At 40.9% G+C, this 141,420-nt stretch overlaps 2 protein-coding genes and 1 long non-coding RNA gene across 4 annotated transcripts in view; 1 reads left to right on the top strand and 2 right to left on the bottom strand.

Annotated features, from left to right (window-relative positions):
* Window positions 1–22,614: 22,614 nt before the first annotated feature.
* Window positions 22,615–81,979, bottom strand: LOC139154923 (voltage-gated potassium channel KCNC1-like). Its single transcript, XM_070730029.1, is given in 7 exon segments — window positions 22,615–22,748; window positions 32,970–33,020; window positions 33,023–33,051; window positions 33,156–33,252; window positions 47,578–47,772; window positions 61,886–62,819; window positions 81,380–81,979. Coding segments are annotated over 7 exon segments (2,040 nt in total).
* A 30,589-nt stretch (window positions 81,980–112,568) lies between these two features.
* Window positions 112,569–141,420, bottom strand: part of LOC139154904 (cathepsin D-like) — a 49,254-nt gene continuing 20,402 nt past the window's right edge. The window contains exons 3-9 of the mRNA XM_070730001.1: window positions 139,536–139,659; window positions 137,229–137,347; window positions 136,239–136,438; window positions 130,624–130,755; window positions 121,619–121,814; window positions 118,865–118,963; window positions 112,569–112,751 (exon numbers count right to left, since the gene is read on the bottom strand). Coding sequence (XP_070586102.1) covers window positions 112,569–112,751; window positions 118,865–118,963; window positions 121,619–121,814; window positions 130,624–130,755; window positions 136,239–136,438; window positions 137,229–137,347; window positions 139,536–139,659 — 1,053 coding nt within the window. The remainder of the gene's footprint in view (window positions 112,752–118,864; window positions 118,964–121,618; window positions 121,815–130,623; window positions 130,756–136,238; window positions 136,439–137,228; window positions 137,348–139,535; window positions 139,660–141,420) is intronic.
* The window catches only part of LOC139154905 (uncharacterized), a 19,472-nt gene continuing 7,701 nt past the window's right edge, over window positions 129,650–141,420 (top strand). The window contains exons 1-2 of one of the 2 annotated variants that reach the window (XR_011556981.1): window positions 129,650–129,764; window positions 133,589–133,708. This is a non-coding gene — a long non-coding RNA (uncharacterized lncRNA). Of the gene's footprint in view, window positions 129,796–133,588; window positions 133,709–141,420 lie in introns of both variants that reach the window. The other variant, XR_011556982.1, reaches the window with a different exon arrangement.

Raw genomic sequence — 141,420 nt, 5'->3', positions numbered from 1 at the left:
ATAGTTGAGTCTGGTCAATAACAGCCTATTGCGTTTCCCTTCCTTGGAGGGCATCCATTCCATCCGCCCCTCTCATCCTTGCTGTTTCCCCCACAATCTGTCTGCCCTTTTCTTGGCCAGCATCCTTGTCCAGGCCGGTGCTGAGGGAGCATCTCTGGCACGGAGATAGGGATTTGGAAAGCAGCCAGTTCCCTCTTCCTGCCAGCCTCTTTGCTAACCACTGAGGCATCAAAATCCCATCAGGGCTCCTTGAAAGGACACAGAGTCCATTTAACAGGGGTGCCGATTCATTAAGGCGTAAAACAAGCTGGCTCAGGAACAAAAAGGGACAATGGATTTGCCTTCCATCACGCAAAGATGCCATCTGAGGATGCAGTGCTAGTTGGTCAAAGGGACATTTAAGTACTCTTTTCATCTCCAACTGCAGTCTCTCCTGAGAACACTTGTGTCTCCATCCTGTAGGAGGTGGCCAATATAGTGGACTCTCTTGCCTTGACCAGTTGACTTCTTTCGTCAAATGCTAACAAGCTCTTTGATGAAACTTGCCAACCTAGGCAACTTTTCGAACCAGAATATCTCCGAGACCGCCTTCTGCCGCACGAATCCCAGTGACCGATTAGGTCCCACAGAGTGGGCCTTCTCCGGGTCCTGTCAACTAAACAATGTCCGTTGGGGGGCCCCAGGGGAAGAGCCTTCTCTGTGGCGGCCCCGACTCTCTGGAACCAGCTCCCCCCAGAGATTAGAACTGCCCCTACTCTCCCTGCCTTCCGTAAACTCCTTAAAACCCACCTTTGTCGTCAGGCATGGGGGAACTGAGACATCTCCCCCGGGCATATACAATTTATGTATGGTATGTTTGTATGTATGTTTGCTTAGTAATGGGGTTTTAAAAATATTTTAAATTATAATTATTAGATTTGTCATGAACTGTTTTATTGTGTTGTGAGCCGCCCCGAGTCTACGGAGAGGGGCGGCATACAAATAAATAAATAAATAAATAAATAAATAAATAAATAAATAAATAAATAAATAAATAAATAAATAAATAATAAATAAATAAATAAATAAATAATAAATAATAAATAATAAATAATAAATAAATAAATAAATAAATAAATAATAAACAACAAACAAACAAACAAACAAACAAATAAACAAACTTTTAAGATATATGGTCATTGGCTCCCAGAATTCCTCAGCATTTACTGACTGGGGATTTCTGGGAATTGAAGTCCACGTATCTTAAAGTTGCTAAGATAGAGAAACACTGGTGTAGGCTGTGAGCAGCCTTCCAAAAGCAGCCAAGTCTACAAAGGAACTTTACAAGAAACCCTGGAATTCTATTTTACTGACATAGGCATTGATGTCAGACTCTTGAAATCTTATTTCAAAGATTATTTAAATGGTCCTCTGTATCTGGTTCAGAGTGTAGCCTTCTCTGGGATGACAATTATTTTAATTCAAAATATATCTGGGAGTGCAGGGGAAGAGCATGATTGACAATGAAACCAAAGCCCACTTTTTGAAACCAAGGGGTAGGCATCCACGAATGCGATCAATTTAAGTATTAATATGGACCTGGGGGAATAGGAGTAAGTAGGAAGTGAGCCTGACTTGAAATAAGCAACCAGGACAGAAAGACTGGCTGGAATAGTAGTTAGTAGGAACTGGACTGATCCTAGTCTTGTCTGATCAGAAACCTAGTTATCATGGTGCCACATCATGTAAATTTAGGTAAACCTTGGCTTACAATAGTTCATTTGGCGACTATTCGTAGTTACAGCCACACTTATGACTGTTGCAACATCCCCGTGGTCACAAGATCAAAATTCAGATGCTTGGGAACTGATTCATATTTACAATGGTTGCAGTGTCCTGGAGTCACGTGTTCATAATCTGTGACCTCAATGGGGAAGCCAGATTCACTTAACAACGGTGTTACTAACTTAACAACCTCAGTGATTCACCTAACAACTGTGGCAAGAAAAGTCGATAGATGGGGCAAAATTCTGCCGTATGAGTCCCAGCGACCAGTGAGGTCCCATAGAGTTGGCCTTCTCCAGGTCCTGTCAACTAGGCAATGTCACTTGGTGGAGCCTAGGGGAAGAGCCTTCTCTGTGGGGGGCCTGGCCCTCTGGAATCAGCTCCCCCTGGAGATTCGCACTGCCCCCACCCTCCTCTTCTTCCACAAGAGTCTTAAGACTCATTTATACCCCCAGGCTTGGGGCTATTAGATGTTGGCCCCCTGGCTGACGAATGTTTTGTATGATTGCGGTCTGAATGAGTATGATAGATTTTTAACTTTATTGGGGATTTTATATTAGTTTACCTAGTTTTAATTAATTGGATTTAGACACTTTTATTGTTTTATTGTTTCATTTTATATGTTGTAAGCTGCCCCACGTCCTCAGAGAGGGTCGGCATATAAATCCAATAAATAAATAAATAAAATTAACTTAACAAATGTTTCACTTTAACAACAGAAATGTTGGACTCAATTGTGATCGTAAGTCTGGAGTAAAGCCTGTGTTGGGAGGAGATGGAAAGAATCCTTGAATCTCAGTTTAGAAAAAATATAAAATTAGTTAGTCATCTTGGTGTGTGTGTATGTGTGTGAAAGGAATTTTATGTCAAGTAGGCATGTCTTTCAAGAACAGTTATCCAAGCAAGCTCAAATAGAAGTTAGCGGGTTGTACAGATGTATGCAAAAACTCTTCCATATTTTCACCAAATTATGTATCTCAGAATTCTATGGTGGTGGTGGAAATGGGGTCACACCAATTAAAACAACCGATTGTGTGTTTATGGGTGTAGCTTCAGAAAGCAGGCAGTTTTAGTGGTCCCTGATCAGTAGGAAGCAGGAATACGTAGTTGCAGTGATTGCAAGGTAATAAAGGCAGAAATAATTGGAATAGAACATTCGCTTAGAGAATATTAGTAACGTGAGATGCTTATCAGTCATGGTGAATAAGAAGAGTAGATATCAATTTTTGGGGGGTCGGGGTGTTAAAATGTCTTATCAGCTTTCTATGCCAGCCAATGAAAACACTAGTAAGAAAGCTTTCTGAAAGCTTTTTCATTGCACAGCTTGGCAATCAAGCTAGATGGTGCAAAACCAGCGCAATCTGGAACTTCACAATTATGTGCAATTAGTCGGCTGAAAGTGACACAGAGATGAGGCAAGAGCTATTTGTAGTTTGTTCAAATCAGAACTGATTAAAAGCTATTCATCCCCTTCAGACATGTGTTATGGCATGGTGTTTCTTGACAATCTCTGGTTTTTCCTGCCATAATCCCCACAAAGGTTTGTTGGAGCATAAGCAGCCATTCATATAGCCAATGTTATATATATATTACATTATATATATATATATATATATATATGTAAAATGTAACTACAGTATAGTCTAGTGCAGGGGTAGGCAAAGTTGGCTCTTCTAGGACATGTGGACTTCAACTCCCAGAATTCCTGAGCTAGCATGATTGGCTCAGGGAATTCTGGGAGTTGAAGTCCAAAAGTCATAGAAGAGCCAACTTTGCACACACCTGGTCTAGTGGATAGAGGGGCTTTCACTAAGATAGTTAAAAGAATGGCCGGGGGGACATGATAGCAGTATACAGGTACTTGAGAGGTCACCACAGAGAGGAGGGGATCACACTATTTTCCAGAGCACCAGAGAGCCAGATGAGGAACAACGGATGGAAGTTGACCAAGGAGAGATTCAACCTGGAAATAAGGAAGAACTTCCTGATGGTCAGAGCGATCAACCAGTGGAACGGCTTGCCAGTGGAGGTTATGAATACCCCAACTCTGGACATTTTCAAGAGGAGATTGGACTGCCATCTGGCTGGGGAGGTGTAGGGTTTCCTGCTTGAGCAGGGGGTTGGACTTGATGACCTGCAGGGTCCCTTTCAACTCTAATAAAATAAATAAATAAATAGAAGTAGGGCCATTGTATTTGATGGCTGTATTTGATGACAGTTTAGGTCTAAAGTCTTGCGAGCAGCTGTCTGAATTCTGCCACTCGTGGACCTCTCAAATTTAGGGGTGATATCATTAAAAAATACATGTGTACAGTTTTTTCAGGCCTGCTTAGCATTTCTCTGCAGGCGTTACTCCTAGTGAGAAGATCAGCAACCAGTGGGTACCATATTTCCAAGAAATTAAACTAGAGGAACGTCTTGATGAGCAGGTTTGACCAGGCGATGATGGAGAAGGCACATTTTAAGTCCCCTTTCAACATTTGTCCTCCCTCTGCCTGTGCATCTTACACAGGGAAAGAGGAGAGAATTTGGCCAGATGGTCGCCTGCCCTCCCCGAGGCAAAAGGAGAGCACAGAGCAAAGCCATCTGACAAACCTGCCCCCTTTGGTTCCTCTCCTGTGCTAGGAAAGAGGGGGATTGAATTGTGTCAAGTGGTTAACCTTACACTCCTACCTTCTCAATCTAGACAACCTTCTTTCTGGGATTATTATTGTGTGTATGTGTGTGTGTTTTGTAAACCAGCCAGGCTGCCTGGGTCAGAGGGCAGAATTGGGGTAGTCTCAGTCCAAGGGGCACATGGGGTAATCCTAGATCAGTGATGGCGAACCTTATTTTGCTCGGGTGCCAAATGAATGCGTGTGTGCTTGATAGCGTGTGTGCGCACCCACACCCATAATGCAATGCCCTCACCCCATGCATGCACGCAAACATACCCCACACTTGCCCCCGACATGAATGCCCACAGGCCTCACTAAAGCCTCTGGAGTTCCGATAGGCCCATTGGGCTGTTTTTTGCACTCCCCAGGCTCCAGAAAACTCCTGTAGCCTGGAGGGAATGAAAAACAGACCCAACGGGCATACTGGAAATTTGTTTCTAGACTTCCGGTAGGCCTGTTGGGTCTGTTCTTTGCTATCCACAGGCTCTGGAGGCTTTCCTGAAGACTGTGGAGGGTGAAAATGGCCTCCACCTGTCCTCTGGAAGGCTGAAAATCAACTGGCTAGTGAGCACATGTGTTCTGGAGCTCACACAGGGCAACATCTCATGTGCCTTCAGATACGGCTCCGTGTGCCACTTGTGGCACATGTGTAATAGGTTTGCTATCACCTTCCTAGATCTCAAATACAAGTAATCCTCAACTTACACAATTGAACCCAAAATTCCTGTTCTTAAGAGAGACATTCAGTGACTTTTGCATCATTATACAATCTTTCTTGTCACACTCAAGTGAACAACTGTAGCTGTTATGTTAGGAATACAGTTGTTAAACGAATCTGGCTTCTCCACTGACTTTGCTTGCCAGAGGGTCACAAAGAAACATGCTATAAATATGGGTTAGTTGCCACACATCTGTAGTTTGATCACCTGATCACAATGGGGATGCTTCCATGATTGTGTGAACAAGGCTCACAAGTCACCTTTTCAGTGTTGTTGTAACTTTGAATAGTCACTAAAAGAACTGTTGTAAGTTGAGGATTTCCTGTATGACCTTTGCTGTGTGGAAACAAGGACAGAAAGTTTCACTGTAATTTTAATTGTGCCTGAAAAATGTGGGTGGCATCCAAGTAGTATCTTGGAATCCTGTTCTAAGAAGCCGGCCTGGTCACTATTCATTTACACATAAGCTGGGGTTCTTGCACATTTTTTGAATTTATTATTGTCAATTCCAGATCAATGTTTCTCAACTTTGATGTGTAGACCTCGACTTCTATCAAGGCTAGCTAGGGAATTCTGGGCATTGAAGTCCAGACATCTTAAAACTTGAAAAACATTGATATAAATACCAGTGACATTTCTGAGATGTTACAGTGGAGAAAAACCGAAGCATAAGAAAGGCAGAGTCTTTGGTAAATCGGAGGTAATGTTATATGTTTCAGACTCAAAGCACATTCACATATGGCATTTGCACTGTTCCCAGATTGTGTTTGTGCTCATGTAGCTACATGATTTAATTTTTCTTCATAATGGAACCAAATGATTTCCCAGTTCCCTTGGACTGATTTCAGTTTCCTAGTCAAAATGCTGAAATTGTGCAGATCTAGGAGATGGGGGCATTTCACATTGTCAAGAACTTTGCTTTATCTGCTCCTGATTTTGGACTTGGTCTTTTCCCTTCAGATGTTAAGCTACAGATAGTCCTCGACTTACAACTGTTCGTTTAGCGACCGTTCAAAGTTACGACATCATTGAAAAAAAGGGAGATATGATTTTTTCCCTCCACTTATGTTTGTTGCAACGTTGATGCAACAGTGATCAAAATTCAGATGCATGGCAACAGATTCATATTTATGATGGTTGCAATGTCCCTGGCTTATGTCCAGCAAAGTCTGACCAGCAAAGTCAATGTGAGATTCACTTAATAACCGTGTTACTAATTTAAGAACTGAAGTGATTCACTTAACAACTGTGGTAAGAAAGGTCACAAAACAGAGCAAAACGTATTTGACAAATGTCTCAGTTAGCAACAGAAATTTTTGGGGCTCAGTTGTGGTTGTAAGCCGAGGAGCATCTGTATTATAGTTTCATGAGATTTACCCCTTTGCTGTTTTAATAAAAGGGGCCTTAGTAGCTCTGCAGCTGATTCTGATTTTTTAAAATGCCAATCAAGAGACAGGGAGGAGGAGCAGCAGTAACTGGGTGCTGCCTTTTGTGTTTTTCTATTTAGGGTCAGGAAGGGGCACTGATTGTCTCCCGGGGCATCCTCTGCATTTTAAAATCAACAGCGCTGAGATGTGAGCAGGTCAGCTTGAATCTCCTTTGTTGTGTCCTTGGAGAACAAATACAGTGGTCCTATGGAAAGTCACTTGTCTCAAAATGTCCTGTTTTCCATGTCTGGCTCAATTCTCCCGGTATGAGTTGGCTGGCTTTTCTGATTTTGCATTTGCCTGGGATAGAAAAACCTTCCATCATAGTTTGCCAGCTTGGTCAGATTGAAAAAAGGGGGTGGGGGGCAAAGAATCGAACTACCATTTTCTCTTTTGCTTTCCTTAAAGCCCTCACACCCCTACCCACCCACCCACCCTTCCACAAACACAATTTGGTCTCCTTAGCAGCAAAACTGTTTTAGTTAAGATTTGTATAATGTCACAGAGACTGAATTGGTAATTTATCTTAACGACACACAACGGACATTTCCCCCTTGCCCAGAAGGGCATCAAGAGACCCACAGCAAGTGCAGTCCAACTCCGTTTTTTAAAACCCTACTGGGGTTGGGGAAGGCTCAAGGACTTTTCCTTCTAATAGCATTTGTTTCAAATGTGCTCATAGTATTCAGCCTCTTCTTGGAAGTAGCCTGAGCATCATCAATAAGGCAAGAAGATTTAATGATGACACTTGTTAGACACTGAAAGTCTTTTGCTCCCGTTTCTAGAGCAGTGTTTCCCAATCTTGGCAACTTGAAGATATTTGGATGCGAATGCTGGCTGGGGAATTCTGGGAGTTGAAGTCCAGATATCTTTAAGTTGCCAAGGTTGGGAAACACTGTTCTAGAGAATGCTCTCTAAGATGCGGTAATGCTTGCGTTCCAGAGAAATGGCTGGATACAGTGATGCAGAGGTGGGCTGCTTCCAGAACGGCTAATTGTACGCAGCTCTGCGGCTCTGGAATGCGAGTGCGGGATCGAACACAATTTTGCTTCCCGCACCTGTGCAGGAGGCAAGATCTCACACCTGCCCGTTTTGGCAGGGAAGCAAAAAACCTTGCTGACACGCGCCCGCACGCACATCCCCGCATGAGATAATTGTGCTCGATCCCACACTCGCGTTCCGGAGCTACGGAGCTGCGTGAAGTTAGCCGTTCCGGCAGCAGCACACCTCTGCAGTGATACATGTTATCCTCTGCGGATAACAGAAGTCGGAGAAACAGATGGTTGGCAATTCCAGCTGCTTAAGATTTGTTCTTGAGTTTGAGAGTTGGTTCCTTGCTCCTTGTAGGTTCAGGTTCATTGTAGGTGAGCCCAGTGTCCCTCCCTCCCATCTTCAGCCAATGAATAACACTCTGAATGCATCTGGTGATTGGTTGTTGTTGTTTTTTTTTTTTGAAAGTTTTAAATGAAAAGGAAATAATTTTATTACATGCGGTAACCTCGGCATGTCAGCTCATGCAGACACTACTATGTCCCAGAGATTGAAGACCGGAGGACATGGGAGACATGGGAGGAGAGGATGGTGTGCTAAGAGGGGGAGAAAGCAGAGTGAGTGGAACGGAACAATGGGGAACATAAACAAAAAACTTAACAAGAATCTGAACTGCCCCTCCTTCTCAATGACCCTCAAGGGGAGATGCAAAGGAATGGGAGTAGGGCCAGAACTTAAGGAGTTTTCAGAAGAACCTAGCCCCAATCCTCATCCAGGAGTCCCTTGTAGCACCAGAGTTGAGTGGCAATGAAAAGATGGTGGTGATGGCGAAAATCAAGTGGCCCAATGGTTTCTTGTTACAAGAGGTCTGGATTTTGCTGGTTACTCTCTCCTTCCTCTCTGGGCAAATTGAAGTTGGAGACCAATGAGGCATCCAGGTGGGAATGGGGGAGATGACGATGAAAAATCAGAAAGGCGGCAAAAGAATAATGGATCTTTTACACTGTATACATTATAGTTATTGCTTCATGCTGGCGGATGAAGCAGGATTTTATTACATGCGGTAGCATGTTGGAAACATAAATAAATGTTGATCTGCCCTGCATGTCCGTTGATATCTGGATTTGGAGATCATAAACTGATAAGCCTTGGAGAATATTAGTGTGGATGGAGAGAAATCATTATCTGCATTTTTGAAAATAATGTGGTAAATTATCCAACATTACCCTCATGGCCTTCCTACTTAAATTAGTGATTTCTGCATCTTTTACTAATGCTTATCAGGTACATTTCAGCTTAATATGCTGATGTTTGTTAACTAAAAGATAAAGAACATAGTTATGAAAATTAGAGGGAATTGATGGAGAATGAAATTTTGGACTGATTGGTCGCGTAGATAGAGGGAAATGTGTTTGTTGGAATGAGTGGAAATAAGAAAATAAGGAGTGGTTTTGACTTAGAATGACTAGCTTCTCTGGCTTTAACTTACAATGGAGGGAGAGAAGTAGGAAGAGAGTTAAAGTGAAAGAGGATTAGCTGGCTTTTGAAAGATTGGTGCTCCATGTGCCCTGTCACCACAAGGCAAAACATGTGAATTCACATTTGCGTTCCGGAAGCTTCTCTGTTATCTGGAGGGGCTAATGATGGGAACTGATTTTATTGCTTTCTGTATGAGATTGACCTGGAGGTATTTTTCCTATTAAGAGAGCAAGTGCACAGTTTGGCAAAGAACAGGCTGTATAAATGTCTTTGAAAGAAAGCCAAAAGCAACCTCTTGAAGTGCAGCCCAAAATGGCTGCCTTCCTGTCCTTATAGCCCAGCAGCCAGAACATTAAATGGTTGATAACAATTGCAAAACAGGGAACTGATGGCCTGAATTGTATGAATATGCATCCCCTTATATAATTTACATTTTGAACATGTGTGCTTTTGGAAAGCTCAGAGCTCAGTGATTGAGCACAACATTGTGATGCAAGAGAATTCACTTCCTACAGCTATAGGCAGTGTAAGAGAACCCTTGCTGCAAATTCTGGGTTATCAATCATTCAAGGTCAACAACACTGATTGAGAAGCATTAATGGACAAAGTCAATATAAGATAGCTTCCTATTCTCTTTGATTTTTACTCTGCGCATACATGCAAATACACATACATGCCCAAACTTCCATTTGGTTGTGTATGTGCAGAACAAGGGCATTTTCAACACCAGAGAACTGAAGCCTGGTTCAATAGCCACTATTTTTCTCTAAAGACATTGAAGTATGGTAGTCCTATGAATTGGAACATGTGAAATTTTAAACAAAGCAGCATCCTTATAAGGTCATAACTTCCAGAATGCCATGACAGCAAAGCTCTATATGACCCAAGTTAAGTTTACTGTGTGAATAGGTCCTGATGATATAATTCAATATTTTGTGGGCAAATATATGAGTCATCAGCCCAGGCTTTGCATAGATGTGTTGAACTGTGCGTTAATGCATGGGTTATACACCTTTGGGTATCAACCCAAGTTTGAGAAGTGATTATGGAACAATGACTGGGATAATTAATGTTACCAGGACATTAATGCACCATAAATCCAAGCTAGTAATGTGTTGTGTTAAGAGCCATGACTTCTCCTAAGGATCTCCAAGAAGTTTAATTTGGCTGTTTTAGACTCTCTTTTGCTATGCTTGATCTATAATTCTCATCACTATTTTACACCGTTGGAAGGCATGAAAGAACCATCAGTGTGCTAGTTGGGTAATGAAATGTCTGCCAGTGAACTGCCAAGCTCAGAAAGCACCAAGAAGTTGTATTAAGAGGCCTCTTGCAGGCAATGGTACTAAACACATGGGGCAGATTCTTAGAAGGAGCTAAATTGACTCAGTTTGAATGTGACAGAAGACAGATATGTTCTTAGTCCAATGAAACATGTCTTGCTTCTTTGATATATCTTCTGGGAAGTATATTCTTTGAAATGAATTGGACTGAAGCGGCTATACAGTATAGTCAACTCCTTTCTTTTTAAAAAAAAAATATTCTGGCCATTCTTTTATTATTATTATTATTATTATTATTATTATTATTATTATTATTATTATTATTATTATTATTTTCAATGCAAGTTGCAATATGTTGTATCTCTCTTTGGAAACTGGAATGATTTGGGAATGTATGAAATGAATATGGATAACACTCCAGTCCTTAGAAAGTCTTCTCACAAAGCTGATAGAAACTGAGAATAGATGGTAAGGACTTGTGTACAGCAATGATGGAAATTGTTCATCTGACACCCTGAAGGTTAGACTGTTTTACTGATGTGATAATTTACTGTCCCTGAAAGCCACTGCTACAATAACATTGTTTGATCATATCCAAATCAGATATTTAAACAAGTTAAATATTTAGCAGGGAATTTGTAATCTTCTAAAAGGGGAGCATACAATCTTCACCAAACTTTAATACATTTGGGGAAGCCATCCTTATAAATCACCGTAATATAACCAATATTAATTTGCAATTATCTTCACTTTAAACTATGATATGATTTTAAAACGCATAAAAATGAGATTCTATTTGGCAAAAGAAAAAGAAGAACATGGTTACTTCTGTTGGATGAAGAAGAATGAATACTGGGGTATGTTTAGGTGTGGTGTTTCATGTGAGGGGGGAACAGATAATAGGATGAGGGGGACAAAACAGAGGATCCAATACATTAATACAAACTTGAATTCTGTTCTTTTGACTCCCCAACCCCCTCCCCAACAATTAATAATTTAACATTTAATAATTCTAAACATTTTTGGCACATCAATTCTACGTGAAGGAAGAAATACCATGGGATATCAAGCAGACATTTGCATTTCTAGAAGAAAAACATTAATTGTCCCAATTAACTAACCACCTTGACATATTTAATTTCCCCCAGCCCGATTTCTGTTTAGAATAATGAAATTCTTTTTTTTAAAAAGGTTGACATTTCTGGAAATTGAATGATTGGAACATGATTTATTTTGGAGGATTCTATATCACCTACATTGAATAAGGAAGTAAAATGTACATTCAAGTTTCAAGGCATTAAAATAGAGCTTTCTGTATTAAAGCTTCTAATAGGGGATGAAACATAAATTATTTAAATTGTATATTTTCAGGGAGTAAAAGTTAATAGTTTCAGGTTTTTTTCTTGAATTAGAAAAACTATAAAACAGTTTTATCCTCTTGACCCGGTTTAATATTTTTGCTCATTGTGAGCAGAAGATATAATTTCATTTGGGAGAAAAACACCGCGAAAATCACAAAGAAAACTTTCTCATATACCATATACCATATATATATATATGGCAAAAGAAGACCACTCTGTGCTTTCACCACCTGCATCCTTCGTGGTTCTCCTCCCCTTGACTGTCCCCCCATGGGAAATCCTTTTGCCTCTGTTACAGTGTTTTGTTTTTTAAAATATTTCTCTGGCAGCTGGACGGGGAGGAAAGGAGATTTATGAAAAAATAGCATCAATTTCCATTTTTTAAAATTATAATCACTATAATACATCTATTTTGAAAAAATAGTTCTGTGTCCCTCCCCCATCATCCCTGAGCCCACCCCTCATCAACAACTTTTGGCACCAACATTTGCCAAACCTAAGCCTCACTGCCCTACCAGCAGTGGGGCAAAAATTACATTTCCACTTCCCACCCACCCAAACCCAATCTTTCCTGAGTCAAAAATCACCCGTCTTTCTTCTACCTTTTTCCCACCCTTGCTCCTAACTTCATACAATGTTGGGGAGAAGCATTGCTGGAAAGACATTGCTAGAATATAACACATCAATCCAATTAATATATTTCTTCTGAACATTCTTCCTTCCCCTTCTCACATTGTCCCTAAACATTGCAAGAGCAGGGTATTTGTCACTGAACGTCTACCTCCTACTATACGTTTGTGGGAATGCATCTAAAGGCAGGCATCTAGAAAAGGTGAGGAGGAGATTGTCTAGTAGCAGACACAGCCAGCCAGTCACTTCCACAGACACACAAATACAAGGATTCCCACCCACCCACCCCACGTAGCAGGGAATTGACAGAGCTAAAAAAAGCCAAACAGCCCGATTCATACAGATTCTGATTGTGACTTTAATTTACTATAGTATTAAGTAAAATGTTACCCATCATCAGGTAGGATGAAAGCTAGGGCTAATCTGGCAACAAAGAGATGGAATTTAGCACAACCCTTCCATTCTCAGATGGCATCTACATCAGTAATGGATTCTAAGACCCTTTACTACCGGTTTGCATGTGCGCTCACCACTGCTACCGGTTTGCAGAACTGGGCCGAACCGGGAGCAACCCATCGCTGATATATATCCGAGACATTCGTAAAGATCGATTTGTATGGAAAACTTAGGCGGCTCGATTTTACCTTACATGTTATCAGATAGCTGAAGCCCCTTTTCTCTGGCAGCACATTCAAGCACACACTGAAGATCAGTACAATAGACTTCTGTTCTGCCTCAACACCAACAGATTTTGGACTGGGTGGGGAATGGCTAGAAACACATGGATTCAAAGGTATTGAGCCATAAAGTGCTGGGAAATGCAAACCTATGAAAGATTCAAATATGCATGGACAGATCCATTAGTATCCACCTTGCACATCATAACCCTATTTAACAGTTGCGATGCATTTCAATGCTACATGTGAATGAAAGATTGTGCAAGAGGACCATGGGTAATATCAGTGACTGAAGGACATCTCTTGGTTTGAACATTGTCCCTGCTGAAAATCAAAAGAAGTTCAAGTGGGAAAAATAAGTTTTGGATTTGACTGGCTCCTCTAGAATTTTTTGTTTGGAGAAAATACGGTTCAAAAATCAAATTTCAAGGCCTCAACTGTTAAGCTGTTTGTAGACTGATAATTTTTGAGGACAAAAATGGACAAAGGAATGTATACAACTCACAGGAGGGCTTTCCTGGAGCTGGCTGCTATTTTGCCTAAATAGGTGCTCCTCTATTTTTAAATGCGATTCTTTTTTCTCTTGCAAAATCACTGGGATAAAGAATATCTCTGAATGCGTCTATTTCCCTTGCAAATTTCTGTTCTTGCCATCATCATTTGGAATAAGACAAATTTCTAGAAAATGAGAGCTGCTTTCGTTCTTGCTCAGATTTTAGCTATTTCTCTAATTATTTATTCATCTATGTAAAAAGAAGCAAATCTGTCGCTGTCATTTTCTGTGTGTTCGGAATGACACACACTTTCTGGGTATTTATCTTAAATTGGAACATGGGGAGAAAAGTGACATTCTTCCAGAGTCAAAGCATCTGCATATACCCAAATATAATTACTTTAGCTCAGATTGTCTAATCTTACAGTGTGTGTGTGTGTGTGTGTGTGTGTGTGTGTGTTTTGTCGAATCACCCTAGTACAATGTTTCCCAACCATGGCAACTTGAAGATATCTGGACTTCAACTCCCAGAATTCCCCAGCCAGCATTCGCTGGCTGGGGAATTCTGGGAGTTGAAGTCCAAATATCTTCAAGTTGCCAAGGTTGGGAAACACTGCCCTAGTATACCCAAATATGGGAGGAGCTTAATGCTTCTTTTTGCCTTTCGATCCAACCTAGGGAGATGGGCTAGCTCAGGAATTCTGGGAATTGAAATCCATGGCTTGTAAATGGCCCATGGTTGTCCACTCAGTATAGGTTGTACTTCTCTTTTTTATAAGAAAGTGGAGAATCAGGAAATTGGCAATTCTTATTAGTGCAGGAAAGGCACTCTGTGCAGAGGAATTATTTATGAGATTCTGAGGAAACAGCAACAAACTCTGATCAAAAAGAAGACATGCATAATCATTCATAAGTGAAAAGCATTTCACAACATTGTTGATATGTCGCTACTTACAAATACTTATGCAGATATCCAAGTAGAAATTAAATTGCACAGGTTAAATGTTCACTCCTTTTCAAGGCACAATTAAAGCCATGATTTGGACATTGTGAACTCACAGCAGTGTATTTTTCTGAAGATCCACTATAATTGGAACCCCTCCTGATTCATTCATTAGTACTATTCCAGTTTTCCTAATTTTTTCTTCCCTTACATCTCTTTTCTAAACAAAAGGATGGAGAAAATGCTAGCATGGCTTTCTTCAAATGAATGATGATATCTTTTATATTCTTAAATATCCAACTTTCTTCATTTGTAACTACAAAATTTTATAACACAATGGGTCTCTTAAATATGGAAAATAGAAAAATTAACATGATGTGGCAAGTTTAAAAATGGTTTATTAAAATTGCTGCTGTCATTTAATTTATTGATTTTCTAAACACCTCACACCGCACTAACATGATTCATGATTTTTTACTTTGTGCTTATATTTGAATTCAGATGTATGCTTCTATTATAATAGAGGGCCAGAAGTAATTTACATGTGGAAAATATTACTGATATTTAACATTTCCAAATTATTTCCTTTCGAAAAGTTCTAGGTGAACCCCATGATTTGGAATAGGTTTTTTAAAAAAAATCTCTTAAACCTGGCTTTATTTCTTTCAAACAAATGATTTAATTAGTTTTTAAAAATGAAAATTATTTCTTTTCTTGACTCAATGATAGTGAATTAAGCAACCATAAGGGTCCTCATAAAAAAAAAAAAATCCAAACGTTTTGAGAAGACTCAAAATGTTTCTATTGATATATAAGTAACCAATAATTTCTCAAGAACACAACAGCAACAACAACAAAAACCACAAGCAAGAAAATTATACCAATGACAATATCTGAAATAGAAAAGCAAGGCAATGTTTATGTTACTAACATTATTTTTCACAAAAAATGGGTATTTTTTCATCTTATCAAGGAAGAAAATACTGCAAAGGAAAAGTGAAAAGAAATGACATAAGAGAAAATGATATTGATCTTTAAATGGTAATATGATTCACCCATATAAATTCTACAAATACGTTATCTCAAGCTACTTATTTGGAGCCAATTATTTACTTGTAAAAGATAGATATTATGACTTTCCTGGGCCAATCCCTGTTCTGAATGCAAAGAGGACTACAGAATTCTTGACTGCAGTAAGTACTTTGTCTTTCCTTACCAATGTCAAGCTTATAGATTAGTTTATTTTCTTGACTTGCTAGTTTTCTACAAACAATAGTTTATAATATGGGCTTGAATTCAAATTCACAGATCAAGTCCAGACAGATTACTAAGCTCTAACAAATATTATTAGCTAAGATTCTCATGCATATTACTAATATAATCAGAGAAAAAAAAATCAAGGACATATTTTAATCTATTTCAAAATTCCCCTGCCCTGACCATGTTATTGAAGCCAGAGAGATTAACAATTTTCAAGACTGAGAACATTCTTTCCACCAACTCATATTTTGAAATGGTGCAGTCCAGGAGAACTAGGTCATACAAAGTGTCCTATGCAAACTCATCAATCAATCAAGACTGACAAACCAGCCAAATCAAATTATACAAATAAAAGCAATTAAATCAAATAAAGGAAGTTGCACCTTGATCCTTCTAAATAGGGTGGGAAGGGGACAGACAGTATTTAAAATGCAACATAGCAGAAATCTTAAATGAGCCTGCCCGATCCTCTTCTGCATCCACCTTTTAAAGGTAGAAGAACCCTTGGTAGAAAATCTACAATTAATACAAACGTGATCTATACACAAGCCTTTTGCTATTGGAATCTCTGGTTTAAGCCCACTTTCATATCTTTTAGTCTTAGTCGTTCAGAGCATCCAGATAATGATAAGACAAAATGATTATATTAATGGAAAAGCAAAAATAGACAATATGCAATCCTACGAGTGTTCACCTAGAAACAATTGATCTATGTACAGTATTTTATAGTACTTTGCATCCACCTAATCACAGCTTTTGCCAAGACCACTCCTTTCTTAAATTTAAAGCCTCTTCATCCCACAATCTATCTATAATATACATACAAAATGACATATTCTTCAGAGAGATATATAGGTCAATATGACCAGCAGAACTGTCCCCATTTAGGAAGCAGATTGGTGGAATATGCACCACAAAAGGGAACTTTTTTTAAAAAAATTGTCATTTGCATTCATTCATCCTTCTCATATTTTTCCTATGCTCTCAACTGTCCTCCTGAATCAAGCCACTTTTTATATTTCTATTTGTTTATTTTGCATAGAAATCATTGCATAAAGAGCTTCCGTCCTTTGAACTGTGCAAGTTTGGGAAGGGGCTGAGCTCAAACAGGCACCCACAAAAATATTTGCATAGTATGTAAGATGAGTATGTTAATAGGTTTGACTATATATGATGGGTTGCTTAAGGCCCCCCCCTTTCTCTTTTTGTATGGACACATAAATCTTTAACGAAAAAGAAAGATTTCAGAGCAAATTGCCTCATCATCTCTTATCATCAAATGCAATTTTGGTTACTTCCCCTTTCCTAAAGGGTCTAAAATGGCATAGTTTATAGCCTTAGTATATAATCTAGGTTTTATATGTCATTGCTGGTATTTAATATTGTGAGAAAGTCTCCATGGATTTTAAGGGCAATTTTCATTGCCAGAACAATTTTTGTGACATTTTAAATCATACTGGAAGACACAAATCCTCTTTTTCTGCTAGAAGAAAAAACAGTTCGGCTCCTTCAAACTCCAATTTCCGAGGTAAACTGAGGTGCAGCTATATTTATCTGAATCTAGTTGCACTCTTTCAGGAACCTAATTTTAAATTCTCTGGAGCATTGTTTCTGAAACTTGGTTGCTTGACGATGTGTGGATTTCAACTCTCAGAATTCTGGCTGGCTGGAGAATTCTTGGAGTTGAAACTTAAACATCTTCACATATATGTATGTATGTGTGTGTGTTTCTATACTTCTTAACCAAGCATCCTAGACTATAAAAACAAGGAAGTAGACTCTTCAAATTTTTACATTAGAAAAACTTAATTTTGGTGACATATAAATATCACTTGCAGCCTTCAAATATAGAGAATTTGGAACTGACTTTTGATTGATTAAACCAAATTATGATTAAATTATTAATTACTTTGGATTAATTCAGTGAAATCAAGTAATTTAGGGGATGTGCAGCAGACAAATGAATACATGTGGATTTTTGGATTTTTTTTGTTATTTCATCAATGTACTAAAATGCTTTTCATCTTTATTGTCTTTCAGGAAAATATTCTTTCAATTGGCCATATAGCTTTTTCTTAATTGAAGGATTTTAATATATTACAATGGACAATTAATTTAATTTGATTGTTTCATTATTTATTGATTCTAATTATGCCGAAATAGAAATTATGGTGGGAGTTTAAAACTACAGTAATAACTATTTCTACCAAAAATCTTAACTAATTTAATTATTATGCTACATTAATTGACATATATCAAATTCTAGGAATAGTAACTTTATGGATGAGGAACAAATTGTAGAAACAATGATTGTATTTAGTATTTTCTTACCTACATAGAAACTACAGCCTTATCTACCTAAGCTATCAAAATACACCAAAAGATTTATTTTAATAAAATCCTGCCTGACTCAGCTGTAATGACAAAATATTTTATGTACAATGAGATTTGCATCATTTCTTTTCCTCATTCTGTCTTGCAAATTCTGGGAGCTCTGATCCCTTGTTTTGGAACAAACCATAATTTTTTATCACAAAGTCTATGAAGAACAAATTGATTTCCAAGTTGAGATATAATGGAGAACCACAATTAATTTCAAAAAGTAGGTTAAAGAGGTCCTCATGTGCAGGAAGAGGAAAGAAAATAAATGAAGCCTAAAGATTTTGCAACTATAAATTTACAAAACAAGGTGAATAAATTTGCAAAGCAAATTTTCATTCCACTTGAATGTAATGGATATTCATCAGATTGTCACTGCATCTCATATATATTAAATTCTTTCACTGCAGAATCAATACCAGATATTCTTCATATCTATTGGAGACCAATTTTATTGTTATAAAAATGAAGAACACACACATACACACACACAAATTTGACTACCTTGTAAACCTTTCCATAAATCTGACCAGTCAAAAAATATTGTCAGTGGGAATAATTTAAAAAGTAGACTAAGAAAAGACGCTAACTATTCTTTTCACTCATACAAACATAGCTTCATAAGTCAAATTATACTGTCTTTCCATCTCTTGCACTAATTTAAGAACTTTTATCTCACATAGGCTAGGAAGGAGGGAGGGAGGGAGGAAAGGAAGGAAGATTAAATATTTCCAAATTTGTACTATGGAACAATAAAAAAGGGGAGAAAAAAGAATGTTTGTTATCTCATTAAGCAGAGACAGTATTATTCAAATAATTTTTTGTCTCCATTTATTTTCTGTTCATAAATATTTCAATCTCAACTCCTTTCACTTTTAGTTTTTTAAATCATCCTTGTTTTATTCAAAGATTAGCCATTCTGATAGTGAACATTAGCACTTTTTAAAATAAGTGCAGATGTAGATTGGGGATTTGGTCAAGTATTTAAAAAAAAAAAGGCATTTTCAAATGTCAATTGAAATAATGATATACTAACATAGATCTAGATCATGAATTATTTTGATCTGATGGCATGTCAGAAAAGTCTATATTGTTTTATCTCAATTGTTCACAATGTTAGTTCCTTTGATCTATTAATATGTGGTAGCTATTAGCTAGAGAGAAAAACCAATTTAGATATCCGTGGCCTTCTAAGCCAGTGTTTTCAAAAAAGAAAACTTTACTAGATTTCAACTCCCAGATTTACTGACTAGGGAATCAGCATCTTAAATATCTTTAAATGGTCAAGTTAAAAAAAAAGCTGGTCTAAGTTAAACAATGTTTTTCCTAAAATAACTAACAGAAAAGAAAAGCAATTTATGTTTTAATTATTTTTACTACTGAATATTACAAATGGTACTATCACACTTTTGTAGGGTGTTTGGAAATTCTATGGAAGAGAAGGAAAGGCAGATCATCAAACAAACAAATCTATACTAGATGTGCTTCTAGAGGATCCTTCAGATAATTTATTATCTTTCTGATAGTTGAACACCCCCCCAGCATAGCTACTGGTGCTGGTTATTTTAACCATAAGGTCATAAAGAAGGTTATTTAATGGAGATACCTATCCCTTTTGCTAAGAAGCTATTTCAGATACTGAAGATGGTATGGTATGTTTAGCCATGTTCACAAACTTTACATGGGCCAATAACATAAAACAGTTGGATCACTGTTGACTGACTGTATTTCACAGAATAGCTTGGTTTGTGCCATTCGTTGCCTATAGCTTGTCAATGAAAAGCCTGCCAACAAGGGGCAACAGAACAATACATGATAGTGGACAACTATTGCTTCAGCTACTTGTGATATTTGGCCTTAGAAAGCTACATTTTTAGACTGCCTATGGAATGATCCATGTTGCTCCAGTTATAAATCTCCTCATTTAATTCACACTCTGATAACATGCCAGATATATTTTGCTGCCAAAGTACTCAACCTGCCTGCGACATATGTTGTTGGTACAGTCAACTCCAAAACTATGCCCACAGGATGGGTAGACTTAAGAAATTCTTTTTAAAAACTTCAAGAAACTAACATGCTGTTAACAGTTCCTTCTTCAGTCCTGAGCATTTTGCAAAACATGTTATTTTGCATTCCTCAAAAGTGCATTCATTGAAAAACTTGAGCTGTGCAAATCTGCAAATCTTATCACTCATTAAAAAAAAAAAGGTAACCAGACTGGTTGTGTATATTTTTGAACCATGTTGAGGTGCTTAATTTTTCTCCTACAATTAATTGCTAGGAAAAAGGTTTTGAATGGAAGCTGAGGCACTGAAGATTGGTAGCCTCCAATAAGATATCATCTACAAAAGAAACACGCCGCTTGGAGTATTACACCACTTTGATGAAACAGAATTCCTGTGCTAAAATATATATCAGCTAAAGGTAACACCTTTATATACAAGGGATTGTAGTACAGCATTTCTCAAGGTCTTATTCCCAGCTTGACCAAATTCCTGCCTTTTATATTCCCACCAAGCTACTTCCTCAATGTCCACATAATAAAAGCCAGCCTTGCTATTCCCCCCATCCCCCATCTTTTCCTCTGGAATTTACTATTTGAATTAGCAATGAGTATAAGCTACTCTTCCCCCTTGCATTATTTCAAATCATATAAACATTTTTTTAACAAACAAGAAGCTCTTGGATTTTGCTCTAGGACAAAGGGCTCGTTCTGCCAGCATCTTATCGCCATCCATGATACATGCCCAGGGAAAGAAAAAGCCCTTTAGGATACATCCACCTCCTACAATGTGCAGTGCTTCTTACCCCCTTGCAGGATGGAAACAGGTCGGGGGGGGGGGGTGTTTACTTGCAAATTTGGTGATGTTTGTTGTTGCAGGGGATTGCAAGTCCTGAAGGAAAATATACCTCTTTTTGCTTTTTTGTAGTTCTTTTTTTGTCATTTTTTTGTCATTTGCTTTTGCATATAACATTAAATATTGTCGCTTACAGTATTACATGCAAATACATGCTGGCTTGGAAAATGCAGATTCTAAATAGTTTAGCTCGGTGGTGCTATTCCTTCTGGGTTTTTTTTTGTGTGTCTGTATCAGCAGCATTGCTTTGAAAAAAAAACCAGGTGTCCCATACTCAAGTGCTCAGCGACATGTCCTATATTTTCTTGTTCCAGAAGAAACATAGGGAAGATATATTTCCCTGTGCAGTTGCCAATAAATTTTCTGATCCTGCGATTATTCTTTTTCGGTTGAAAAATATATTTCTTTTTCCTGCGTTCTTTTGGTTGTTGTTCTTATATCTCTTTGTTTTCCCCGCTCTCTTTTTTTTTGCAATCAGATCAAAAGAGCATCCCATCTCAACTTTGGATGGAAACAGGGAAAAAAATCACAGTGAAAGCACCCACCTCAACAAGCAGTGCTCCGTTGTCCTTTTCTGTGTGTGGAAAAAGAGACAAACAAAAGACAAGTAAGGAAAGAGAGAGGCAAAACAAGGAGGATGGTTCTCTAGCTTCTTCAAACCTAGTCAGATGCTGGAGTTGCCTTCTCCCAGACCCCATCCTGGTCTCTGCGCTTACCATCAGCTCTTTCATCTGTGGGAACTTGATTATTCTTGGATTATCTACATCATAGGAAAGTCGTTATCATGCATCCAGGCAGAAGGGAGAGTCTGACCTTATTGCTTGTGATTGATGGAAGATCCATGCACAGAACAGAAGAACAATTCCAAGGAAAGACAGAAGACCCAAGGCAGATGAGTGGATGGCCTTCTTCAGAGGAACGGTGGAGGGTCCATGTGTTTAAAGAACTGGAACCGCTCATTAAAGAAATAAGGAAAGTTAAGAGACAGATAGAAAGACTGGAAACATGTCGTTCGTGAGGGAAGATTTAACACAGAGATAGATTTTTCTATGGGAAAAGTTCAGAGATAGATAGGAAGGACGGAGAAACCAAACGTAGATAACAAGGTACAGACCGAGAGACACAAAACAGAAGGAAAGGAAGGAAGGAAGGCTCTATGGCTCATTAAAGTCCTGAGTAAGATGATGAAAAGGGAAAAAGCATTAAATAGAGAGAGAAACTGCAAAGCCAGGGTCAGAGAAATACTGTGCAGTCTGGTAAGGTGGAGGAAGGGAAGGATGCAGAGAATCCAGACAGGAGGGCCTTGGGCTCTTTCCTGCAACGTTTGTCCTTGACATATCTCCTCTCCTGCTTTTTGAGTGTTTGGATTTTCAGAGCAAACCATCCCTCACCCTTCCTCCTGCAGTAGATGCTTAAGCTGTACTCCTGATTCAAAGCTACAGGGATCGAAGGCTTCAGGCCTCAGAATTCTCATGGATGCTCCAGAAAGTGCAAATTTAGTGCAACACCACCTGTATGGGTGTCTCCTGCATTTTGTGTATTCCAATGCATTTGGCAGAGAGTGTTTTCTTTGCCTTTAACTCTGCCCCCCTATTTTTTTTTGGCATTACCTTTTCTTTTTCCTTTTCCTTCTTCTTTTTTTTTTAAAGAAACAAACACACAAGCTAACCCCAAGCATTCCTGGTGTGTCTCTAGAGTATGGAAGGAATGGGCGAGCGAGGACGTCGGACGGAACCAGGTGAGCCAAAGGAAGGGGGTGCTGGAGATGGAGGTAGACCAGCAATGCTGTTCAGGCTGTGGGACTTCTCATAGCCTGTGGGGAGTGCTGTCAGGAAGGAAAGAGAGAGATGAGAGAATTGAATGAACAAAACAGTAGTCCGGTTAAGACTGAAAGGCACTCTGCCAGCAATCTCAATAGCATAGAGGGGAAAAAGCTACTTTCTGCTATGCTTCACTGATAACTTTACACTGATTCAGATCTGCTCCATTTACCCCAATGTTGGCTGCATTTAAAAATCTGTGGTTTCATAATCATGATTTCTGAAACAGCAGCTTTTTCTCCTCCATTCCCAATTCTTCATCAGCTGCAGAGATCTGGCTGTATGGTCCAAACTGGGGCACTCTGATTTTATTTTGTTTTAATTAAAACAGCTTTTTACTTTTATTAAATCACACATTGGGGAGGTTTAGAGCAGTCTTCCCACAATTTGGCATGCTTTAGAAGTTGCATTCTCAACACAATTGGAAGGTGGTTGTTGAGGAAGGCCAGTTTGTGGTTTATAAAATCACCCCTGAATAACAGTGCCTATTCCCAACTTTGGCACACCATAGAGCATGGATTTCCACCACTGAAATTCTCAATAATGTCCTTTTAAAATCAAACTGAGTGCTATTTCAGTACTTCCATACTGCTATCTAGACAACAATAGGGCGGTTCCTAAATTAGCAGAGATCACTAGATACAATAGCTAGCTAGATTTATAAAACTGCTAAATCTAGTTGAAGATATTTCCAGTGGAGTGACCTACTAAAGCCAATGAAAAGCATTAATGCAACCATTCTATCTTCTCTTTCATTATTTTTTCAGTCTTTTTAAAAAGTGGATATTTACCTATAAAAAATAGCGTCATCTGGATTTCTGCTTTTTAAAATGCTACCAATAAGGCAGAATAATTGCCCACTAAAAATAGTGCCTGGAAATGCCTTGATTCCTTCATGTTAGAACTTACCCTGCATCTTAAACCACCCTGACAAACCCATGCCATATTCTATAACAAAGTTCAACTTTGAACTACATAATAATTGATTAAAAAAAAACTTAAGTAATAATTACTTAAAACAATACATGTGATTATCTAGTGATCAGTGATTGGGCTGGTATGTATTGTTTCATCCGGACTTCAAATGAATTCCTGCTTTCTTCCCAGTAGTACCATAAATTAATCTCTCCTCCACCCCCTTAGACTTTGCAGAACATAGGTTAGCAAAGAAGATGGTGTGGGTATGAGAATGTTACTGGGCCTGGATAGTCTGGCTGCTATCATTACAATCAAGGGGAGAACTCTGGGGTAGCAAATTTGGAAATGGACTGCCCAATGCTCTCCACCTGAATTGAAAACTATTATGGCAGCTCTGATTTTCCTGGCTGTGATCCAGCAAAATTACAACCTATAGTAGCGTTTCTCAACTTTGGCTGTTTTCAAGATGCCTGCACTTCAACTTCTAGAATTCCTTGTTGGCTGCATCATGTTCATGCATCTTAAAATGGCCAAGTTTGAAAAGGACTGCCCTACACACTCTAACAGCATTTGTTAGAGAGATGAACAGCAGCGATTGTAGCATTTCCTATTTATAAAGAACAATCTGTTCTGAGGAAGCAGAATTTAGGAATGGGAATTGATGCCCTGTCCCTTTTAAGTTTGTCTCAACATATATGAAAAAAGAAATGGGGCTTCAATCATGCAGTCCTAGCTACCATCTTGATTATTATGGTATTTTTACTTCCCACCTCTGGACACCTCTGGAATGCAGTTGTTACTGTTCCCCCAAATTAGATCCATCTTTATCCAAAAATAGAGAGAAAAAAAGCTGTTAAAAATATTCCCAGGGACTGATTTTCCCTAATTCAACTGATTTATAATGGCTAAGCTTTATAATTCTGTTTGTATCTATATAACTCCCTCCCAACCCCAATCATTCCAGAATATATAAAATGCAAGTAGAAAAAAATAAAGGATATTTTTCCTTCTTCATAAGAGAAGGAAAAAAACTTTGCAGGTTTCAAAAATATATATTAAAAAATTGCACTTATCCTTAAGAAAGAAAGCTGTTTGTGTAATACAGAAAAAACATGGGAGCCACACTTACTTCATATGACAATATACCTGTTCAGGATATGCATGGGACTAGAACATGTTATGACTTAAGTATTTTGTGTATCTCATGTAGGCAAGTCATTATGTATTTATAAAATTTATTGGCAGCCCATTTTACTATAAGGCAACTCAAGATTCTCTCTCTCTCTCATCCATCTATCTATCTATCTGTCTGTCTGTCTGTCTGTCTGTCTGTCTGTCTGTCTGTCTGTCTGTCTGTCTCCGCCCAGAGTCTGGAAGGAGTTGGGCAGCAAATAAATAAATAAGTAAAAATCGCAATTGCACGATTGTTCTGCTTAGCAACCTACCCACCTTCTTTTTCTGATGTGGTCATTAAACGGAGCATGGGTTATCTTAGAAGTAGGGGAAGCCCTGGGAGGCCTAACGCAAGTCCAGGCCTGTAATGCAGTACTTTCCTAGCTCTGGGCCTCTCAACGCCTCTCCCATCTCCTGCCTTGTTTGCCATCCCGTTGGGCTCCACGGGGCCTGCACCTTTCTCTCCATACACCCTTCCAATAGAAGGAACATTTAATTGTGCTCATCACATTGGGAAAGGGCCATGATTCATTGTAGCTGCAGGCCTCTCCATCTTTCACCGTCCTTAGGCCGCCTCACTCCTTCTGCTTAATCCACTCCTTTTTTGATGTATAAATAAATTACAAGTGGTACCTCGGTACTCGAACGCTTCCTTTCTCGTTCATTTTGGATATCGAACAAAATTTTCGGCAAAAATTTGCTTCGGTATCTGAACAAAAATTCAGAGAAAACAGCCAGAGAAAATTTTGTTCATTATCCGAAATGTAATCCCGGCAGCTCCTCATGGAGTACCTCACCACCTTCACGGGCAAGAGCGGCCGCCTGCTAAGGGGCACCGCCAACCGTCTCTGGGGTGCCGTCCCCGGCGTGGGGAGCCTCCGCCAAGTCCACTTCCAGGATCCCCAACACGACGGGGTTCCCTCGCCGCCCGCTTGGCAAGATAACTTGGTCCCAGTTGGGCCGGCGGGTTTCGGGAGGGAGGGAGTAGAATGTTTTCCTTCGTAGCTGGTCAGTCAGAAGGAAACAAAACGTCCATCCCTCGCTCCCCCCCCTCCCTCGTGGGGGGGACCCAGAATGCGCGACTCCTAAAAAGTTGTGTTTCCCAGCCTTTTGTGGAGGGCACTCAGCAGCGCCGGGAACGTCAGCAGCTTCCCTTTCTCATGTGACGTTCCCGGCGCTGCTGCTGCTTGAAGGAAAGCCGCCCTCGCTAAGAAGGAGAAAGTTGGTGTAGTTGCTTAAAGGGAAGAAGGAGCCCCCGAAACTGCCGGTATTGCAGCTGTCCCCACCCTTCCTCAGATCTTTATCCCATAGGAAATAAAGGAAATAGGGGCTGGAAACCAATTAAACCCATTTCCATTATTTCCTATGGGATAAATTAATTCGGTACTCGACCAAATCGGTTCTCGACCACACTTTTGGAACGGATTATGGTCGAATACCGAGGTACCACTGTATATGCACAAACTTTTTCTTCTGCACATGTGCGGAAGCAAAAAAATCACCAAAATCTCTCTCTCGCGTCTCCTCACAAGATTTTGCTTCCTGTGCTAGGGAGGCCTAGCACAAGCCCAAGCCTGCAATACAGTGCTTTCCTAGCTCTGGGCCTCTCTCAAAGCTTCTCCCATCTACCTCTTGCTTACCTCTTGCTTGCCATCCCTTTGGGCCCCGTGGGGCCTGCATCCTACCCCACACCTTTGTTCAATAGAAGGAACATTTCATGGTACTCATCACATTGGGAAACGGCCATGATTGATTGTAGCTGCTCTGAAAATGGTGTTAGTTCTGGGATGGAGTGAGGTGGCCTAAGGATGGTGAAAGTTGGAGAGGCCTACTGTCCTTACCAATGCAAACTTTGGAGCTCTTCCAAAGGTAAGTGCACAGCTGGTTATAGGATCCATTGGTAATAACTCACCACAGACTCTTGGTAGCATGATTTGAATTGAATTAATTGGGGTAGATTTCCATTACTGCCGCTACCAGTGGGCTGCGCATGCAGCTTTGGGTCTCTTGCATGTGTGCATGCGCATCCCAGTGTATTTTTGCTTCTCCACATGGCAGGAAGCAAAATCTTAGGAGGAGATGCACAAGAGAGGTTTTTATGATTTTTATATAATTTAAGTATATGTTCCAGGTTAAACCTGGTCAATACATGAGTCATATAACTGAGGGGGGGAGGGGGGTATTCAATTTTTTTAAAGCTGTAGAACCTGTTAAAAAACATTGGAGTCCCTGATCAAAGGGCAAAACTCTAGGATCGGGATAAACATTTCTCTGGAAACCCTATCAAATTCAAACAGAATTCAGTTTGAGAAACTCTGGTATAATATATATGCATGGAATTTGTTTTATTTTTTAATATTTGTTTTATTAAAAGCACTTCTATACTCGTTTTCATTAAAAGAAAGTAACGGAGCCCACACCACTCACAGTTGTTATTCTGAGGTGTATGCAATATATTATAAAAATATAGTACATGTATGTTTGTTGGATATTGGTCTATCTATCCATCCATTCTATCCATCTCCAACCTGATGTTCTCTAACTAAACTATTCATGCTGTCTGGGAATTATGATAGTTTTAATCGTATACATTTGAAGACCACCAAATAGTAGAAGGCTGATCTAGACCAATAAAAATGAATACCAAGAGATCCATTGTTGTGCTTGTGTAGCCCACCAGCAGCACTTCAGAATACATACTGCAGACTGTTGTGAATTGGAATTGGATGATTCAAGGTATATATGTAAAGTATACCATCTCATATACTAGTGTGCTCTTTGCAAACCTATATGGCATGGTATACAGTATGTAGTGCTTTTGTATGTTTGCATGCAGATAGTAAGTCATTACATGTCATCCCAGGACCATCTACAAAGCATGCTCCTATTGTCAGATGATCATGCTTTTACATATTCAGTGTGTAACAGGGAGGCATTAGCTTTCTTATTAGAACATTGCACTGAATCTATTAAAACCTGGTGCAATTTCTTAGCGTGTGGAAGCCCAACTCCATCTCTCTCTCTCTCTCTCTCTCTCTCTCTTAACACAGTACAGAGAGTCCTTGACTTATGACCGTAATTGGGACCGGCATCTCCATTTAAGTCATTGCAGTTGTATGCCAAGCCGGATCCTATTTTACAATTATTTTTATGATATTGTTTGTTAAGCAAATTACCACTGTTATTAAAAAAAATCACACAACTGATAAGTGAATCACATAGTTGTTGAGGTTATCCAGCTTCCTCAAAGGATGTTTTTGCTGGAATTTAGTAAAAGAGCTTGCAAATCCTAATCACATGACCACAGAATGCTGCAAATGGTCATAAATGGGAATCAGTTGCCAGGTCGCTGAATTGCGATCATGTTACTGCAGGGTCATGTCAGCACATCTTTTTTGAATCCCTCATAACTATGAACGAAAGGTTGTAAGTTGAAGACTACCTGTACTGTCCTGCAAAAGAGTTATTCTGTGTCAGAGATGGCTGCGGCTCAACCCTGCTACACACACAGTGTGTTCACATGACACAATGAACAGAAACAAGGTCACAATGATTTAGCCTAACAGTGATGTGCTAACCTAGCTAATTTGATTACTTTATGATTTCACAGCTGAGTTAATAAGTTAACTAGATGGGTCGTGCAAACACATCCAAACTAGATCTCGTGTGATGCCCCAACTCAGTGCAGGAGAGAGAAAATGATCCTGACTAAAGAAAGAAGACCATGTCCTAAGGCCTCCACACTAATTCACCAGCAGCCCCCAACCCAACCCCAAAAGCAACAAGTGAGATTGGAGTGAAAGCAGAGCAAGGCTGACCTCCTCCAGGGAGCGCTGGAGTTCACATGCCCAGCCAGTCTCAGGCGGTAATCAGAGCTGGGAACAAAGAAAGACACAAATTCCTGATCATAAGGGCTGGAAATGCTAAGCAGGATAGCTTGTGCAAGCAAATGTTAACTCCTTTGTGTGCAGAAGAAGGTGAGTTTTGCATATAATCAGCATGTCCTCCTCACCCTTTCTTTGCCACGCAGCATGGAGCAAAAGGAATAACAGTACGTGCAAAGTGCAGATTTCCTGTGCTCATCGGTTCATTTTTACCTACACAGGAACAGTTGGCACATTCTAAGATTCACTCACACCAAGTAAACTTTAACTTTTTACTGGACAATTCTGTAAAATTGTCCAGAATTACTTGAATGAAGCGAAACTTAAGCAGCAAGGAGACTATCCAGTTTATTTTCGCGTGCAACTCTTTAAATCAAATGCAATTAAGCAGCAGATTGCACGCTTACCCTTTAGGTTCACCTGCAGCTCGAACCAGGTATGCATGCAAATGCATTGCATTTTTTATGTCCCATTAGCACTAGTTTTGAATGTGCAAATGGGAAGCCGAGCTTCCTTAGCATGCAACGGTATCCAAACATTTCACCAGCTACTTCGTTTGACACTTACCTGGTTTTGCACACACTGTTGTCTACACCCAGAATTCAATTTTGCAACCAGGGCAAGCCACTCATTTATTTCCTTGGCCATGATTTGGGGTTTTGCATATGCTTATAACACAGATGCTTAGGTAAACATATGCAAAACAATGGACACATGGAAAAAAGAGAGGAGCACTGATGTGCACACACAGGAAAACTTAGAAGTGTGAATGGCAAGAATTGTACCAAGAATTTGGATGGACAACATTGTTTGAATCTGATCCAATGGAAAGCATAAAGTGAGAACCATGGTACTGCTAGGCAATGAAACTGTGCAACTAAGGCTAGGATCCCCTAAGAATTGTATCTAATGCACAGAATCTTCATGACTTAATTTTTTTCAATCCAGTGGGGCTACAAATATTGGCATAAACAATAAGGCCATGACAAGAAGTCTAAAGGCTGCTTGATGGAATTGTTTTTGATTCTTCTCCTACACCCAATCTCTGAACCAGAGGCTGGCATGAAGCCCCAGCCAGCTTCATCCAGACATCTCTAACCAGCTGCCTGTGAAAAATGAAAAATGCCTCCCATTCACCCCCAGGCGTATAAATAAGCAGGCTGAGGTATATGGTACAAGATACGTACCTGGCTCACGCAGTCGGGGCGTTACGAGAATACAGGGTAGACCCTACAAGACGTATGAAATGGGGCATTAATTGGAATCAAATATTGATGTAGCCCACCCCTGGGAAGAACACGAGGGAAGCCCCATCTCTGCCAGGAACAAGAAGCTTGCCACTTGATGGATGGTGCTGAGACGTTACTCGGTGGCTCAGTCAAGCCACGGATTGTCTTGCCTGCTTTTTAAAAACTCCTTCAACAATTCATCTCCCCCCAATTTCGCTTCAGCTCTGTATCCATAGCCCCATGCTCCATCAATTTGTTCCCCTAATGGTCTCTACCTTTAATGTCCTTTTAAAGGGGTATTTTTCAAAGTTGGCAATTTTAAGAAGTGTGGACTTCAACTCCCAGAATTCCCCAGTCAGCATGGGTGGCTGAGGAATTCTGAAAATTGAAGTGCACACCTCTTAAAGGTGCCAGGTTTGAAAAACACTGTTTTTTAAAGCATTCTCTTTCCCCCTCCTCTCTATGCTTTAAGGGCAGGTACTGTTTGACATCCCAACTCTCAGTTCTAGGGCTGAAGGGCTCCCCATCGTTCTCTTCCATGGACAGGCGCAATATTTGCCCTGAAAATGAAAACAGATAATAATGAAATAAAGCCAAAGCACATAGGACATGGAAGCAAGGGAAGAGGGGGAATTAGGAAGATATGCATGTGTGCCTATACATATGATAGGTGAGAAGAATAGAAATGAAGATATTGGCACCCAACTCAAATCGGCAACATTTTTAATGGTTTGGCCAGCTTTGCTGCTGTCTCTTTTGAATTTTAATCCTGATTGTAAAAAAAGGGAGGGCTGCTACATGCCTACTAAAGGGTTTCCCCCCCCAACATGATGCCCTTTCCGTATGCTGAACTTTGACCCCTGTTATTCCCAACCCAGCCTCTGGAGGGCCTTACACATCTGGAGCACCTTTGATTAGAGAAATCTATGTATGGAATATACTACCTTGAGCTCTGAGACTGAAATTAACGGCATGCCTAAAAATAACATTCTTACAATTTATTCACATCTGCTCATTCTCAGTCACTTTCCTTTCCTTTGTTGTTTTCCTTACTGGGCTTGAGGCTTTTTGTGGGTCTTCTGTTAAACACAAATAAACATCCTTAATTTAAAAGTAAGAAGAAAGGTCTGGTGAGGGACTGACATGATATGTTACGGCTTGTGATTAATCTGAAGTAGTTAATTGTTATTTTATCTGTACCATAGAAGAGAAGACAGGAGAAGACAAGAATGAAGAAATAGCCTGATACATTTCTTTTTTGGTATGACTTGTGTTTTACAAATTGGAGGGGGTGGGGATCCTGCTGGTGTATGCACATGTGTGCCCATGTCCAAGAAGTACTGCATTTTTCGGAGTATAAGACGTACCCCTTTGCTCCCTAAAAGAAACTGAAAATTTGAGTGCATCTTATACTCCAACGTAGCTTTTACTAAACTTTTTTTCAGCCCTAACGAGATACTCTGAGTGAAGCCCTAACGAGTGAAGCCCTAACGAGTGAAGCCCTAACGAGATACTCTGAGTGCTTCTATGCGATCTGAGTGCTTCTATGCGGAGTATAAGACGTACCCCTTTGCTCCCTAAAAGAAACTGAAAATTTGAGTGCATCTTATACTCCAACGTAGCTTTTACTAAACTTTTTTTCAGCCCTAACGAGATACTCTGAGTGAAGCCCTAACGAGTGAAGCCCTAACGAGTGAAGCCCTAACGAGATACTCTGAGTGCTTCTATGCGATCTGAGTGCTTCTATGCGGAGTATAAGACGTACCCCTTTGCTCCCTAAAAGAAACTGAAAATTTGAGTGCATCTTATACTCCAATGTAGCTTTTACTAAACTTTTTTTCAGCCCTAACGAGATACTCTGAGTGAAGCCCTAATGAGTGAAGCCCTAACGAGTGAAGCCCTAACGAGATACTCTGAGTGCTTCTATGCGATCTACCCTTTGCCTGTTTATTTCACTGCTGCACCTTCCAACAATCAGCTGGGCTTCTGGGCTTTAGAAGCCGTGTTTCAGCCTTAACGCCAGTCAAGCGAACTTCCCTGCTTTGCTAGCCAGCGATCTTCCCCCTTTTTTATGAGTGAAGTGATCTTCTGTGCTTTGCTTCCGTTTGCCTGCTTTTCTCATCATTTCTTTCTCTGAAGAGAGAAGTGAAGTGTTTTAGAAACTGTTTTTTATCCTCAACTAGGGAATAAAAAGAAAGGGCACGTGCTCTAAACCAGCAAACCAATGTGTGGAAGCTGATCAAACTAAGGTGAATACCTGTTAGGCAAATTATTTTTTCCCTATTTTCTTCCCCCAAAACTAAGGTGTGTCTTATATTCAGGTGCGTCCTATACTTCAAAAAATACGGTATACAAAATGGGGGTGAGTTAAGTGAACTGCCTGATGCTAACACATTGCCTGTTTGTATGGATCTAAGCTCTTGACAGAGATTTGCAGGGGCAGTATAAATAGCATCGCTTCAATAATAGAAAAGCACTGCTTAAATAGAGGATTTAAAAATCTGCTGGTTTGCATGATATTTGCATATGCTGCTCTACATTAGGGTTTCTCAAGTTCAGCAACTTTAAGATGTATGGAGTTCAACTCCCAGAATTCCACGGCCTGCTCCACACATTTTAAATTTGCTGAGTTTAGAAACACTGCTCTCTACATAAAAACACCCATGGAAATCACTGCAGGTAGTCCTTGACTTATGACCACAATTGATCCCAAACTTTTTGTTATAAGTGAGACGTTTGTTAAGTGATTCCCTCCCATTTTACAACCTTTCTTGCAACAGTTGTTAACTGAATCACTACAGTTCTTAAGTTAGTAACATGGTTGTTAACAGAATCTAACTTCCCCATTGACTTTGATTGTCAGAAGGTTGCAAAAAGTGATCCCACGACTACTCCAGGACATGGCAACTGTCATAAATATAAACCAGTTGCTAAGCATCTGAATTTTGATCATATAATCATGGGCATGGTTGCAATGGTTGTACGTGTGAAAAACAGTCATAAGTCATTTTTTCCCCAGTACCATTGTAACTTCGAACGGTCACTAAAGGAACTGTTGTAAGTCGAGGACTACTTTCCCAAACTTTGTGGTATCTTGATCCAAGGTAAAAAAGGAGACAGGATTTCAGACTGTTGTGGCTGCCATCTTGACTACTTTTTTACCATTTCCCTGTAGACACCCCAGCACAATCCCTTACAGTTGATAAATGGATATGTGTAATACCCTTTCTGCCTGAATAAAAGCTTGTCTTCCATTGTAATGAATATGCCAGTTATCAATTCAGCACTGAACAGGTCCTGGTTTACTGTAAGAGAAAAAGAGTATGTCAAGTATCCTGTGTATCCATCCTACATCCTAACGATTGATGGGCAAAGTTATTGGCTTGCCCTTTTTACTTGGACACCATTTTTGGATCAGTAAGTTTTTCCAATGAAAGGTTTGGAAGCTTCCGAGTTTTCTCTAGTCCAGGGATGTCAAACTCAATTTCATTGAGGGCCGTATCACTTTGGTGGTGTGTGTGTGTTTAACTTTGGTGGTGTGTGTGTCAGGGTGGGCATGGCCAGCAGGATGTAACTCGTGTAGGAGGCGCTTGTGGTGACCCAAGTGCTTTGTCCATGAAAACAGGCTCCCAAGCTCTGTTTTCAGCTGCCACTGCCTCCTGCAACTCTCTGCCAGCAAAAATGGAACTGGCAGAGGCATTGCAGGCCAGTCCTTTGCTGTTTCCAGGGTGGCCACGTGGGCCAGATCTAAGCACCCTACAGGCCGGATCCAGGCCCCGGTCTTTGAGATTGACACCCCTGCTCTAGTCCTAACTACAGTAGACCCTGCTTGACTTCCAAGCTCAAAGAAAGTTGTACTGATGCTATTCCCTGTTAATATTCCAACAGAAGGCAGCCTCTGCAACTAATTTCTTGTTTCTGAGACTTGGCAACTTTGCCTTGCCTAGGGAATTCTGGGAATTGGAGTCCACCTGTCTGAAACTTGCCAAGTCTGAAAAACACAGCTAATTAATAGAAAACGCCTTCAGTAGATTGTTCTCCAACAGCTCTCCAAATACAATTTAATCTTTATTTATGATATATTTGGCATATAAAAAAGGTTTGACATAAAAAGGGCCTGTCATAAGTTGTCAGTCCAACATAGCCCAAAATATATTACAGTTCAGTGAAGTACAGCATATAATTTCTTAAAAGAAATCATAAACTCGTTGAGTGGACATTTATGCTACAGATTCTATGAAATGCACAAAAACAGTCCAGGGGAAAAAAACCGTGCAGTCCTTCACTTGAAAAAGCAGTTAATTCTGAAATAAAAAATTGTGAAACAAGAATGACGTACAGTAGAGTGATTATACAAAGGTTTTTCCTCTTTCCTATAAAACTAGAAGGTCTCTCATTCAGGAGAACTATTTTTATAGTCATAAATAGGTTGACAGAGATAACACTAGGCTATTAGTGGTACAAAAGATGATCACTTCCAATTTAAATGGCTTTAATGAGGATAAAGAATAATCTACTCATGGAAGCAACATTTTAATAGCCTTCGGCCATTGCAGCTGAATGGAAAGTCCCTGTCCAATACAGTAGCAGTGTATTTTTAATTAGCATTGCTAGGGGGCAACAGGGTCAATGATGTAGAAAATGGCCTTTGAGGGAACAAGGCTACAGGATTATATAAGAATAATAATTAGTCTTGTAATTAGGCAGTATACATGTAAAATTAAAAATAATAATTGGTCCAATCTAGAGGTAGTCCTCACCTTACAACAGTTCATTTAGTGACCATTCAAAGCTCCAATGGAAAAAAAATGATTTATGACTGATTTTCACAGTTGCAGCATCCCCACAATCTTGCGATCAAAATTCAGAGGGTTCATACTTATGATGGTTGCTTTGTCCCAAGGTCATGTGATTGTCCTTTGCAACCTTCTGACAAGCAACGTCAATGGGGAAGCCAGATTCCCTTAATCAACTACGCTACTAACCTACCAACAACAGTGATTCACAATTGTAGCAAGAAAGGATATAAAATTATAGTTTAGTATATTCAGTTTTAAATTAATTGGATTTAGGCTACTATATTGTATTGTTTTCTTTTTTATATGTTGTAAGTCGCTCTGAATTCTCGGAGAGGGGCAGTAGATAGATAGATAGATAGATAGATAGATAGATAGATAGATAGATAGATAGATAGATGGATAGGATAGGATAGACAGATAAAGATGGATGGATGGATGGACGGACGGACGGACGGACAGACAGACAGATAGATAGGATAGGATAGACAAAGATGGATGGATGGATAGATAGATAGATAGATAGATAGACAGATAGATAAAATGGGGCAAAACTCACTTAACAGTTGTCTCATTTAACAACAAATCTTGGGCTTAATTGGGTTTGTATATCAAGGACTATCTGTTTTAGAGTTCTTGAAATGTTCTGTAAGGATAGCAGATATGTGTTCATTCAATCCATCAATCCCCTATTCAACCACCAGAGAGAAAGAAAGAAATAGATTTTCTCTACTGAATCTCTTTGCTGCCATTCTCTGCAGAGCTTTGCAATCTTGTAGGCCCCTACTTCAGTCATACTTAGTCATATTTTTAAATTATTCCTAAAATTAGTTCACCGCAACACCCTGAAATCATAACTACAATATCTTGCACTAAGTAGAAGGTTTTACCAATGACCTATGAGATACCTTCACTAAAATTCTGTGACCCCTAAAGTTACTCCAAGATTTAATGTTATGTGTGGTCTTCTGTGCTAAAAAAAGCCATATGATTCTGACCCATTTTACTTCACACAGGGGACCATCTGAAGGCTGGCTGAAACATGAAACAGAAGGAGATGCCAGTGAGTTGAAAAGCTGATAGCATTGTATTAGACTACAGCTAGTCCTTGACTTACAACCATTTGTTTAGTAATTGTTGAAAGTTACAGTGGCACTGAAGTGGCCTTTTTCCACACTTGTTACCATTACAGCATCTCTAAGGTCATGTGATCCAAATTTGGATGCATGGCAACCAGTAGGTATTTACATCAGTTGTAGTGTCCTGAGGTCATGTGATCCACCATTTGTAATCTTCCCAGCCAGCTTCCAACAAGCAAAGTCAATCTGGGAGTCCGGGTTTGCTTAATGACTATACGATTCCCTTAACAACTGCAGCCATTCACTTAGCAGAGGTGGCAAAAACAATTGTAAAATAATCAGAGCACACTTTACAACTGCCTCACTTAGCAACAGAATTGTGGTCGTAAGTCGAGGACTACCTGTCCAAAGAGGTGATTACATTAGTAATGCTTTAAAATGCCGAAAACGTTTTGCAAAACAACAACAACAACAACAAAATGAAAAACAGTGTTTGCGCAGGACAATCTAGCCTAGCCTGTTGTTGCTTTTTGTTGCTCCTCAAGTGACTTCCCTCCCGACAATGCAGTTCCTAGGGCCCCTTTTTGCTGTCGTTCTAAAGCCATAAAAGCCTACATGAAATCAAGAGCCTGAGTTGGAAATTTCAGAGTTGATGTCCAATGTCCTTTTGGAGGGGATTACAAAGTGCAAAGAGACCAAACTGAAAGTGTGAGTCAAGGGGATGGACAGCAATTGGGAAAGCCTACTCACCAATTCCCTGCTTTCCAGGCCTCCTACTCATGCTTCCAAGGAGCTGCGTTGGCATTGTAGTCATGCAGGTACCAGGAGGTGGCACAGGAGTCAAATGCTGTCGGTGGCAGGCGGCGGGCGCCTGTGGGGCCCAGATTTTGTGGGCAGTGGAATAAAGGGAGGGGTAGGGATAGGAGCAATGGATGGAGATGAAAAGGGGGTCAGGGTTGGGAAAAACAGACAGAGGTGGTGTGAGGAGGAGGAGGCACTGAAAATGAGCATGTGATGAAATCAAGGGAGGCATGGCTGTAGAAAACCACATACCCGCTTACCTACTCTTCTCCCAGCCTGTGGCTTGACTCACCTGTTCTATCGTATTACACCAATCCTTTTTAACCTGACAGCCCTCCAGCATGGTCATTTTCAGGATCTTTAGTAAAACTCTTGGGTGAAAAATTTGGGAGTTGCTGTCCCAGAAAATCTGGAAAGTGCCAGGTCGGAGAAAGCTGTTATTATTTTCCCAATTAATTTAAATTTTTAATCTTTCCTTCTTTCCGGTTTAAAGGATGCCATGTTTAGGAATGCTAGCTTTGATTCAGAGGGATCTGAATTCAAGCACGAATCCCAGCGACCGGTTAGGTCCCACAGAGTTGGCCTTCTCCGGGTCCCGTCGACTAAACAATGTCATTTGGCGGGACCCAGGGGAAGAGCCTTCTCTGTGCTGGCCCCGGCCCTCTGGAACCAACTCCCCCCAGAGATCAGAATTGCCCCCACCCTCCTTGCCTTTCGTAAACTTCTCAAAATCCACCTCTGCTGTCAGGCAAGGGGGAATTGAATTATCTTCCCCAGGCCTATATAATTTATGTATGGTGTGTTGTGTACATGTTTTTTAAATTATGGGTTTTTAACTTCATATTATTAGATTTGTATTGTACATTGTCTCTATCACTGCTGTGAGCCGCCCCAAGTCTACGGAGAGGGGTGGCATACAAATTTAATAAATAAAAAAAATAAAAAAAATAAGTCCATTCTTGGTTCTAAAAAGGCTACTGGGGCAATATTTGGGTGTCATAAGGAAAACATCATTTAGTGGCTCATGATTTTTCTCTGCTGCGCATGAAGGAAATGAATCTATAATATTTAAATGAAAAATATTATTTTTGTGTCCAGAAATCCAGTCTCTTTATCTTCTGGACTCTCAGGGGTTCCAATATCCAATTATAATTAATATTTACAATATTTCCTTTCTTTCTACAAATATTTATTATATTTTCTTTCCTTTAGAAAATATCAAACAGGCAAGGTTTAGATGAAGATTCATGAAAGTTTGAATTTAAATTATGCTAAGCATTCCTTTGAAATATAATAGAGTATTGTGATTTTAATGGGAAGGCGGCTGCTTGAATTTCTTAATTTTGTCCAATAAATCTCTTCCTTTAAATTTTTTAATGAAGTCTAAAACAATCTCAGCTTCTTTTATAACCCCAACCTATCAGATGGGTTATCAGATCATTCTACGCTACTGTCTGAGGCAGCAGTTGACCCTCACTTGCTTGAGTCTAAATCTTCATTCACCTGAATTAACTTGAAAATTGTCTAATAATGGCTTGCTAGGGAATTCTGGGAATTGAAGGCCACACATCTTAACGTCACTGAAATTGAGAAATGCTGTCCTAGAGTAATGGAGACTATCTTGACATAGCTGCTACTGTTCCGCTCAGGATGCTGGTAAAATATTATTATTAATATTAATAGCAGCTAGAGAAATTTGCAAAATATGAAGATCTGAAAATCAAGCTGCAATGATTCTGGCATAAGCCAGTGAAAGGGGTCCCAGTGGTCCTTGGCATACTGAGCGCAGTGCCAAAGGATCTCAGTGGACATTTGAAAACCATTGGAATTGACAAAATCTCCATCTGTCAATTGCAAAAGGCCGCTTTACTGGGGTTGGCACACATAATTTGCTACTACATCACGCAGTCCTAGGTGCTTAGGAAGCACCCAACTGGTGATGTCATACGAAATCCAGGATAGAGATCTCATTTGCTGCGTTTATTATTATTATTATTATTATTATTATTATTATTATTATTATTATTAATATTATAACAACAACAACAAAACAACAACAATACAATAACAATAACAACAACAACAACAACAACAACAACAACAACAACAACAATAATAATAATAATGCGGGCAGTTTTTTAACGCAATCTTGCCATTTTGAGGATGATTGAGTAGACTATACTGGGGATATCTCTACCTTCCCTCCCTACATTTTATAAAGATGTTGAAAGAAAACCATCCCACTATGCTTTTAACTATGCTTTTTAATGTTTAATGTAGCTATCTGGGGCAGAGGAGGAGGGATCTCTCTTTTAATTTTTCTCTGTGGCATTTTGGACAGAGTCTGCAGCTTCGGCCAGATTACAAATACCGTGAAATAGATTATTTGGGTTTTTTTTTTAAAGCAAGCAAGCAAATATATATATATATATATAAATGCAAAATATAGATAGACTGTGTCCTTGACTTTGGTGGTTTCCTCCAAAAAGTCAATTTGGCTGGTGAAAAATTAAATCTTTAAACGTTTTTAAAGAAATGAAAATCCAAATAGCTTCCCATCTCCTAATATAAGATTTAACCTAACAGCCCTTGCCCTAAGTTATATATCTACATTTTGTCTGCATACTCTTAGCCTTGGTGCTAAGCAATATGGAATTTTCTTTTGCGCTTACGTGGATTAATTACCATATGCAAATCAACCCTGATCTATTTCTCATTTTATTTTGGATTAAGATCCACAGACTACTTAATTTCTAAGTTGGGTACATCTGAAGTCAGTCTGAATTCCTCTATTTTTGAAATGTAGTACAAGCAGTTTTTTCGGGCTATTTAAAGTGCCCTCTCTTATGCTCAGATACCTTTTCTTATTATCCTGTCACCTTTTTCAGGAACAACTCCTTGAATTGAAATAAGATTTTATAGTTTTATAGTCTTTTGTCAAACAACAATTGATGTTATTTACAATGTGTTTTAAAATATACACACGTACAAAGAGGAAAATTAATAATGATTTTTCCCTCCGTTGTACATGCTTCTGTTTGCTCTGAAGAGCATAGGCAAAAGCCTGGGGCTAATTTAAAACACATTTCCATGTAGATTAAAATTTAAGAGAAGAAACTGAAAACTTTAGAAGCAAGCCTATAAAAGATATTGCTGGTTCTCTACATTTATCTAATTGCATCATTTATTTTATTTTGCTAAAAAAAAAATCCAGACTTCTTCATATTAGCAAACCGCGTACCCAGCTTTGTTGGTTTGTTTGGAAGCTGATCAGAATCTCTTCAGTGAAAATATCAGAATTGTGGGATAAACCCTCCAAAAGCAATTTACAGGTTGTCCTTGGCATGATCACAATTGGCACCAGAAATTCTGTTGCTAAGCAAGGTAATTGTTACATAAGTTGTGCCCAAATTTGCAACCATTTTTGCCATAAGTAAATCATTGCAAGGTCCTCATTGCTCCCTAAGTTTGCCTTTTTCGTTCTTGCAGAAGTTTTATTACCCAACTAGATAACAATATCAGTGCAACCAGCTCAGAGACCACTAAGAATCCCACAGTTCAACCTTGACCTACAAGTATTCGAATAACTGCAGTTAAGTGAATCTAGCTTCCCCAAGTGGCTTTGCTTGTCTGAAGATTGCTGGGAAGGTTTTGTATGATGGTCATATGACTCTGGAACACAGCAACTGTCATAACCCATGTATTTTTCACTCCATAAGATGCTCCTGAGTCCTGACCCTAAGAGACACCTAGGGTTTAGAGAAGGGGGAAAAAATCTGCCTCTGCCTCCCAGCATCCATCCAGTATTTATTTTGCTGGCGTCTTTGCAGCAAACAGCCAAGAGCCTGCCTCCTCCATGTCTGCTGCCTCCGCAGGGGAATGCTGGAGCCTTTGCCTCTGAGCAGCTGATTGGCGGTTGGACCGGCCTCCAGTAATACCACCGATCAGCTGTTCAGGTGGCGGGGATTGCTGTCACCACCTTTTGGGAGGAAAAAAAGTGTGTCTTATGGAGCGAAAAAATATGGTACATGCTGGTTGCCAAATGCCTAAATTTTGAACATGTGAACATGGACATGGTTGCAAATGCAAGAACTGGTAGGGAGCATGTTGTTCCATACTTTTATTATAACTTTGAACAGCCCCTAAATGAAATATTATAAGTCAAGTGATACTGTATCTGCCACTGCAGGTCTTAGAAACATTATCCACTGAAAGCAACTCACCAATCTAGACTTCCATTTGAATTGCATGTATGTGGCTACAGGCATTAAGGGCTTGCCTGGTACTGCAGAAGTATGGTGCTACTTTAGTCATTTTGATGAAAATATTGGATTTTGCCAATGACTCTATGGAAAAGCTATAACAGCATTTATGTTCTACTTGGAGTAGGTATAGTAAAATTGGTAAAAAGTTGCAATATTTTTGTTCCCTGATAAAAGTTACAATATTTTTGCTTCCTGAGCCATCGCTTGTGAAGCAGAAGAGAAATAGATTGAGAAAGGAAGTCCACTCAAAGTCACCCCCACCCCCTGATTTTGATTATACTTTGCTTCTGCTCCCCCTGATTTTAGCCTATAAAAAGGTTCCAGACAGATGATGCCTGGAGTGAAAAAAAGGTTGCAAATTGAGGAGATAACACTGGATAGTAATTAGTTAGTAACTACCATACTTAACTGTTTACATCAGGGATTTCCAACCTTGGCAACTTTATGACCTCTGGACTTCAATTCCAAGAATTCCTCAGCCTTCATGAGGAATTCATGGCCTTCATGGCTGGGGAATTCTGTGAGTTGAAGTCCCCAGATTTTAAAATTGCCAAGATTGACACTTCTTATTTACATGGTGCCACATACAGCAAGTTATTTATATTCATGTTCACTGACGACAATATAGATTTACCCCTAGTGCAGTGCATAAATATCTCTTGTAGGGAAGAAGACAGCCTCCGAAAAAATGTCAACACAGGGAATGCATACTACAAGCAATAACTTACATAGTCCCTCACAGCCATTAATAGCATCAGTGTTCATCAAGCACAACTATTTATTTGTTCATTTATCAATTGATCACATTTGTATGATCAATCGATAAATTTATATGCAACCCTCACATGGTGACTAACCACAAATAGGGATGGCCTTTGGGAATGAGGAACTCATGAGACATGGAATTATTGCAGCTGGGTTTAGGGCAAACATAGAACAAACATGTTCTTTGCATTGGTGAAGAGAAAGTTTCGTGATTGCAAGATTTATTTATTAGATTTGTATGCCGCCCCTCTCCGTAGACTCGGGGCGGAAAAAGATGTTGGAAAGATACCAGCCAGCTTAATTAAATGAATTTAATCAGCACTAGCACTTGTAGCATGTCCAGGGTCAAATTAGATTTTGTACTTCAATTAATAAAAACCAGCATCTGAACAATACTTTATCCCCCTCACAAGGTTTAATCTGTATACGTTTGGAGTAATTAGCCAGTGCATGGGAGCAGTACCATTTTTTCTCCATTGCTAGTCAGTTAGCTAAGATATGTAGGAAGCACATGGCAATAATAATGGGGGAGGGTTTTTTTTAACTATCCTGACATCAATTGGGAGACAAACCTTCAAGTGCAAGATCAAACAGGTTCCTGACAAACCTAGGAGAAAATTTGTCTCCCCAAAATAGAGAAAGGAACTAGGGGATCAGCCATATTGGACTTAATTCTCATTAGTAGAAAGGTGTTGAAGCTACAGGAATTTGGGGGGAGAGTGATCATGTAATATTGGAATTCAACATTAAGGAAGCATAAGCAATAGAACAAAGTCAAACTAGTGTCTTTAGCTTTAAAGAGCTAATTTTAAACTTGGAGTTTGGGAAGGATTCCGTGGATGAGTATCCTCAAGGGGAAAACAACTCAAGAAGCTTGGGAAATTTTGAAAAGTGAGATTATAAAAGCCTAGTCTGCTACAATACCAATGAAGAAGAAAAATAACAGCTCTCAAAAGAAACCAGCATGACTGTATAAATAACTCTCTGATAAATTGAAAGATCCTTTTGTTTTTTCTTCTCTATCAATATGTGTACTTAGAAACTGCCCCATCTATTTAAATAGGCAACCGTTCCATAGTACTGTATATACTGAACAGGCTTTGGTCTTAAAGGTGTTTTGCCATGACTTTAGTTTTATCCCGTGGTACTGAATGGTGTTTCAATAACTGCTTCACTTTTTTCATGCTTATCCAGACTCTCCCCTTCCCCAAAATAGGGTGGCAAATTTGCTATGGACAAAGCAGTATGAAAGAGTGCATCCAACAGTGCATATATGAGTCCCACTTCCAACTAAATAGGAGTATGGGCCATAGATAGTGATAGATATAGGAAGATAGTTGTAGTAGATAGAAAGCTAAAAAGAGAAATCAATACAGTAGATAGATGATAGATAGAAAGTGATCAATACAGATAGAGAGATATAGATAAATAAATATGGTAGATAGGTTGGCAGATAGAGCAATCATTGTTTTAAAGGTTAAATTATTTCCAATACTCCTTTTTAGGTGGATGTTGGGCTCATAAAATACGGTGGTTGGATTTAATCATCAATATTGGTTTGACTATCAGGCTACATTTCTTCAGGAAGAAGAGGCTCTCTGGATCCTGTGTAGTTGTCACAGACATATATATCCCACGTAAAATCAAAGGGAATCTTCTTTGTGCCTTCACAACTTTTGCTTCTCTTTTAACTGACTTGTTCATTGAAAACTGATTTGATTAACCCTGTCTGCTTCCTTTATCTGGAGGACTCCCTTCATTCCACTTGATGAACTTAAAAGTCTCCCTACCCTTATGCCAACAGAAATTAAGGCTAATGAAAATATTTCTTAATCTACTTAATCCTGGGTCAAATGTTCTACGTCTCTGGAATAGAAAGGCAACTATCAGAATTTGAACTTTGTGATAATTGTTTCACTTCTGTGCTTCTTCCTTGCCCATTGCTTGCTGGTCTTCTCTATTGTGCAACACCATGAAAGCTCTCACTTCCTTGGTGGAATTAAAGTCATCTTAAGCTTTCATTTGCTGTCACCTCCTGTTTGCCTGCTGTGACAGGGGCAACCTTGTCTCTGTTTGAAAGTTTGCCTGCTGTTAAGATCAGTTTCTGACAGATGCTAGACCAGAACTTACACAGCACACAAACATGCTGATGATGACTTCTGGACCAGAGGGATCACAGTCTCTTATACTTTTTCACACAGAGAGATGAACACAATTACAATCAAGTCTCACCTAATGCAGAGTGAAGGACTGCAAAGAGTTGGTGCAAAGTTCCATAAAAAACGACCCATGACTTTTCCAGCAATATTAATTTCAGATGTATCACTGATAGTCTAAAGTTAATTAGCCCTCAATCCAGAGCTAACAATAGTAACAAGCTAATATTTTCATAACCAGTTATTTGGTCATGTAGTTAGTATAAGTATTTTTTAAGCAATATGGACTCTGGGAATTTTCAAATAGAATAATAGAATTAACAAAGACTACGAAAAAAAATGATGATTGATCAATGAACACTGATTTTGAAGTCAATCTTGCATACACGTAGTCGTGGTCCATTGTCCCAAAGGTTCTTTTTCAAGAGGCAACTGAACTTCCTGTTTTTTCTTTCAAGACGTTTCACTTCTCATCCAAGAAGCCTCTTCAGCTCTGGATGAACTTCTTGGATGAGAAGTGAAATGTCTTCAAAAGAAAAGAACAGAAAGTCCAGATGCCTCTTGGGGAAAAAAACCACACCTTTAAGACAACCTTGATCTGGATGACTGAGAATCTCTATAGACATTTTCCTTGTCCATTGATTTGGTAACTATTTAAAGTTATAACGGCACCAAAAAAAGTGGGGGGGTGTTTCTTACAACTGCATTTACAACCATTGCAATATCCCCAGACTCGTGGGATCCAAATCTGGGAGCTTGACAATTGGCATGTATTTACTGAGAGTTACAGCATCCCTGGCTCATGTGATTGCCATTTGCGCCCACTCCAGCCAGTTTCCACAAGCAAAAGTCAATGAGGGAACCTGGATTTAACAACTGCAACATTCATTTAGGAAGCATGGGGAAAAAGATTGCAAACTCAGACATGACTCACTTAATACCTTGCTTAGGAACAGCAATTCTACAGAGAGGGGCGGCATACAAATCCAATAAATAAATAAAATAAAATAAAATAAATAAATTCTGGTCGTGATTGTAGACATAAGTCGGGGACTACCTGTATTGCAGAGACTGTATCTAAACTGTAACTTTGGATGATGCCTAGATGGCAGCATAGATTTAGAGTTTGTTACCATGTAATGTCTAGGCAGAATTTTGCAAGCCAGATATTGAACCTAATCCTAAAAGATGTGAGATTTCAGTTTTCAGGCTTCTTGTTATAAAGGTCCAAGTTGCTGGCCCAGCATGATACCCAGTTTCTGGATAAGCACTAAGTGTGTGCAGCCTTCCTGACCATAAATTAGCAGTCTGACATGTCTCTCCTGAGACTCACCTGTGTCTTAAAAACAATAGAGGATTTGACAGAAGAACTCTCTGAAGGAAACAGAGGGAGAAACTGAGAAAGAAGCATTGAGTGGGTATTGGTAGCAATTTCTTATCCAGTAATATCAGTACTGAATTTGTGACCTGTCTCTGTTGAACCCAAGAGAGGTTTTGAATAGAAAAGGGCAGAATACTGGTAGTCATTGACTTATAATTGCAGTTAAGTCCAACATTTCCATTGCTAAGCAAGGCAGTTGTTAAGTGTGTTGTGCCCTATTTTACAACCTTTTTGCTATTTATGTATGTATGTATGTATGTATGTATGTATGTATGTATGTATGTATGTATGTATGTATTTATTTATTTATTTTTGTCCAATACATAATACACATTGAAGATAATAGATACGTAGTAATATAAATGAAGAAAAGGAAAGAAGAAAAGATATAAAAGTATAGGAGATCATATATGAAAGGAAGAAAAGATAAATGAGATAAGGAGAGACAACTGGACAGGGGACGGAAGGCACACTGGTGCACTTATGCACGCCCCTTGCTATGGTTGTTAAGTGAATCATACAGTCATTATCTAGCTTACCCCATTGACTTTGCTTGTCAGAAGCCCCTGCAAAAGTCCCAGGACCTCAGGACACTACAACCATTGTAAATACATGTTTACAATACATTGCCAAGCACCCAAAATTTGATTTTGTGACTATTGGATGCTGCAATATTGGGCCGTCAGTGTGAGAACTGATCAAGCTACTTTTTCCAGTGTGGTTTTAATTTTATAACAAATAGTTATAAGCCGAGGACTACCTGCAGGCAAGCTGAGTGGAAGAAACATGATTCTCTTTTATATGGGAATTTATTTGTTTTACAAAGCAGTCAGCTATGGTTGACTAATACAAGAGTTGCCAAATGCCATCTTATCAACCTCTTCATAAAACCTCAGAGCTTTCAATGGTACACCCCCCTCCAAACATTATTATATGGGAATGATTTAATAAATATTCATTGTTGTTGTTCAGTTGTTAAAGGGTGTCCAATGCTTTGTGGCCTCATGGATCATAGCATGCCTGATTCTCCACATGCCTCTAAAGTTTGCCCAAATTTGTGTTCACTGTGTGGATGACACTAACCATCTCATCCTCTGCCATCCCCTTCTCCTTTGGCCTTCAGTCTTTCCCAGCAACATCATCAACTCCTTGAATGTTCCCTTCAGCCTCTGGGGGTTGATAATTATCAGTTTGGGGAGCCTCAGGCTAGTGGTTCTTCACTTAGGCCAATAGGTCTTCAATTAAGTTTATAGCCTAAAGAAGTGTCTCTCAATTTTGGCTACTTTAATATGGGTGGACTTCAAGTCTCAGAACTCCTCAGCCATCTTCAAGCTAAGGCTGGCTGGGGAATTCTGGGAGTTGAAGTCCATCCATCTTAAAGTAGCCAAGGCTGAGGAACATTGGTCTAAAATCAGCCCAGATTTTCAACTGGGAAAATCACTACAAGATCCCTGACTAGAAACTTATTATTTCTATGTTTCTAATGAAAATGTTTCAGGAATTTGAAGCAAGTCAATTAAGCCCAAACTTTACTCTTTTCCTCCCTATTTATAAAAATTTGAAGAATGGGAAATAACTTCAAACACCTTATGGCCACTTCCATGTCCCTTTGCTGCAACATCCCTTTAAAAGAACAACCTGAAACACCTGACGAGCAACTGCAGCCAAATATTGCGAGACAGAATGATACATATGGGGAGAAAACATGGTGGGGCAGGGGATACTGATGAAAAAGCAAAAGCTGATAGGGGAAACATAACTTTGTTTGGGGTGGTGGTGGTGAGGTAGTGAAATTGGGGAAGTGTGCAGATAATGTAACAGAGTTTTGAAAAGAATGGACTGGCGATGCTGGTAGAGAATCCAGCTTCTCCCCAAAATCTCAACTGCTCAAAATCAGCTGTATTCATGGGTTCTCTTGTGGAAGGAGGTACTATGGCAGGTTTTCTCAATTTGGGAAAGGCTAACCTAGATAGACTGGACTACAGCTCTCAGAATTCCCAGTTTGGCCAATCATGTTCTGGATTATGGTCCAACAGATCTGGAAGCACCAGGTCGGGAAATGTAATACTAGATATTGCTGTCCCTTGAACATTACATACAGTTATTAAGGTGCTAGAGTGGAACAAATGGAGATCTTGGTAGTTGCTAGGACATTGTCTGCCCATTTTGATCTCAGGATTAGACTTTTACTTAAATCAGTTACATATTTGCAGTTGTCTTCTTTATCCCACCCCCAAGTGGCAGCTCTATGTTTTACTAAGAGAAAGGTTATGGTGATATTAGTGATAAGGGTGGAAAATAACGTACTTGGGTATAAGCTTAGAGAATGGAATGCAAGCTTTGCAGAAATAGGCAAGGGGAAATGATGGTGATGTATGTACACATACCTTTTCTGATGTTTCCATCAGGTGACTGCCCAAAATCACCCGTGGAGAGGAGGAAGCAAGCTCGGTCACGATTATAGCGCTCTCGGCCACCAGGTGTGACAGGTGACTTCTCCTCAGGTGACAGGGCCTGATCAATTGTAGGGCAGTCTTCGTTAGCCAGAGCTGCGTTTGCTGCATCGCCGTTCTGCTTAGAATCTGTAAAGAAAAAAGGGGAAGGGGGAAAAATGTAGAGCAGATTTAAGATCACTAAAATATTTCTAAATCTAAATATCAACCAGTAGGGAATTCAAACAAAATTTTACAAATGTCTCAGAAGCTTCTGATAATCTTTGAAGAAATGAATGTTAATTAAATAGGATTTTGGTCTAATCCTGGCTTTTCTTATGTTTTTAAAAGTACATTATATGTTTTGAAAATCTAGGGAAAGATTTAACCTGTTTCTCATATTACTTTGTGAAAATTCCAGTGAATAGTCTCTTCCCCCAAATACTTTAAACCTTTTAAAAATAGTACATATTACTGGGAAGCAAGGCTTTTAATTTTAATTTTATTTCTTACAAATCCAAGATGTAAATTATTCCTCATAATTACAAGTGACACGCCGTTAACTATCAAGTTTCAGAGGATTCTGTTCAGATGTAACCTATGTTCAAATACAGTCAAAAATTAATGTTGACTATTTCTCCATTCAGAAAAAGAGGGAGTTCTATCTTTAAATGCTTTGCTATTACAGTTTACCCTAGGCGTATTCAGTTCAGTCGATGTATATACCGGTAGTAATTTAGCCATGATTTTGCAACCCCGTCTGTGGCTCAAGAATACTAAGATAAAAGTATTTCTCATTTCTTTCAATAGGATTTTTGTTGAGAAAAACTCTTGTGTCTGTGATTGAGAGAAATGGTACAAAGCCTTTTCCACCAAAGTACCTCAGATGGGTAAATTTAACCATGCATCCCAAAAACTGGTATGCATGACATTCATGGAACAGAAATTTGACCAATTTTATAATATGTTTTATAACGTAAACATTATTATAAACCAGTTTATGACAACTGGTGTGCATTTCCGAACCAGTAGGAAAGGTAAGTAGATTTCAACCAAGGAATCTACCTCAGGAATTGCAGGGTAATGTTAGGTCCTGTAGTGTGTGACAGATAAACTTCTGTCCAATCAATTAAAATTTGTACAGGGGAAGGTTCTCTGAAAACAAGAAAACCCAAAAGAGTATTTTTAGCATAATTCATTAATCAATTTCAAAAGAGACAAAAAAAAATCTGCCTGAAATTGTTAGGGCTACCAAATTTTAAAAATGTACAAATAAAAGTATTCATGGGTAGAATACAAATAAAACATGCACAATGAAGTCATTATACCAATGCTGCGACATATGTACTTGAATCAGAGATTGTGACCCAAGTAAGTCATATTTGTGCAATGACATCACCACACACATAATGTCACTGCAGTTTGCTGCAAAGCACACATATAAGAGATTTTGGGTTTCCTCGGGAATTTTCATAGTCTGAAATAGAAAATTTTGTTTTATTTAAGGATAGTGTTCTAAATAAAATTTGGCCTTTAGAGCGACGTTCTCATATCTTGTCCTGACCTTTAATATAAGCTACGTATAACCAGGCCCTTAGATGGGATCGTGCAACCCTGTGGAGGAATTTATTGTTGGTTTTATTTTTAACCTGATAATATCACTTGAGATTTGAATGGATGAGCCTGTCAGAGGTTACTTGTCATATATCATTACGCTGCAATGTGTGAGGGAATTATTCTAGAAAGATCCAGTGCTGTTAGAACCATTTTTCTTAGGGAAAGGGGTAAAGTTTGTTGAGATGTCGAGACACTGTTGAAGCGGAGGGGCAGTGCTGTGTACAGAATTAGGAGCTAGGTGATGCACCCCTGTTCAAGTGGTACAGTCTCTGATTTTGATGGACTTAATGGGGTATAGCCTATGACCCTTATGCAATCACATTTTGCACAACAATTGAAAGAGCAACTGAAATGCTAGCTAAAGTTCCCATTTACCCAGTGACAAAATACATGCTTGAGCACTAGCAAGCTCTCCGTGCTGGAAGAGATATGCTTCTTTGAACAAAGATCTCTGGAAGGCTTTCGGGCCACAATAAACAACCGTATGCAGTGTTCCCTCTAATTTTTGGGGGGGGTGGGCGGAAAAGTATAGTGTCTGAGCAGCAGTCCCTTCGGGACTGGGTGGCACAGAAATATTAAATAAATGAATGAATGAATGAATGAATGAATGAACGAACGAACAAACAAACAAACAAACAAACAAACAAACAAATAAAACCCCCACCCTGTTTTGCCTCAGATAATTTCAAAATAAAATACTGTACTGTGAGTCTATAACAGTGAGCTCATACTAGGGCAACTCTATCAATATCAAAATGCCACTTAAATAGTTGAGCTAGTTTCAAACTAGATTTTGATTTTCTTTCTCTCTTCCTTACTCCCATTCTTTTTCTTTCTCTTTTCCTTCCTCTCTTTTTTCTATCTGTTTCTCTCTCTTCCTCTCTTCCTCTCTCTCTCCTTCCCTCTCACTCTTTCCCTCTCGGCTTCTGGGCAGGTTTGGAAAACTCTGAGTTGATGATGATTTTTAAGTGAGCGATTGCTCACTGCTCAGCTTAGAGGGAACTATGACCGTATATATTCTGCACGTTCATCCACACTGACACGGAACCTCTGTCATTCCTAAATTTAATCTTATTCAAGTTTCAAGTTTCAAGTTTAATCAGATTTGTATGCCGCCCCTCTCCGCAGACTCGGGGCGGCTCACAGCAATAGCAATACAATGTAAGACAAATCCAATATTTAAATTACTTTAAAAAACACCACAAATTAAAACCAATCATACACACTAGCGTACCATGCATAAATTTTATAAGCCTAGGGGGAAGGAACATGTCAATTCCCCCATGCCTGACGACAGAGGTGGGTTTTAAGGAGCTTACGAAAGGCAAGGAGGGTGGGGGCAACTCTGATATCTGGGGGGAGTTGGTTCCAAAGGGTCGGGGCCGCCACAGAGAAGGCTCTTCCCCTGGGTCCTGCCAAACGACATTGTTTAGTTGACGGGACCCGGAGAAGGCCAACTCTGTGGGACCTAACTGGTCGCTGGGATTCGTGCGGCAGAAGGCGGTCCCGGAGATATTCTGGTCCGGTGCCATGAAGGGCTTTATAGGTCATAACCAACACTTTGAATTGTGACCGGAAACTGATCGGCAACCAATGCAGACTGCGGAGTGTTGGTGTGACATGGGCAAATTTAGGAAAGCCCATGATAGCTCTCGCAGCTGCATTCTGCACGATCTGAAGTTTCCGAACACTTTTCAGAGGTAGCCCCATGTAGAAAGCATTGCAGTAGTCGAGCCTCAAGGTGATGAGGGCATGAGTGACTGTGAGCAGTGACTCCCGGTCCAAATAGGGCCGCAACTGGCGCACCAGGCGAACCTGGGCAAACGCCCCCTCGCCACAGCCGAAAGATGTTTCTCTAATGTGAGCTGTGGATCGAGGAGGACGCCCAAGTTGCGGACCCTCTCTGAGGGGGTTAGTGACTCCACCCCCAGGGTGATGGACGGACAGATGGAATTGTCCTTGGAAGGCAAAACCCACAGCCACTCCGTCTTATCTGGGTTGAGCTTGAGTCTGTTGACACCCATCCAGACCCCAAGAGCCTCCAGGCACCGGCACATCACTTCCACTGCTTCGCCGACTTATTGCCTCTTTTCTTCCTCTTTTAGCAGATAGGATGAATAACCTTTCCATTCTTCCTCACATGAACAATTGTCTCATCTGTGCTTCTCCTCCGGGCTTTCCCCCAAAACTAAAGTAATGGATTTTATGGTTCTTGCCCTCCAGAAATCTTTCTGCAGCCTGCATAGGTTTGTCAGCTGAGTAAATGTTGCACATCTCCAAAGAATTCCCCAGTGCCAGTGAAAAAGGCCCTGAAAACTGCACAGGAGCCCTAAAGATACCCTGTTCTCTCAACTTTTTCTCATATATTTGTCTCCTTGACCCTTTCAGCATCTCTATAGCTATTCTTAGAATTTCTTGTCAACAACCTTCTTATGCTCTTGTGCCCAAAGCTAAATAAGCTATCCCAACTGAATGGTAACTAAGCCAAAATAAAACACATTATCCTTTTCTGTAACAAGATGTACATTAATCTCCCTTTAACAAGATGTGGAAAGCGGCAAGATATCCAGGTCACATTCAACTCTTTGTATCTCTTTGAAATCAATTCCATTCAATCTGAAATGGAAGGGCGATTTAATTACGGTATCACAATGGCCTGGCTATCAATATTGATATATGGCAAACTAGAGTAGTTTGGTCTCTTTGCAACTTTAAAAAGTAGCTTGGATTGTACTATAAAACCCTCTTGGGGGGGGAGGCTAGAATGAGGAGTATTTGCCATCATTGTGAAATTTATTTATTTATTTATGAATCAGATTTGTATGCCGCCCCTCTCCGCAGACTCGGGGCGGCTAACAGCAATAATAGCTCTGTTAAAAAGTGCTATTGCTAACATGTTGTAAGCCGCCCTGAGTCTAAGGAGAAGGGCGGCATAAAAATAGAATAAAATAAATAAATAAATAAATAAATAAATAAATAAATAAATAAATAAATAATACAATGTAAACAAATCTAATATTTAAGTTAATTTAAAACCCCAATTTAGAAACCAATCATACATACTGACATACCATGCATAAATTTTATAAGCCTAGGGGGAGGGAAAGTCTCAATTCCCCCATGCCTGATGACAGAGGTGGGTTTTAAGGAGCTTACGAAAGGCAAGGAGGGTGGGGGCAACTCTGATATCTGGGGGGAGTTGGTTCCAAAGGATCGGGGCCGCCACAGAGAAGGCTCTTCCCCTGGGTCCCGCCAAATGACATTGTTTAGTTGGTGGGACCTGGAGAAGGCCAACTCTGTGGGACCTAACTGGTCGCTGGGATTCGTGATAAAGATATTCTAGCCCTAAGGTGAAGTTTGAAAACGTGGGTGCCATTTGAGAATCCTTTATAAGCCACCTGTACATTTATTTATTAAATTTCTGTGTAGAGTTCGTAAAGACTCGTAGGTCAAATTATGCCTCCGCTGTATAGGTATTTTGTTTTAACGGTATTCAAAGAGCCACATGCATATTCAGTTACTATCTCCATTGCTATTCAGATTATTGTGTTCCTCATAAGGCTGTATTAAAGCTACCAAAATTGGGATGCCAAATTCAGTCTGTAGTGGAGAGATACCGAAAGGTCTCTGGTAATTGTCTAGCCATAGGCAGTGTGGATTCAAAGGAACTCATTATATAAATCTTTGATATCTTCTGGAAACATTTTTACTATTGTTTTCCAAGGTTCTTTTTTTTTTCATTTTAATTCCCCCTTTCTCCCCAGATCCTTCCAAATAAGCACTCATTCGCTAAATGTTCATAGATTATTTTTTTAATGACCGTTCCAAATAGTGATCTTTCCAAAATAAGTCCTCCTGGCAGTTCTGCATTTATTTAGAACAAACTTTCCTTTACAGAATTGGAGCGAAAAGCTTTTTGTTTGTTTGTTTCAAAGATAATTAAATGGATTACATTAATTCGCAACCTCAAGACTGGCCAATTTTATGGCTTTATGGTTATTGCTGTCCCTGCGAATAGCAGCCTGACATGCAGAATTAGGGCTAGTGAAGGAATATCTGTTGGCAAAGGGAGAAAATAAAAATTCCCATGAGTAGGCATTCTGCTACATTTAACGGCTGCCCCCCAGAGTACCACAGGAGGCAAGAAGCTCAGATTACTTTATTTTTTTTTAAATCAATTTTGATCCACAGAAATTAGCATTTATAATAATAGTAAATAATGCTAGAAGGAAAGGCCTTCCGAGGCAATCTCACCACTGATATGAATCATTTCATACATTGGAATGAGCGCATCAATTGAGTTGAAGGATTTGCAGGCAACTTGTTGCCATGGAAACCGAAAAGCATTGGGTTATCAGGCAACTCAAGTGGAAAATGTAAGGCTGTTAGTGAAGTTAAAAAAAAAGAGAGACTAAGGTAAAATTAAGCCGGGCATAAAGACTGAGGTTGCAGTTGTCAGAGGCTGTTTGTGCTGTGTGACCTGACAGCAATAGCTCCAGCAACCACATCCCCTTTGGCCTCCCCTGCTATGCAGTGCATAGCCAAGAGCCTGTTAAATTAAGTGAATCCTTGCTCCTCCACTGTATTTGCTGCAAATGGGCTTCCTGGCCCAAAGGACCTGGAGGAGATAGAAAGCAAGCTAGGGACTGATTGTCCTCACACAGTCTTCTCTTCCTAGCCACTTCTGCTTTGGGGTCTGTCTTGAGGATCTTTTAGTGAGTGAATCCCAAAGAGATGCATGGGTAAGGGTGTGTAGTGGTTGTAGCGATCCCTTTGCTTGAGGTTGCAGTTGGTTTCCTCCCACTGCAAACCTGAATTTCTTCTGCATCTGTATTGTTCCAGAGCTATTAGGTTTCCTGTCTACCCAGCTCTGTGTCTGCTTGAAAAAATTAACCCTCTTTATTCATTTTTCTATTAAGGCAGTCCTGATTTTAACCTTGAACTCAAAAAGCCTTGATAATCAACCATAACTAACCTCTCTCCAAAATAACAAACTATTCCTGAAAAACAGTGGTATAATGGTTAAGGGATTGACACAGAGGAAACCTATGTTCAAATCCATCCTCAACCACAGAAGCTCATTGGATAACTTAAGGTCAATCACTGCCAACCCAAGTACAACAGAATTATTGTTGTTATTTGGGGGAAAATAAGAGAGGAGTACTGTGCAGATCCTACTTAAAGTAGGATATAAATCTAAGAAATGAAGTGAATTGGTTACCTCTTGATTTTTTCTCATTTCCGTTGTTATGGAACCCAAACATCTCAACTTTGGCTGCTTAAAGAAGTGTGGACTTCAACTCTGGGAGCTGAAGTCTACATATCTTCAAGCAGCCAACGTTGAGAAACACTGTTCCAACTCTCAGCATTTACAACATTGTACTTCTCGTCTGAGATTTTATTAGTAAATTTCCTGTTCTTGCCAGCACATAATATACTAGTCCATTCCTGAACATCCTGGCTATTTGGGATATTCTTTCTCAAGACAATGTTGTAGACAAGAAGTATTCTCTTGTCTTTCTCAGAGCAATTATTCTGATCAGCCATCTTTTTATCTACTTAAAGGAAAGAGGAGGCATTAAGAGGCACTGCGCGTTTTGGCAAATGCCTTTCCGTCTACTCAATACCTTTATCAACAAATCAGAATAACAAAGTTGGAAGGAACCTTGGAGTCTTCTAGTTCAACCCTCTACTCAGGCAGGAAGCCCTGTACCACTACAGATAAATGATTGTCCAATCTCTTCTTTAAAATCCCTAGTGTTGGAGAATCCACAACTTCTGGAGGCAAACCATTCTAATTTTTCCTTAGTTCTAGGTTGCTTCTTTCCTTGATTAGTTTCCATCCATTGCTTCTTGTCCTGCCTTCAGGTGCTTTGGAAAATAGCTTGACTCCTTCTTCTTTGTGACAATCCCTTATATATATCAAAACAAGGCAATCCTATCATTCCCCACTCCTTTTCATTAAACTAGATATACCCAATTCCTGTAACTGCATTTTTGTATGTTTTAGCCTCTTATCATTTACGATTCCGCTGGAGCTAAAATATTCCCATGAATCTAAATAACCTATTTCTGAGCATGATTGCCAATATCATCCTCTTTTCTCCACGGAAGAAAAAGAATAATAATTCTCAATCAAAATGGGCTTGAATTGCCAAAACGGGCCCTTTGATCTTTACGTATGAGTCATTTTGGAAGGACAAATCCTTCCAAATCCATAGCCAAGATAGGATAACCTAAACTGTTTTCTGGAACAACACGTAGGTCCTTTTATGCAGCAGCAGTTTCTATGCCACCTCCAAGAATCAGCAGTTCAAAATATAAAGAGAGAACATAGCTGGAGAGAAAGACTTTGTGAGTGTGGGTGTTAAGAAAGAGGGGGGAAAAGAGCATTGGCTACTGCTTTCAAATTACTGACCACCAAGAGAATTCTCCGTTTACCAACAACTACACAGAAGTTATGCTCTGAGGATTCTGTCTCCCCACATTTTCCAGGATGCTGATCATGCCTGCTGAACTTTGACACCTTATCAAGCAAAAAGTCTTAACAATACGATACTGTTCTAATAGAACTGGGCTTGGTTATCATGCTACTGTTGTGATTCAGCCTGAGGCTCCTCAGGGACCGGCTGTGTCTCTGCTGGATCCAGGCCCGGAGGAGGAGGACAGTGAACAGGAGGGGGAGGACCAGGCAGACGGGGGAGAGGAAAGTCAGGAAGAGGATGAGGGGGAGCAGCGTGAGAGCCCCGGGGGGGGTCTCTCCCCAGCCAGTAGCCTGGCCTCATTGGATGAGGAAGCACAGGCTATAATTGACATGAGACAGAGACGTGCAGCTCAGAGACGGGACCAATTAGAAAGGTATTGGCATCATTGAATTGGCAACAGCTGGGTTTGGGTGTGGTTCTCCTCAGCAGGGTTTAAAAGGCAGGCAAGCCCTTTTAGCCATGTGGAGAGTTATCAACTGGGAGTTCTGTGAACCTGCTTTGCTTCTCGGCGTCTCTGATCTTGGCTTGTGGCCTAGAAGACTGGAAGACTTGGGGGAGGCGTATGTTTGTTATCTCCAGCGTTGTTTTTGACAGCAAGAATCCTGTTTTACTTCATGGCCTTCGTGAAACATCTTTGAAGTTTCAGCGTGTTCCTGTTTGTAAGGACATTTTCTGTTACCTGTGTTTGCTTTGAATTCTATAAACTGCCTTTGATTTTTACCAGTGTGTCTGGCTTCTCTTTTTGGTTGGTGTTTGCTGGAAGGACCCGGACAGAACAGCATTCCAAGGGACAGAGGCTATCAATTGAGAAGGTTTTCATAATGCACTTCCCCTTATGTAGTCCTCTGCCTAAGTGAGAAGATTCAAATCCATCTATTACAGAGACTGAGACCAGCTTTAATAAAGTCATCCAGGTCAGGGTTGTCCCAAAGATGCTTTTTCAAAAGGCAACTGGACTTTCTTTGTTTTTCTTTCCCTGAAGATGGTTCACTCCTCTTCCAAGATGCTTCTTCACTTCCGAATGAAAAAAGTTTTTTGAATGAGAAACAAAACGTCTTCAAGCAAAACAAAGATAGTCCATTTGCCTTTTGAAAAGATAAGATAATCTTTATCATGGGGTGGGGGGAGGCACCCTTGAGATAATAATGCTGAAGGAAGGGGCGGTTGACTATATTTTATCACCTTCCTAATTCAGCATTAGCCTTGGCTGTAGGGCTTTTGGACAAACTTGGCCCAAGATAGTTTGGAATCCATTCTGATATTTCACCTACAGGAATTGAGTGAATTGCTGGTTGAGCATTACTTCACTCCTATCACCTGGGATGCCGGCCAAGGTCCTGAGCCAATGCATCTGTCTTGCAACAGAAGGGAAAAGCCATTGCTGTTCCCCAGTATGTGCTGTCTGCCCCTGTTTGCCTTATTCTATCAAATAATAGGTCAGCCCTGCCTTTGGTCAACCTTCTTAATACATAGCTATCCCTGCAATCCAAATTCTACACAAAAGAATAAATAAGTCTAGGAAGCATTTCTAATCCAAATATGGTCTTCGTCATCCTTTCTTTTTCACTGGTATTATGCAATCTGTGGAATGCATTATAAGTTTATCAATCTAGGAAGAGTTTCTAATTCAACATGGTCCTTAATCACCCCCCCTTTTTTACTGAAGAGATAAGATGTAATTTGTGGAATTATAAGACCATGAGGTGTTAAAAGGAGCCTCAAGACCACTGTATCTCAAACACGACAACTTTAAAATGGATGGATTTCAACTGGAGAATTCTGTGAGTTGAAGTCCACCTATCTTAAAGTTGCCAAGGTTGGGAAATGCTGCTTAAGACAATAGATTTTAGTGCCATTAAGTATGTCAGTATGGAAAACAGCCAGCTCTTGTATAATCCATGAAGAGGGCTTTGGTGCTCAATAAGTTTTGGTTTCCAAAGAGTTTTTGTTTAAAAAATGCTTAATATTTCCAGCATTTGCCTCGTAGCTAATGAGTAAAGGAATCTATTGTTTTGTACTTGGGAGAACTCCAGTCTACCATGGGAAAGTGATAGGTGATCTTTAAAGCTGGGCATTTGGATTTTTGGAGGAAAGGATCAAAAATTGGCCTTAGCACACTTTTGCCTCTCCTGTGTCCTCCAAGTAAGGGTGAGGGTTTATTCTCCAAACTTGTGGGTTGGTTTCCAAATGTTTCATTATTAAGCTAGGTAACATCTTCAGCAGAATTTAGGGGATGTCAGTATTCTTCTATTTATAAGGGCTTCAGATTTGGTTGTGCCAAGTGAGGGTCTTGTGATGAGTCAGCTTTGAGTCATCAGTGAGTCTGAATGATAACTCAGAACTAACTCTCGCTTGGTACACCTACACCTGAAACCCTTATAAACAGAAGAACACTGACATCCCTAAACTCCGCTGAAGATGTTACCTGACCTGGTAATGAACCATTCAGAAACCAACCCACAAGCTCAGAGAATGAATCCTCAAACCCTCACCCTTATCCTACACCTACGCTACAGATATTTGCCACCATTGCAATCCTCCAAGTAAGCTCCAGCCATGGGTGGTATTCCTTAAATGGTGTCCTGCAAAACAGGAGTAAGAGAATTCCATTTTTTGGACTAGTTGCAAAATATTAAGTGTTGTAACTAACTTATATGTCAATGATTATTTATTAATTACATTTATTTATTAATTAGTTTTGAATGCCGCCCTTCTCCGAGGACTTGGGGCGGCTTAATAACTGGGCTAGATTTAATACAGATTTTAGGATCTCATATTACTAATTGAATATTACTACTTATGGGATTAGAATCCATCTTTAATTTCCTGTAAGAACAATTCTGATTAAGCTGCAAATGCTTTCTCTTCAGTGGCTTGAAAGGGCAAAGTCACTTCCATACGTTAAGGGCTGAACCAATCCAATGTTGCAGTCAGTCTTCTTTGTCTGAATACTGTTATGGCTCATGGATGGAAGATTAATTTTTTAAAAAAAGTAGTACAGACTTATTTATTTATTTGTTTGTTTGTTTATTTTTATTTGCCATACAAATATAGTATTGTATTGTATGTTTAATATATTTAAAAATAGTTTTTATTGAGTATTTACAGAAATATAAATTTTTATCTCAGCAGATACTCCAGAAATATTACTGGGAGGAATAGTTGAGAAGCATTTTGAAGTGTTGCGGGTCAAGTAGCTTTCCATTGCCAGTAGATCCCAACTTGTCCTGCGCCCTATTTTTCACATTTCCCAATGGCACACAACATCATACATACAGATGGAGGATTTCCCTCCATCGTTCACAGTCCATCAGACCAGCTCAGTGGCTTGGTTGCTTTCTTCGCTACAAAGAATAAATATGCAAGGGAAGAATGAGAAATAGAACCCTGAAGACATTTATGCCACTATTTAGAAATGTCAAGAGTAGGAAGGGCAAAGAAATTGTCCTTGGAAGCAAGGTAAGGAACTAAACAACCATCCTTGGGCCACGGAAAATTTTAATTCTGTGTCTCTTACTTGGCGAGGCCTTTCCACTTATGTCTTCGTGACCTTAAATAGATGTGGTCTCCAGATATTTATGAATTAAAACAAGAGCTCCAAAACAACTGTCACTATTCCCCAGATTGATGAATGTTAGCAACATCTGGAGAAGTACAGATTCGCTTAAGGATGAGTAAAGGCTAATAATTTGTTTTAAGAAATTAAACAGTTTCCCACAAAAGAAAGTCTATACAGTCTATGCATTTCAAACTTTTGCCCTTGTGATACGTAATATGCTTATAATATATATGCTTACATACATAGGATATTATCTTTTTGTTCTTGATTATTGCTTTGTTTTCATGGTTAGCAATCTAGTGTATTTATAACTTCATTCCAAAGCAAATTGAATAGCAATTTCAGCTTTGTTTGGAAGAAAACAACATTATCTTTTAAAAAATTCACCTATTTTAGAAATAGAGACACAAAGCTGTAAGTTCTTGCACGAACTTTTGGCACTCATACATGATTTTATGAGTGTAGCATTCTTGGGCAAACCACACTTAAATCTTGCCAGATTTTTACAATCTCACAAATTTTCAGCCATTAAAAAAAAAGAGACACTCATGTCATTTGAGGGATTTCACACATAACTTTCTGAGGATGATAGTTGTTGACCATGCAAACACATGGTAGTTGACTCTTAACTTAAAATTTCATCACACATTTACCAAGATGTTTTTAATGAGAGGAATCAGTGCAAATGGTAAACTCACCTGGAAAACTTTCCCTATTAGTCTGTCTCGTGACACATACTGTAGCCCCAAACTAGCGTATGCACCTGTGGGCAATCTTGGTATCCCCCACACTGTTGGGCTACAACTCTCTTCATCTCCATCCAGCTTGAGAAAGGATGGGAAACAGGAATAATTCTTGGATGTGCTCCTCTGTTTCCAAGAGGTACAAAAGTGAGACTCAACATAGTAAAAGCCCACATGAACTGAAAACATGTTACTTTACGATTCTCAGGAATCCTCAGTCTAGCTGGTTCTGGGTACAGGTAGTCCTCGACTTACAAACATTAATTTAGTGACTATTTGAACTTGTGATTCAGAAAAAAAATGACTTGCAACAGGTCCTCACACTTATGACCAGGACAACACTCCCAGAGTCACATGATCAAAATTCAAGAGTTTGGCAACAGGCATCTTGGGGTCATGTGATTGTCCAGTGTGACTTTCCCAGGCAGTCAATGGGGGGGAGGGAACTGAATTTGCTGAATGATCGCTGATTAACTTGTGGTTAAGCAATGTTGAATTGTCAGATTTTTGTTTCATCTCATCCTACACACACTTCCAGTGGAAGTGATGTGCCAGTGCCTGGAGGCTGTTGGGGCCTGGATGGGTGTCAACAGATTCAAATTCAACCCTGATAAGGCGGAGTGGCTGTGGGTTTTGCCTCCCAAGGACAATTCTATCTGTCCGTCCATCACCCTGGGGGGGGGGAGTCATTGACCACCTCAGAGAGGGTCCACAACTTGGGTGTCCTCCTCGATCCACAGCTCACATTAGAGAAACATCTTTCAGCTGTGGCAAAGGGGGCGTTTGCCCAGGTTCGCCTGGTGCACCAGTTGCAGCCCTATTTGGACTGGGACTCACTGCTCACAGTCACTCATGCCCTCATCACCTCGAGGCTCGACTACTGCAATGCTCTCTACATGGGGCTACCTTTGAAAAGTGTTTGGAAACTTCAGATCGTGCAGAATGCAGCCGCGAGAGCAGTTATGGGCTTTCCTAAATATTCCCATGTTACACCAACACTCCGCAGTCTGCATTGGTTGCCGATCAGTTTCCGGTCACAATTCAAAGTGTTGGTTATGACCTATAAAGCCCTTCATGGCACCGGACCAGATTATCTCAGGGACCGCCTTCTGCTGCACGAATCCCAGCGACCAGTTAGGTCCCACAGAGTGGGCCTTCTCCGGGTCCCGTCAACTAAACAATGTCGTTTGGCGGGACCCAGGGGAAGAGCCTTCTCTGTGGTGGCCCTGGCCCTTTGGAACCAACTCCCCCCAGAGATTAGAATTGCCCTCACCCTCCTCGCCTGTCGTAAACTTCTTAAAACCCACCTCTGCTGTCAGGCATGGGGGAACCGAGATATTCTTTCCCCCTAGGCCTTTACAATTTACGCATGGTATGTATGTATGTATGTTTGGTTTTTATAATAAGGTTTTTTTTAGTTATTTTAGTATTGGATTGGATTGTTACATGCTGTTTTTATCATTGTTGTTAGCTGCCCCGTGTCTACGGAGACGGCGGCATACAAATCCAATAAATAAGTAAGTAAGTAAGTAAGTAAGTAAGTAAGTAAGTAAGTAAGTAAGTAAGTAAGTAAGTAAGTAAGTAAATAAATAAATATATATATATAAACAAACAAACAACCACAGCGACTTGTTTTGACCATGGCAAAGAAAGTTGTAAAATTGGGCACGGCTCACTTAATAACCCACATGCTTAGCAACAGAAATTCTGGTCACAATTGTGGCTGTAAGTTGAGGACTAACTGTGCCTCCTTCCCTATAGTATTAATTTCTTAGCAGGATACTTGAAAAATCACATATAGATCTGACTCAAATAGGAGTCGTTTTTAACTATTTCCGCCCATTCTGTCTCCCCCTTACCTGCCCGATTAATCTCGATGATCTCCTCTTGAGCCAAGGGGCATGAATCACCCTGGTTGCTGCGATGCGGGGACTGCATGTCCGGTTTGCAGTAGTTGGGTGAGCCAGGTTGGGGCGCTCGTGGGATGTGCTTGTTCTTTTTCTTTGGTAGTTTCTGCTTGGCCATCGCCAGCGAATAATACATGCCAAAATTGTTGACGATGACTGGCACAGGCATGGCAATGGTCAACACTCCAGCCAAGGCACACAGTGCTCCCACCAACATGCCTGACCAAGTCTCAGGATACATGTCCCCGTAGCCCAAAGTCGTCATGGTCACCACAGCCCACCAAAACCCAATGGGAATGTTCTTGAAGACGGTGTGCTTGCTGCCTGTTATGTCGTCTGGGTCGGCACCGATCCTTTCCGCATAATAGATCATGGTGGCAAAGATCAAGACCCCTAGGGCTAAGAAGATGATGAGGAGCAAGAACTCGTTGGTGCTGGCCCTCAGCGTGTGACCTAGGACTCTCAGCCCTACAAAATGCCGGGTCAGCTTGAAGATCCTTAGGATCCGGACAAACCTTACCACCCTCAGGAAGCCCAACACATCCTTGGCTGCCTTGGATGAGAGGCCACTGAGGCCCACTTCCAGGTAGAAGGGCAGGATGGCCACAAAGTCGATGATGTTGAGGCTGCTCTTGATGAATTCCATTTTGTCTGGGCAAAAGATGACCCGGATGAGGAATTCAAAGGTGAACCAGATGACGCACATCCCTTCCACGTAGGTGAGGAAGGGTTCTGTTTCCATTTCATAGTCCACCTTTATGCTGGTACTGTTCCCCGTCTTTATGATTTCTGTCTTGTTTTTGAAGTGGTTGAAAGCCTCATGGGTCTCTAAGCAGAAAGTGGTGATGGAGATGAGGATGAAGAAGAGGGAGGCAAAGGCCACATACTGGAGAGACGCAGGAGGACAAACATACAGGGAAGAAGCAGACAAAGAGAAACAGCAGGGAGGCGAGAATGTCAAACAGGAAAGGACAGGGAAGGAAAACATTAGTGCCAACTCATAATCGTAAAAGAACAAACTCTTCCAGAAAAGGCACACAACCAACCCTGCAAAACTCAATCCCTTCCCAATAACTACCCCCTCTTCAATAAATAGCCGTTAAGTATATCCAAAGAGACAGCAAATACCCCACTTATTCCAATGTTAGTGAGGGAAAACTGAGGTATGGGATAAGAGGGAAAGATATATTTCATTTTTTAAAAGAAATGTGGCCCACTTTTAAAAAAATCCTCATACTATAGCTAGACAATTAGATTAGATATTGATGTGTTAGCCTAGTTTTCTTCTTATGCAAAAGGCTTTTTTTTAAGCAATTGGAAGGATCTGCATTTAAAAATGGTATCCTATCCCCTACAGTTGTTTCTGCCATTACTTAATGTATATCTAAATCAGGTCTAATAAATGCTGGAAGAAAAAACCCCTAAGATGTTGTAGGAATGAGTAATTTCTTCCCTTTTGTTTCTATCTTATTGTATATCAACTCCTACGTTACAGAGAACTATTCTATTTTAAGTAGTATCCTGAGATGGTGGCTTATCTGCTTATTGTACTCCATTCATTATACTCTATAACCTATTAAATGGATTGATCTGCATCTGATTTATTATGGATGGGGATGATAACCATGTTTGCATATGTATGTTGCATACATATGCTTTCTTGTTGCTGTCATAAAAGTCAAAAACTCTTACTGATCTACTGCATGTCTATAAAGATCTACCAATAAATCCAGATTGTTTTCCAATACCAATTCTAGCTTGTTAGTGTCTGTCCCCCACTTTTTTGGATCATGGTTCCTTGGTGGCATCTCTTTCCCAATATTTTCTTTCCATTTGATTGGACACCTTTTTTTCATCAAATTTCTATTCTAAACAATACCTCCTCCTTGAATTTGCAATAGCTGGCCATCATGTTTAATAGCCATCAATTTAATGTTTGTCTAGCTACATTCTAAAGCAGATTTCTTCATTAGGGTACCCTTCAGCTAGGATGGGATGGAATTACCACAATTCTGGCTAACACAGCTAAACCTTTTAGAAGCCACAATTTGATTTGAAGCCATCAGAGACGAAGGGAATCCTAACATCCTGTAGGGATAGCCAGCTTTGTCTCTACATGCCTCATCCCCTTAAAGAAAGCTTTTATTGGAACTATAGTATGGCCACTTCCCAATATCCTCTCTCTTTTTTCTTTTTACATTTTTATCTTATCTTTACTCCAAAGAAGAAACTGAGGTGAGTCCCTATTCCTCTATGCTTTATGTACAGCAGGTTTTTTTGAGAAACTCTTAAATTACAAGCAATTTATAGCAAACAAAGGATTCATAAGTATGCTTCCCCAGTCATAGTCTAATGCTCTAGTCCAGAGGCATTCAACCTTGGCTGAGTGGGGAATTCTGGGAGTTGAAGTTCACACATCTTAAAGTTGACAAGGTTGGATGCCTCTGGGCTAGAGACGTTCCATTTATTCTGTATTAATTCTCAGCTAATGGTGGAGTAGAGAAAAACCGGATTCCATTAGCTGCCCAGTTATGAAATTCATTCCATGATTCTTTTTTCAGTCCAACCTACCTTGTAAAACTGATGCAACAAATGACTGGGTGGTGAGAAAACCCCCAAAAGAACTTGCTTTATTCTTTAGAGCAGTGGTTCTCAACCTTGCTAATGCTGCGACCCTTTAATTTATTTATTATTTATTTATTATTTGGATTTGTATGCCGCCCCTCTCCGAAGACTCGGGGCGGCTCACAACAAGTGAAAAACAATCCAATACAATCCAATTAATTAAAATATTATAAGTTTAAGAAAATCCCCTGTACTAACATACACACATACAGACATACCATATATAACTTCAACGTGCCCAGGGGGAGATGTTTAGTTTCCCCATGCCTGACGGCAAAGGTGGGTTTTGAGGAGTTTACGGAAGGCAGGAAGAGTAGGGGCAGTTCTGATCTCCGGGGGGAGTTGGTTCCAGAGGGCCGGTGCCGCCACAGAGAAGGCTCTCCCCCTGGGGCCCGCCAACCGGCATTGTTTAGTTGACGGGACCCGGAGGAGGCCCACTCTGTGGGACCGAATCGGTCGCTGGGATTCGTGCGGCAGAAGGCGGTCTCGGAGATGTGTTAATGCTGTGCCCCCCCCCAAACAATAAAATAATAAAATAATTAGAAAATTCAGGGGTGGGTTCTAACTTAGCTCACTAAGGGTTCGCTTCCTCCTGTGCTGCGGGGGCACGCCTCGTGGGCGTGCATGCGCTTTGCATGCGCAGTGCTGAAATGTTTTTTTTAATCCCCCCCCAAAAAAATCCAGCCAAAAACAAGATGGTGATGTATGCGCAGTGCCAGAAATTCAGCTTTTGCGCATGCTCAGAGGTTCCCATAGTACAGAATTTTTATTATTTTTTTTGCAGTAGTCTATTTGCATGTGGATAGAGATGGATAGAGGAGCAGTGTCTTGGTTCCTAAGACCATTGGAAATAGGTGTTTTCCGATGGTCTTAGGCAACCCCTGTGAAAGGGTTGTTTGACCCCCCCCCTAAACGGGTTGCGGCCCACAGGTTGAGAACCGCTGCATTAGAGGATCCTGAATCTACTGCTACAATACAACACCTATTTAGCATTCACTAACTGACAGTTGCATTATGCAGGTGTATAATTTGCTTAGGTGACACAAAAGTCAACATTTTGATTTGAGACTCTGAGCCTGGATTTAAAAAAACCCAAAAACAACAGCCAAGGAAGTTTCCCTCCCTTCTGACAGCATTTGCTCTTTAATCTGCATCGTGAATGCAGGTTGCAGATTTTTTTCCCCTCGGTGTGAATTTTGGTTTATTTTTGGGCAGAATTGCAGTGATCCTGTCACAGTTCTTTTGAGGTCAACCTTGTTCCATTTTTTTTTGGGTTTCATTTTCACACCGGGGAATTATAGATTGTAAAAGAACAGGGACCATGCAACCTGCCCATAAACCATTGTTCCATTTAGGGGACAAGCTATGGCTTTAAAACCTCATTACAAGGGAATTTTGAGACGGGAAAATTTTTCCTTCCTCCCTTTTGAATTTCTGCTTTTTTTCAGCAGGATACTGAATGTTTTAACTATTCTAACATCAGTAATTTGGATGAAGAGATAAAGAGCCCAGAACAGAAAAGATTCTGCTGAGATTTCAGGCTTGGCATTCACGTGCCTTCTGTTATACCATTCTCCTATTTTAGTCCCTCGAGAAAACAGTGAAAGCAAGCAATGACGCAAACAGTCATGTGCACCCTTGCACATATACCGAGCACTTCACATTCATTCACATTCCTCCATTGATATACACACAACTCACACAAGCTCTGGTTGCCCAGGAGTTTTAGCTGCTACATCATTACCCAATGCTTTATCACCACGTGGGATCTGACACTCCGAGATATGTCCCATGTACAATCACGTACAAGTAAATATTTGCATGCAATCTTCAACTTACTTTCACACAGGCTTTGAAATAATGCTCATGCGCGCAAGTGTACAGAAATAACTTTCTCACTGTAACTTCATCTGTATGCATATACCACCACCCCCTTCAAAATCCCCTCCTTCCACAAATTAGGTTTCTCCCAGCCACAGACAGCCTACCACTATTTAATACGTTCATTCCAGTACAGTATGCAATTTTATAGGCCCTCTATGAATATGGGCTCTGGGGAGATTATACCTATTTATGCATTCCTTCCATAACTCACTTTGAAAATTACAGAACACGTTGCCTGCCCATATCTCTCTGCAGCTCTACACACGTACCACCATGCCAATCTGCCTTACGGAACAAATAAGGTCATTGTTGAATGGAACTGCATTTACCAATTTCGATTAAATGTAAGTTGGTTTAACTGCAGACTGAGGTGCAAACAAAGTTTTGCATATACTGTATCTGCACTTAAATACAACTACACACTCCCTTTCATAGAAATTAGCACATTCTACATAAATTCTTTATTGGTACACTCAAACTTTTTCTGAAAGTATGTTTATATGTTAATGTGTGCGTGTGTGTGTGTATACACATATGCACATATATACATATGTACATATACACACTACATTTCATATAAAGATGAATTCATATCCCCATATACTGTTTGCTTTAATGCACTCCGAAAGCTCTAGGCTATGCACCAAATATGCCTTTATACATTCATAGAATAAAATCTTCTTTGGCAGTACAATTATCTCCGAGGCTACGCACATACTTCAGCTTGCTACAAACACCACAGAGGCATGCATGTCATAATACAATTCAAGCATGATTGCCCTTGCTTACACAACTATGTACATAGATTCCCCATTCATGTTTACGCTTGTGTGCAAAACTCTCTTTCACTCTCTACTCTCATCTCCTTTTTTTGCAGGGCAGAATCTTGCTGCTCGCTCTCTGCACTGCATAGAATTCCCGTCCCGTCAGCACTTTCTACAAACAAATCCTAGAATCCTTTTTGAAGCGCAGTGCGGTGCCCAGGAACTGGAGGGGGCTGAGAGCAGGAGGAGGGAAAGATGAAGAGGAAAGCCAAGGAATTCAAGGGAAGGGAGGGAGTTGAGGGTAACGAGGAAGCCGAGGATTAGATTGACGCTCCTACTGTAGAGAAACTATTTGGGTAGAACCTTGTGTTTCAGAATGGCATTCTTCACGGAAGGAAAGGAAACAAGGACAGATCTTGTGAAGAACCAAAGGAGTGCTTTCCCCAGAAACCATCCAGTGGTTCTGACCCACTTCCAGAACTGTGTATATCACATACAGCTTGAGGTTTGGGGGAGCAGGCTGAATGGTGCCCCCATCCCTTAATGCTACAAGCTGTAGTCTACATCAGTGATTTTCAACCTTTTTTGAGCCGCGGCACATTTTTTACATTTACAAAACCATGGGGCACATTGAGTGGGGTGGGGGAGTGGGGGTGGGGCTAAAAAAAGTTTGGACAAAAAATTTTTTCTCTCTCTTTTCCTCCCTTTCGCTCTATTTCTCTCTCCCTCCCTCTTTCTCTCCCTTCCTCTTTTTTCTCTCTCTCTCCATCCCTCTTTCTTTCTCTCTTCCTTCCTTCCTCTTTTTTACTCTCTTTCTCTCTCCCACCCACCTTCCCTCCCTCTCTCTCTCTCTTTCTTTCTCTCTCTCTCTTGCTCTCTTGCGCTCTCTCTTGCTTTCTTTCTCTCTCTTGTTCTCTTTCTCTCTCTTGCTTTCTTTCTCTCTCTCTTGTTTTCTCTCTCTCTTGCTTGCTTTCTCTCTCTCTTGCTCTTTCTTTCTCTCTTTCTCTCTCTTTCTCTCTCTCTCTTGCTTTCTTTCTCTCTCTCTTTCTTTCTTTCTCTCTCTCTTGGTTTTTTTCTCTCTCTGAGCTTCGCGGCACACCTGACCATGTCTCACGGCACACTGGTTGAAAAACACTGGTCTACATTCATTGCCCTCGCAAAAAAGTAATGAGGAATATCCTATATGGGACCTCCTTCAGGCAGCACTGGGAGTCCCAAATCATTCAGATGGAAATAATGACTTCTCCTGGGAACCACGGCATGGTTGGGGACAGAGTACGTGGGAAAGAGAACAGATGCGACTCATGCAGCTGTTCCCGGAAGGTGTTTCTGAGGCAGGAAGGGGACCAGCACAATGTCACACAGCAAAAGGCTCAAATGAAAAGGCTCAAAAAGACAAAGTCAACTCACAAACCACCTTTCTAACTTCTCTTCTTCCAGAGAACTCCCCAATTTTTGGCCGTACGCATTCCCTCCAACCCATTGGGATCTTACTGGGGAACTCAGGATTCCTGTCACTTGTGACTGTCCTTGGCCCTGCTGCCTTGGCTAGCCAACCCCCGCCTTCCACCATTTCCCAGGGCTATGACTGTCCTTCTGTCAGTGCAGGAATAGTCCTTCTTTTTTGAAATAAATGAAGGAACATATTGCAGGAGCAGATGGAAGATCCAGCAGGGGTGGAAAGAAGGAAAGGAAAAAATAAACGTATATGTGTGTGCATTTGGTATGGGGCACAAGGTCAAAAAAATGGAATTTTATTCTGAAATCTCTGAAAAAATGCCTGACTTAGCCAGCTTTATTCCCTGAGATGACCTTATCTTTAATTTAGCTGTTCAAAGCTTCCATTTTGCAACTTGTGTGTAGGGGAGATGGAGAAGGGGGGTGGGGAATCTAAGCATAGATCCAATGAATATGGTGAGATATCATTTGAGTATTAGGCAAGGCGAAAGCTCTACCTAGTCAGTTATTTTTATATCAGAATCAAAATGGAAACTCTTTCCTTAGACGTATCTTTTCTGTTTTTCTGTTTTCTTCCAAGTGGAGCTTGAAATAGATACGCATTATTTTTTTGTTTGTGCAACTGTTTTGTTTCTAGGAAAAAGAAATGAAGGAGAAAGAACAAGGCCAAATGGCCCCCTTGGCTTTTAAATGAGATGTGGAATTGGTGCATCTTCCAAAAAAAAGATAATGGTCAAGACTAAAAGATATATTTGTCTTGATGTCACTTACATTTAAATTAACCATGTTTGGAAGTCCATGAATGCACATAAGGCTTTTTGGGCAGCCCGTGGTCTTGGATCAGTGGTTCTCAACCTTTTTGTTGGCCCTGCCCCACCTAAGCATCTATAAAATCCTGATGCCCTCCCCTGTGGCATATAATTCTTACTATTCAAAAAGTGAACTCCTACTCATGCGGAGGAAGCCTAAAAGGCCAATAACATGGTTTTAAAAAGGTTCCAACTGCCCCCACTAAAAATCAAATTGCCCCCGTGTGGGACGTGGGCCCCACTTTGGGAACCACTGTCTTAGATTGTTCTCCTTGGGATTAAAATATGAGTTGGTTCGAGTAAAAGGATTGAAATAATCTAAATAGGAAATGAATATTCCTGAGCATTTAGGAAAAGGCTGGGGCATGTCTCATTAAAAGATGGGTAGCAAACCTCAGGCTTTGCAGGAATCCAGATTAACCAAAGACATCTCTGAGCCCAAGTTCAATTCAGAGTTTGTTTTTTAATCCCCGAATCATCGGACTTTCAACTCAAGCCTTCTTCAGTTTCAGATTTAAGATGGAGGAGCCTTCTTATTATGATTGGGAATCAGAAACTCGCTCTAAATCACCACTCATATTAGCTTTCTCTCTGTTTACTTGGAGATTAGCGGAGGGTTGAGAGGTGTTGCAGATGGCTTGAGAAGAATCTACTTGGGTCATTAAGCTTGGATGCCTGGATGTAGGAGTACCTGAGTTGATGTTGGCTGAACAAGACAGATTTGGGAAGCCTAGGGCTGATGGTTTCTCTAAAGCGGAGAGAAAGACCAACAAAGGTACACAGATGGGTAGACCATATCAGAAGGCTTGTAAGATTTCTTGAAACAGGCAAATAAGCAGAGACCTGTCAGAGATGAACAGGTAACATTGCTTGGAAAGACAGTCTCTCTCCCCCTAGCCACTTCCAGGTAAATTTGGATAATAGCTTGTGACTGGAAATAATATAACGAAGTAGTGTTATGACTTTAAATCTCTACTGTAGGCAATGGATGTACTTTCCATTCTTCAAGAAGATATATTTTAATGGGGAGATAGGAAACAAAGTAAGTAGATGAATACAAGGGGGGAGGGGAAGGAAGATAGTGAAATATGTAAACATCAAATGCAGTGCTGATGAAGGGTATTGATGGCAATTAAACTATAATCCCTTTCCAGTGATTTATTTGCAATGCCTCTATCCCTCCAGCCCCCCAGGAATAGACTGTGGCTGTAAAAAAAAAACCACACCACCTAGAGCCTTGTGGCACCTAATTAATTTATTATGGCTTGATAAGAAGATCAATGCTGTAAAAGGAGATGAAGGGAAAGGTAGCAAATGAAGCATTGGAAACATGGGGTGATTTAGATCAAGGGTGGGGAACGATGGCCCTTTTATGACCCATGGACTTCAACTCCCAGAATTCCTGAGCCAGCCACGTATGTCCACAAAGTTCTAAAAGGTCCATTTCCACCCAATCCTCATCTAGGAAAACAAGGGACCACTTTGTTCTTGCTGAAACAGGAGCGACGTTTGTTTGGGTAGAAAAAAGAGACAACCTCTCCAAACATTCTAGGACTTTCCCACTCTTTCCACAAAGTTTGTCGTACAAGTAGTCCTTGATTTACAGCAGTTCATTCAGTGACCATTCAAAGTTACAACAGCACTATAAAAAGTGACTCGTGACTATTTTCCACACTTACGACCATTGCAGCATCCCCACAGTCACGTGATCAAAATCTAGATGCTTGGAAACTGGTCCATATTTATGACTGCTGCAGTGTCATGGGATCTTCAGACAAGCAAAGTCAATTTATTTATTATTTATTTATTATTTAGATTTGTATGCCGCCCCTCTCCGAGGACTTGGGGCGGCTCACAACAGAGAAAAACAAATCGTAAATAATCCGAGTAAGTTTAAAACATTTAAAGATTTAAAAAAACCCATATACTAACAGACACACACACAAGCATACCATGCACAAATTAAACATGCCCAGGTGGAGATGTCTCAATTCCCCCATGCCTGACAGCAAAGGTGGGTTTTAAGGAGTTTACGGAAGGCAGGAAGAGTAGGGGCAGTTCTAATCTCCGGGGGGAGTTGGTTCCAGAGAGCCGGTGCCACCACAGAGAAGGCTCTTCCCCTAGGGCCCGCCAACCGACACTGTTTAGTTGACGGGACCCAGAGAAGGCCCACTCTGTGGGACCTAATTGGTCGCTGGGATTCGTGCGGCAGGAGGCGGTCTCGGAGGTATTCTGGTCCGATGCCATGAAGGGCTTTAAAGGTCATAACCAACACTTTGAATTGTGACCGGAAATTGATCGGCAGCCAATGCAGACTGCGGAGTGATGGTGAAACATGGGCATACCTAGGTAAGCCCATGACTGCTCTCGCAGCTGCATTCTGCACGATCTGAAGTTTCCGAACACAATGGGGAAGCCAGATTCATTTAACAACTGTGTTGCTAACTTAACAACTGCAGTGATTCCCTTAACAAATGTTGGCAAGAAAATTCATAAAATGGGGCAGGGCTCACTTAACAAATTTCTCACTTAGCAACATAAATTTTGAGCTCATTTGTGGTTGTAAGTCAAAGACTGGCTGCACACCATCCTTCCTTTCGCCACAGCAAAAGAAAGTGCTCAGAGGGCAGAAAAGTGGGATGAAAATGAGGTCAGTCTTCCTTTGTCATTCTCTTTTTGTGTGTTGTGTGTGTGTGTGTGTTTGTGCGTCATCATCCACTTTGATTTCACTCTATTGTCCTATCTTTATTCTTCTGTAAACCATGTTTTTATTTGTAAACTTGTACGGGAAAAAGTAATTATGCTAAAATTACAATGTCCCTTGATTCCTATTCATTTTTCAACAATGTTTAAATATGCTCGCACGCGCGCACATGCACACACACACACACACACAACTTTCCAGAAACCTCACTCGCCTTATTTCTTTTTTGTCCTCCTTCTCTATTATAGCTGGATGGGATATTGCATTTTCATCCTCATATGACACTTTATGCCAAATCCTTAATATTACCTTATTTTTAATGCAAATCATGATAATCTTAGTTAGCAATGTCTGGAAGTAGGAGAAGGTTTCTGCTTTCTGTCCCTGTCCCTGTGCATTCTTCCCATCAGCTGCTAATGCTGGATGCAATACTGTACTGCAGTTCAGTACCACGGAGAGCAACATAAAGAAGCCTGGATTAAAACTGCAGTAGCCCAATTTTAGCTCCACAAAAAAGGGGGTCGTTTTTGTATATTCAACAGTGGGAGAGGTGGAAAGGGAAATGTTTGCTTGGTGCATAAAGCCTTAGAATAAAGGGATCAGATATTAGTTACTAAGTCTTTTAACACAGGGGTCCCCAACCACCGGGCCGCGGACCAGTACCGGGCCGCGGGGCATGTTGCACCGGGCCGTGGAGTCAGCAGCTGCCGGCCCTCATGCCGCCACCCCCTCCCTCCAGCGCTTCACCTCCCGCCGGGCAAGAGGCCTCGGGAGGCAGGTTCTGCCGGCCACAGGACGATGGACGGGACAGAGGGGCGGGAAGGACCAAGAGGCTCAAGCCTCTTTTGGCTTCTGCCGCGGGGCGCTTTTGCATTTTTGGCTGGGGGGAGGCAGGAGGGCCAGCCTGACCCCCTCTCTCCAGCGCTTCGCTCCCGCTGGGCAAGAGGGCTTGGGAGGCAGGTTCTGCCGGCCACAGGGCAATGGCAGTAAAGAGGGGTGGGGAGGACCAGCACCCCTGTGCTTAATCCCGCCTCCAACCACACCCCTTTCCGCCCCCACCGGGCCATAGAAAAATTGTCTTGCTGAAACTGGTCCCTGGTGGAAAAAACGTTGGGGACCACTGTTTTAACAAGATGCTGGAACAAAAGACAATCAAATAAATTGAAGAGAGGAGTGGTACAAAGTTCTTAAAACAATTGTGAAAACCATCTAAGGTCAAGCAAGTTTCTGGATGGCTGAAATCACATACCATACCAGTCTCTAAACCCAGATTAGAGAGTTTAACATGGTTTTTAACATTATGCAGTGGTTCCTACAATATGCTAAGATAATAGCTGAATTTATGCAACAATGAAAACGTTTAGCCTGATCTGTAGGGTATTGTGAAAAGCTAGTCAATTGTACTAGGGATGAAAGATATGAAAGAAAGGATGCAAAATTAAGACTTTTGAACTTTCAGAAATGAAGGGTTACATCTAGTTTTCCTGGAAAATGGAGAATTTAATGAGATATGTTGAGATTCTCAAGCAAGTTAAGATGGAAATATCTGTAATAAAATACATCATCTTACTGGAATCTAAACTATTTTACATATTGGTTGATTTGAAGCAGAAATAAATGAGTTTCGGGGTTCTGAATTTGGGGAAGGTAGTTCTTTCTTAGTTTTTAATGAAGTAGCAAAGAAAGTTCATGGAGAATAAAAAGAACGACATTGTCAGGCACTATACTATGCAGTGGAATTGGAATTTGTTGAGAAAGGACTAAGAGAAGTGAATTAATATGACTGGCTTTTAAATTGGGGAAGTTTGATAAAATGGTTTGAGGGATGAATTAAAATCGTGACAGATTATTTTGGAAACATTTTGGATAGTAGCTCAGTAAAATATGGAGAGCTTGCAGTGAGGACTGGGAAGGACGCCAGTCTTGCAGATGAGAATGGAATAGAATAGAATAGAATTCTTTATTGGCCAAGTGTGACTGGACACACAAGATATTTGTCTTTGGTGTATATGCTCTCAGTGTACATAAAAAAAAGACAAGATACATTTGTCAAGAATCATGAGATACAACACTTAACAATAGTCATAGGGTACAAATAAGCAATTGAATCATACTAGGAAACAATATAAATTGTAAGCATACAAACCACAAAGATACAGTCCTTCAGTCATAAGTGGGAGGAGATGGGTGATGAGAACGATGAGAAGATTAATAGCAGTGCAGACTTAGTGAATAGTTCGACAGTGTTGAGGGAATTATTTGTTTAGCAGAGAGAGGGCGTTGGGGAAAAAACTGTTCTTGTGTCTAGTTATCTTGGTGTGCCATGTTCTATAGCGTTGTTTTCCGGGTAGGAGTTAATGGTGATCACAAACTGAATTCAGAAAGTTGTGAAAGTAAAATGGAGACTGCTAAATTCAGACAAAGGCTGTTAGATGTGAAGACTTGTGGGTTCACTGAGTGAGGAAGTGTATAGCTAATGTGCTGGAAGAACCAAAACCTCTTGAGCCCTTCACTGCAATAAATAAGAATAACTGGTTCTTGCCAATGTTTGGAATCTATTCTCCTTCTGCAGTCATTATTCACAAGCATCATTAAAAGCTTTTTAAAACCCTCTTATTTATCTCCTTTCACATCTTTCCTCCTTTACATTCCCCAAGAAGTTAAACCAGAAATTCTGCACCTCTGTTTAATCATGCAAAGAAGATTACAATAAGAAAAATAATATAAAAAAAAGTATGCAGTTGGATCGATCAGGATTGGATAAACACGGTCAGGGGCTCTGGGATTTGGGGGCCCAAAGATTGGTTTTTCTTTCAGAGTTGAGATTTTTAAAAAAGTATAATATTGTGAGTGAACATGAAACAGAGAAGCATAAGTAAAATTAATTAAAAATACATAATTGTAGCACTGGTCGATCTTATTCTGCTGGACGAGCACTAGTATTTTGAGTGTCTCAATTACTCTTAGATCAAAGTACAACTTTAGAACTAAATATAGTGGAGGAATATATCAGGTATGAATTTTAACTGCAGGGCCATGTTAAAGGAAATACCAGCCTTGAGTCAAGCTAGTTAACAATGATTTGGGTATAGCTTGTTATCACTATCTTCCTGATTTGTCTTCGAGCTTTCCAGTGCAAACTGCAGCTTTGGAATTTCTTAGTGGTCTCCCACCCAAATACTATAACTAGGTGACTCTTTATTTTTTTTAGATCAGCCAAGGTCAGCCAAGTACTGCAGAGGGGAAAATAACTCAGGGTTGTTTTTTTTATGATGCTAAAATTAGTGCTGGCTTCTTTATTTTAGACAAAAGTGCAGATGTATTGTAAAAAAAAAAGGACCCCACTATTCAACAGTTGTAATATTAGGAAAAGATCCGCATTTATTTTTCATCATGAAAACTTCCTGGCATATTGGATGTCCTCCTCCTTTCCTTCTTCTCCTCCTCCTCCTCCTCCTTCTCTTTAGCAAGTCTTCCATTTAACAGGAAGCAAATATGCTCTGACTTTTTGTCCTTTTTTCATTTTTCTCCCGCGTATATTTTTAATAAACTTTTAAAAATGGCACATACCGTATCCTGAAAAAACCCCCAAACTCTCTTAAAGAGGATCATAGTAAACTGAGTTAAGGGGAGATATTGAAAGGGATCCTAAGGCTATTTAATTTGTGTTGTTTTCTTCGTTCACTGTTTTCTTACTGTCGTTCTATTCACACGTGATTTGTTAAGGTGTGACCAGCTTCTGATTTTTTTACCAGCATCAAACTAACCAACTCTTTTTCTATAATGTCTTCAGGGCACCCCAAAAAGAATTTGTTGCCGAAATGATACAGATGATCTTATGCATATTTTGGTGGTGAACCGGACTCTCAAATTACATTATCATGCATAAATAAGAATATGGTACCGCAGTATAAAAGCAGTTATCATTTTTTGAGGATCCATAATGGATATGGGGAAGCATACAACATCACTATAGAAGTAAAAGTATACGCAACTCTGTAAATAACTGAAATTTGGTAGGATACAAATGTTAATGCATTATTATTATTATGATTGGTAGTACAGCCAGCCAGATGTTTAGATTGCATTTGACATTTTTGCCCCCTATTCAGTCCTTCCCAAGAATCTGGGATAAGCAGATGTTGTTTTAAAAATAATTTTAAAGGTATTGTCACAGGATGTAATCAACTGATGATGATTTTGCCAATTTCGATGGTATTCAAGTGGTGCTCCAGATGTTTTGGAATTGCACTCAAGATGCTTATTACTGTGGCGGTATCTTTGTTTTCTTTTGCCACAGTTGTTTTATTATTGTTATTTGGATTACATCTGTCATTTCCTCTTTATTTTAAAGAGCGTGAAAAAGCTTATGCTGTCAGTTCTGGGAGGGTGTTTCATGGAATGCTGATATATGCTACATTTTCTATAAGGGAGGTAAACTAAATTAGAACCTGCAAGGAAAGATAACTTGAGAGGTCCATGCAATCCTGTATTGAGTTGTCCATCCAACTCCATTTCCTCCAGTGTGGAGGAAATGCAATATCTGGAGCCATTAGATTTTTTTCTATCTGTATATCTTCGTTTTATGAAATAAATATGGAGAAGAAAACTTTGATGATAACCCTAACCACTTTCTACTGAGAAGAAAATCCAACTGCGTATAATGGGTTTTATTTTCCAGTAACATGCTTATATTTGCAATACAGAACCTGTGAATTAATTCAACTGGCATAATATGCCCTATAATCTATTCCATATTATTGGAAGCATATATTGACTGAAATAATTCTGGAACACACGTGATGTAAATAACAATTCATTTTTAGTCTTAGAGATAGGAATTTTAAAAGTTTGAGAATTAAACACTGGAAGGAAGGAAGGAAGGAAGGAAGGAAGGAAGGAAGGAAGGAAGGAAGGAAGATGAAGGTAAGAAACTACATAAACACATGAAAATTGACAACTGGAGGGGATTATGAGCTGCCTGGGAAATCTTTCCATATACACACACTCAACTTTTCAGTATTCCAGCTGTTAGATGCAGCTATCAGATAAGCGTTATCAAATAGGCAGTTTTGAAGTTCCATCTTGCCTTTGCGTTGTTGTAAAATATCCATCATAGTCCTTAGAGAGAAACTCAGCAAATGTGGCTTTCACAGAAGAGTTTGGTCTATCTGCCTAACCTCTGTTATGCTCCTTTAGCTAGTTGTCTACCTATTCTTTCGAGCCCAGCTCTCTTTTTCTTTTTACTGTGTCAGAAAGTTGGTGCAGGAGGTGGGTGGGAGAAAGGCAGAAGAAATGCTAAAATTGGGCCACTTAAATAATTTCTGCAGCCTTTTTCTGTAGGCTTTTCAATATGATATATTTCAGGAACAGTGGGCTAGGCAATGAAAAGTCTCCTTGCGCGGTCTTCCTCGGGTATTAATATCTTATTCCCATTATTTTTCTTTGTTGGGTGACTTGAGGGGGGGGGGAGTTACCAAACAGTCAGACGGTAGGGAAAGCAAGTAGGATGCTTGGCTGCATAGCTAGAGGTATAACAAGCAGGAAGAGGGAGATTATGATCCCGCTATATAGAATGCTGGTGAGACCCCATTTGGAATACTGTGTTCAGTTCTGGAGACCTCACCTACAAAAAGATATTGACAAAATTGAACGGGTCCAAAGACGGGCTCTAAGAATGGTGGAAGGTCTTAAGCATAAAACGTATCAGGAAAGACTTCATGAACTCAATCTGTATCGTCTGGAGGACAGAAGGAAAAGGGGGGACATGATCGAAACATTTAAATAAAGGGTTAAATAGGTCCAGGAGGGAAGTGTTTTTAAAAGGAAAGTGAACACAAGAACAAGGGGACACAATCTGAAGTTAGTTGGGGGAAAGATCAAAAGCAACATGAGAAAATATTATTTTACTGAAAGAGTAGTAGATCCTTGGAACAAACTTCCAGCAGACGTGGTAGATAAATCCACAGTAACTGAATTCAAACATGCCTGGAATAAACATATATCCATCCTAAGATAAAATACAGAAAATAGTATAAGGGCAGACTAGATGGACCAGGAGGTCTTTTTCTGCCGTCAGTCTTCTATGTTTGTATGTTTAAAACTGTAAATCAAATTTATTTTAAATGCCATGAGGGGTGGACAGTACAGTCAAAGGAGGGTAAAATCATAGTCCCCCCCCCAAATTGTTCTCTTCCATTTATGGAAACTCCTGATGATGCCTTCCCAATGCAGCACCAACTCATAATCTCCTACCATCCACAATCGGTGGCCCCATCCCCCTGGCACTAGAATTCCTGCTTTCCTCTCTTCACCTTCCTTCCCACTGCAACTTTTTCTGGCTGCGTTCCCAACTGTGGGAGGCGGGTGGGAAATCAATGAGGATATCTGACAGTGTTTGCAGCTTTGAGACCCACTGCCTGGGAGGGAAGGAGGAGGAGTGGGGGCGAGGGAGGGAAGCTGCCACAGGCTGCCAAATGCCTGCTTTGCACTGCAAACTCTGGAGTTTCCACACTGCACTGCGGTGCCACCTCCCCCCCCCCTTCTCAACCTGCTGTCTCTGCAGTTCAGGAGGCAGCAAAGCTTTAATATACAAAAAAAAAGGGGGACCGAGAAGGTGAGGGGGTCTTTGTCAGCAGCAGCAACTTGAGTTCCTGTGCAAAACTGTTTGATTTGGGGTGGGGGTGGGGGCGCGTTATTCACTGCATAGAGAGAGGAAGCAAGGAAGCCAGCCAGCAGAGCAAGGAGTTCTGAACTGCAGTGTTTGGAAATGGAGGTGGTGGGGGTCACTTTGAGGGACAGTGTTTCAGCTTGGGTGTATGTGTGTGTGTGTGTGGGAAGCTGTGAATCCATAGCTGCAATGCTGAGGAATGCTAGAGTTTCTTTCTCCCCAGTTATGTAAAGGATTTTTGCACAAGTATGGAGCGAATTAAAGACGTTAGAGAATGGCCTTTGGGGCAATGGGTATGTGAGAGCGAAGGGCTCAAACTTTTCGCGTGGGACAGGAAGGATTTTAAGAAGGGAAGGTTCTATCGGATAGCAACCGCGAGGGAAGGCGAAGAGAACGCGAACGAAGGAGGACAGGAAAGCTCAGTGTGGGGAGCAAGGAGGAGAGAGTTTGTAATGGGCTAGCAGCACCTCCTGCCGGGAACGGAGACATTCTCTCTTAACACTGAGAAGCTAGTCATAACTCTGGAGCATGCGTATTAGGGCCCTCCTGCTGTTACACATTACTACTTTAATTCACACATTTAGGTACTGTGGCAATCAACTTAGGGTCTTTGCTCCCCACCATATATTGGGCAACTTTATTTCTGCTGCCTTGCACAATCCTATTATCTCAGTGCTTCTCAGTGGTTCCACACAAACACACACACACAGAGACACACACACACTTCTCCCTTTCCCACCCTTGGCCTTTGGCACGCTTTCCCCAAAACTCAGATATCCTTCTCTTTCTCTCTCCACTCTAGGGCACACAACCATCCAGCCCCAAACACCAACCTTGTTTCCTTGAGACATATAGCATTGTATCTTTTCTTTTATGCACACTGAGAGCATCTGCACCAAGGCAAATTCCTTGTGTGTCCAATCACACTTGGCCAATAAAAGAATTCTATTCTATTCTATTCTATTCTTTGCCATACCCAATTTCTTCTTGCTCTGTCCTGCAGGGGTTCGGTTTCCCAATTCACTACCACATATTACCTTAACCTGACATCCTCCAAATGTGTTCAGACTACAGTTCCCATTGTCCCAGGCAGCCCGTTCATGAAGCTATGTGGGTTATGGGAATTATGGTCCAACTTCTTTAAAGACTTCTTGAAAAAGAGTGCCCTGATCCATGGCTCACTTTCTGGGCATGTCCTTTCCACATTATTTGTCCAAATTTGTGCAAGAGATGCAGCTGGTTCATCCTCCCCCCTCCTAGAATGATTTCACTCCCCCCCCCCCCGGCACACACTCAGTGCCACTCACACCTCCAAACTGGCACATCCTTTCATCCATATCAAGTGCTGCATGTGTAGATTATAGGAGTATATTTTGTCTTTTACTTACCACTCAATCAGCATTTGAAAGAAGTTAGCAAATCACTGCATGCCTACCTCTAAGTTTACCCAAATACCCCCCTTCTGTTTTTTCACCTCTTTTGACCACCAACACACACACACACACACACACACACACACACACACCTTCTAGGTTCAAGGACAAGTGCGGAAGATGCGGTAGGAAGGGGGCGGGATTTTGCAAGCGGAAAGGCCTGCTTGTGGAGAGAATCGAGATTCGATTGCAAAAATCAAACAACAGTTGTTGCTTTTTTCATGGGCCATTTCTCCAGCTCACTTTGGAACCTGAGCTAGTTGCAGAGTGTACACTTTACATGGCATTGCCAAATTATGAACAAATTATGGGACTTGAGTTTGGTGCTTGCCTGCATGAAATTTCTACAGCACATCCCTGACTTTGGTATCCTCCAACCCTGTTAGGATGGCAACCTAAGAACGGGGTTGGTTTTGTGATGTCAAACACATCCATGCAATTCTGGTACTTGTGGTCTTAAGGTCTTAACACATCCGGAGAGTGCCATGTTGGGGGAAAGGCTGTTCTACAAAGCTATCATTACTCTACTTTTGGGCTACCTGGAGTTCGAACTATATTAAGTTAAGGCTCTATTTGGAGGAAGGAGTAGGATTTCCCACCCATTTGCCCATTACACAACTCAAGCTTTCCACTAATCCCATGTCCCTCTTTGTGACACTAGTCCTATAGAATGTGTTACATCTTCTTCTAGAATGTGCTACACCAAAGATAACCCAACACATCTGTCTCCTCCTCCGAGCCTCTCTTGCACCTGGTTTTCTCTTCTAAGATCTAACTGCAAAATCCCAGGGGTGGGGGTTGCTCATTTAAATTCGCCAACAAATTGACAGACTCACTGAAGAGTCGGGCTCATAGCGACACCATCTCTTTCCCCTTAAATCTTACTAAAGGATTCGAGGAGGAGGGAATCTTAGAAAAGACTGATGAGAAAGATCGCACATGTGGAAGGAGGACGTTCTCCAGATGTGATGGAATTCAGCTATACTTCCACCTCCACCCCCAGTCGTGCTAATTGGGGCATTGGGGAGGAGAGGACCTCTGAGGAGGTGTATCTGGAGGGGACCGTAACCGCCACCCCGCCCGCCTCCTTTGGACTCACCCGGGCCATCTTGGAGGAGTAGGGGTCTTCGAAGAGTGCCCAGACCTTGGGCTGCAAACTGGACCACCTGCCCAGCTTGCGCCCGTCCTCTTGCAGGCAGAGGCGCTTGAGGTCGCCGCTCTCTTCATCTTCTTGGCTTTCGGGGGCTTCGAAGCTGTCCAGGGCTTCCTCGGCGTCGCGGTGCTGCCGGTAGTTCATCCAGCAGCAGGCTTCCACGTCGGTCTCGTCGATGCCCCAGAAAGCCAGCTCTTCCTCGAAGAGCGGTCCGCAGACGTCGGCGGGGCAGTGAAGCTTCCCGGTGCGGTAGTAGTTGAGCACGTAGGCGAAGACCTGCGGGTGCCGGTCGAAGAAGAACTCGTCGGCTTTGGGGTCGTAATCGAAGTTGCTGCAGGCGTCCGGCTCGGTGAGCCAGGACAGCCGCGTGCCCGGCAGGGTCTTGAGGGTGCTGCGGTAAGTCTCATGCCGGATGCCGCCCACGTTGATGACGATCTTGTCGTTGTCTTCGTTCCGGCCCATCTCCCCTTTCAAACATGACTTGGACGGCGGCTTGTTCCCAGACTTGCGCCCGCGGAAAGAGGAGACGCACACTGAGCTCAGCATCGGGGGCGCGGGCCGGGCCGGGCCGGCGGGGGGGGAGCCGCCCCCGAGGCTGGGCAGGTGTCAAATCAGGGGACGAGGCGTCATCGCGGCCCCTCCTCCTCCTCCCGCTCCCGCTCCCGCTCTTTCTAGACGGGGCGGGCAGGCAAGCGAGAGGAGGGAGTCCGCGGCTCAGCGCCCGGCTCTGCAAAGAGAGAAAGGAAGGGACAGGGAAGGTGAGTGCGGACGCTGCTCCGCCACCCTAACTCCCCACCACCACCACCACCATCCGCGGCTCGGGGTTTCTCCCCCTTCATCCCGCCTGTCGCCTCCATCCATCTACTCCGAGCGCACCACCTGCACCCCTCGGCCACCGCCGCCTCCTCTTTTTGGGGACAACCAGCTTGGCCCCCTCTGCTGTGCTGTGCTGTCCCTTCCTCAACCCGCGCTTCCACAGCACCGCCACCCTCCCTATGCCACCCGGGATCCCCTCCGCCGAAAGCTGTAGACCTCGACGGGGAACCTCGCAGCCTCCTTGCGCGCTATCCTGCCAACATGCCGCTCCGTTTCTGGCGAAGCTCTGTCCCTTTGCAGGTCTCCCTCAGCCCTGCGAGGCCCCTTCACCTCCCCTCTCTCTGCCTCTCTCACTTTTGCTGCCTTCCTGCAATCTCCTCCTTTCTCTTCTTTTCTCCCCTCTTTTCTCTTCTTCCTTCTTTCCATTCGGTCTTTTCACTAATTTCTCCCATTCTTCTTTTCCATTGGGTCTTTTTATTCATTTCTTCCCTCCCACTTTTCTTCTTTTTCATTCAATCTCTTCCTTCCTTCCTCCCTTCCACCCATTTGTCATCCATTCATTAATTTTCTTCCTTACTTCATCCTCCCTCCCTCATTTTAATTTGGTTGTTCATTTTTCCACTCTGCCTCTTCCCCCTCCCTTTTCCTCTGAAGCTGCTCCTGCTTTTTCCTGCTCCTGGTTCCTACCCTCCATTTCCCAGCCCCTAGTCCCCTCATTTCCTACAACTGCACTACTATCCCTGCCTCCTGCCTCCTTTCCATCCTTCTTCTTGTTTTCCATTCCTTCTTAGCTCCGTTCAGCATTCCCTTATTCCGGGTGGTGAGAAACCACTTTCCTGGAGGGAAGGGAGGAACCACTGAGGTCTTCCTCCAACAAGTAGGTAGGTGGAGGAGCAGCCCAAGGAAAAGGAGACCCCTTTGCCTGTGCAAATATTCCCTTCCCTCCACCTTTCCTTCTCTTCCCTGCTTCACTCAGCCCTCCAGCATCAAACTTTCTACTCCTCCTTTATTTCCATTTTCTCTTCCTCTCTGTCCTCCTTTCTTTCTTTCCTTCCTTCCTTCCTTCCTTCCTCCTTTCCTTCTTTCTTTCTTTGGCTTCCCCTCTTTGGGGGGCCTCTCCCTCTTTTCTCTTTTTCCAGCTGTTCCCCTCTTTAAAATGTGCTGCTTAGCCTGCAGTGCCCTTCTGCTGCCTTTGTCCATTTCCCCATTCACCCCTCGGCCATCCTGTCCTCTCCCTCCCTCCCTCCCTCCTTTTCCTTCCCTCACCCTCCAAAACTTTCCCCTGGTTGAGCCACTTTTCAGGGTTCTTTTTCTGCTTCTTTTTCAATTTTTCTCCCCCTCCCAAGAGTTGCCAATTTTTTCCCCTGTGCCCTTTCCCTGCATTGCTCTCTGGTTGGCTCTGGAATAACACTGTCCTGGCTCACACTATTTGCTGATTGAGTGGCCCTGGGTGCTGCCTTAAGCAAACACTCTGGTTTTGCTTCCAGGCAGCCCTCCACAGCAGAGCTGCCACTCCACCCACTGCCCAGGACCTCGGTTCCTCCTGCCCACCCATCCTATTATTCCCACCGCCTTGTTTCTCCTTTGCTTTATCAGATTTTCCTTCTAAACTCCTAGCCTGGAAGAGTTCTCCAAATAATCTTCACTGGCTTGGTATACCCAACATGCCTAAGCAGTTAAAAACTGAGCTGTGTGCTAAGCCTAATTCCAAGAAATCTTAGCTGGGACTTTTAATATGTTATGAAAACTCAGCTTGCTTAGTTAATTTATGATTCAGTGAATCGTGCAAATCCAGAAAATGGATTAATTCAGTGACCAGGTTTTGTGAATCCAGCCACTAGCTACATGTCATAGTCCCTCTGGTCCTCCTTCAGTGGCCTTTCTGCAATTGTTTGGTTTTTTTTGTCTTTTCCTACTTGTACTTTCTTACAGATCTCTTCTCTTATTGGCTGGCTCTAACTGTTGTTCACAATGGGTCAAACTGCACCACCACTACCCCCCCCAATTCTTCTTGGATCCTTATTCTATCCAGGACCCATATATATTTGCCCTTGACTCCTTCCTTTGACCTCTCTCATGACCTCTGCTTCTAGTTCCAATCCTGCTGTCTCAGAGATCTTCAATCTCTGGTATTTAACTCTTCCCTCCTTCCCTTCCTCTCTCTATATTGGTTTTGACTTCCCCCCCCCCCAAACAGATTCCCACCTCAACAATCGTTCAAATCAGTCCCACAGTGTCCTAGACTTTTGTCGATGCAGCCATCCATGCAGAAGTGCCAGGCTGGATAAAAAACACTTTCCCCCTACTTTTCTTTCTGTATGTGTTTGTATATTTTTGTGTGTAATGTTCCCCAGGATGAGAAAAGTGTTGGCATAGCTAGGAATGAGGACTTTGTTATACAGTGTTCCCTTGATTTTCGCGGGTTTGAACTTCGCGGAAAGTCTATACCACGGTTTTTCAAAAATATTAATTAAAAAATACTTTGCGGGTTTTTTCCCTATACCACGGTTTTTCCCACCCCATGACGTCATATATCATCGCCAAACTTTCATCTGCCTTTAATAAATATTTTTTTAATAAACTTCAATAAATAAACATGGTGAGTAATAATCTGAATGGTTGCTAATGGAATGGAAAATTGCAATTTAGGGGTTTAAAGTGTTAAGGGAAGGCTTGTGATACTGTTCATAGCCAAAAATAGTGTATTTACTTCCGCATCTCTACTTCGCGGAAATTCGACTTTCGCGGGCGGTCTCGGAACGCATCCCCCGCGAAAAGCGAGGGAACACTGTACTTACTTGATTAAAGAAGTCAGGATAACAAGGTGGGGTGAAAAAGGAGGAGGGACATGAGAAGTTTTGTATGAATGTATATGTGACTGCAAGCTGTATTCTTAGACAATTTCTCTTGGCCTGAATTGGCTTGTGTCTCTTCCTTCCTCCTGCCTTAGGTTTACATAACTTTTCCTTTTATTTTATATCATTCTCTATCCTGAGTCTAAAGCAGTCCTTCTTAACCTCAGCATGCTGGCTGGGGAATTCTGGGAGTTGAAGTCTACGCATCTTCAAGTCATCCAGGTTGAGAAGCATTGGTCTAAGGCACATGATTCAAGCTTGCAAAGCATTGATCCGAAAGCACATAATGCAAAGCTGGGCACATCTGGATTCACCCATCCTAGAAGGGAGAATGCCTAGAACTCAGTGTTTAGATTCTGAAGATCAGTTAGAAACATAGAAGTCTGACGGCAGAAAAAGACCTCATGGTCCATCTAGTCTGCCCTTATACTATTTTCTGTATTTTATCTTAGGATGGATATATGTTTATCCCAGGCATGTTTAAATTCAGTTACTGTGGATTTATCTACCACGTCTGCTGGAAGTTTGTTCCAAGGATCTACTACTCTTTCAGTGAAATAATATTTTCTCATGTTGCTTTTGATCTTTCCCCCAACTAACTTCAGATTGTGTTCCCTTGTTCTTGTGTTCACTTTCCTTTTTCCTATTTCCAGTTGGGAGGAAATGAGGAATTTTAGCCAATGGATGTTTAACCTGAACTACATTAAACCTGCATCTATAAGACCTCAGCAATGAGTTGTTTGCAAAATGTCTCTCAGACATGATCCTGCTTTTAATTGTTCAGAATTAAATTCTACTGTGTTTAATAGAGTTGCTCCATATCAGCTCATAAGGTTGCATCTCTGCTATTTTGAGAATCAGGGAAAGAGTTTTTCTAACAGAGGCTTTCACCCAAAGGGCTAAACAACCTTTAGGAATGGTTTTTTAAATGTATGTTTATACACTGCTCAAAAAAATAAATAAAGGGAACACTTTAAAAACACAATATAACTTCAAGTAAATCAAACTTCTGTGAAATCAAGCTGTCTACTTAGGAAGCAACACTGATTGACAAATCAATTTCACATGCTGTTGTACAACTGGAATAGTTGTGCAAGTGAAATATTCAATGAGAATATTTCATCCATTCAGATCTAGGATGTGTTATTCGAGTGTTCCCTTTATTTTTTGAGCAGTATATATTGCTTGATGTCTCAGGGTCAGCAACACAGTAACCTTAATGTGTGAATAAGCCATAACATTATATATGTAATATAAACATATTTTTGCTGATAATGAAAAGGAAGGGTATAGTATAGATCTATTTCAAGCTATTTTGCTCTCATCAGCTAGCCATATATATATATAAACACCACAGATGAAGTTTCCATATATTTGAAGTGTAATGTCACCCCATGAACAGTTCACGCATTTATCTGCTAAGCATCACGTTTCTCTCTCACCAGGTGACCTATACTTACAGGAAACCCAGTCTGACCAGTAGACAATAAGGAAAAGCATGACAATGCAATTAAATGAATGCATGTACAGTATATTGTCAATCTGTGCTGAGATTATTTTTGTTCAAGAGCCAGATGGGGAACATTGGTTGTGTGAATACCTAAAGAGGGTACAAAAGGCTGCAGTTTCACTAATTGCTGTTCCTTTTCTTATCAAATAATTGTCCATGTACACTTAAATGCATGCTCATATGTACCCGTGTTTAGGTACTTGTGTAGGGAATATAAGCTTGTGTGTGTAAATTAAGTCTCAAGTGTGCCTAAATCAACATGGCATGTAAAATGCAGAGATTATGGGAACAGATCTATAAAAACAACATGCAAGAAAGTAAATGACTACCCCAATTTTGTGTCTGTCTCTTAGCATAACTGGCAGAACTAAATTCCTAATGAGCTGTTTTTGCCAAGAGTGAGTTTTAGGTGTTGGATTCCAGCTTTTAAAATCCAAAATCCTGCACATTCCATTTCAAAGTTATCATTTTTTAAATAGCGTGTATATGTTTGAAATATATTTGCCATTCCAAATACAGAGAAATCTATAATCTTCTCCCTAGTATATTTCCAAAATAAAAATATATAAATGTTTTAGGAAGGATAACTGAGAAGAGTAAAGGTATAAGGTGAAGCATACAGATTAATTGTCCTTCCGGTTATATTCATCATTTCCAACTGTTATGGCCACTGGAGTTTTGCAAGAGGTTTGGAAATATTCCACTAGGATACAGCTGTCTTGAAGGACAGGGGAATGGGAGGAGCCAGCTTCTAAATCTCTCCACACAGAAACATCTTCAGAATTTTATTATTTAGATCTGCAACCTGTTCAGCCTGATGTAGACAGCAATTTCTGAGAAATCTAACTGGGATTCAGATAGGATTGGTTTGCCAATTTACTCAATGGCAAAATTCTTACAGTTTGCCTACACCCTAAGCTTTATTGGGAAAGATAAATTTATATGTTATTATTTAAATATTTATTTAAATAATATTTTGTTATTATTTAAATTTCATGTGTTATTATTTAAAAGTATAATTAATTAACACATTACTAATATCCTGAATTGTTTTCTGGAAGTATTCAAAGGAGAAATGTTCTAATTTTGGATGGCATTTAATTTTTCATAATTGCAAAATGCAAGGAAGTTAGCAACAACCTCATGTGAATTTGGAATGAGTGTTCCCAAGCAGAAAGATAGGTTATAAATGGAAATAATACTAATATTAATAGAGCACATACAGCTAGCAATGGTGCATAGCTATTTCAAGGACAGGAGCCAATCTGTTATTTTTAAAGGTTTCCATGCCCTAATATTTGTGAGGCCATCTGGTTCTTACAGCTTTCTTTTTGTGCTTTCCCATGAGGAAGTATATAAATGTGATTGGCTTTTTCTTACAAAAATAATCTCACTCTAACTTCACCCCCTCTCTCTTTTCTCTCCCCACATTTTCTGTCCTACTACAACAGCAGAGCCATGGATAGCACACAAAACAAAAGCCAAGGACATCACCAACACAATCACCATACAGGAATGCGATGACACCACCAAATTGTTGCCTATTTTTCATGTTCATCTATGCATGCAAACATTTCTCAATTGCTTACCATATTTTGGCATGGTAGTTTTTCCTCGTGTGCCAATTCCAATTAAACATACCTTGTTTCCCTTTGGAGTCAAAATCTCAGAGACACACTTTCATACATGCTGACCATTCAGTCATATTCTTTTTATTTTCCTTCCTTCCTTCCTTCCTTCCAATGTAATGGACTATACATACTCCATACTTTCCAGACAGGAAAGGTTCTTCTAAGCTGATGGAACTTGTAGTCCAGCATGTCTAGAGAGCCTGAAGTTGGGGGTGGTTGAAGTCATGGCCCATGCATTCACACACTGCAGTGCATAGATTATACAAATCAAGATCTCTCCCTCCCTCTCTATCTCTCTGTCTGTCTCTCTGTCTCTCTCTCTCTCTCTCTCTTTCCCCCCTCTTTCTCTGAGGGAGGGAGGGGGAGCGAGGGAAAAGGAGAGAAAGAGAGAAGGGGGGAGGGAGAGAGAGGGAGAGAAAGAGAGAGAGAGAGGTGAGCAGGCAACTAGCCATCAAACTGAAAACTAGACCTGTATCTTCCAGAAGATAGTAAAGCAGTAAGTATCAATAGAGCACAAGCCATCCTTGCCTTCTATTTTTAACGTGCTGCTGTCCAGTCACAGGTGCTGAAACTCTTACTCCTCCCCCACCCTTGTCTCTGGCCTGATATGCTCTCTATGAGCTCCTTTTCGGAGGGGGGGGGGAAACAACCTGCACATATCCCCCCCAATCAGCTTTTTGACCATAGTCACCCCCCTCCCTCTGCCACCCAACAGAGAAAACAAACACACACCGACACACACCAATAGAGCCACTAAGAGCCCATACTTACCTGCTAAACCAACCCTTTTGGCTTAGTGTTATTTTTGAGAGAGGGAGACAAAAACAGAAGGAAAGCCCGTGATGGAGGGAAGTACCCCTGCCTCTCCGCCAAAAATAAAATAAAAACAAAAATCAGGGATCAGGAGAGAGGTTATGGAGTGTTTCCCCACCACCACCTCCTGGGGAACTGAGATTTCTCTGTAGCAGCGCAGAAGGATGGAGTCAATAATTGATGATGAGGTGGAGGGGGGGGGAGAAGGAGACGCAGGATGTTGCTGAACAGAGTCACTCCGTCTGCCTCTTCCCCCCACACACCTTGTGTGTTTCTGCTTCCTACCCACCACCCCCCTCCACCCCTGGTCTCCGGATGCAGGGCTGCGCCTTCTGGTACTGCAGACCCTGTGATGACATCACTACCTCTTAAGGTGGAAATTTTGGGGCATCTCCTAGGCTGCCTTTGGATCGGATTGGAGGTGGGGAGGGGAAAACATTTGGTTTTCTGTGATTGTGGAGAGCTGGGATCCAAAGAAGCACAACACAGCTTTGCTCACAGGGGATTGCAGAAGAAATAAACAAACACAGCTTTTCCACTTGTGGATGCCACCAGAGATAAACAAGTGTTTACTGGATGGGGAATAAATTTGGGACTGTAGCCTGAACTGCTATGTTCCCTGAAGCTGCCACATAGCCATCCATCCATCCATCCATCCTTCCATCCAGCTTTATTCCGAACTAGGTTACCTAGTTGGAATAAGTACCTAGAAGATAATCTACTCTACTCTAAAAACATTAGAATCTTTTGGGAGAGTAAAGATACAGATGGTGAAAGTAGCCACCTTAAAGAGGGAGAAGGCTTAAATATTGGGGTGAATTGGTGAGATTGTTCCTGTACAGCTGAACTGATGGTTGTGGGGACATCCACAGACCGAGATATGATAGGGTTTGTTATATAGGAAGAGGCTGGCTTTTATTTGAGCTCTGCGCTTCCTTGCAGGAAACACAAAAGAACCTAACATAGAGGGGCTATAATACTCCCTACCTACATGCCACTCTTAACAGGGCTCTTCTTTGGAAACTCGGGTATTTTTCCTACATCGGAAAACTCAACTTTCCTCCTGGTGGGCTAGGTTGCACTCAAATGAGCTTGAGGATCAATTGCTCTCTTTTTTTCTCCCTACATCTCAGTCTAGACAATATTGAGAGGATTTTTTTAAAAATAAAATAAAATAAATCAATTCCAATCATCTAGAGTCATTGAGAAAAGATGGTATTAATCTATGGGGCATTAAAAGGCCACCCTTCTGGCATACATCCGATTTCTGTCATCATAACTAAAGTCTGTTCTTAAAATCCATTGCCACTAACTGCTGAACATGCAAAACAAACAGTAATGGGAATTTTGCCCAGTGTGTCACAGGCTCTCCCAGCCCAGAATTTCAACAATTTATCAGGTAATCTATTAGAATGTAAGGCTGAGACTGGTTTCTTATTCCCAGATCTGAATATGACATGATAACTTCAAGACAACAAGAGGTTTCATGGGGTATTGATTAGGGGACTGGGCCACTCCCAGGAGATGGAGGTTGAAATGCACATCTAATTATTATTCCCAGTGGGTGAAATTTAGTCCATTGCTATTTATCTATCTCAGCAGAAAAGAGGGAAGGCGAGTTTTTACTCATGTTCCTTGAAGGAAAGGCAGTAGGTTAAACTAATCAAGGAGAGAAGCAACCTAGAACTAAGAAGAAATTTCCTGACAACTTAGGAAGTTTTGAATGCGCCAGTACTAGAAGTCCCAGAAGTTTTGAAAGTGCCAATACTAAAAACATAGAAACATAGAAGACTGACGGCAGAAAAAGACCTCATGGTCCATCTAGTCTGCCCTTATACTATTTCCTGTATTTTATCTTAGGATGGATATATGTTTATCCCAGGCAGGTTTAAATTCAGTTACTGTGGATTTACCAACCAAGTCTGCTGGAAGTTTGTTCCAAGGATCTACTACTCTTTCAGTAAAATAATATTTTCTCATGTTGCTTTTGATCTTTCCCCCAACTAACTTCAGATTGTGTCCCCTTGTTCTTGTGTTCAAGAAGTCCCAGAAGTTTTGAATGCGCCAATACTAGAAACATAGAAAAATGGAAGACTGACGGCAGAAAAAGACCTCATGGTCCATCTAGTCTGCCCTTATACTATTTCCTGTATTTTATCTTACAATGGATATATGTTTATCCCAGGCATGTTTAAATTCAATTACTGTGGATTTACCAACCACGTCTGCTGGAAGTTTGTTCCAAGGATCTACTACTCTTTCAGTAAAATAATATTTTCTCATGTTGCTTTTGATCTTTCCCCCAACTAACTTTAGATTGTGTCCCCTTGTTCTTGTGTTCAAGAAGTCCCAGAAGTTTTGAATGCACAAATACTAGAAGTTTTAAAGAAGAGATTACACAGTCATTTGTCTGAAATAGTATAGGACAGTACTGTATTGGCAAACCTTTTTTGGTGCTGAAGCGGGAGTGCACACCTACATGCATGTGCTGGAAACCAGAAGAGCAGCCACCTGGAATGCATGTGCACCCTGGGAAAATGATCTGGTGTTCACGCATGAACACCAACCACCTGAGCTGGTTTCTGGTATGTATGTGTCTGTGAATGCCAGCTGGCCGGTGTACATGTGCGTATCACCCCCCCAAAAAAATCATCTTTATGGTGCATGCATGCACACCAGGCAGCTGCTCTTCAAGTTTCAAGTGCTCCCACACGCATGAAGACCAGCTGGCAACAGCTCACATGCCCAGAGAAATGCCTCTGTGTACCACTTCTAGTATGCTTGCCATAGGTTCTCTATCAAGGGTATGGGGCAGTGATGGCAAACCTATGGCAAGTGTGCCACAGGTGGCCCACAGAGCTATATCTAAGGGCACATGAGGCATTGCTCTGTGTCAGCTCCAGCACAGCACATGCATGCGCTGGGCTGCTGGTTTTCGGCCACCTTTTCACCCGTTTTCACTCTCCCCAGGCTTCCAGAAAGCCTTCTGAACTCTGGAGATGGTGAAAAACAGCCTAACGGGCCACCAGAAGTTTGTTTCCAAATTTCCGGTTGGCCCATAGAGCCATTTTTCACCATCCCTAGGCTTCGGGAGACTTTCCCAAACCCTGGGGAGAGTGAAAAACAGCCCAACACTGAAGTTCAAAAGCTTTGTGCATGCATGGTGGGGCAATATTATTATTATTGTTGTTGTTGTTATTTATTTATTTATTAGATTTATATGCCAAACTTCTCCGAAAACTTGGGGCGGTTGGGGGTTGTGCACATTCATGGAGGGGGGAGCATTGCATTATGGGTGTGGGCACTCAGGCACACACTATTATGCGCATACACACCCTTTTGGCACCTGAGCCAAAAAAGGCTCACCATCTCTGGTATAGGGAGATTCTGTTCTGTTCTGTTCCATCCATTTCCATGTAAAACTCTCCTTGAATCCTGATGGCTTTAGAGACAAAAACAATCATGAAGTTCTAATAGCAACAATTTAAAAACGGTTGCCTTCTTCCAAAAGATGATTTGGATCCCCCAGTCTAGCCTTCACTTCTGATCTTCTCTTTTAATCTCCCATCCATGTTGTGAGAATATCAGGTCCTGCTTAACTTTCAAGATTAGCTAAGGGCTGCCATCTACTGTAGATAAGAGCAGTGCATAAACAACCAACAACCAAGTATGGGAAGAAACGGGGTAAAAATGTAAGAATCAATTCTAGGACCTACTCAGGTTGTGGCCAATTGGAACTAAAATGCCAGGAGTTCTCATTGTTTTCCAAATAGTGCCTTTTAAAACAAAAATCCCTTTAAAAATTTAAAATAGCAGAAAGATGGAGGGCAATGGGGCAGGCAGCCATCAGTCTGCATGGCTTTTGCAGAGGAAAAGTCTGAGCCGCTTATGATTACAATTTAAAGTGGAATGGGAGAGAGAAGGGGAAGAAAACTTTGTCCAGCCTGGTTCCATTTAAATTTCTCTTCCTTGGGACTTCGTGCTCATGGCTGAGGTGCCCGGAGCCATTGCTCATTTTTGTCCAGTTTTAAAACAACAGATTGCTTCCTATCCTTCTGTTAGCATCCATATGAAGATGGCAATCTCTTCTCCCCACCCCCCTCCCTCTCCCCCTCTTTTCCTTCGCCTCTCCTCTCCCCTCCCGTCTCTCCCTCCTCTCTTCTTCTCCCCTCCCCTCCTTTCCCCCTCCCCCTCATCTGTCTTCTTCTCCCCTCCTCTGCCCTCCCCTCCTTTCCCCTCTTTTCTCCTCCTCTCCCTCACTTCTTTCTCCCACCCCTGCCCTCCCCCCTTTTCCCTTCCCACCTCTCCCAGCTCCTCTCTTCTTCACCCCTCCCCTGCCCTCCCCTCCTTTCACCTCTTTCTTCCTCCCCCCTTTCCTCTAATCTCCTCTGCCCTCTCTCCTTCCCCTCCTCTCTTCTTCCCTCCCCTGCCCTCTCCTCCTTTTCCTTCCTCTCTTCCCCTCCCCTTCCCCGCCCTCCCCTCCTTTCACCTCTTTCTCCCTCCCCCTTTCTTCTCCTCTCCCCTGCCCCCTCTCTCTCCCCTCCTCTCTTCTCCTCTCCTTCCCCACCCTCCCCTCCTTTCACCTCTTTCCTCTCCCTCTTCTCTGCCCTCTCTCCCTCCGATCCTCTCCACCCCTCTCCCTTTCCTCTCTCCTCTTCTTCTCCCCTCCCCTGCCCTTCTTTCTTCTCCCCTCCTCTCTTCTTCTTCCCTCCCTTGCCCTCTCCTCCTTTTCCTCCCTCCCTTCCCCTCCCCTTCCCCGCCCTCCCCTCCTTTCACCTCTTTCTCCCTCCCCCTTTCTTCTCCTCTCCCCTGCCCTCTCTCTCTCCCCTCCTCTCTTCTCCTCTCCTTCCCCACCCTCCCCTCCTTTCACCTCTTTCCTCTCCCTCTTCTCTGCCCTCTCTCCCTCCGATCCTCTCCACCCCTCTCCCTTTCCTCTCTCCTCTTCTTCTCCCCTCCCCTGCCCTTCTTTCTTCTCCCCTCCTCTCATTCTTCCTCCTTTCTCCTTTTCTTTCTTCCCCCATTCCCTTTCTCCTGCTTTTTGATATATATTTTTTTTGCTCCCTACTGAAGCACAGCACACAGTAACATATTCACTCTCTTTAGGAGATGTCCTGCCCTTAACCTTTCCCGGGTGTTCTGTGCAACAGACAGTTTCATTTCACTCTATGCTTCAGAAAACAGCGGTCAGATGAAAAACATCTGCTCTCGTTTCTTCTTGCAATGTATTTCTCCAGGTTGCACTGACTGTGCCCTTCCATCCTCACTTTTCAAGAAGAAAAAGAAAGAAATAGGCGAGGAACCCACCAGTCGTCCTCTCCCCCTTTGCCACCCGCCCCATTCGCCTTTGAAATCCAATGAACTCAGCAATTATTTAGCCAGTGTCTCAAAGAAGTGTCAGCTCTTTGTAACTAAAGTTATAGTCCTGAGCAATGTGGGCAAAATGATTGGTGGAGCTCTGTGGAAAACCGTGTCACGTACTGCTGACAGCCATTGCAAGGGCCCACCTACGATTACAAGACAGCAACAAAGAAATGTTTTCTGGTGATCAAACAGGAATTCATAGAACAAACAAAACTACTGTACTTAACAGAAATATTGTCTTGCGTGGAAATCTGAGAAACCCAGTTGGCCTTTCTATTTTTCCGTTGCTTCTTTCACAGCCGCCTTTTTTGGATGATGCTCTTTTTGTACAAGAAATCCTCCTCGATCCACAGCTCACATTAGAGAACCATCTTTCAGCTGTGGCGAGGGGGGCATTTGCCCAGGTCCCCCTGGTGCACCAGTTGCGGCTCTATCTGGACCGGGAGTCACTGCTCACAGTCACTCATGCCCTCATAACCTCGAGGCTCGACTACTGTAACGCTCTCTACATGGGGCTACCTTTGAAAAGTGTTCGGAAACTTCAGATTGTGCAGAATGCAGCTGCGAGAGCAATCATGGGCTTCCCAAGGTATGCCCATGTTACACCAACACTCCGCAGTCTGCATTGGTTGCCGATCAGTTTCCGGTCACAATTCAAAGTGTTCGTTATGACCTATAAAGCCCTTCATGGCACCCGACCAGAATATCTCTGGGACCGCCTTCTGCCGCACGAATCCCAGCGACCGGTTAGGTCCCACAGAGTTGGCCTTCTCCGGGTCCCGTCGACTAAGCAATGTCGTTTGGCGGGACCCAGGAGAAGAGCCTTCTCTGTGGCGGCCCCGACCCTCTGGAACCAGCTCCCTCCAGATATCAGAGTTGCCCCCACCCTCCTTGCCTTTCGCAAGTTCCTTAAAACCCACCTCTGTCGTCAGGCATGGGGGAATTGAAATTTCTCTTCCCCCTAGGCTTATAGAATGTATACATGGCATGCTTGTATGCATGAGTGGTTCTTTAAATTTGGGGTTTTTAGATTATTTTTAATATTAGATTTGTTTACATTGTTTTTTATATTGTTGTTAGCCGCCCCGAGTCTTCGGAGAGGGGGGGCATACAAATCTAATAAATAAATATATGAATTTTTTTCCACATGCAATTTAAGGCAGTAAACATACCTAACACTTGTCCTAAAGGTGCTCTTTAAAAAGGCAACTGGACTTTGGTTTTCCTTGAAGACGTTTCAGTTCTTCTGAAGAACTGGAGAAGCTTCTTAAATGAGAAGCAAAACATCTTCAAGGAAAAAAAAACAAAGTCCAGTTGCCTTTTGAAAAAGCACCTTTGGGACAACCATAAACTGATGACTGAGAATCTTCATACAGATATCTAATAATTCTTCCTCCTATTTTCCTCACAGCAACAGCTCTGTGAGGTGCATTGGGCTGAGAGAGAGTAACTGGCCAGAGGTTATGGTGCTAGTTTTCATGTCTAAAATGGGACTAGAATTCACAGTCTCCTGGTTTCTAAGCTAATACTTGTTCTGTCTGATCCAGGTCCGATCGGAATAAAAAGCACACACACACACTTAGAGAATCCAAAATAAAACTACATTGCTATTAAAACATCCAGTATAAAACAGGTTAAAGTTTAGTTCACGCTGGCAGTGTTCCCAGCTAAATTGTCTCTGAGATAAGGAAGGAGTCCTGGGCTGGAAGCCAAAATTGATTAGGGAAATTCCTTTGAAGTGCATTCAATACATACTTATAGTTCTTCATGGTTTTCTTTAGACGATGGATTTACCTTACGATGAGCTAACATGAGTTCGAACAGTCTGCAAGCAAAGTATTTCTTGAACCCTGGAGCTGGCACATCAGCCTTGGTTACAAACGTTGTTCACCATGCCCGCTTCCCCTCAGACTGTCCCTTGTATACTGACAAGGCATGGCCAAATGTCCTATAGATCCACTAACGCCAAGAACCCCTTCTTTTCAGATACTCATGTCTAGACCTAGTCCTCCTGACCCTTGCATCTAACAGGGGGTCCTCCTCCTCTAATTCCCCATCGTTCTCTGACTCACTCAATCCCATAACTGGAGGTGCTACAGCTTCTGGTGGGTCCTCAGTCTCTAACTCCCCCTCACTCTCACTCACAAACTTGGGTGCCAAAAACATGGGCCTAGGATACCAATATGCATCCGTCTCCTGGTCCTCAAACTCAGTGACCAGCTGAGCTGGATGTGGACTACTCACAGCAACACTTAAACCACTATTGTCCAACAAGCAGGGCATTCATTACAGGGAATAAAAATAAATGCATCTCCTCCAACTATAATTTTGATTGCCAGATTGACTTTGACATAGACATATTCTTCTTCCTATAGAATATATGCAAATAGAGTAAAATTACAGGTAGTCCTTGATTTACAACCAGTCACTTAGCAATTGCTTAAAGTTATGATGGATCCCACCCAAAAGCTACTTAGGACCCAATTTCGAAATTATGTCATTGCCCTCCTTCGATCACATTAATTGATTGCTAAGCAAGTCAGGCTCAGTTTTACAATCTTTGTTAAGTGAATCACTGAAGTGAAATGAATCATTTGGTCGGTAAGCAGGTCTTGCTTCCATTGACTTTGCTTGTGGAAAGCTGTCTGGGAAGATTGCAAATAATAATAATAATAATAATAATAATAATAATAATAATAATAATAATTATTTATTAGATTTGTATGCCGCCCCTCTCCGAAGACTCGGGGCGGCTCACAACAATAATAATAACAATGGTACAATGGAAACAAATCTAATGTTTAAAAAAACATCTAAAACCCCCATCATTTAAAAACCATGCAACACACGCATACCATACATAAAATATAAAAGCCTAGGGGAGGTGTCTCAGTTCCCCCATGCCTGGCGATACAGGTGGGTCTTAAGTAATTTGCGAAAGACAAGCAGGATGGGGGCAGTTCTAATCTCTGGGGGGAGTTGATTCCAGAGGGCTGGGGCCGCCACAGAGAAGGCTCTTCCCCTGGGGCCCGCCAAACAACATTGTTTAGTCGATGGGACCCGGAGAAGGCCAACTCTGTGAGACCTTATCGGCCGCTGGGATTCGTGCGGTAAAAGGCAGTTCCGGAGGTATTCTGGTCCGATGCCATGTAGGGTTTTAAAGGTCATTACCAACACTTTGAATTGCGACCGGAAACTGATCGGCAGCCAGTGCAGGCCACGGAGTGTTGGAGAAAGGTGGGCGAATCTAGGAAGCCCCACGATAGCTCTCGCGGCCACATTCTGCACGATCTGAAGTTTCCAAACACTTTTCAAAGGTAGTCCCATGTAGAAAGCGATCACATGACACTGCAACTGTCATAAATACATACATGATAATGGGGGTGCTGTGAAGGTTGTGTATGTGAGTATTGGTCATAAGTCATTTTTTCCCAGTGCCGTTCTAACTTCAAGCAGTCATTAAATGAGGGGTTCTATATCAAGGGGTTATCTGTAAAGTCTATTGGACCTAGTGGTTAAGGCTCAAAACCAGGTGACTATGAATTCTAGCCCTGTGTCAGGCGTGAAGGTCAGCTGGATGACTTAGTGCCATTCAGGTTTTTTTCAGCCCAATGTACCTCACAGTCTTCTTGTATTGAAAATAGGAGGAGGAACAATATTAGGTTTGCTGCCTTGAATTGTATATGAGGAAAAGGCGGGATAAAAATCCAAAGAATAAATACTTGGATCTTGTTTAAGATGCCTTAAACAAGATCCAAGTATTGCCCACAAGATCATATGCTGCAACGTCCTGCCTGTCGGCGACTACTTCAGCTTCAACCACAACAACACAAGAGCACACAACAGATTTAAACTTAATATTAACCGCTCCAAACTTGACTGTAAAAAAATATGACTTCAGTAACCGAGTTGTCAAAGCGTGGAACTCATTACCGGACTCCATAGTGTCATCCCCAAACCCCCAACACTTTGCCCTTAGATTATCTACGGTTGACCTATCCAGATTCCTAAGAGGTCAGTAAGGGGCGAGTACAAGTGCACTAGAGTGCCTCCCATCCCCTGTCCTATTGCTCTCCTATATCTCCTATACCTTTCTTCTATTCCTATATCTCTTCTTCTATTTTTTCATTGATATGTTCTATTACTATATCTTCTTTTCTATTCTTTCTTAGATATATTTTACTATGAGTATCTCCTCTATAACCTTCATCATATATTTTACTATGTGTATTGTTCTGTCTGGGTCCCTCCAGCAAACACCAACCCAAAAAGAGAAGCCAGACACACTGGTAAAAATCAAAGGCAGTTTATAGAATTCAAAGCAAACACAGGTAACAGAAAATGTCCTTGCAAACAGGAACACACTGAAACTTCAAAGATGTTTCACGAAGGCCATGAAGTAAAACAGGATTCTTGCTGTCAAAAACAACGCTGGAGATAACAAACATACGCCTCCCCCAAGTCTTCCAGTCTTCTAGGCCACAAGCCAAGATCAGAGACGCCGAGAAGCAAAGCAGGGTCACAGAACTCCCAGTTGATAACGCTCCACATGGCTAAAAGGGCTTGCCTGCCTTTTAAACCCTGCTGAGGAGAACCACACCCAAAACCAGCTGTTGCCAATTCAGTGATGCCAATACCTTTCTAATTGGTCCTGTCTCTGAGCTGCACGTCTCTGTCTCATGTCAATTATAGCCTGTGCTTCCTCATCCAATGAGGCCAGGCTACTGGCTGGGGAGAGCCCCCCCCCCCGGGGCTCTCAGGCTGCTCCCCCTCATCCTCTTCCTGACTTTCCTCTCCCCCATCTGCCTGGTCCTCCCCGTCCTGTTCACTGTCCTCTTCCTCCGGGCCTGGATCCAGCAGAGACGCAGCCGGTCCCTGAGGAGCCTCAGGCTGAATCACAACAGTGTATATATATATATACCCACTAAAACCCTCATTGTATATTGGACAAAATAAATAAATAAATAAAATAAATAAAATAAATAAAATAAATAAAATAAATAAAATAAATAAAATAAATAAAATAAATAAAATAAATAAAATAAATAAAATAAATAAAATAAATAAAATAAATAAAATAAATAAAATAAATAAAATAAATAAAATAAATAAAATAAATAAAATAAATAAAATAAATAAAATAAATAAAATAAATAAAATAAATAAAATAAATAAATAAATAAATAAAATAAAAAACCTGCTACCAGAACAGGCACCTAGCTTATGTAATCTCAGAGCCTAATACCTGCGCAGGATAGGGGCGCCTTTATTAAAAACAATAAAAAGCAGTGTAAAGGGATCTAAATGAAATAAGCAACATATTGATTCTGGAAAAGCAGAACAGAACACAGTGAATAAGTAACTTGGAGAAAACAAAGCCCCAAACTAGCACCATAACTGGCTTTGCTGCCAACACAAGAAGTTTACACACCAGAGTAAGAGGCTTAGAAGTAACCCAAAGCTTTCTTCCTCTGGTGGGAGCTTCAGCTGATAACTACTCAAGGAGCCACAGCTTGTCTGCTTCTTGCTGGAAAAAAAAGGCTGTTAAAATGTTCCTTGTAGTTCCTGCCATGTCTAAAAGGTTTCAAGAGGGATTGTCTCCAATGCTCTATGCTCCGATGGCTGCAGAGCCAGGCAGGGAGAGCTATAAAAGCCATTTGCTTTCTGAGAGAAATGCGTCTGGGTTTTGTGGCCAGGATAAGGGTGACATGCCACCGTTCAGGGGGATCCAGTGGTGAGGTCAACGTGCTTCCATTTTCAGACGATAAAAACTTCCCTGCCTTGCAGCATCCGATTCATCTGATTCAGAGGTGATGTCTGACTGAAGCAACTGAATGCTTCCAGCTGTTTTGAGCTGAGAGATGAGTCATCAGAAGAAGAAAAAAAGGAGGGGAGGGATGTAACAATCCCACATAAAAATGCATAACTCATGATCCTCCAGGTGCTGAACGATGAGATCCCAGAAGATCCAACAGCACAGAGAACAGTGAGGAATGCTGAGAAAGTTCATTCTGAAACATCAGGAGGACTACATGGACCACATTTATTTATTTATTCAATTTTCCTTAGACTTCTCCTTAGACTCAGGGAGGCTTACAACTTGTTAGCAATAACACTTTTTAAAAAGAGAATCAGCATATTTTCCCCACAATCCGGGTCCTCATTTTACCCACCTCAGAAGGATGGAAGGCTGAGTCAACCTTGAGCCGGTGATGAGATTTGAACCGCTGACCTGCAGATTTAGCAGTCAGCTTTAATGACCTGCAGAACTGCGCTCTACCCACTGTGCCACCCTTGGCTCCTTTTCAATTCTTTCCTTACCTAATACTGTTCTGTCGAGCTCTCTGGTAGAATCCTCCCGAAAATTCACAGATACAAATTTCAGACACACACACGTTTGAAACTTCAAAACAATGTTCTTTATACCGAAAATTCAAATAAACAAAGCACTCTTTTTATATAGCAAAGAGCACTCATCTCCAAACACTGGTAATTTGTACAAGTCCCTTATCAGTTCTGAGATACTTAGCTTGCAGCTGTGAGGCAATTCACAGTCCTTCTTCTTTCACAAAGTGAAACACACTTGGCTCTGGTTTAGTTTCAAAGCGGGGGAAAATCAGCACACAAAGGTCGAAGTCAGCAAGGCAGGCACGAAACACAACGATCAGATAATCCTCCACAATGGCCAAACCCACACGCTGCTATTTAGAGCAGCCTCACTAATTACCACAGCCCCACCCAACCACAGGTGGCCTCATTTTCTTTGATAATACTCTCTCAGTTGCTGCTGCCTATGCATCGCTCTCCGCATGCCTGGCTGTATCATTAACTCTTGTTCCAAATCCAAGGAGGAGCTAGATAATTGATCTCCTTCTGAGCTGTCTGCCACACTCTCCTCCTCCCTGTCACTCATGTCTTCTTGGTCAGAGGAGCCTTCATCAGCAGATTGCACCGGGAGCAAAACAGGCCTGCAGCATGTGGATGTCTCCCCCACATCCACAGTCCTTGGGGCAGGAGCTGGGCCAGAGATAACCACAACAAATACACTCGATGAAATGTTTGAAGAACTCCAGAATTTAATTTAACTTACAACCTAAAACAGTTTTGTCATTTTTCCCAAGCAAACCGGACAAGAAACATGATAAGTTAATTCCACTTTTAATGCAAAGCTACATTAACAGAATCTTGCGTCCCATTAGGTTAGGAAGGATCTTTTATGAGTTTGTTCCTCTGCCTATTATTCAGGTGTGGTCTTCCATTTCATTTATCTGATCATTTCCTAGCTATCTCTCTCCCTTCTGTCATGTTATACCACTACAAGGTTTGAATTGAACTGAAACCAGTGAAGGGCTTCAAAAGAATTTACTACCACACTATGGTCGTGGTTTATTGTGTGGGTGTGGCTTGATGGTCATGTGACTGGTTAGGAGTAGCTTGCCGGTCACGAGACCAGGTGGCGGTGGCTTGACAATCATCTGACTGGGGATGGCTTAAAGATTATGTGACTGGGTGGGAGTGGTTTACTGACCACGATAAGTTTTCAAATAGGTGCTTGGACTCTTTTTTTCAGTTGATTAAGTCACATTATTTGAATAGCCACAAAAAGGACAAATGATGGACAGTATTATTTGTTGAGGAGCACAGTAACATTTTATGGCTCAGTATGATAACAGATTAGGCAAGTAGCTCAATTTTTTTAATTGCTATAAAAGTTCAGTTCTAGATAATGATGAAAGCATACTATTTAATTATTTCCTATTTTAAAAAGTAATCAAGGATCATAGTAAGGTACTAGAGAAAGAAGAACAATAAAAAACTATTAAGTATTCAATAAATAATGCATAAGTCCAATAAATAAATAAACAAACTTACTACTCCCACTGCAGGGGGGCAGCAGCCCATTACTGACTGTAACCTACACACATGTATGTCCAAATCATTTGGAAACAACAGAGAGTGTTTTATCACTCTGTTTACACTCAAATGTAGTTTGCATAATAGTTTAAAATTGGTATCCAAATTAATTACCTAAGAGAATACATATCCAGTCTATTGCCACGAATAAGCCTGCAGCAGATAATCAGAAACAAAATTATTAGAAAAACTCCCCACATCTGCGAACAATAATGGTATAAAATCATTGCAAAGTTTATGTTCAACTATGTATTGCTTTTTCAGCATAACACTACTGGACTAAGGAACAAAAATTCTCTATATTTCTATCCTCCATCGAATTTTTGAAAATCTATAATCCCTTTTCTTAAAGAATAATAACATCTCTTCAGCAAATGTTCATTTAGAATATGCAAAAAATAAAACATTTAAATTGAAATCAATAGCATATCAGGAAATATATTCACAAGAGGTTTTACAGATGACATCTAGCGCCAGCCAAATTAGCAAAAATATACCCTAATTTAAGGCTGAATTGCTGGAGATGTGGAAATGATAATGGAACTTTCTTCCATATGTGGTGGACATGTCCCCAAATAAAGAAAATTTGGAATAAAATTAGAACATGGATCAATGAAATTACCTTACAAGAACTTAAATTAAAACCTGAAATCTTCCTGTTAGGCATAATAGACCAAAAAAAAAGGAAAAAAAGAATACTTCTATTTTATACAACATATAATCACAGCGATTAGGATATGTATTGCCCAAAACTGGAAGAAAGAGGAAATGCCAACAGAAAGAATTGTGATTAAAAAATATATGACTTAGATAAGTTGACATAAGAACTGAAAGATAATGATGAATCAAAATATTACGAGGTATGGAAAGAATTTTACAGTTGGGTGGAAAAGAGGAAGCAGAAATAAAGCTGTATACAGGATTACTATGTTAAAGAACTGTAAAAACATAAAATGGTTTTTGTTGAAACTAAACTTAAGAATATATACTGCTCAAAAAAAAATAAAGGGAACACTCAAATAACACATCCTAGATCTGAATGAATGAAATATTCTCATTGAATACTTTGTTCTGTACAAAGTTGAATGTGCACAACAGCATGTGAAATTGATTGTCAATCAATATTGCTTCCTAAATGGTGTAATGCTGGGCTTCACGTTACGAGCCCCAATTAAGTCAGAAGTGTAAATTCAAACACACACGCTGTTGTAAAGTAAACAAAGAGTTGGTTTATCAAAACAAATGTATTGTACACACACACTTTAATCAGCAAAAGTGTTCTCTCACAAACCACAAGCCTGGAATGCTGTGAAAAGCAAAAACAAAAGCAGAGCAGAAAAAAGCAGCTGTGAAGACGTCACAGCCACCACCTCCTTCAAGAGTCCACAAACTGTACTTAACTGTGAAATATCCAAAAAGTCTTTGTAAATCCTGGAGCAGCCCAAAAATCAAACAACACTCGTCCCTCTTCAAATGGATAATCTCCCAGGCATGCTCTTAGCGACGCTGGCAATTTATCAGCAGCCCCATTAGCCTAATTGCCCCAGCCACAGGTGTTCTCCCTTATCTTCTATAATACTTGTGCAGTTGTTCACTTCTCGTCATAAACCTGTGCTTGCGAGCATCTATGAATCCCTCTTCCTTCGAGTCTAACGATGACTCACTAATGGGGTCATTAGCTAATGGGCTGCCTGTAACTACCTCATCATCCGATCCTGCTTCACTCCCTGAGTCTTCCCTTGACACAGAATCTTCACTGTCTGAAGCTGTTGGCAGTAAAACCAGTCTCTGAGAACGTGAGGATTCTCCCAAACCAACACCCACAGTCCTCGGGGCAGGAGCTGGCCCAGAGCCAACCACAACAAGTGGACAGTTTGATTTCACAAAAGTTTCATTTAGTTGGAGTTATATCGTGTTGTTTAAGTGTTCCTTTTATTTTTTTAGCTGTGTTTATGCAAAGCAAAAAGGTTTTACATGAAGCTGAAAGAAAAACCATTGGTTCCAAGTGTGGTAAAATAACATACGAGATATAAAGAAATACCATAGCTGTCAAGGACAGCATGGGTGTGTGGGTGTTGTTATATGTTTCTATGTTTCTTTTTTCCTTTTCTTATCTGTTCTTTCTGTCTCTTTTGTTGTCTGTGTAACCCGTTTGTCCGATTTAAGACATTGTACAATACAAAATGAATGTAAATAAGTATGAAACAGATGCTAAAGGCTCTACATAAACGATCTCTGTGACAATATTACAAGTAATTGTGTTCTCTTTGCTGATGATGTTAAACTATTTAATACCTCTGACAATACTTCTACCCTACAAGGACCTTGACCACGTAGCTGAATGGTCTAACAACTGGCAACTTCAAATCTCTACCAACAAATGCTCCGTCCTACACATTGGTTAAAAAAATCCGAATACTAAATACATACTTGGTAAAACTGAACTCACAGAGGATCCTCACTCAGTCAAAGACCTTGGAGTACTCATTTCCAATAACCTAGGGGCTAGAGCCCACTGTAACAACATTGCCAAAAAAGCATTAAGAATTGTAAACCTAATCTTACGTAGCTTCTTCTCTAGAAACACTGATTTATTAACCAGAGCATACAAAACATTCGTCAGACCTATTCTAGAATACAGCTCACCTGTATGGAATCCATACTGCATATCAGACATTAATACAATTGAAGGAGTCCAGAAATACTTCAGAAGAAGAGTCCTTCACTCCTCCTTACATAACAAATTATCCTACTCCTCCAGACTTCAAATGCTACATCTAGAAAATTTACAACTACGTTGTCTCCGAACTGATTTAACTGTTGTTCATAAAATCATACATCATAATGTACTCCCTGTCAGTGACTACTTCACCTTTAGCAACAACAACACAAGAGCACGCAATAGATACAAACTGAATGTAAATCGCTCCAAACGTGACTGCAGAAAATACGATTTCAGCAATAGAGTGGTCACCGCCTGGAACTCATTACCTGACTTGCTTCCCCCAACCCCAAAATCTTCAATCTTACATTATCTACAATCGACCTCTCCCCTCTTCTAAGAGGGGCGTGCATAAGTGCACTTTTGTGCCTAATGTCCTTGTCTTACTGTCTTATTATCCTTTCTATTACTACTCTCTATTTATGTTATGTTATGTTAACATGTACTATAATACTATACTTGTTTGACAAATAAATAAATAAATAAATAAATAAATAAATATGTACTGTCTTTTAAAATGTGTATATATATATATATATATATATATATATATATATATATATATATATATATATATTTAATTGAAACAAGACGTTTTCCTTTTAAGCCTAGATATCCCAGGCAAGCTGATTGAAAGAAAACACGGGAGTTTGTTTTTATACATAACAGTGGCAGTAAGGGTTTTACACGCACAGAATTGGAAAGATGCACAAATGGCAGTAAAGGGAGATATTGTGATTATGGCTGATTTCAACATGCCTGATGTTAGCTGGAATATCCCCAGTGCCCTTACATGCAAAAGCAAGAATATAGTAGAGGCCCTTACTGGCACAGCTGGTTAAGACACCGACTAGAGGGGAGAATATTCTAGATTTAGTTTTTACGAATGGGAATCAGGTTTCAGAGGTTAAGGTGGGAGAAAACTTAGGTTGCAGTGACCACCTATGTTTATGGTCTGATACTACAACCAGAGTATTGGATTTCAGAAAAACAAATTTCAATAAAATGGGGGAATATTTAAATAATGAATTAAAGGGCAGGGATAAAATGGCAGGAGCGAGCACCCAGTGGACTGTATTAAAAAAAGCCATCTTAAAAGCCACTGGACTGTTAGTAAGGGAAATAACTAAAGGTAAAAGGAAGAAGAAACCGCTATGGTTTAGTGATGATGTAAGGGCTATAGTCAATGAAAAAAAGTCTGCTTATAGGAGGTATAAAGAGTCTGGAAGTATAGCTGACATAAAATGTATAAAATGAGACAGAAGGAGGCGAAACAGATAATATATGCTGCTAAAGCCTCAAAAGAGGAAGAAATTGCCAAATCTGTGAAGAACAGGGATAAAACCTTTTTCAGATATATTAGTGATAGGAAGAAGAAAAATTGCAGCATCACAAAGCTTAGTACTGGAATTAATACATACATTGATGGGAATAAGGAGGTCACTGACCATTTGAATAGCTACTTCTGTTTAGTTTTCTCAGAAGCTTACAATACTGTATAATACTATGGGTGGATATAGCATTGCTTCCAGCTGTACAGATTCAGCTCCAGTGATCTCATGGGCTGATGTCTTAGAAGAACCTGAATGATTAAAGACAAATGAGGCAATGGGTCCAGATGGCATCCACCTCAGAGTTCTTAAAGAACTCAGATATGTGATTGCTGCCCCCCTGACTGATTTGTTTAACCAATCCCTGTTAACAGGAGATGTTCCTGGGTATTGGAGAATGGCCAGTGTTGTGCCTATCCACAAGAAGGGCAGTAGAGAAGAAGCTAGTAACTACAGGCTAGTTAGCTTGACATCAGTTATAGTTAAAATGATGGAGACTCTACTCAAAAAGAGGATAAATCAGCACCTAAAAAGCAATAACTTATTGGACCCAAACCAGCATGGCTTTACTGAGGGCAAATCATGTCAGACTAATCTCATTGATTTCTTTGACTATGCCACAAAGGTGTTGGATGAAGGTGGTGCCATGGATATTGCCTATCTGGACTTCAGCAAAGCCTTTGATACGGATCCACATAGAGCTGATAGATAAATTAGTGAAGATCGGACTTAATCCCTGGATAGTTCAGTGGATTTGCAGTTGGCTGAACCATAGATATCAGAAGGTTGATGTTAATGGCGAGTATTCTGAGCAGAGCCTGGTTACAAGCGGGGTTCCACAAGGGGCTGTTCTGGGTCCCATTCTTTTTAATATCTTTGTGAATGACATAGGGGAAGGTTTGGTAGGGAAAGTTTGCCTATTTGCCGATAACTCTAAAGTGTGCAATAGGGTTGATATTCCTGGAGGTGTCTGTAATATGGCAAATGATTTAGCTTTACTAGATAAGTGGTCAAAGCAATGGAAACTGCAGTTTAATGTTTCCAAATGTAAAATAATGCACTTGGGCAAAAGGAATCCTCAATCTAAGTATTGTATTGGCAGTTCTGTGTTAGCAAAAACTTCAGAAGAGAAGGATTTAGGGGTAGTGATTTCTGACAGTCTCAAAATGGGTGAACAGTGCAGTCATGTGTTAGGGAAAGCAAGTAGAATGCTTGGCTGCATAGCTAGAGGTATAACAAGCAGGAAAAGGGAGATTGTGATCCTGCTGTATAGAGCGCTGGAGAGACCACGTTTGGAATACTGTGTTCAGTTCTGGAGACCTCACCTACAAAAAGATATTGATAAAATTGAACGGGTCCAAAGACGAGCTATAAAAATGGTGGAATGTCTTAAGCATAAAACTTATCAGGAAAGACTTAATGAACTCAATCTGTATAGTCTGGAGGACAGAAGGGAAAGGGGGGACATGATCGAAACATTTAAATAGGTTAAAAGGTTTAAATAAAGTTCAGGAGATAAGTGTTTTTAATAGGAAAGTGAACACAAGAACAAGGGGGCACAATCTGAGGTTAGTTGGGGAAACGATTAGAAGTAACGTGAGAAAATATTATTTTACTGAAAGAGTAGTAGATGCTTGGAACAAACTTCCAGCAGGCATGGTTGGTAAATCCGCAGTAACATGCCTGGGATAGACATATATCCCTCCTAAGATAAAATACAGGAAATACTATAAGGGCAGGTCTTTTTCTGCCATCAATCTTCTATGTTTCTATCTTGGTTGAGTGAAATATTGGTTTTAGAATGTGATGATTAGATTTGTTATAACTATATAAATATTGGGCATTTTTATTGTTATTATTAGATGTATATTTTTAATGTTTATGTTTAAACAGAAGTTATTTTTATATGTGTAATTTTTGGGTTTTGGTGATTATTTGTTTTTATGTTGTTTATACTATGTTTTTATTTTAATTTAGAATAAGAGGTTATTTTGTTGTATATTTCTATCTGTGTTGAAGTCAGAAGTCGATTTTATGTATCTTTTCCCACCCTTTTTTCTTCTTTTTAACTTTTTTTCCTTTAATCCCTTTGTCTTTCTTTATGAGCCTTATTAGCGCAGTGGTTAGAGTGCAGTACTGCAAGCTGCTTCTGCTGACTGCTGGTTGTAGTTCACCAGTTCAAATCTCATCTGGCTCAAGGTTGACTCAGCCTTCCATCCTTCCAAGGTGGGCAAAATGAGGACTCAGATTGTTGGGGGCAATATGCTGACTCTGTAAACCACTTAGACAGGGCAGTAAAGCACTGTAAAATGGTATATAATTCTAAGTGCTATTGCTATTTTTAAAACCTTTTTATAAGAACAAGGGGACACAATCTGAAGTTAGTTGGGGGAAAGATCAAAAGCAACATGAGAAAATATTATTTTACTGAAAGAGTAGTAGATCCTTGGAACAAACTTCCAGCAAACGTGATAGATAAATCCACAGTAACTGAATTTAAACATGCCTGGGATAAACATATACCCATCCTAAGATAAAATACAGAAAATAGTATAAGGGCAGACTAGATGGATCATGAGGCCTTTTTCTGCTGTCAGTCTTCTATGTTTCTATGTTTCTATATTTGTTACTTTGTATTTTAATTGTGTTTAAAATTGAATAATGTTTGTGTTTTTAAAAAAAACAAATAAAACATTGAACAAATAGCAACAATATAATCCAATAGCATCACATCAATTTCACTTTTATACAAACAACACAACATTTCTGTCATGTCCCAGTGACAATTGTGGAGGTCTGTGGGAAACTGAGTTGTGGAATTCACCTAAGTAGAAATCCTTTAAATAAATGTTTCTTAACCTTAGGTCAGTGTTTCTCAACCTTGGCCGTTTGAAGATGTGTGGACTTCAACTCCCAGAATTCCCCAGCCAGCGTCAAACACTGCCTTAGGTACTCTAAGCAACCTGGACTTCAAATCCCAGAATTCTGTGATTAATATGCTAGAGAATTCTGGAAGCTGAAGTCTATGCATCTTGCCGACGTTGAGAAATACTGCTTTAAACATTGCTAGATTCTTTATTATCTGTATTAATATTAATAGATAGTAAACAAATCATAGAGGTAGTAGAGATTGCCATTTGTTATTGAACTAAAAATTGATTATAAATCTCTGATCAGTTTTATTATACTCTGCAAACTCTACAAGACACCAATAAAGGCATTAAATGTTTATTCACATGACAACAGACATAAAAGAAAATATTAGACATTTGACATGGGATTAGATTTTTATTGGACAGGAAGCGGAAAATGATTTTGTGGGTTTATTTAATTCATTTTTTGATGCAACTAATGGAATTGGGAAAAATGAAGCATTAGATACACATTTATTTGCATAAACCAATGAAGAATGTAGAACAGCATATTATTAGTACAGCAGTAGTAGAAAACATATCTCTTTAGTAAAATAGAATGCGAGTAAGATGTGACACAAAGGTTACTTAATCCACTCCCTATTGTTGAGGGTCATTAAGTGAAAGCTATCCATTTGAACATAAAAGCATCAAGTACGAAAAACCTTTGATTGACAGTCAGAATAGTCAAAAATCTATGATAGAGGAAAGTGAATTGACCCTGTTGTGAGAATATCTGGCCTTTTCCTTGAAATGCTCAGTTAGTTATTGATTTATTGGGGCTTTTTTAAAGACATGTCTCAAAGTCCTTTAACTTAAATAAATGTAAGTAAAGTTATGATAAAGCAATTCGTTGCTTCCTCAGAAACAAATGAATTCTGTCTTTTAATCATTTAGCCAACAGCTCCCAAACCATTGGAATAACAACTGATTGAACCGAAATTTACTGTAAAACAATAAGAAAACCTCTAGTGTATTAGGCATAAGCATATGAGGCTATTATTTTGACTTCAGATGATATTCCCTCATTATTCTTCCAGCCTGCCTCACAGCATTGTTTATATTATTTTATTTATTAAATGTATATGCCACCCATTGGGGTATATGGGGCGCTCAGGGAGGGGTAGCACCTCTGGTGTAGGGTCAAGTTGCGTCCTTTTAAGGCAGTTCATTTAGGGAAGCTTTTAGGGCAGCTCATTCACCTTTGGTCTCCACCTGTCACTCAGCTCTCACCTGTGGCTCCTGGTAGCTGTAGCATGTGCAGCAGCCCACATCCCGGGCAACAGCTTCGACAGGCTGGCCAAACCAGGCTGAGAGTAGCCGATGGGTCATTGACCTTTGGCAAGATAGGGACTTGTCTATCCTGAGCATGTGAAGACAGGTTCCGGCAGACTGAGCAGATGAAACCTACTAGAATAGCTAAACGGTCATGAAGGTGGTCTCTGCAAGCAATGTGGTACTCTAAGAGCATGGCAAGACACGAAAGGAGCCCTGGTCAACCACTAGGAGAAGGGAAACTCTGACTGCAAACCTCCACTGCCTTGTAGCTATATCCATCATTGGAAAAGGCTTCAGGAATAAACCCCCAAGGCAAAATCCGGAGCCAGAGTCCCGGAAGCAGTTTGTGCCTGTGTACAATCACGTTCTGATAACTCCTGCGATGTAGCTGGAACCAATCGTATTGGCCTTTGCGATACCATTGGATTATTTCAGAGACATTGAGAGGGAGGATCTGCTGCTTGGGTAACAGCTTATCCCCCATCCTAACTCACCCAGGCTTTGTGCTCTGGGAAATCTAGAGCATGGTGCCATGGTCTTTCGAGACCGAAGCATGCCAATGCAATGAAAAAATGCCACCCATCTCACTATCCAAAGCCACTCTGGATGGCTGTTTCTAGCTGGTGACCAAATAGAAAGGAAGCTAAAGAAAGTAGACTTGACAGGATCATTTGTACGCATTAGGAAGCTGCCATAGAACAGTTCAGCAGCAGAGTGGGAGGGGTTCTCTATGGTTCAGGCATGAATCTTCCAACCCTCTCCGAAGATAATAGGAGGTTGTACCTGGAAGCTTTTGCATGCCAAGGTCATAACTCTTCCACTGAGCTATGCTCCCAGCTAAATGAACACAGCTGCCTAATGAACAATCTATTTCATTATTGACTTTTCTCTGGGGAAAAAGGATTTTTCCTGCTCTGCTACAGAGATTTTTTTCCTTAAAGGACTGAAGGGTTAGGACAGAAAAAAATACCACCCGTATGGAAAACAAGTTTCCTCTAAACTTACAGCTCAGGGGAGTTGTATCATTTCAAATGCATAAAACCCTAAGGTTGGAAGGGACCCTTGGACCTCTTCTATTTTAAACCCCTGCCCAAGGCAGGAGTCCTTATACAGGTGAGTCCTCAACTTACAGCAGTAAGCTATTCAAACTTACAACTTATTGACCAATGACCATTTTTCACACTTTTCATGGTTGTACTTTTCATCATTGTAGCATCCCATGGTCACATAATCAAAATTCGGACGCTTGGCAACTGGTTCATATTTATGAGGGTTGCAGTGTCCTGGAATCATATGGTAACCTTCTGAAAAGCAAAGTCAACGGGAAAGCCAAATATTAATATTTTTCATACCAGTCAAACTTCTGTGCTCAATTGTGGTTATACGTTGAGGACTATCTGCAGCATCTTATAAATAGCTGGGAATTTATCTGGCTTTTTTTTTTTACATAAAGGCTCTAATCCAGAAATCTAGAGTCCAAGAAGTGGGGCAATCCTGGTATCTATCTCCCTCTTTTCTAATTTCCTCCCCCTTTCCTTCTTTATTATGCCTGAAAGCTCTGATATTTAGTATAGATAGGGAGAAAGACTCCAATAGGATGAAATTCTATGATCTCTAACTTTGGAGTAAGACTCTACAGAATTACTTCTGAATTGACATGGGTAACATCAGGTGATGCATGAAAGAAAAAGCAGAGAGGAGCAGGACAAAAGAAGTGGAAGAGATGAAAAGAGATTAAGTCAATGCCAGCTAATTTCTGGACTCAGCAATACATTAGGAACTATCAGGAGAATTTCCAGGTTGGAGTCTGGAAACACAATGGTTCATCACCACCATCATCATGTCTAGAAACTTGTTCTTGTGTTTTAAAAATGGAATTATTCCATGGAGTATAGTGAATGCAGACACTTCTGAAACTAATGATAACTACTATTTTCTGACCGCTCATGAGGGCAGTGGAATTTCCTGCTGCAGCTGTGAGGTTTAATCTTTTCAATCGGAACCACATGACGATTGTTTAGAAAGGGCTAAGCCAACTCGGTCATGATCTCGGTCAAAGACTGAGTAGTATCGTCGGAGGAAAACGTCTCCCAGGATCCAGAGTGGTCCTGTGGGCTTTGGGATGTCGAGGGTCATGAATCCACTGATGCAAGCAGTCACCTTTGCCTGTCTCACCTGTGGAAGAAAGAAGACACCCAAATAAACTGAATGATAAGCTTATGAACCTCAAGGTTTCACATTTTCATCATTGCATGTCTTTCCCCTGAGCATAACATCCCCTGCTGATCTATGGCAGCTGAAGAACAGATAATCCCCTTTTCCTCCTAGCATAATGTGAGTTATTCTGTTTGAAAAGAACTTAGATACTTTCCCACTCTTCTTGCATCACTTGTAATCAAAGATGTCAACAACTGAACTTTCAGGTTCGGGGGCAAATGTCCACATCCATTAAGGCAGGACCCCAATGACAAACTTTGACCCCATGATTGGGGTACAGCCCTATGGGAAAATGCCAGACTGGGGGAAGTTGTGCTGGGGTAAATATTTCTTGGAAACATTATTTATTTATTTATTTATTTTGTCCAATACACAATAATACACAATGAAGGTTATAGAGGATATAGTAGAGAAGAAATACGAGATATAGGAGAGACTATAGGACAGGGGATGGAAGGCACTCTAGTGCACTTATGTACGCCCCTTAATGTACTGCATTTATTTTATTTTATTATTTTACTTTGTAGTCATTGCACCCTGTACAATGAAATTAAATGCCATCTTCAGTGTACGTTATAACTATAAAAATAAAACAGAAACTTACATCCTTCACATTCTATACAATTGAATGGAAAACGTGATATTGCAATAATATTCCACTGTACAGTGGAATTCAATATTGTTACTGCCCTAGGATAGAGGTGGTGTAGGGTTTCCTGCAGTGAAGGGCTACCAAAATGTTTACTACCACACTGTGGGCATGGCCCTACATTTTCTTTCAACATCTTTCACTGCAAACTGGGGTGGAGCTCCATTTTCACTACCCCACTGCATTCCCCCATGTCCAGGCAGTAGCCTACCCCTGGTTTCCTGCCTAAACAAGGGGTTGGCCCTAGAAGACCTCCAAGGTCCTTTCCAACTCTGTTATCCTATTCTGCCTTTTCAGCCTACTTGTCCTTGTTTTATTTTCCTGTACCATCTGCCGGATGGTAATAGTTCAAAAAAAATGGGTGCACAGGATGAAATGGATCTTTTAGGATGTTTGAAATTTCTTAAGGCAGCGGGAGCTATAAGCCTCTTCCAAAAAGGGGAGAGGGCAACCATTGATCTTCTGGGCAATGACATTAACCCTCTGGAGTGAGGTCCTATCTGCCACTGTGCAATTGGCAAACCACACAGAGGACAGAGGTGCAGTAAGTTAAAATACTCTCTATGATGCAGTGGTAGAAGGTCACCAGCATTTTTCATTCAGTTGTTGTTTCCTGAGAAGTCTCAGGTAATATAATCTCTGCCGGGCCCTTTTGACCAGCACTGCAATGTGAGTGCTCCAGGTCAGATCCTCCTTTATGATAATACCCAGAAACTTAAAACTGGCCACTTGCTCCACTCGGTCTCCATCGATAAGCAAGGGCTGGATATCTGATCTATTCCTTCTATAGTTCACTATAGGTTCTTTGGTCTTATTGGTGTTACGATTGGGCAATGACATTAACACTCTGGAGTGAGGTCCTATCTGCCACTGTGCAATTGGCAAATCATACACCATGAAAAAAACTGGTCCACCCCAATGAAATATATACTAGATTCCTAGCTCTTCATTATATATGTTGGTCAACAACAACAATAAAATACATACTACTGAAAGTCTCCTTTGCCCCTCCCTTCTAGCAGTAAATAAAGTTTCCCCAGGATGATCCAGTGATATTTTATTAATATAGACTGAATCGGAAGGATTTATAGAAAACATTATCTGTTTATGAGCAATTGTTCCTATTGTGAAGCCTTCAAAGTAACTTCAAATTTTGTCACTACATTTGATGGAATTATTTTCCATTTTGTTTTATAATTTATATCATTTGTTTTTATAAAGGGAGCCAAGTTGAATGTGGTAGAGGGAATAATGACATTATCATAGTGTATCCTCTGGTTTCATTTTTTTAAAAATTTGTAAAATGAAATATTCCTCCTGTCTGGAGGAACAAATTCTCTGCCCTTGATTTTATAGGACCTTCCTTTAAATATTCATGATATTATGAGGAGATCAAGATTCCACTGGTTTCCGATTTCCATATGATGCAGCTGAAAAAATCAAGATGGAATAGTGACAGTGCGATTGATTTTATATAAATTGGGCCACCATCTTGACATTTTTCTTCATACTTTGTGGACATTCTTGGTTCAAAATATGCTCAGCCCATACTGTTGTATTTGGGGACCTCTTTCTTGAGTAGGATCTTAACCTTCTGCCCTGCCCATGATCTGGTTCCATCAAGACATTCTATTCCAGGAAACTGCACCACAATTTCAATTTTAAAATCTTGGGAAAATTCTTCACTGACTGGAGGCTCACTTCTATTTCCAGCAAAATGGCAACTATCTACTTTCACCTTAACAGAAAAAGTTACATAGGAAGCCCCAAAAGTCTACTTAAACAGCATCTTATTCCCCTATAATATCCATCCAAAGTCCCTTGGAATAACATTGGACTGGACTCTCTACTATAAGATACAGCTAAAGAATATGGCAGCAAAAATCAATACTAGGAACAACATACTCCAGAAATTATATGGAGGTAAATGGAGAGCTTCAACTGCCAACTTCAGGGCATCAGTACTGTGGTTGGTCTACTCCAGGGGTAGGCAAAGTTGGCTCTTCTATGACTTGTGGACTTCAACTCCCAGAATTCCCTGAGCCAATCACACTAGCTCAGGAATTCTGGGAGTTGAAGTCCACAGGTCATAGAAGAGCCAGCTTTGCCTACCCCTGGTCTACTCCATAGCAGAATACTGTGCCCCTGTAACAGCTGCCATATTAGTAAGTTAGACACCAGACTGAATGACATCATAAAGATTTTAAGCGGATGTATTACAATCGCTCCAACTTGCTGGTTTCGTCCTTTGAGCCATATAGCATTGTCAGTTTTATGAAGGCAAGATACACTAGTGAAGGAATACAGAAAAATAATGAACAGCTCACTGCTATCAGTAGTTCATGCTGACCTTTCTCATTTAACAGCTGGAAAACACAAACCCAGGAAGCCCCCCCCCATTGGTACTTCCATAACATCTGCCAAACAACTTTAACATCAGTTCCCAATGGAAAGTCAAATGGGTTGCTGGACGCCCAGACATAGAAAAACATATAAATTACCACACAAAAAAAGGTGCCAAGCTCTGAATCACCCTGCCAGTAATGGACAATCTTGAATATGACTCACACCTCACACGGTGTCTGCTAGGATTCTCGGTATAAATGGGGCATAATACCCTCCCCTCAATGGGACTGTGAGGTCCCATGTCAAACTGTAAATCACAAATTGTGACTAGTTGTAAGTTTAGGGCATACGAGTACTCCTTGACTTTCCACAGTTCTCTTAGTTCTGTTGTAACTTTTGTTCAAAGATACAACAGCACATGAAGAATGTGACATGATGGTTTTTCACACTTAAGAACTTTTCAGCAGATTGTGTGATGAAAACTCAAGATGTTCGGCAACTGGTTCATACTTATGATCATTGCTATGTCCCAAGGTCATGTGACCCCCTTTTGTGACCCACTGACAACCAAGGTCAAGGGGGAAACCAGATTCACTTAACAACTGACTTGCTAACTTAGCAACTGCAATTATTCATTTAACAACTGTGGGGGGGGGAAAGGTCATAAAAAGGTACAAAACTCCTTTAACAAAAGTCTCACTTAACAGAAATTTGGGGCTCAGTGGTGTGTGTGTGTGTCATAAAACGAGCACTACCTGTATTGTCCAGTATCTGATTTTTTTTAAAAAAAACCAGAAACAATGCTGCATTTCAGTGGTTAGATGGTCTAGTGCAAGGGTAGGCAAAGTTGGCTCTTCTATGACATGTGGACTTCAACTCCCAGAATTCCTAAGCTAGCATGATTGGCTCAGGAATTCTGGGAGTTGAAGTCCACAAGTCATAGAAGAGCCAACTTTGCCTACCCCTGGTCTAGAGCAGTGGTGGCGAACATTTTTTTGGTTTGTGTGCCAAAAGGGTGTGTGTGTGTGTGTGCTAGCAGGTGTGCATGTGCCCCCACCTATTCCCTCTGCACCACCAGGGATGAGTTGCTACCAGTGCAGTAGGTGACTGTGCACCAGCGGCGGCTGCTAGATTGTGCAATTTGTGCGCAACCGCTGGGTTCCAGTTCTTCAGGAACTACCATCTTTTTTCTTTAATTTTTGGAATTTTTTGCCCTCCTGCACATGTACACAAGCAAAATCTCGTGAGGGAATGCTTGCACACCTGAGATTTTGCCAATTTGTTGCTCACACACATGCGCGGAAGCAAAATAATCGCTGAAGTCCCTCTTGCGCGCATGCATCCCCTCAAGAGATTTAGGCGCATTTTTGCTTCCTGCGTATGCATGGAAGCACAATCATGCTGGGGACACACCGCATGTGTAGAACGTGCACACACACAATATTCCCAATGCTGCAAGCACAGCGCACTGGTAACAGAAGGTAAGAGCAATCCGCCCTTGCCTCCCACGCATGCAAACACACACTCCTACGCGTGCACACAATCCGCCCCATCCCCGTGCATTGGCACAGGCCTTCCTGAGCCTTGGGGTGGTAAAAAATCAGCCAAACAGGCAACCTGGAAGTTCAGAAAAACCGGACTTCTAGATTGCCCATTGTGCTGTTTTTTGCACTCTGGAGCTTCAGGACAAGGGGAAACTGGAAGTCTGTTTCTCCAAACTTCTGATCTGCCCATTGGGCGTTTTGTTGCATTCCGGGAAACTTCTCTGAACCTCCCGGAGGGTAAAATGACCTTCTCCAAGGCTGAAAATCAGCTGGCTAGTGCACATGCATGCTGAAGCTGACATAGGGCAACGACCTTGTACTCTCTGATATGGCTCCATGTGCCACCAGTGGCACGCATGCCACAGGTTCGCCATCACGGGCCTAGAGATTGGGATTTGAACACAGACCTTTTAGCATTTATATTTTATTGTGTTTTATTAATCTAGTTGCAATGTTAATGCTGTGAGCCCTCGGAGAGGGGCAGCATACAAATCCAATTAAATCTAAATCTTAATTTATAGTGTCAGTCATTTTATATATATATAAATTGCTAGTGCAGCCAGTCAGGAACACGATTGAAGGATTGACCAAATGGTGGCAAAATGAGATACAAGTAGAGGCACAAGAGATGGAAAATATAGTAGAAAATATAAGGAAAATGAAAAATACAAGAATCAGGGAAATGAGAAGGAAAATATTACACAAGTGGTATTTTACTCCCGTTCAACTCGCACACTTTCAGCAGAATGTCAGGGGTAATTGTTGGCATGGGTGTCAAGATAAAGGAGTGTTTATGCATATGATTTGGGAATGCCCGATAGTGCAGAAATTTTGGCAAAAAGTGAAAGAGGATATCAATAGAATGCTAAATATACAATGGACAATCACTAAGGAAATGGCAGTACTAGTTAAAAGTAATGCAATGGGAGAATTTAGAGAAATAAAACAAGCAGCAATAGAAAGCGCTCAGGCAGTAATAGTTTTGGGTTGGAAAGATGCGACAAAATGGACAATGCAAAATTGGTATAGGTACGTGGTGGACCATATTCAATTTGAAATTATGGATAAAAGGATAAATTTGGATAATGAAACTGAATTGGGACATCTGATGGGACGGTGGGACAAGGTAAGACGATATATGATGAGCAGAATCCGAGACCAAGCTACAAGACATAAATTGGAATCACTCTATAATATGTAAATAGATTACATACAAGTGGATTATATAAGAAACATCCCCGATTTGGTGGTGGGGTATGTATGTATGTCGGCGTGGTGGACACATTTCACTATGCACTGTTTTATGTTGTGTGTATATTAAACTTGTTAAAAATTAATAAAAATAATTTTAAAAAAATTATAGTGTCAGTCCATGTATGATATGTCATGCTCTAAATAAATAATCAATTTCAGTGTAAGTGGAATTAAACCTTGCATCGGAAGAAGAAAAATGAACCCAGAAAAACATGGTTTTCCAGCTGTGCATTAAGCGCCCCACCTACCCCGTTGTCTCGGGGATTTCATTGGCTCACCTGGAGGGTATATTCTTCCGGGGTCAGGGTGTAAGGTTTGCCATCCAGATGAAAAGTGATACTGGGCATCTCAGTTATTTTCTCGCAATCTATTATGTACTGGAAGAAGGAAAGGGGGACAGGCATGAAGAAAAAGAAGAAAAAAGTTACTCTCACGCTTATACAAAAGTGCTTGTGTTGTTGCTGTTTTTTCTCTTCTCCTCCCTTGCTGATTCCCATCACACTCGCTGCCTGAGACAGGTGGGAAAAACTGTCACTGTTGAACACAGCAATCTTGTTTCTTGGTTTTTCTCTTCCCTGTCAAGCCCAGCAAAATTCAGCAGGTGGCATAATGCCATCATGTAGTGACTTTGCTGCCAGCAGGAAAGGGAATGTCATCGTCGTCATCATCATCATCATCATCATCATCATCATCATCATCATCAACATATTGACTTTATATAGCCACCTTTTCGCCCATGGAGACTCAAGGCGGCTTACAGAGTATAAAACCACATTTAAAACAATAAAAAGAATGAAAAGAATCAAACCAATTAATACAGTATAATATAATAAAATCACACACACACAGCCCAGCGGCAACTGATCATACAAGCCATTGAATGGGCTCCATCCCGCTCTGGGTTCCCCAGGCCCACTGGCAGAACCAAGTCTTCAGCGCCTTCCCAAAAAGAATTAGAATGGTGGCTGTTCTAATCTCTAGGAGAATGATGTTCCAGAGAGAGGGAGTCACCACGGAGAAGGCCCTTCTTCTGAGTTACACCAGGTGTGTCTCCAGAGGAGGATTCCCATTACAGCTGCTACCGGTGCGCTGTGCGCACAGCTTCAATCCTCTTGCGTCCACGCGTCGCAGCATGTTTTTGCTTCTGAGCATGAAGCAAAAATGCACTGAAATCTCGTGAGATTTCATTCATTCATTCATTCATTCATTCATTCATTCATTCATTCATTCATTCATTCATTTGATTTGTATGCTGCCCTTCTCCGAGGACTTGGTGCGGCTCACAGCATATAATATAACAACACAGTACAACAGCAAATCTAATTAAATTTAAAATTACAATCTGAAAATCCAATATTTAAAATCAATCATACCAGTTCAATCAGACAACATATACAGTATCTCATTTTGTTGGCCAGAGGGCTGAGACCTAATTGCCCCAAGCCAGGCGACATGGGTGAGTCTTCAGACTCTTATGGAAGGCAAGGAGGATAGGGGCAGTGCGGATCTCTGGGGGGGGGAGCTGATTCCAGAGGGCTGGGGCCCACACAGAGAAGGCTCTTCCTGTATGCCCTGCCAAGCGGCATTGTCTGGCTGATGGGTTCTGGAGAAGGCCAGTTCTGTGGGATTCCCGTAAATAATCTGTCCCGATGCCATGTAGGGCTTTATAGGACATTACCAACATTTTTGCTAAGGTTGAGACACACTAGCATCGGCATCATCGTTTGCAAGAATCCTTTTGGGCAGTAGTTGGGGCATTGTTTGCCAGCATGCTTTTTCAAAATGAGTTATGAAATTGGGTTTTGGGGCCCTTAAAAAAAAGGTGGCAGGAGGGGAACCTTCTGTAATATGCCATTTAGAGAATAGCCAAGATGCAGCAACTATTTTGAGAGCTGGTCCATATTGGTTCCCCAAAATAGTGAAATCAAGGCTAAGGTGATCAGATCTGAGTTACAAAAAATTGAAAGACCACCAGGTGACAGCAAATGTGCATTGAGCATTGGCATTCTGCTCCAGATAATATTATGAGAGTATTTATTTATTTATTTGTCTGCTGCACGAATCCCAGCGGCTAATCAGGTCCCACAGAGTTGGCCTTCTCTGGGTCCCGTCGACTAAACAATGCCATTTGGCGGGACCCAGGGGAAGAGCCTTCTTTGTGGTGGCCCCGGCCCTCTGGAATCAACACCCCCCCGAGATTCAAATTGCTCCTACTCTTTCAGCCTTCCACAAGATGTTGAAGATCTATCTATGTCGCCAGGCATGGGGGGAAATAACTATCTCTTCCCCCACTACCATAATTTTTTTTGACTGTAATATATGAGAATGGTGTGATTGTGCAGTAATTATTGTTTTTAATATCTATGGGTTTTAAATTTCATTTTTTTAAACTTATATTGGATTTGTACTCCGTGTATTGTATTGTTGTTGTTGTGAGCCGCCCCGAGTCTTCGGAGAGGGGCGGCATACAAATCTAATAAACCCTTAAATCCTTATTTATTTATTTAATTCAATTTTTCTTTAATGCCGCCCTTCTCCTTAGACTCAGGGCGGCTTACGACATGTTAGCAATAGCACTTTTTAAACAAAGTCAGCATATTGCCCCCACAATCCGGGTCCTCATTTTACACATCTTAGAAGGATGGAAGGCTGAGTCAACCTTGAGCCGGTGGTGAGATTTGAACCACTGACCTGCAGATCTAGCAGTCAGCTTTACTGTGCTCTACCCACTGCGCCACCACAGTCTGACTGTGATTGGGTGAATCTGCTTGAATGGTTGTTAATTGTCTGGGGTTTTGAATTTAGATCTTATGTTTGGGTACTTCTTACATTTTGTATTTTTTAATTGATTTTATCTTGTAAGTCGCCCCAAGGCCGCTGGAGGAGGGCGGCCTAGAAATACAAACAAACAAACAAACAAATTGTCGGTGCTTGGCACACTCCCTTGTTGCTGTCCAGTGGTTACCCAAGGGATTTGCAGCCCAGATGTGGTCGTTCTAAGATATGTCCTCAAAGGAACATATCTTCCTTACCTGTCCACCGAAAGCACGTTGAGCACCAATAATTTCATGCAGAGCCTTTATGTCCGTGCTTGGTCCTGTAATGAGAGAGGTTCCGGTGTCCACAATGCCTTGGCAACTATCTTTGCAGAGGGTGGATGAATTGGTAGTGTCAAGAAGGGTCCATGGCCAACATGTATTATCCTTGCGTTGTTTCTCTATGGTTATCCTAAACAGAGTTTTGGGGAAAGGACAGAGATTTGGTTCTGCAACCCAACAAGACCGACACAGACTTCAGAGGGTCATCAGAACTGTAGAAAAAGCAATTGCTGCCAACATGCCGTCCATCGAGGACCTGTATACTATATACTGCCATGAGTCAAAAAGATGGCAGTAAAATTTTTTACTGACCCCTCGCATCCTGAACACAAACTGTTTCAACTCCTACCCTCAAAACTTCACTACAGAGCACTGCACACCGAGGCAGCTAGGACACAAGAACAGTTTTTTCCCACTCTGCTAAACAAATAATTCCCTCAACACTGTCAAACCTTTTACTAAGTCTGCACTTCTATTTCTACTAGTTTTTTCTCATCATTCCTATCATCCTCTTTCTCCCACTTAGGACTGTATGACTGTGACTTGTTGCTTGTCTCCTAAGATTTTTATTAATATTGATTGTTTCCTCATTGCTTATTTGACCCCTATGACAATCATTAAGTGTTGTACCACATGATTCTTGACAAATGTATATTTTATTTTATGTACGCTGAAAGCATATGCACCAAGACAAATTCCTTGTGTGTCCAATCACACTTGGCCAATAAAATTCTATTCTATTCTATTATTTGACCCCTATGACAATCATGATTCTTGACAAATGTATATTTTCTTTTCTGTAAACTGAGAGCATATGCACCAAGACAAATTCCTTGTGTGTCCAATCACACTTGGCCAATAAAATTCTATTCTATTCTATTATTTGACCCCTATGACAATCATGATTCTTGACAAATGTATATTTTCTTTTCTGTAAACTGAGAGCATATGCACCAAGACAAATTCCTTGGTTGTCCCATCACACTTGGCCAATAAAGAATTCTGTTCTATTCTATTCTATTCGAAACTTGGTTTAGATTGGGTGAGAAGGCTCAGTGGGAGGTGAGAGAAAGTGCCAGATCTTCCAAAAGTGCAACTTCCAGTTCTCTTGACATAGCAGAGGACATAGGAGAACAGATAATCTTTGACTCAATTGGGATAGGTTGTTATGTGAATTGCACCTCATTTTATGGCTTTACTAGATAAATGGTCAAAGCAATGGAAACTGCAGTTTAATGTTTCCAAATGTAAAATAATGCACTTGGGGAAAAGGAATCCTCAATCTGAGTATTGCATTGGCAGTTCTGTGTTAGCAAAAACTTCAGAAGAGAAGGATTTAGGGGTAGTGATTTCTGACAGTCACAAAATGGGTGAACAGTGCAGTCAGGCGGTAGGGAAAGCAAGTAGGATGCTTGGCTGCATAGCTAGAGGTATAACAAGCAGGAAGAGGGAGACTGGTGATCCCCTTATATAGAGCGCTGGTGACACCACATTTGGAATACTGTGTTCAGTTCTGGAGACCTAACCTACAAAAAGATATTGACAAAGTTGAACGGCTCCAAAGACGGGCTACAAGAATGGAGGAAGGTCTTAAATATAAAACATATCAGGAAAGACTTAATGAACTCGATCTGTATAGTCTGGAGGACAGAAGGAAAAGGGGGGACATGATCGAAACATTTAAATATGTTAAAGGGTTAAAAAAGATCCAGGAGGGAAGTGTTTTTAATAGGAAAGTGAACACAAGAACAAGGGGACACAATCTGAAGTTAGTTGGGGGAAAGATCAAAAGCAACATGAAAAAATATTATTTTACTGAAAGAGTAGTAGATCCTTGGAACAAACTTCCAGCAGATGTGGTTGGTAAATCCACAGTAACTGAATTTAAACATGTCTGGGATAAACACATATCCCTCCTAAGATAAAATACAGAAAATAGTATAAGGGCAGACTAGATGGACCATGAGGTCTTTTTCTGCCGTCAGTCTTCTATGTTTCTATGTTTTGCTACAGTCATTAAGCGAATCACTGTCATTGCTTTGTTGGAAGCCCTCTCGAAAGGCCACAAATGGCAACTCCAGAATACAGCAACCTTTGTAAATATACAATGGTTGCAAAGTGCCCGTATTTTGACCATGGGTGACTACTGTAATTGTGAGGACTAGCTTGCCCGTGACTTTGTTTCAGTGTTATAACTTTGGACAGTTATTGCAGGAATGTGTCAAGCCAATGCAGAAGCTGGTGACACATTAACCACTTGCCACACTATCTATAGAAGGCCTGATGTTTATGGGAACTTGGAATTTTCATGAGGGAACCGATGCACCCACAAAGCATTCTTTCGAGTGGTTCAAGGCCATCCTATGCCCACCCACCTGGGCAGAAGTGGAAGGAGGACTGGCCATGCTGGCATAATCCGAGTGGGCAACGTGACAAGTTTGTGCCTGGGGGACAAGGGATGTGAACTTTCAACTGAGTAGGAAACTCAGATTCAAATTTCCCAGTGTAGGTGCCAGGATGGTTCGGGCAATAAATTGGAACTTTGAAGAGTTGGACTCTGATTTAGGTTGGATGTTGCCTGGAACCTTGACAGAGTGGTCATAGTTCTTGGAGCATCTGTATCTGGACTGTGCCACTTTTAGAGTCTGGCCGGAACATTACCTGTCTGTCTGCTGCTTTATTCCAAAACCAACCACCATTTTCATTCTGTATACATCTCTGTGTTAGGGAAGAGGGTGTAGCCTCAACTTCTTGTTGAGGTGGTAATTTTTTGTGCTTTGGGGTCACGTTGGATTAGCCCTCAGATGCACAGGGCCCCCACCAGGCTGTGTACTCTCACCACTTCTCTACTCTCTCTATACCAATGATTGCATCTTAAGTGATCCATCTGTTAAACTATTGAAGTTTGCAGATGCTACAACAGTGATCGGTCTCATTCGAGACACCGATGAAACCGCACACAGATGGGAGGTTGAACAACTAGCCTCGTGGTGCAACCAGAACAATCTGAAACTGAACACACTCAAAACCGTAGAAATGGTGGTAGACTTTAGGAGAAACCCTCCCATCCTATCACCTCTTACAATACTAGACAACACAATATCAACAATAGAGACCTTCACATTTCTAGGTTCTATTATGTCTCAAGACTTAAAATGGTCACCTAAGAGCAAAACCTTCATCAAAAAAAGCACAACAAAGAATGTTCTTTCTGTGTCAACTCAGGAAGCTCAAACTGCCCAAGGAGCTGATGATACAGTTCTACAGAGGAATTATTGAGACTATAAAGCACTGCACACCAGATCCTCAATCTGAGTATTGTATTGGCAGTTCTGTGTTAGCAAAAACTTCAGAAGAGAAGGATTTAGGGGTCGTGATTTCTGACAGTCTCAAAATGGGTGAGCAGTGTGGTTGGGCGGTAGGAAAAGCAAGTAGGATGCTTGGCTGCATAGCTAGAGGTATAACAAGCAGGAAGAGGGATATTATGATCCCGTTATATAGAGCGCTGGTAAGACCACATTTGGAATATTGTGTTCAGTTCTGGAGACCTCACCTACAAAAAGATATTGACAAAATTGAATGGGTCCAAAGACAGGCTACAAGAATGGTGGAAGGTCTTAAGCATAAAACATATCAGGAAAGACTTAATGAACTCAATCTGTATAGTCTGGAGGACAGAAGGAAAAGGGGGGACATGATCGAAACATTTAAATATGTCAAAGGGTTAAATAAGGTCCAGGAGGGAAGTGTTTTTAATAGGAAAGTGAACACAAGAACAAGGGGATACAATCTGAAGTTAATTGGAGGAAAGATCAAAAGCAACATGAGAAAATATTATTTTACTGAAAGAGTAGTAGATCCTTGGAACAAACTTCCAGCAGACGTGGTTGGTAAATCCACAGTGACTGAATTTAAACATGCCTGGGATAAACATATATCCATCCTAAGATAAAATTACAAAAAATAGTATAAGGGCAGACTAGATGGATCATGAGGTCTTTTTCTGCCGTCAGTCTTCTATGTTTCTATGTTTCTATAACGGGACACAAGAACATTTTTCCCTGAACGCCATCACTCTGCTAAACAAATATTTCCCTCACCACTGTCAAACTACTCACTAAAGCTGCATTACTATAACTATTAGTCTTCTCATTGTTCCTGTCCCCATCTCCTTCCACTCATGACTGTATAACTGTAACCTTTTGCTTGTATCCTTACAATTTACATTGATTGCTTCCTCATTGTTTATTTATTTGTATCCTATGACAATTGTGAAGTGTTGTATCTCATGATCCTTGACAAATTCCTTGTGTATGCAATTTTACTTGGCCAATAAAGCTTTTTATTCTGTTCTATTCTAAACTGATCACATTATCTGCAGTTTGAGAAGGCATTTATAGAATCATGGCCTTTTAAAGCCTGGAGCTGGGTCATTGCAAACTGGACTTTTTTAATTTAAAATTTGATTGTGTAAATTAAGTGATTAACATAAACATGGGGTGAGGCAGCCAAGAAGGATCAATGGCAGCCATTTTATTTCATTAACATCATTAATATTTGCGGCAAAGGAAGAGGGGACAGGACTGGCAGTTGCCTTGGGGAGACAAAATAACTGTGCCCAATTTAGGCTAGAGAGATGATTGACATCCCTGGTCTCTGTAAGTAAGAATGACGAAAGCACTTTGGAAGAAAAAAATATATCAAGTGAGGTAAAGGTGGGCTGCTAAGCTGGAACGGTGACGTGTGCTCGCCCCCGTGGCTCTGAGTACTAGCGGAGTCCAGTGCAATTATGCTACTGCACCTGGACAGGTAGCAAAATTGTGCACGGACATACAGGTGCACCAGAGTTCTAGTCTCATCTTGGTTGATTGATTCCGCTTCGCGCTGAGCCATTCTAGAAAACTGGTGCCGGAAAACCATGGCTGGTTTTGTTGGCTTGAAATGGCTCGCGAGCTTGTCTTGTAGGACGCCCCAAGCGACGGATCTTGCCGGCAGCGGGTCGGTGAGAGTCTGGGCGAGGGCACGGATTTCTGGACTGCAGTAATTTAGGAAGATGGCCCGTCTTCGATCGGCGTCGGCGTCCCGTATTCCTGCTGCCTCGAGGAAGATCTCGAAGTTGGCTAAGTAGTCGTCCCAGGAAGTCTTTTCGGGGTCGAAGAACTCAGGAGCCCAGCCGATTTGGAGATTGTTCATGTTGCACGCGTAGTTTCTTTCGTCCGTCGTCGCCAGTGAAGTAAACCCAGAGGCAGGGTTAGTTGAGAACGGTACTTTTATTCAGCTCAGAATAGGCAAGTGACTTTCAGCTAGTACCGTCTGCTCTGCTTGGGAGAAACTGTTTCTTTTATACATTTGTGGTTCCCGCCAAAGCAAGAGCAGCACGCGTCTGAGCCAATCAGGAGCGACTTCCTGATTCCAGCTCAGACAGCGCTTTAACAAGGAACAAACTATTTACAGCGATACAAGGTATCCATTACAGGATACAACAGGCATGAATTTTGGCAGGGTGATTGAGTCAGTGACTTTCCCTCTCAGTCCAAAGCACCTCACAGGGTGGTTGTTGTTGTTGACAAAATAGGAGGAAGAAGGAGCAATATTCATGTTGTTGCCTTGAGTTACTTTTAATGTAATAAAGGTGGGATTAAAAAAATCTAATAAATAATGGTTTCTACAGAGAATTCCCGCTGAATCTCTTATACATCTACCACAGGCAAAATAGGGGTTGGCCTAAGGCAGGATGTATACTGCTAAGACAAATAAATAAATAAAGGAAACACTTAAACAACAGAATATAACTCCAAATAAATCAAACTTCTGTGAAATCAAACTGTCCATTTAGGAAGCAACACCGATTGACAATCAATTTCATTTTGTTGTCAGCACATTCAACTTTGCACAGAACAAAGTATTCAATGAGAATATTTCATTCATTCAGATCTAGAATTCATATGCTGCAACGTCCTGCCTGTCAGCGACTACTTCAGCTTCAACCACAACAACACAAGAGCACACAACAGATTTAAACTTAATATTAACCGCTCCAAACTTGACTGTAAAAAATATGACTTCAGTAACTGAGTTGTTGAAGCGTGGAACTCATTACCGGACTCCATAGTGTCATCCCCAAACCCCCAACACTTTACCCTTAGATTATCTACGGTTGACCTATCCAGATTCCTAAGAGGTCAGTAAAGGGCGAGTACAAGAGCACTAGAGTGCCTTCCATCCCCTGTCCTATTGCTCTCCTATATCTCCTATACCTTTCTTCTATTCCTATATCTCTTCTTCTATTCTTTCATTGATATGTTCTATTACTATATCTTCTTTTCTATTCTTTCTTAGATATATTTTACTATGAGTATCTCCTCTATAACTTTCATCATGTATTTTACTATGTGTATATAGATATATACCCACTAAAACCCTCATTGTGTATTGGACAAAATAAATAAATAAATAATAAATAAAATAAAATACATTCTGTTATTGGAGTGTTCCCTTTATTTTTCTGAGCAGTATACAATCCTGGCTAAAATTTTATCTGTCATACATCATCTTGACATTTTCACCCAACCTTGGTGTCCCCTTCAGGAAGGAGAAATATGTTACCCAGAATTCTAAGCAGTGGCTCTGCTGATAGAAGCTTTATGGAATTCAGTCCATACATCTGAGCGAGAGGTACGCTGGGGAAAGTCGTTCTATCTAGTCTGCCTTTTTTCTATGCTGTCATTATCAATCTGGTGTTTTCCATGTATATTAGACTGCAATACCCATCAGTCCAGATTGGCCATGCGGTCCACACTAGGTTGGGGAAAACTGTGTTTAGTGATCACAGAAGGAAGCTGGAGGAGATTGCTTTGCTTCTTTCTGGTGCCTTTAAGCTCTTGCACGACTATTAGGTAGGGCAAGAAAAGAAAATAGGGAGGGGGGAATAACTACGAAGGAAATAGAATAATAGAGGATAGCAGACGCCAATGTCATTTTTTAAAATACTACGGCATTGCCCTCTAGTGTTGAGGGGTGTCACTGCAAGTAGCTAAATTCAGCGGCACCAGAGGTGGCCTACTAACACTCAATTTACAACCATTTGCTTATTAGCCATTATTCAAAGTTACAATAGTATTGATCAATGTGGTAATGAGCTGTTCTCATAATTATGACCACTGCAACTTCTCCATAGTCACGTGATCATTATTTGGGCATTTCACAAATAGCATATACAGTATTTATGATGGTTGTAGAATAGAATAGAATAGAATAGAATAGAATAGAATAGAACAGAGTAGAGTAGAGTAGAATAGAATAAAGTAGAGTAGAATAGAATAGAATAGAACAGAACAGAGTAGAGTAGAGTAGAATAGAATAAAGTAGAGTAGAGTAGAATAGAATAGAATAGAATTCTTTATTGGCCAAGTGTGATTGGACACACAAGGAATTTGTCTTTGGTGCATATGCTCTCAGTTTACATAAAAGAAAATATACATTTATCAAGAATCATGAGGTACAGCACTTAATGATTGTCATACGGGTCAAATAAGCAGTCAGGAAACAATCAATATTAATAAAAATCTTAAGAATACAAGCAACAAGCTACAGTCATAAGTGGGAGGAGATGGTGATAGGAATGATGAGAAAAACTAATAGTAATAGTAATGCAGACTTAGCGAATAGTTTGACAGTGTTGAGGGAATTATTTGTTTAGCAGAGTGATGGCGTTTGGGAAAAAACTGTTCTTGTGTCTAGTTGTCTTGGTGTGCAGTGCTCGGTAATGTTGTGGTTCAGCCTGGGACCCCTCCGGGAATGGCTGATTTGCTGTCGGTGTCCGGCTCAGAGGCTGAGGACCAGGAGGGGCAGACTGATGAAGAAGCTGAATCCCAGGCTGAAGATGAAGGACAGCCAGAGTTCCACCAGGGGGAGCTCTCCCCAGCAAGCAGCCTGGATATTTCCAGCATTAGGGGTCGCAGCTGGGTTTGGGTGTGGTGCTTGGGAAAGGATAAAAGGCGGCCCCACCCTTCCTGGCTTGTGGAGTTTTATCTTGGAGATTCGTGAGACCTGTTTGTGAACTTTGGTGGCTACAATCCTGGTTTGTGCCTTGGACTCTTGAAACCTTGGGGGTGTGTGCCAGCAAGAAGCTTTTGGAATTGACTGGACATCAGGACCCTGTTGTAAAGTATTGTAACCTGTCTGCTGTGAAGACAGGTTTTCCTTTGTGCTTATTTTTTCCTGCTATAAATTACTTTTGGATTTTACCAGAGTGTCTGGCTGTTTTTCAGTGGGTGTGGAGGTCTGGGAAAACCCAGACAGAACAGGTAATAACGTTTTGAAGATAGGAGTTGAAACAGTTATGTCTAAGATGCGAGGGGTCAGTAAATATTTTTATGGCCCTCTTTTTGACTCGTATACAGGTTTTCAATGAAAGGCAGGTTGGCAGCAATTTGGGAGTGTCATTCACTTAATTTCAGTGATTCTTTTAATAACTGAATCAGCAAAAAAACTGGTCATAAAATGGGATGTGACTCACTTAACAGCTGTCTTATTTATTTATTTATTTATTTTTTATTTATTCTCCTTAGACTCAGGGCGGCTTACAACATGTTAGCAATAGCACTTTTTTAACAGAGCTAGGCTATTGCCCCCGCAATCTGGGTCCTCATTTTACTCACTTTGGAAGGATGGAAGGCTCAGTCAACCTTGAGAGGGTGATGAGATTTGAACCGCTGACCTGCAGATCTAGCAGTCAGCTTTAGTGGCCTGCAGTACAGCACTCTACCCACTGCGCCACCTCGGCTTGCCAATGGAAATTTGGGGGTCAGTTGTGATCTTAAGTTGAGAATAACTCTCATTTTCTCCAAACAGATAGACTCTTAGCTTTTTCTGTCTGTGTCTACAAAATCATAATGTCTCACACGTGTGCTAAACCCAGAATCTAAAGGTGTACTCACTTGTCCATCTTGATCTGCCAATAGGCTTTGCGTGACACTGGGATGTAGTGAAGCTTTCCAATATAGGCGTTGTGGTTGATGCCTCCAAAAATAACTTCACCTCCCTGGTCTTGTTTTGAGGTCTTGTTAGTGCTAAGAGAAACATTGCAAAAGTTAAAGCATCTTTCTTAAACCCCAGCGTCATTTAATACAAGCAAGTTAACTTTTCCAAGGTGGCTGAAGGTCTTGAGGTTTTAATGGTTGCAGAGAGGAGTAATTATGGTACTCATGTTAATTTATCTCAACTGTTTTCCTTATTGTATTATAAGCTGTAGCCAGGATCAGTTTCAAGTGTGTCTAGAGCAAGTATCAGCAACCTGCGGCTCTGGACCCAGATGCAGCTCTTTGGGCCCTCTGCTGTGGCTCCCTGTTGGGTGATCACTGCCCTTTGCCCTCCCCTCCCAGTCACTCCTTGCCTGGCCTGAGAAGTTAAGGGTGATGGTGGGGGTGGAGAAATTGCCAGGGCATAGATACAGAAAGAGGAGAAGAGAGAGGGAGACATAGAGAGATTCAGAGGGAGGGAATTTCAGACTTGAAATTCTTGGTTTAGACAACTTACAACTCCGTCGTCTCCGTTCCGACTTAATTATAGTTCATAAAATCATATACCAACATGTCCTACCTGTTAACGACTACTTCACCTTCAACCGCAACAACACACGAGCACGAAATCGATTTAAACTAAATGTCAACCGCTCCAAACTTGACTGCAAAAAATACGACTTCAGCAACTGAGTAATCAACGCTTGGAATGCACTACCTGATTCTGTGGTTTCTACTCCTAATCCCAAAACCTTTAACCTTAGACTATCTACAATTGACCTCTCCCCCTTTCTAAGAGGTCTGTAAGGGGCGTGCATAAGCGCACCACTGTGCCTACCGTCCCTGTCCTATTGTCTTCTTTTGTTGCTTTTTATCATTACTTATCTAATATTTTATTTGTACAAATTATCACCCTATAATTGTTTGACAACGAAAGAAAGAAAGAAAGAAAGAAAGAAAGAAAGAAAGAGGGAGGGAGGGAGGGAGGGAAGAATAGAAGGAGAGTTTTGTGGTTCCCGGTGTTTTTCAACAACCAGTTCTCTGCCCTAATAACTGGCTAGGTAGGTGTGGTTTGGGAGGGTCATGTGGCCACTGCTGGAAGTGAGTGGCATTGAGTTGGCCATGCCCACCCAGGTTTTATGGCTCTCAGTGTTTTGTTTTCTGTGGGAAGCGGGTCCAAATGGATCTTTCAATGTTTAAGGTTTCCAACCTCTGGTCTAGGGCCTAGGAATAGAAATCAGGATATCAAAACATTTTGCACAATCCAGCAATGGCCTTCCTTGGTTTTTAGGTGTATCCTTACTAAGGCCTTAGGTGCTTGGGCTAGTTCTATTATAGCTACCCAGCCATTTACCCTACCTCCAATCATCTATTCCTCTATTCCAATTTTGGGGGTTTTTTTCTAACCTGGCCACTTTAAACATTCTGCCTGAGGAATTCTGGAGACCAGATGTCTTATAGTGACTTAGGTCTGAAAAATACTGCCCTTCCCCATCAATATTCAAATTAGATCCACCATACCTGGGCTGCACAACATCATAGAGCAGTGATTTTCAACCTTTTTTGAGCAGCGGCACATTTTTTACATTTACGAAACCCTGGGGCACATTGAGCGGGGGGGGGGGGCTAAAAAAAGTTTGGACAAAAAAATTATCTCTCTCTCTCTTCCCCTTCACTCTATTTCTTTCTCCCTCCCTCTTTCTCTCCCTTCCTTCCTCTTTCTTTCTCTCTCTCCATCCCTCTTTCTTTCTCTTCCTTCCTTCCTCTCTTTTTTGCTCTCTTTCTCTCTCCCTCCCTACCTCCCTCTATGTCTTTCTCTCTCTCTCTCCTTCCCTCACTCTCTTTCTCTCTCTCTCTTTCTCTCTCTCTCTTGCTCTCTCTCTTTCTTTCTCTTGTTTTTTCTCTCTCTTGCTTTCTTTCTCTCTTGTTCTCTTTCTCTCGCTCTTTCTCTCTTGCTTTCTTTCTCTCTCTCTTGCTTTCTTTCTCTCTTGCTTTCTCTCTCTCTTGCTTTCTTTCTCTTTTGCTTTCTTTCTCTCTCTTGCTTTCTCTTGTTTTCTCTCTCTCTCTTGCTTTCTTTCTCTCTGAGCTTCACGACACACCTGACCATGTCTTGCGGCACACTAGTGTGCCACGGCACACTGGTTGAAAAACACTGTCATAGAGCCACCAGATGGTGGTAAAGAGGTAATTCTTCACCTGAGCAGGTGAGGGGGGAAAAAATCCAGTGGAAGTGTCATTTCTTTCCCCATAAGGTCAATTGTCCCATTAGCTAAAGAGAAGCATTTTCACTAGGGAAAGGAAGCATTAATTCCACCCTCCCAGCATTCTTTGGCAATTCTAAAGGAAATTCCCTTCCAGTTTAAAAATAAAAATTTAAATACAGGCAAAAAAGTACTAACCATTCGATCAGACCATTCAGTCAAGGTAACATTTAGCAAAGGTTGATAGCATGCTTAATTTTGCCATCAAGAATCAGAAATTCACAAAGTTTAGTTCTTATCTTGAATGGTCTTTTTTCTATCTCTCTCTCTCTCTCTCCATTCATCCATCCATCCATCCATCCATCCATCCAGTTATTTTGACAGAGGAATAGGCTCATAGCCATTCAGGACAACCCTATTGATTCGTATTTGATAGATTTCAAAATTAAACCCAGATGTTGCACACAGCCCTTGATCAATACCATCAAGTGAGATGATGACACGAAACAGAATCAGGTTGTGTAACAAGCCAAAACAGGTTCCTGTTGAATTGGCACAATTCCTATTTCTGAGTAAGCTTGGTTTTGCTGTACAAGGGAAGTTTGTTTTCTTTCCTTTTTGTTTCCCTCCCTTTTTTACTCTACCCCTTTTTTCACATCATATTATCATTAAATCTATCACAGGGAGGTGGATTAGATGAAGAAATCAACCTGACTGGCCAGTTGGAGAGAGGACTCAGGCCAAGAAACATGGAAAGCTGTCCTCCGGGGCTGATGGCTGAGAGCGCGGCTACTGGAAGGCAGGTAACAATACGTTTTTGCCTGGACTACAATTTCCACTACAGGTAGTCCTCAACTCATGGTCAATTGCTTAATGTTTGTTCAAAGTTATATGACAGATTCTCCCTCCCTCCCACCTCAGAAAAGGTACTTAGAGCCTGGCTTCCAATGGGACTTCCCTCTTCCCATAGTCACATGATCACATGGTCACATGTCAGGTGCTTGGCAACCGGCCGGCATTTATGGTCAGTAAGGGGCGAGTACAAGTGCACTAGACTAGAGTGCCTTCCATCCCCATTGCTCTCCTATATCTCCTATTCCTTTCTTCTATTCCTATATCTCTTCTTCTATTCTTTCATTGATATGTTCTATTCCTATATCTTCTTTTCTATTCTTTCTTAGATATATTTTACTATCAGTATCTCCTCTATAACCTTCATCATGGATTTTACTATGTGTGTGTGTGTGTATGTATATATATATATATATATATATATATATATATACTGTATATATATGTGTGTGTGTGTGTGTGTGTGTGTGTGTGTGTGTGTGTATGTAGATTGTTCTGAGTTCGGGTTTTGCCCCGTGTAATATTTTGAGTGTCTATGCGACATTTCGGTGAAATCACATTCACCATCGTCAGGCTGAAGTTATAAGCTTCATGCTGCTGTAAATATGGAGTGTTCGCCCTAGAACAAGGACAGAAACACCAGCCTGAAGATGACGAGTGGGACCTCGTCAAAACGTCGCCAGAAATTTCCAAATCCTACACGGGAAGAAACCCGAATATACCAAGACCATCATATATATATATATATATATATATATATACCCACCAAAACCCTCATTGTGTATTGGACAAAATAAATGAATGAATGAATGAATGAATGAATGAATAAATAAATAAATAAATAATTTGCAACATGGCCATTTATGATGGGTTTTTTGCTGAAAACTGGAAGCCTGATTATGTGATGACCTGTTTTACAAGCGTCATGACATACAATTGTAATGTGCAGGTTCCACGACTGTCCTAAGTCAAAGACTACCTTTCTCACATCCACATACATCCTGCCTCTTGACTGGGAGTAAGAGGGAAGGGTTAATTTGGTAACTGAAATAGTCCACTGCAAAATGAGGGTCTCAGTGGCAAAAGACTTCATAAGGTGAAGCTGACAGACTAAACGCAGGGGTAGGCAAAGTTGGCTCTTCTATGACATTTGGACTTCAACTCCCAGAATTCCAGAGCTAGCATGATTGGCTCAGGAATTCTGGGAGTTGAAGTCCACAAGTCATAGAAGCACCAACTTTGCCTACTCCTGGACTAAAGGAATGACCCAACAGTTGAAGAGAGAAAGAATGAATGGAGATGCTCAACATCCCACTTGTACATAAAAGATGTTGTCTGATGCTCTATACAATATGATAAATGGTCACATTGTATTCGACAGCTGATAATTGTGTACTTCAAGATGTTTTGAAATCCTGAATTGCTCTTGCTGAGTCAGTTGGAAGTAGAGTATTAAACCAATTACAAAACAAATTATCCTCTTGGATAGGAGTGATAGATGGTGTATTCCAACACATCTGGAAGGCACTTAGGTCAGGAGCATAATCTTTATCTTTATGCAGGAAGGAGGGGGAGGGAAGAAGGGAGGAAGCAAAGGAAGGAGGGAGGAAGGGAGGGAGGGAGGATATGCCATCCTGAGTCGTCGGAGAGGGGCAGCATATAAATCCAATGAATGAATGAATGAATGAATGAATGAATGAATGAATGAATAACGGAAGGAAGGAAGGAAGCAAGGAAGGAAGGAAGGAAGCAAGGGAGCAAGGAAGCAAGGATATGCTACTCCAAGTATTCGGAGAAGGGTGGCATATAAATCCAATAAAGGAAGGAAGGAAGGAAGGAAGGAAGGATATGCTACCCCGAGTCCTTGGAGAAGGGCGGCATATAAATCCAATAAAGGAAGGAAGGAAAGAAGAAAGGAAGGAAAGAAGGAAGGAAGAAAGGAAGGAAGGAAGGAAGGAAGGAAGGATATGCTACCCCGAGTCCTCGGAGAAGGGCGGCATATAAATCCAATAAAGGAATGAAGGAAGGAAGGAATGAAGGAAGGGGAGGCAGAGGATGAAAGATAGAACTAATTATGAGCTACTAGTTTGATGTGACTTTCAGTCTAATTTATCTTAATCAGTCATTCTACACCCTACTGAACTTAAGGCTAAGATTCTTCAAAGATAATGTTTCCTGTAGCACAGGGGTATCAAACTCATGTCTTCACGGCAGTGTCACATGACATATTGGGATTTTTTTCCCCCTCACTAAAACAGGGATGGGCATGCCCATGTGTGACGCATCAGGCCTGCCAGTTGGGAGTTTTACATCCCTGCTATAGTACAAGGCAATATGGGTTGGATGCCAATGGCTGAGGATGAGGAAGGGACACCTCCCTGTCACCAAACTCTAACAAAAAAAAAATGAAATCCAGGGGAAAGTCTTGTGCTTTGGACAATATCAGGGAGGAAGTGATGTCGAATGCAGAGAGGTCCATACTTGCAAAGATGGAACGAGAAGACATTGTCTTTCAGAAGTTTCGCCTTCATCATATTATCAAAGGGTGGGGTGATGTTGTTTACTGAGATGGAGGGGTAACCCAATCCCATGATACCGTCAAACTTGGCAGCCACAAATACCAAGCCTGGCAAATCGGTAGCTTCAGCAAAGGTCTGGTTCTTAACGGTCAGGTTGCCAATCTGGAGAGAAAGCAAAATACACAGCATTTTGTCTTCTGTTTCATTTATCAACAGGTGTCCATAAGATATGAACCACAACAAAGGGCAATGATAACTGCCTGGTTTTTATGTGCATCATATAATCACTAAACCCAGCTATATAACTTTTCAAAGTTTACTGCAAACTTTGGTATAGAAATCTCATTCAGTAGAAAACTGAATTTTATCTTCAGGAAAGGAAAAAAATATGCCCTTCTATTTCCTTCTTAATCCCCACTCTCTTCCAGCATTAAAACTATTTATTTCTCAATCCACTTGATAATTACTAGTAACTTACTAATATTACAACCTACAATTACTTCTCACTAACAAAAATAACAAACATAATCAAACTAAGCCGTCACAATCCAAATGCCTGCTAGTTTGCAGGTACTCCTCCTCCTCTCTTTTTCTCTCTCTTCTCTCTTTCTTCCTCTTTTCTTTCTTCCCTCTTTCCTTTTCTATCCCACCTCCAATCACCTTCTCTTTCCACGTTATTCTTGGACTATTAAATATTACAGCTATAAGATTATCCAAATAAGAATATTGAATACAAAATATTTACATATAGACAAATATTCGGAATGTGTATACAATAATACATATAAGCCGTTGTATAAAAATACTGTTTACCCCATCCCACTCCCACTTCTCTTTTTTGTATTCCCATGCCCCCTTTCCCTGTTTTATTTTTTTTATAAACTAATATAGTATATTTTTTAAAAATCTATTTATTTCTGAGAACCAGATTCCGTCAGCTTCCAATACTCACCCTGAGGACATCCTGGCTTAAGAATCCTTTAAGGCTACCGCTTCCATAATGAATTTCAAACTTGCTTTTATCAGCCTTGTGGGTGCAGGAAAACAGGGAACGATAATGTTTGTGTACCCCTGATGGAGAAAAAGCAGCTAATTGAGTACAGAGAACAGACTGAGCTAGGGCTTCTTTCCCCTTCTCTTCCCTTCTCTCCATGCTAATCTATTTTATGGCTTATATCAGTGATATTTCCCAATTTATAGTCTATGTCATGGCTTGTCAAATTGGCGGTTCGTAGGCCAGATATGTCACATGCAGGCCGTGCCCATCCCAGCTCCGCGAAGGGGAAAAAATCATGATACGTCACATGATCACAATGTGATGCCGCAAATTTGACAGCCATGGTCTATAACAGTGATGGCGAACCTTTCTTTCCTTGGGTGCCGAAAGAGCGTGGGTGTGTGCTATCACACATGTATGAGTGCCCACACCCATAACTCAATGCCTGGGAAGGGGAAAAGGTAGCCTGTTTCCCAACTTCTAGTGGGCCCAGTAGGCTCATGGTTCACCCTCCCCAGCCTCCAAAGGCTTCTCTGGAGCCAGGGTGGGTAAAAACACTCTCCCCCATCCTGCCAGAGGCTCTCTGGAAGCCGAAAACGGCCACCCAGAGCCTCTGTGTGAGCCAAAAGTCAGTTGGCCAGCACACACATGTATGTTGGAGCTGAGCTAGGGCAACAGCTCATGTGCCAACAGATATGGCTTTGCATACCACCTGTGGCACCCGTACCATAGGTTTGCCATTACTGGTCTATAATATACCCTTCATGGCACTGGACCAGAATATCTCCGGGACCGCCTTCTGCCGCACGAATCCGAGCGACCAATTAGGTCCCACAGAGTTGGCCTTCTCTGGGTCCCGTCGACTAATCAATGTCGTTTGGTGGGTCCCAGGGGAAGAGCCTTCTCTGTGGCAGCCCCGACTCTCTGCAACCAGCTCCCCCTGGAGATTAGAACTGCCCCCCCTTGCCTTTCCTAAACTCCTTAAAACTCACCTTTGCCACCAGGCATGGGGGAATTGAGATATCTCCCCCGGGCCTATACAATTTATGTATGGTATGTCTGTGTGTATGTCTGCTTAATAACGGGTTTTTTTAAAAAATGTTTTTAAATTATTAGATTTGTCATGAATTGTTTTATTGCTGTTGTGAGCCACCCCGAGTCTACGGAGAGGGGGAGCATACAAATCTAATAATAATAATAATAATAATAATAATAATAATAATAATACTGCAGGTAGTTTTGATATAGTTGCCCCCCCAAATAACTAAATCAGTTTCAATGCGAAATATTTTATTTGCACAGAACTTTCCCCTAACTTAAGTATAAGACCAAACTTAACATGTGACCAGCAATATGCTTCACAGTCCTAACACTCACTGGGAAAAACTGCAGTTTTCATGGCTGCCATGAATTCCTAGATTATCAGAGACATGCAATTCCCAAAGAGTCACTGAGACTACTCACTATCAAAAAGTTATGTGATTTCAACTGTAGTTATATTGACTCAACTGGACAAGCAATTACATAGAATGGTGAATGGTTTGCTAACTTCTATCAGCCTGAGAGCTCCCAACCTTATACAGTGGTACCTCTACTTAGGAACTTAATTCGTTCTGTGACCAGGTTCTTAAGGAGAAAAGTTTGCAAGAAGAAACAATTTTTCCCATAGGAATCAATATAAAAGCAAATAATGTGTGCGATTGGGGAAACCACAGGGAGGGTGAAGGCCCTGCTTCTTCCCAGGAGATTCCTAGAGAGGCCCCGCAGAGGCTTCTCCCTGCCTTTTCCAGCCCTGTTTCCTCCCACGAGATTCCTAGAGAGGCCCGACGGAAAGAAAGAAAGAAAGAAAGAAAGAAAGAAAGAAAGAAAGAAAGAAAGAAAGAAAGACATTTGGACCTTCCAAATCTTTCCTGGTGTTGGATTCACACATTACTGTGACTTCTTTGCTTTGATTTTTGCCTGTGAACCAGGCCAAAGTCTCCTAGGATGAAATTGTTCTTTTACCACTAAGTTGAAAACTGGAGAGAATTTGGCTGACCAAGTAATCCTTCTACTTCTCTAAGAGAGGAACGGATTACTGTAACAATGGTTTTATTTATAATTTTCTCATCTGGTTCATTCTACTGTCACATCAGTTTGTGATTTTAAGAAAAGCCTGGACAACACTTTGGATGCATAAGCATGCACATTTATCTTGAGCAACTCCTCCCCATGCACTTCCACTCAATTCTCAGGAAATTAATTGAGGGTATGATGTCTTACAGCATGCCAGATGTATCAAGCAACATTTGGAAGAAGGCACCCACAGGTTGGACGAGCCAGTATCAAAGACGACGTTGAAGCATTGTTTTGGGGTTCCAAGACAGATTTGACCATAGTATTGGGCCTAAGGTATAGCAAGAAAAGAAGAAAACAAAAGGATCAGCATTTTATAATGACTTGAACCAATGTCTTTATCTATGGTAGTAATTTATCTATTTATTGCCCTTATTTGTTTGTTTATCATTCTTTTTTTCACACTTTTTTTAAAAAAAAATACTTTATTGAGTTTACAAAAAATAAAATTAATGGAGTAGGTTAGAGATAGGTTAACATTCATTTAAATATAAATCCACATATTTATAACTTACCATCACAATATCATACTATTAGGGATTCTTAGGGGAAAGGGAGGGGTAAAGGGGAGGAAAGAGCATAAGAGGTAGAAAGACTGAAGAGAAAGAAAAAGAGAATAGAGGAGATATGTAAAGAGAAGCTAAAGTAGCAAAAAGAATAGCAAAGAAAGATAGAGGGAGGGTGAAAAGAAACCAGCGAAAAGCTGATGTATCATTTTCGTATGACGTTGAGTCCTAATTTATCATTGGTAGATTATTCCCTTCCTTAAAGCAGAAGAAAATTTCTGTTAGATTATTTTAGGGTTAGGGGTGTAAATTTTTCCAGTGTTACATATTATTTATTTTTATTTATTTATTCATTTGTCCAATACACAAATACATAGGAAGAAAAATAGACATGTAGTAATATATATAAGGGTAAAGTGAACTTAGAGGAGAGGATATATACTTAGGATTATATGGATTATATTCTTTTACTTTGTATTGATTAGAGTATCTTTTAAGAATTTGTCATTCACTAATAAATTATTTTGTTGGGTTATTTTCTTTTTGGATTAATTGGGAGAATTCCCCCCCCCCCCATTCTTAAATAGAGAGGACTAATTTGATGCTGAAACGTAAATTGCAGGATCTAAGTTCAGACCCTTGAGTGATTTTGGAGTAGACATTCTCTCCTAGACAAACCTGTCTCACAAAGTGCAAAGACGGGCTACAAAAATGGTGGAAGATCTTAAGCATAAAACTTAGCAGGAAAGACTGAATGAACTCAATCTGTATAGTCTGGAGGACAGAAGGGAAGAGGGGGAATGATCGAAACATTTAAATATGTTAAAGGGTTAAATAAGGTTCAGGAGGGAAGTGTTTTCAATAGGAAAGTGAACACAAAATAAGGGGGCACAATCTGAGGTTAGTTGGGGGAAAGATCAGATGTGAGAAATGATGTGAGCAATTTGAGAAAATATTATTTTACTGAAAGAATAGTAGATGCTTGGAACAAACCTCCAGCAGATAGTAACTGAATTTAAACATTATCCTCAGTAACTGAATTTAAACATGCCTGAGATAAACATATATCCATCCTAAGATATAATACAGGAAATAGTATAAGGGGAGACTAGATGGACCATGAGGTCTTTTTCTGCCATCAATCTTCCATGTTTCTATGTTTCTAAAGTTTCTCTCCCTTCTCCCCTAATGGCCATGTAGGTTACCTTGATTGTCTGATGCAGCATCACCCAACCTTGGCAATTTTAAAATGTGTGGACTTCAACTCCCAAATGAAGTCTGCATGTGTTAGCTGAGGCATTCTGACTGTTCAAGTCCACATGTTCCAGGTGGGCCATTTTGGGAGTTCAAGTCCACATGGGCTAGATAGTGTATTCTAGGAGTTGAAGTTCACACATCTTAAAATTGTCAAGGGGGAGAAACCCTGGTCTGGAGGGGAAAAAATGTAATTGTAAATTAAATAAATACACCAATAACAAACTCATTCTGAGTGCCAGTCTTTTTTGTATCCGATATGGCAATTGCCA

This window comes from Erythrolamprus reginae, chromosome Z (assembly GCF_031021105.1).
Source record: "Erythrolamprus reginae isolate rEryReg1 chromosome Z, rEryReg1.hap1, whole genome shotgun sequence".
NCBI lineage: Eukaryota > Metazoa > Chordata > Lepidosauria > Squamata > Dipsadidae > Erythrolamprus > Erythrolamprus reginae.
This window is presented reverse-complemented; position numbering and strand designations above follow the sequence as displayed.